We start from the raw sequence: 116,064 nt of genomic DNA, 5'->3' as shown, positions 1-116,064 counted from the left end.
AAAATGATGGTAATGTACTCTGTATGATGGTCATCTTCCTATGTACTTTGTATGATGGTCATCTATCTATATTATGTTTGTTTTATGTCAATAGTGTCTTTTAAGCCTATTTGGGCTGGGCATGTAAGTGCAAGACACTTTAATAAAAAATTCAATTCAATTCAATTCATATACTGCTACTTCTCCTTTGTGGTGTAGACACTCCAGCTTTTTGATTTTTTATTGAAGTATCTTCTATATCTGTATAGGAGGTGTAGATTTTAGTATAGTCATTTCAAAAGTGTTTGGTAAGAACCGCTCAAAGTGCAGTTGTTACAGTAAATACTTACATTTTGTGTCCATCCTTTTTACGTGCTGGCAGGCGATGATTGTGGTTATTGTAATCTAATGCGGCAAGCAAAACACGCGTCCTGTATACAGGTGGGCTGTAGGCGAAGCGCTTTGCCGCATACATCAGTATATGATTTTGGAAGCTTTCCAAATCAGACGTGGTCCTGGCGGGGAGGGGGGAGGCACAGTGATTAGTAACACTTCAATGGCATAAAGGCTAAATCTGTTCTGCCATCACTTCCAGCCTGCACTAATCAAACAATTACAAAAATGTGCTACAGACACACATCTACCAACACTGTGAATGAAGTAGAATATGGCTATGTATAAGTGTGGTTACAGTATGTACATTTGTAAATAAATACAATAGCTACTTTAGTGCATGTGTAATTGCATGACCGTTGATGCGAAGTTGAAGTTGATGAACTTCTTCACCTGGCTCAACCAGCGCTTGTCAAGCACGATTGCTGTAAGTGCCTGATGAGCTGCTGAACCTGTAATCACATATCAGAGCGAGTAAAAAAAATAAATAAATCACAATCTCAGACCAAATGAAAATCAAGTAACTACAATCGTTCAAACCTTGCTGGATGGACTTGTCTTTATATATATATAAAGAATATTTTTTTAAAACACAAAACACTTGCACACATTTGGTTATTGTCTTGTCAAATTTGTAGAATAGGTTTAGCACAAAAACCCACAAATGCATAAGTACTGTAAAGGTCATTATCTATTGCTTGGTGCCGCAACCAATAGCTGAGCTGTATGCAAATATTTTCACAACTCTACTGGTTACAAGTTTGCTCAAGTCTCCTACCCTGCATGCATGTACATCTTATCTTACCCAGTCCCCCAAGGTTTCAGGGTCACCTGAAATGGCGGTTCACCACGGCATGCTACACCGGACATACTGTCTAGGTAGTTGCACTTCTGTAGTGGCACCATCAAGTACATGGCGAGCTGATGGAGGTTGTTGTTGTAGGTGATGTTGGCACTTTTCCCCACCAGATCTTCCTCACAGAGAACTCGTTCTTGTTCAGGAATGTATTGTGTTTCATTGGGTGTGGCTACATCAAGCACAGCTTCATCTAAGCTTATTTCAGCAAGATCGTTTGTGTTGACACTATGTGACTTAAGCTTTAAACGCCCTCTCATAAACATCTGGCTGAATCAGACCTCTGTCTGTCTTTCTGACCCTCACTCTTGCCATATTCTGTTGGTATAATATGACATAAACATGTTTTAAAAAATGATGCAACACACAGAAAGTCACCACATTAGCAGCAGGACAAAAGAAACACTTGTTTTCACTATAGCGGGACAAAAGTAACAAGTGTTACTTTCGTCCCGACAGGAACTCCGGACATTTAAACCCGATTTACTTTTATACTGAAAAACTCTGACAAGGCAAACTTCAGGATGTGTTACAGCACTTAATAACCTGGAGATTGATCATTACTGTGTGACACATGAAACGAAAAACACAACTTGTAATTAGTAAAAAAGTACCGCTTCAGTAATTTACTTATCGTACTCGAAAACGCCTCGGTTACGACTGTAACCTCGGTTCCCTGAAGAGGGAACGAGCGTTGCGTCGAGTTTGACGCTATGGGAACGCTTTGCGTGATGACGTCTTGAAGCACATGTAAAATCAGTCCAATGGTGTGGCGGAACGTCAGAGGCGGGTGACGTCACGTACCAGGAAGCTATAAAAGCCGGACCGAAACAGAAAACGAAAGCTTCGTAAAGTCTGAAGTCGTGCTGACAGGCATGAAGGAGATATGGCAAGGTGACGCAACGCTCGTTCCCTCTTCAGGGAACCGAGGTTACAGTCGTAACCGAGGCGTTCCCTTTCAAGGGAACTCGCGTTGCGTCGAGTTTGACGCTATGGGAACGTCTATACCAACGCCTCCATAGCTACAAATGTCTGTCCTGTGTGAAATCTGGTGAGCAGCACTAGGAAGACAAAACATGAGACCCTGGAGCAGAGTCTAGATCCAGAGAGTAGAACCTGACGAAAGTGTGCGGTGAGGACCAGCCTGCCGCATCACAAACGTCCTGTAACGAAACTCCTGATATAAGGGCCTTAGAGGCCGCCATACTCCTCGTAGAGTGCGACCGGACAGCCAAAGGAGAAGGCTGCCCAGCCGCCTCATAAGCAAGTGAGATAGCCTCGACCACCCACTTGCTCATTCTTTGCTTAGACACCGGACCTCCCTTGTTAGGGGAGCCAAAGCATACAAATAACTGATCACTTTTACGCCACAGGGCAGCTCTGTGGACATAGACGTCTAACGCCCGAACTGGGCAAAGCAAATTATTAGCCTCCTGGTCCGCATTCTGAAAAGGAGGAGGACAAAAGGCCTGCAGAACAATAGGTCTGACCACATTAGTGGGGACCTTGGGGATATAACCCGGTCTCGGATGTAGAAAAGCTTTCACCATACCCGGAGCAAACTCTAAGCATGACGGAGCAACCGACAATGCTTGAAGATCCCCAATTCTCTTGAGAGAAGAAATAGCCAGAAGGAAAAGAGCTTTCAGAGTTAGAAACTTCTCAGGAACCTCCTCAATGGGCTCAAAGGGGGCCAGGGACAGGCCTTGTAGTGCAATGGACAAGTCCCATGGTGGCACCCTAGAGCGAACTGCAGGCCTCAGCCTCCAAGTGCCACGAAGGAAACGAGATATCAAAGGGTCTTTCCCCACAGACATTCCACCCAAAGGAATGTGGTAAGCACCTATGGCCGCCACATAAACCTTTAAAGTGGACGGGGTCAGACCTGCCGTGAACCGGTCCTGCAGGAACTCCAGCACTGTACCAATTGGGCAGTTAACTGGGTCCAACCGACGGTCACTACACCAAGAAGTGAAGACTCTCCACTTCAGGGCATAAAGTTTCCTCGTGGAGGGAGCTCTGGACTGTAGAATGGTCTCCACAACCTCAGTTGAGAGACCTGACTCTATGAGCTGGGCCCCCTCAGAGGCCAAGCCCACAGGTTCCACAGTTCTGGCCGAGGGTGAAATATCGAGCCCTCTGCCTGGGACAGAAGGTCCCTCCTGACGGGTAGCTCCAGAGGAGGCCCGTCGAGGAGCGACACAAGATCGGGAAACCATACTCTGCCCGGCCAGCGCGGGGCTATAAGAAGCAGGCAAACCCGGTCCCTGCAAACTCTCTCCAGAACTCCCGGGAGCAGAGCAACTGGGGGAAAAGCGTACAGACGTAGCCTCGGCCACGTCTGCACCATAGCATCCAGTCCCAGAGGAGCTGGATGCGTGAGGGAGAACCAAAGTGGACAGTGAGACGTCTCTCGAGACGCAAACAGATCCACTTGAGCTTGGCCAAACTCCCTCCATATCAGCTCCACCACCTCAGGGTGGAGCCTCCATTCCCCGGGCCTCGGCCCCTGTCTCGACAGAGTGTCTGCTCCTATATTCTGGACCCCGGGGATGTAAGCTGCCCTGAGTGACAGTAACTTCCCCTGGGACCACAAGAGGATATGGCGTGCCAAGTTGGATAACGGGCGTGAGCGCAAACCCCCTTGGTGGTTGATATAGGCGACTACCGACGTGTTGTCCGTATGTACTAGCACATGGTGTCCCCTGAGATCTGTGATAAAGCTCCTCAGAGCCCGGAAGACAGCTAACATCTCTAGGCGATTGATATGCCAGGAACGATGATGGTCTTCCCACAGACCTTGAGATGAGCGACCCTCCAGGATCGCTCCCCAACCCGTGAGGGAAGCATCCGTCGTTAGCAGTTTGCGACGACAAGGAGCTCCCAACACTGGGCCCTGGGACAGGAACCAAGGTTTCTTCCACATAACCAGGGCACGTAAGCATCGCCGCGTGACCTTGATTGTGCGAAATGGGTTGCCCCTCGGGGAAAACCCCCTGGTCCTGAGCCACCACTGCAGGGGCCTCATGTGCAGTAGTCCAAAAGGTATCACGTTGGAAGCTGCTGCCATGAGACCCAACAGTCTCTGGAACTGTTTGACAGTGAGTAGCTGACCTAGCTTTACACTTTTCACAGCTGCAAGGATGGACTCTATACGTGGCGGTGACAGGCGCGCCTGCACCGACACTGAATCCCAAACCACGCCTAAGAAAGTGGTCCTCTGGAGTGGAGAAAGCACACTCTTCTTGGCGTTCAGCCGTAACCCCAACTCTCTCATGTGGGCGAGAACAACATCTCGATGTTGAACCGCCAACTGATGCGAATGAGCTAAAATCAACCAATCGTCGATGTAGTTCATGATGTGAATACCCTGGAGGCGCAGGGGCGCCAGAGCTGCATCCATGCATTTGGTGAAAGTGCGGGGTGATAAAGCTAGGCCGAATGGAAGTACTCGATATTGGTATGCTTTGCCCCCGAAAGCAAACCTCAGGAACTTCCAATGACACGGACGGATGGAAATATGGAAATATGCGTCCTTGAGGTCTATCGTGACAAACCAGTCCTCGGACCTGATCTGTGGCACGATCTGTCTCAATGTTAACATTTTGAACTTGAGCTGCATGACTGACTCGTTCAGAACTCGAAGATCTAAAATGGGACGCAATCCCCCGTCCTTTTTCGGAACTATAAAGTACCGGCTGTAAAACCCGGTTTCCCTGTTGGAGGGAGGTACATATTCTATGGCCCCTTTCTCTAACAGAGTGTTTACTTCCTGTTCCATAACCAGAACCTGCTCGGGGCCCACCAGTGTGGGCAGGACCCCCATAAACCGAGGTGGGCGTTTCTTGAACTGAATCTGATACCCTTTTTCCACGGTCTGCAGGACCCAACGAGAAACATTTGACAGTAGCTTCCACGCTGTCAAAGATTCTACTAGAGGTACTAGCCTCTCGAGACTGGTTTCTGGATTTTGTTGTTGTTGAGTAGTCAATTCGTCGCCCTGTAACGGCGCACCGGCAGGGAACAACCGAACAGACTGCTCTAACACCCTCCTCGGAGGGGGCGGGCATCCCGAGGCCACTACGTTTCCGGGTGGTCCTTGAGATATGTGCTCGCCGGAGACCGCTGCGCCCTGTAACACCGGAGGCGGCAGGGTTGGCAGAACGGTCCCCTGAGGGTACCGAAGAGAGACGGGCACCGTAAAAAGAGGTGTTAACCGCTCTGCTTCGGGGGGGACTACCCTCATTTGTCCTGAGCCCTCGGACGTCAGGATTTCTTCCCAGCAGCCTTCTTGGCAGTAATAACGGTCCGCAGATCCGCTCTACCCCTCGAAGACTGCTGGGTTTGAGCGCGCCCTCCGTGTCCCCGAGATTTTTGTGGGGGAGCACGGGAGGACACACTCTGCTTTTGAGTGGCACGATGATCAGCGCTCTTTTTAGAGGAGTGAGGCTGCTCCCGCTCAGCAGCCTCAATGAAAGAGCGGCGGGGGAGAAGTTTCTGGAGTGCAGCAGCCTGTTTTGAAGCTTCTTGTGATTTAGCTACCGCACTGTTCACTGCATCTCCAAATAACCCAACAGTAGAAACTGGAGCATCTAATAGAACATGTTTCTCTCTATCTTTGATGTCACTCAGATTGAGCCACAGATGCCTCTCAGTGGCCACCAGGGCTGCCATAGACCGCCCGATTGATTTAGCGGTCTCCTTGGTGGCCCTGAGAGACAAATCTGTGGCTCTACGCAGTTCGGCTACTGTGTCAGGACCAATACCCCCGCCCTCCTCTAAATCACCCAGTAATTCTGCCTGATAAGCTTGCATAAGGGACATCGTATGCAGACACGCTGCAGCTTGACCAGCGGCTGCATACGACTTATGAATCAGGGAGGAAGTGAATTTAACTGGTATGGTGGGGAGTGTAGGAGCCTTCAGGGAAGATGCCGTTGCTGGAGAGAGATAGCTAGCTAGCCACCTTCGGCATCTCCCCATAACCATACTCTTTATATTTGTAAATGGAAGAGTAATGTGATGTTTGAGGTGTGTATACTCTGTATGACATAGGTTTTCCCCACGATCTCGACACCTCGGTGTGGAGATCGGGGAAAAACGGAAGACTCCTACGCTGAGGCTGTGCACGAGATGGCAGGAAGCGTTCGTCGAGTTTGCTTTTCGAACGAACGTCCTGCCTATCCTCTGGCCACTCAAGAGAAAGTCTGTCTACTGCTCTAGTCACTACATCGAGCAGTTCTTCGAATGCATGAGACTGAGGTGGCGAATCCTCAGACTCAGCGTCAATACTCACAACATCCAACTCCTCAGAGCTGGATAGTTGCAGTACTGGTGCCTCTATCGGGGGGGAAGAAACCGCAGCGCGTGCTTCCACACCCTGATGAGAGGCACTGGATCTATCAGAAGGATGCTGAGATAAGGCAGAGCCCGTCTCAACATCCACTGATAAATCCATCTGTGAACCCCAGGTCTGAGATCGACGCCGTGCCTCGGCAGCGGCGGGACCCAAGCCCTGGGGAACGTGGTCGGGATTGAACCGAGCCAAGCGGGATCGGAGCGTACGCAATGGAAGCGCACAGCAATGCACACAGTCACCACCCTCGAGTGCTGACTGGGCATGCTCCTCTCCCAAACAAACAACACAAAGAGTGTGTGTGTCACCTCCCGTTAAATAACGCGGGCAGGGATGGACACACACTCTAAATTGCTGCTTGCTCGCCATACTGATATAATATATGATAGACAGACAACACCAAATAACAAGACAGATTTCACAGAGAGCGCAACTGAAGACTCAGAAAGCTTTCGTTTTCTGTTTCGGTCCAGCTTTTATAGCTTCCTGGTACGTGACGTCACCCGCCTCTGACGTTCCGCCACACCATTGGACTGATTTTACATGTGCTTCAAGACGTCATCACGCAAAGCGTTCCCATAGCGTCAAACTCGACGCAACGCGAGTTCCCTTGAAAGGGAACTGCCTTCCGGACCTAACCGCGGGAAACGATGACGAAATCACATGGTATTTGGCAGCTCCGTCAAGGGTTGCATACTGAACGTGTTGTCATAGCTTGAAATGCTAATATAGTCAGGGCTCTGAGAAAATCGCTTTTTTTACTTTCATCCCGTGTTACTTTCGCCCCGGTTCTCTCTCGAAGAGATCCACTGGCACATGCCAATGAAGACCGGATGTGCCAATACGCATAGTGACGTGTCATTGGCTTCTGTGTGTCAGATGCCATGTCACTTAATGATAACTGCTACTGGAGATCTGCCAGTCGCGGATCTTTCATGCGGAGACTCTCCTCATATTAATGCATAATGATGCATTAGTTAATGGCCAAATAACGGATATTTATAAATGTTCATGTTGTTATTGCAGATGAAATATAACACGGATAACATTAAATAAATATTTTTTTATCAGGTTAAATTTTGATTAGTCACTCAAACCTTTATCTAAACCTCTCACCGTCAGTCGCGCATATCCACCATGTTTTGTAGGGTTTTTTTTACACTTTTTACTTGTGTTTGTAGTTCCTCCTCCAAAGTGCAATGGCTTGTGGTGAGCACGGATCCACACTTCGATAAGCCACCGGAAATAGTAGACCATCCTTCTGGCATACTGTTTTCAACATACTATGCTTTGGGACCGTCTATGTTTGGGACACCTACTGTTTAGGATGGATAGCATGGGCATTGAGATGCAGGGTGAGTGAAGGAGACAAACTAATATAGCCTACACATGGCAATGAGCTAAATGACGAACAGCTGTGATGATAATTAGTGTGGAGAGGAGATTAAAGGGTAACCAAACCCTAAACCAACTTTTTTTAGTTAATGATCTGTAAGACTGGGGCTTTATTAGTGCTGTTCATTGATTTGAGTAACTTTTTTGACATTTGCGTATAAAGTGTTTTAATTCTACAATATATGGTGTAAAAACGTCTGAGTGCTGCCCTCTTAAAGTTGAACGGTGGGCTACTGCAGTTGAATTTTCCTATTGGATGTAGCGGTACTGCGTGACGTAAGCAGGTTCCAGCTCACCACGCCCCTGGTACGAGCTACCACGCCCTTGGCAGTATAAAAACATCTTGTTTCATCAAAACCACTGTACCGAGTCAGGAGTTGGAATTGCGAGTATTGAAAACGATCAGGATAGCGTATTTTAGCATATATTTAGCATAGCATTTATATAGTTATTTAGATTATTTCATGTAGCCTAGGTAGTTAATTAGCACAGTTGTTAGTGTAGTATTGTTAGAAACATAGTAAGTTAGTAGCATAGTATTGCATCAAAATACACATTAATTGTGCAGGTATTAACATAAATAAATACATAATCTCTGTATTACATACATAATACATTACATACATAGTCTCCAATGCCATCTCTCTCATGTTCGTCCATCCTCGGGATGCTGCTGTTCTTCTTCGCGCAATTTTTTTTTTTTCCCAAACTACTTCAGCGGACCTTTAAGTAACCTTAACCAATAAAAATTAGCTGCAGGGCAGAATTTCTGCTTAACTGGTTTTCGCCCGGTGGGATTTCTTTTATTTTTTTATAGAATGATTAAAAATACGGGAGAAATACGGGAAAATATTTAAACGGGAAGATAGCGGGATAGCAACGTAAAATACGGGAGAATCCCGGGAAAAAACGGGAGGGTTGACAGGTATGAATTTCACAAATCTATTATTAATTTGTGCAGCCACCCAGGCCAGAATGCCTAACAGGAGTGTGTCGTGTGACACAGGCACACTGATGGAGCCTTTCACAGAGTGTCCCGGGGCAACCTCTACACCAATAAAGAGGAAATGATGTGAGGTGTCCACTGATGACTCCAGCTACCATCAAGATGACCATCAGAACCCCAGCCACAGAACCGGAAGTGAGGGGCGGAGCTTACATTCTAAACCGAGTAGCGCCATTTCACAGCTTCTTTCATGTGCCAGATTATTGGGAGAATATTAAAGTAAAATGTGACTTTAATTTCTTATACATTTCATATATATAGAGAGCTGCTAAGAGTAGCTTGTTCTTCACTTGGAAGTGACTCTTGTAGGGTTTCTGCACTGGAATATACATATCTTGGTTAATTTAAAATTGATCAGAAGAGGGTGCAAATGTAACGGTGGGTCCAGTATCTACCTTTCAGAGAAAACCCCAAAGTTTTCCAGAAGAATAAGAGCCCACCATCTCCGTATGTTTGGAAAGTCACACTGGAAGACAAAAATAGAGAAATCTTGATATATCAACTGCTACATCATAAAGGTCAATTACTTAAACTGGTAATTACTTACAGATGTAAAATCAAAGGGTGCTCCCCAGACAAGATGTAGACCATACTGGAAAACAGAAAAAATTAAGGAACATTATCTCTGTAAACGTCAAATTAAAAAAATGCTTCCTTGTTCCTTATAACAACTTGGTTTATTTATATCAAAACAATGTCTCACCATCAACATGAAGACTCCACAGTCTATACCACCAATCTGTTGGGGGATATCCTAAAAAAAGAATCATGAGGTTATTAAGGGTTTGACACTTCAGTCCCAACTTTAGCAGACTTCTTTATAACCAACCTTGTTTTTCAGTAGCACCCATGTGTCAGGTGCAATTTTGGCTGTCATCTTACTGCAAAAAAAATACACAAATAATAAAAACAAATTTGTTAATATGAAAAGTTACATTGTGCAGTACATACAGTTTGAAGCTCTGAATCCATGCAAAAACACAGCAGTCAACAGTATTTGGGTCTTTGTAAAAACTGTCACAGCATGCAAAAGCAGAACATCATGCAAGTAACCATTAAGCAAGTTTATTAAACTCTTGAATGGGACACTCTGAATGGCAAAAATTGAACACACACATTGAACAGCGAACCTTGAACAGCAAACCTGAACTGAGAACCTTGAACAGCAAACCTGAACTGAGAACCTTGAACATTTTCACTTCTATATTTATTTTTGCAACCTGAAAACTTTCACATATCTCTCATCACCCAACCCATATGGACTGGTTAAATCTAGGAAGAACATGTGCCTATCTTTTGGCTTCATGACCTGAAAAAAATAGTGTTAGTACTTCTGAATCATGAAATGTATTCTGAATTGTGATAAGACAAAAGCAGGCAATTTTCAGACAACACTGCAAAGTTACATTAAATAGCCAGATTACAAATAACTTACACACAACATCCAGTGTGCTGGCTTCCAAGCCGGGAAGACAATGCAATATTTATGTGCAACGCAATCCTATAGGTGATTAAAAAAAATCCATTCAGTTGGTTTAAAATAAAATTAGTCACTGCTGTGAATGTTATGTAACTTTGTGGCCTCACTGGAAATGACAAAGATGGGTCCAAATTATTTGGAGACAACCAGATCACCACAACATATGCTTTGGCTGTCCACACATCCATTCTCTACAACATAACATACCAATGTAAGACTGTACACAAGCTAGACAACTATGTCTCTGACTACTTGAAATTTGCAGTTTTACAAAAACGTACTCGTTCCTTAGCCACCAATGCGATTACGTCAAGACAGCTGTTTGCAATCTGCAATTTTTAAAAAGAGAACTGTAAACGGTCACAAACATTTCTTATTGTTGTAACAATCAGCCTAATCGGTTTAGTTACATGAGCAAAACATGGGATCAGATTAAACTGTGAGAGTTTTTGAAGTGTTTTAAAAGATGAGACGACAACAGAAATAAAGTGAATAAATGTGTATTTGAATAAATGTGTGAATAAAAGTGTATTTACAATTTCTACAAGGAACTTAAAACAACACAATACAACATAGAAGCCTTAGGCTGTTAAAAGCATAGAGTCCATTGGTCCCATACCATAAAACAGTCCTTAAGAGTCCTTGCTTGCTGTAATTCCCAATGTGTAAGTGTCCACCGATGTATCAAACTATAGTGATAATCCAATGAAAAGTGATGGGGTTTGCTGGAATGGAAAGTCCTTAAAAGAAACTCCTCAATTCAGCGTTGGTCGTCTTGACAGAGACCCTGTTTTTTTGGGGGTTTTTTATTGAAAATATCAAGATTTACAAACAAACATGGCTGCATAAAATCTGTTTTGTCAGAATAGGATACAGAGAAGATATAGCCAGAGGAAGCAGCTCTTAATACAAACAGGAAACATATATGTAGTCTTAGTAACAAAAATAAGGATGATTTATAAAAGGAAAAATAAACATTCAAATAAACAAAATCAAATCGATAAACAGTAAGAAATTATAACATAACATAAGGGGAGAATTCAGTCATTGTTAACCTCAGTTGGGAAGTGTTTTAGGGTATCATATATTTTTTGTGCTTTGGGACCTTTCAGAGTTTTTAAGGATTTTATATACAGTTTAAATTCATTAAAAAATATATAAAAAAAAACAAGTTTGGGAGATGATTTCACAATTCTACATTTGTGAATGAAGAATTTAGCTAGACATACAATTGTATTAGTACAGAGCTCATCACCCTTGCTTTGCAATATCAACCCAAATGTTATGTCGTCACTGGAGATAGAGGTTGGGAATGAAGACATCTGTTGACATCATTTATGTATATCACACCAACATATCTGTATCACATTACATGAGAAAAACACATGGTCCGTAGTTTTGACATAATTTTCACTGAATGTACATGTATTATCATCTATACCAAAGCGAAGTCTCAGTAATTCTTTAGAGGGGTAAATGTTCATTACTTTGAAGTGTGTTTCTTTCACTTTGGGAGGTATAGGGAGTGTTAGGTACATTGTTCTTAGTTTAGTAATTGAATCTTTATCAAATTTGTGTAGGATGTTATTTTTATTTTGCCTTTTATGGTAAAGATATTCAGTAAGACAATTTCTAATAAAGTGGTTAGAGCTTTTTTTTATCCAGAACAAAGATCCCTTGAATTGATAGTGGGGCCAATTGTAGTTGTATCGGATAATATGCCAAAATGTTTCTTGTTAGAAGGACAAATTCTTGTGGTAGTGATACGTGTAATTTAGTAAAGTCTGATTTTAAGGTTTTGAAATTATGTTTGATGCAAAATTGTTCATAATTTTAAAAATGTCCGTTGGTATCCATTAAGTCGGCTATGGACCATATATTTCTCCCATACCAATCTTCAAAGAACAGTGATCTGTTGTGGTGCAAAACATATCTGTTGTTCCAGAGTACAGATGTGTGGGGTGAGAAGTTATGTACGTATAACATTTTCCAATACAAGAGTATTTGTCTGTGAAACTCTGACAATGATATAGGTAATTTGTTAACACTAAAGTCCACTCTAAGAAGAAATTCTGATCCTCCAGTTTTCTTGAATAAATTCTTTGGAATACAATAACAAAAGGAGTTGTTGTGTTTGATCCAAGATTTTAACCAATTTATTTTTAAGGTTCCATTAAGGCAGTCAAAATCAATAACTTTTGGTCCTCCATCCTTTGTGTCTTTAACCATACTGCTTTCCTTCATATAATGTGGTCTGTTTCTCCAAATGAAGTTTAGGTTGATTTGGTTGATAGATTTAATCAATTTATTTAGAATGGCATTGGAATAGGCTGGGTAAATACATCTTGATAAACATTCCATCTTAGTTAGGTAAATTCGACCTAGTATTGATAGGTCCCTCTGTAGCCATATATTTAGTCTTGATTTGCATTCTTTAATTTTATTTTCTACATTCAGAAGTTGGCTTTGTTTTTGGTCCTTGGAAAGGTAAATCCCCAGTTATTTAATTTCTGATTTAATGGGAATGGGTAGTGGTACCAGTTTGCCTTCAGGTAATTTACGGGGAGTGTTGGTGATGGCGCAGACTGAGCATCCCTTGATGTAACGGGAAACGTCCCTGGAGATGGACGGCCACCAGTACCGTTGACTGAGGAGCGAGAGGGTACGCTTGCTACCTGGATGTCCAGAGCCCGGAGCTGTATGAGCTGAGTCCAGAAGGGCAGCGCGCAGATGTTGAGGAACGTTGAGCCCTTCTGGACCTCCCAGCGGAGCAGGATGGCGATGGTTCTCCTGGGTGATCTGCTCATCGATATCCCAGAGGATGGGGCTGAGGATTACGGCTGGAGGGAGAATGGGTTCCGGAGTCTGATCGTCGGTGGAAGGATGATAGAGACGGGAGAGAGCGTCTGCTCTGCAGTTTCTACTCCCAGGTCGGTAGGTGACTATAAAGTCAAATCGAGTGAAGAAGAGAGCCCAACGGGCTTGACGAGGATTCAATCTCTTAGCTTCTCTGAGGTATTCCAAGTTGCGGTGATCAGTGATGACCTCGAACTGATGGTTTGCTCCCTCCAGCCAATGCCTCCATTCCTCAAGGGCTAGTTTGATAGCGAGCAGTTCCCGATTGCCGATGTCATAATTACACTCCGCCGGGGACAGCTTCCTTGAGAAGAAGGCACATGGAAGGAGTTTGGGAGGCTCACCCTGCTGCTGAGATAGGACCGCTCCAACCCCTGTGGAGGATGCATCAACCTCTACGACAAATGGAATCTCAGGATTGGGATGAGCGAGGATTGGAGCGGTTGTGAAGGCTTCTTTGAGGCGCTGGAAAGCCTGAATGGCATCGGGTGACAAGGACAGAGACTTGGGCCGGCCTTTCAGAGCTGAAGTGAGTGGTGCACTGATGGAGCTGTAGTTATTGATGAATCTTTGATAGAAATTAGCGAAACCAAGGAATCTTTGAAGTTCTTTTACGGATGATGGTATTGCCCAGTTCTGAATGGTTTCCACCTTCCTCTGGTCCATCTGGATGCCATGTTGGTCGATGATATAACCCAGGAATTGAACCGTGGTGGTGTGGAACTCACATTTTTCCAGTTTCAAGTACAGTTGATGTTCTCTCAAAGTTTCCAGTACCTTGATGACGTGTTGATGATGTTCAGAGAGGGTAGATGAGTAGATGAGAATGTCGTTGATGTACACTATGACAAAGCGATTGAGGTATTCACGAAAGTTCTCATTCATATACCCCTGGAAGACAGCGGGAGCGTTGGAAAGCCCGAAGGGCATAACCTGATATTCGTAGTGGCCTGAAGGGGTCACAAACGCCGTCTTCCATTCATCTCCATGATGAATACGGATGAGGTTATAGGCACTCCTGAGATCAAGTTTAGAGAAGATACGGGCTCCGCGCAGCTGTTCCAGAGCTGCTGGGACCAGAGGAAGGGGATAGCTGAATTTGACAGTCTGAGAGTTGAGGTTCCTGTAGTCGATGCACGGCCTCAAGCCTCCGTCCTTTTTACCCACAAAGAAGAAACTCGAAGCGGCAGGGGAGGTAGATGGACGAATGAACTCTTGTTGTAAAGCTTCCTCCACATACTCCTCCATGACCTTCTGCTCCGGGATAGACAGGGGATAAACACGTCCTTTAGGTAGAGTAGCTCCAGGTAGCAAGTCGATAGCACAGTCCCATGGCCGATGAGGTGGTAGTTTGGTCGCCAGCTTCTTGCTGAACACGTCCTGGAACGCCCGGTACTCCACTGGAATCTCTACCTCTTGTAGAACCTCGGGACTCTCGACGGAGGTGGAATAGACAGGAACCTTGGATCTTGACTGAGAGGGCGATGATGAAGATGAAGAAAGACTTTTCTTGATTGAAGATAGACAAGATGAATGACAGTTATCTCCCCAGCGCAGGATCTCACCGGATTTCCAGTGGAGGGTCGGTTGGTGTTGTACCAGCCACGGGCGTCCCAGGATGAGCTCAGCGGTGGACTCCTCCAGCACCATAAAAGAGATCTCCTCAGAATGTAGACATCCAATACGAAGAGTTAACGTAGGAGTATGATACCGGATGTGACCTCTGCCCAGCGGTTTACCCAGGATGGTATGGATTTGAAGATCTTGCTGACTACAGCATTTACGGAGATTCAACTTTTGGAGAAGCGTGGTGGAAATGAAGTTCCCCGCAGAGCCAGAGTCGATGAGGGCTTGTGCTGAGACAGAAGCACAGGAGGTCAGGAGATGCACAGTAGTATGATTCAACATTTCAATTTTAGGATGAACTTGAATGGAGCTTACCGCTGGGCGAGGAGGTCGAACTGGACAAGTGCTGAGGAGATGTTTAATGGAACCGAGGGCGGAAGACTTACAGTGGGTTCAGATTGATCGCGGGCAGATAAGCGTTGAGAAACGCGGATGGTCTTTTGGATAAGATTCTCAATTCCCATGTTGTCATCGTAAACCACAAGTAGTTGTCGAATATTGGGATTAAGACCATGACGGAAAGCTGTAATCAACGCTGCTTCGTTCCAACCACTAGATGCCGCCAAAGTACGGAACTGAAGAGCATAATCACTCACAGAAGTTTTTCCTTGTCGAAGATTGAAGAGTTGGTCATGAATGGAGAGAACGGCTGTTGCTTGGCCAAAAACTTCTTTGAAATGTTGAATGAATTGATCCGTTGATTTAACTGCATCGGAATTGGAATTGCGCCCACTGGAGTGCCCGTCCGGACAAGAGAGAGATGATGAATGCAACACGGGCTGACTCGTTGGTGAAAAGATGTTGTTGCATAGTGAAGTAGAGCGATACCTGTAGCAGGAACCCACTGCAGTCCTCCGCCTCACCGGTGAATGTCGCTGGTCTGGCCATGGGACTGGCAGAGACAGTGAACAGGAAGCCGATGAACGCGGAAGTGCAGATAGTGATGCTGTTTGTGGGCTGATTGTGGGGACGACAGGTGGATTCGCTGGTGGATGATCCTCTCCGGAATCTGAGGGATTCTGCATCTTTGGTCTGGTCTTCTGTCAGGTTTCAGACAAGACGCGAACAGGATGGTAAGTATATAATGTGATTTATTCAGCAGAATGGATCAGTTCCAGAGATAACGGTGAGTAAGCAGATTATAGACAGTTTATGAAGACTTAGCTGTAGAGTAACAATGTCTCTCTTTCAGGTGACGATGACTTGGATCTGGATCGGAATGCAGCAGGCTGAAGAAGGTCGGGGATACAGGTAAGTAGCGGGATGAGAGAGGTGAGTCTGTGTGTCAATGTAGAGACGAGACCAGACAAGGACTGAAGGGTGAGTGCAGTTTATGAAGGGTGAGCTGGTGATGGGATCCAGGTGGTGGTGATTAGAACTCTGGTGATAGTGAACGAGTGGGCGGAGTGATTGAGGGCTGATTGAAGGTGTAATCCTGACACATACAGCTGTAAATGACATACTATGAATATTTCACTGGTAATAGAACAGATAGTAGCTAAACGCGGTCAACAATCATGTTTATGACATGGCTGAACAACATACCTGTGAGGAGTAGGCAACCAGCACACAGCAGACGGGAAGACAAAGGCTTACAATCTAAACAGTAACAGGTAAACTCAAGGTTAAACAATGCCTGCACATCGCAAAGAGCACGGATTTAGCCATTACACATACCTTTGGCGGCAACAAATGAAGTCACATAACGACGATGCCATGACGCATATCTGGTAGCCAAAACTGTCGACATCTGGGGGATGACCAACGGAGGCAAAACTGATGGATCCAAGGGCGGAGCGCAGCGGACGGCTTGCAGGTTCGTGGCGGAAGAAGAGTGACGACTGGTGCCGGTGGGATGAGGTAAATACGGCGCAAAAACCTTGTTGAAAGCCGCAAGGTCGATGGTCTCTGGTGGAGCAGAGCGAACTAAAAGTCCATGGAAACAAAACTAACAAACACAACTGATATATTCTGACACGTGAAGTAAACCCAGTGGCATGACTGACCCAACTGGACCCGGACTGAAATGGATTTCCAGAAATGCGATTTGAATAGGATTTCAAACCACATATGGATGTAGCTCGAAACGGATTTGTAAAAATCGCATTTGATGTGATTTTTTGCAGTTCACACTTGCTAATTCTGACACACTTGCTAATGCACAAAAATCGGATTTGGACTGACAGTCTGAACGTAGCCTAAGGAGCAAATATGAGAATGTGCTGGCGGTATTGCACCTGTATTTATAGAGAATGATTGCAAATAGGTTGAGCTTGTTTAATTTAATAGGCCTATATATGGTCTCCTGACAGCTTGCCCTCTAGTGAAGCTGACCTATATGGTGGAGTGTTGACCAGGATTAAATAGTACTGCTGTTTAGAAAGCATCTGTTCATAGCAATATGGATATGTTTTCACCAGTTCGGCACTACATAAGTCAAGTCACATTTGTTTATATAGTCAAGTCAAGTCACTCAAGTAACAATATAGGTTGTTTCAAAGCAGCTTTACAGTGATAATAGGAAATTAAAGTAACAGAGATTGTTTTGGCTTTACAGCAGCTCTAGAATAAAATTATTGTCCAGCTAAAGTTAGTTTTGATTGATTGATTCACTTCCGTTGCAAAGATCATTAGTTATTAACTTAGGGGCCGCTTACATGACACCGTTCTAACAGAAAACCCTCAACGCGATCCGGCCCGTTCCACAGTGGCTCGTGGCTCGAGAACGCAAACCCTGAAATAGGTTCAAGGTGCAAGCCTTGAAAAAAAAAAAAAGGTTATCTCTGCGCAAACCTCATAAACGCAAACCCGTGAAAACACAGACTGCGTGCACAGGCGCATCACGTTTTTAGTCCATAGGTATGCGCATTCGAATATGTGCGCAGGCAAGATGCAGTCGATAGCAAGCAAGCAAGCTCGGAGGAAACACAGGAATCTCGAGAGAAAGCAGGATCACAGGTAAATATACGTTACATCTTGGAAGCATCAGAGTTTCAGGAGACAACGGATCATGGTCTATTCCAGTTGGAGGCTTGACCAAGAACTGGGGCTATGGTGAGTGTTTTATAGTGCTTGATGATGAGGTTGCTGATGGTGAACAGGTGCAGGTGATTAGTAATCTGGAGAGAGTGAATGACATTCGGGTGGCCATGGCGGAGATGACCCTTCGGGTGGCCATGGCGGAGATGTTTTTTCAGGTGGCCATGGTGGTACTGGGAACCTCGTCGGAGAGACCTCCGCGGTCCCTCTAGCAGGTATACTGCCCCCCCCCAAAAAAAAATGAATGGGGAAATTGACAGGAAAGGGGGGATCCGGCAGCAAAGAGGGTCTTGGGCTGGGCAGGACCAGCGGTGAAGAGGGCTTTAGGCTGGGCAGGACCAGCGGTGAAGAGGGCTTTGAGCTGGGCGGGACCAGCGGCGAAGGAAACTCTGGGCTGGACAGGACCAGCAGGGAAAACGCCTTTGGGGAGACTGGCTCTGGCTCTTGCTCGAAGACTGGCTCTGGCTCTTGCTCGAAGACTGGCTCTGGCTCTTGCTCGAAGACTGGCTCTGGCTCTTGCTCGAAGACAGGCTCTGGCTCTTGCTCGAAGACTGGCTCTGGCTCTTGCTCGAAGACTGGCTCTGGCTCTTGCTCGACAGGGCAGGCGACTTCTTTATTCGGAACTGGACTCGGAACTGGACTCGGAACTGGACCCGGAACTGGACCCGGAACTGGTTCTGGCTCATCTGGGCCGACGACTGGCCCTGGGGACATGACGCTCTCAGGCTCGGCGGGCAAGACGCTCTCAGTCTCAGGCTCGGCGGGCATGGCGCTCTCAGTCTCAGGCTCGGAGGGCATGACGCTCTCAGTCGCAGGCTGGACTGGACTGGCGTGAAGTGCAGGCTCGGTTGGACTGGCGTGAAGTGCAGGCTCGACTGGACTGGCGTGAAGTGCAGGCTCGGCTGGACTGGGGGTGGAAACATGTGGCATAGGAGAGGATGGAGCTGAGGTAGCCGACAGTGAGGCATGTGCGGCCCAGACACACATAATAGCAGCAACATAAAGGGAAAGGGTAGTCTCTTCAACCTCTACAGAACAGACATGAAGAGCAGACTGCTCTGGGGTGGCCTCCAGAATTTGGGGAATGCAGGAAGTCTTCTTCCTCCTCCGTTCACGAGAGTGGGGGGGTGCTGCAGCGAATGATGGCTCTGGTTCAGCTGGGCCGATGAGAGGAGGGAGATCTGGCTGGACGTGGAGATCGGGCTGGATGTCTCCCACGGTGAGTGAGGAACCACACACCCACAGCGTGCGGTCAATGAATTTGATGAGAGGTAGGTCGAGATCATCCAACAGCAGTATCTGGGCAAGAGGATCTTCCAAACCCCTCAAAAACCAACACAGTCTCACTCCCTACTCGTCAAATGTCTGACGCATGGTCAAGGACCCCTGGCGTCAAGTTTCAATGAAAGAGATGTACCCTTGACGTCGTTTTTCGACGAGGGGGTCCGTCAGATAGACATTCCAACCTCACGGCAGTTTGTGATATGGTCACGTAATTTAATCTATTGATTTTTTTTATTTATTTCGTTATTTTCGTGATTTCAGCACGTTTTTAAAACTAAATGGGAAGCATCTTTCGTGATCACAGCACGATTCTTTCTGCCTGTCGGACTGCAGTAGAGAAGCTGTTTAATCAACATTTATTCACTTATCATGGTTTATATATTTCTTTTAATGTTATTATTTAGGTCTTATTGCCAGGGAAGCTGGATTGCTTTGTTATTTATTGATATTTTTAAAATTATATTTTATCAGTAGGAAATCGCGCTGAAGAAGTCTCATTCCGAACACATCGCGATATTTGGCATCAGTTCACGTGTGCCAGATGTTGGTAAGTAACGTTAGTAAATACAGTAGTAAATAGCTGGTAAATACGCTGTCCTAATAATGTTTGATATTATGTCTTTTTCTGTTTGTAGATATTATTGAGATAAGCTCACGTTCAGTCACTGCATTATATCTGTCATCTCCACGGAGGCTTTACGTTTTAATGCTTTAATTCAAAACAGGGTGATACTGTCTGTCACGTGACGTGCTATAGGCCCAGACCTTCAATCAGTTAATCATATTCATATCAGGTTTAAAGTAGTACTATTAGTTCCAAAGTTGTATTTGTAGTTGAAGCACAGTAAAAACAACACTTACAATGCTTTTACCACAGTAACATTAGTTTTACTGTGATAAGTGTAGTAAAAAGACAGTAATCACAAAACTGACCATGCTTTTACCAGACTATTGGTAGTTTTAATGTAAAACTTATTGTAAATGCACAGTTACCACAACACGTACCTACTGTGATAGGTGTGGTAAAAGGACAGTAACCACCACAAAACTTACCATGCTTTAAACCTCAGTAACATTAGTTTTACCGTGATGGGTGTAGTAAAGGACCGTAATAACAAAACTTACCATGCTTTTAGTTTTAAAGTGATATTTGTTGTAAATGCATATTAACCACAACACTTAACATGCTTTTAATGCTTAATAATGTAACATCCAATATTTGTAAGGTAAATCAGTCATTTTTCTTTTACTATTATTAAAAATATTATACATAATGATATTTTCTTTTCTCTTTTTTCAGCTGAAAAGACCAAAAGGGCCTTTCGGACTCAGTCAGCCCATTATTGTTTGAGGACAAGTAACCGGAGGAGATGGACAGCTGCAATGGTATGTATGTGTTAGTTTTAACCCTAAATCAAACATTTTATCAAGAATTTGTTGTTCCTTTTCTCACAAAACCCATAGCCCAATCAGTACGAACATAGTCTCAAAGTCTTAATAATTCACAAGATTTAACAACTGTTGTCAAATTCGTACGATACTCGTACATATTTGTATACTCGTACATAATCCTGCAGCTTTTACTCTTAGTGCTGTCATTGGCTACTGCCTCAATTCCTGTAGCCTACATATTTATCGCGATATTTGTAAATCAGTTGCGCCCCTTCTTGGAAAGTAGTCGGATGTCCCACACACTGTCAGAAAGTTTATATAAATGGCATTTATTTAAAATTATTACAAATTGGTCCCTGTCTGTTCATGTTCCAATGATACATGATGTCTCTCCACACCTCATATCCTACCTCTGTTTGTAAGAGTGGAAAAGCTTATCTGACATTATCATGTCACATCAGATACTCGATTATTTTGTCGTAATCAGATCAGTTACACTGCTGATAACTGTCCTGTTTGCATGTAAATTGTGTGTTTTTTTTGTTTTTTTTTACGAGTTCATATGATTATTGCTTGCTATTAAAGACTCTAATTCATAGAAATCAGGGGTGCAAACACATGTATGGTCAAAAAAGAGAGAGGTAATCTAAGCCCTCGTCCCACGGCAAATATCCAGATACTTTTACATTGCCCCCATCCCCAACCCACCCCTATAGGCACATAGAGTCAAATGAAATTTAGAAAAACTATCTTGCACTTCTTCTTCTTGCTTTACTGCTACTTCCTGAAAACAATTTCACCTGATGATTTGAATAGCTCTTTTTGTAAAGAATTAATAATTCTAGGATGATTGGGGTAATTGTGTAGGTTAGTGCATTTGCATAGAAACTAATAAACAAAATACAAATATAAATACAATAAAACACAAATACACGAGAAATAAAGCAGTGCTTTATGTTTTTCAGGTAAATTAACTGTATTAAGTATTAATACAGTTTATCTTTTGACAAAACGTGATTTTTCTCTTTCTCTTTTGTTGTTTGATTAACTTTGGTGACACAAACAGCTGCAGGTATATTGGGTGCTGTCCCTTTAAGACGAATGCACGTATCTAATACCGGTAATGACAAGCATCCATTTTATTTTGACTGCGTTTACGGGGAAACTCGTTGAGACGGACACTGGCTTATTTTTTCGTGCACATGTCTGTTCAAACACAAATAGATAAGAAAGAAAAGGGAATTCGGTGTTCACGAACTTCACGTGCAGCTGTCTGCGACTGCGTGGCTCTGTGCGCCGACAGACCATCTACATTTGGATGTTAAACATATAACCTGATACAGCAAAGACAACGTCGGCAGTATTGACGGCAAAATAGGCTACAGAATATTTCGTTCTGTAGGCCTATTGACAGGGGCAATATTTGAAAATCGATAATTAGGCCTATTTTTTAAATTACAATTATATATGCATTTGTCAAAAACCGAGAGACTTTCAAGCATCAAAATGTAATTTATTAATATGTATTTGCGCCTTCTATTTTGTCTGAAAACTTCCAACACTCGTGCGTGTCGCGTGAAAAATAGGCGTCGGTTGCGGTTCTATTTCTAGCACGCGGTTTCGGCGCGGCTCGAGAAGTGTGTGTGTCACGCAGGCATTGTGCTCTAACACAAGCTCTAACCAGTTAACATGAGAGCCGACATAAAAACGGACACTCCACGCCACGCAGAGAGAAATGTGATGCAGTGGCAGATCCAGACTTCCAGAGTGAGAGTGAGACAGAAACACTAGTGGTTCACGCTTGCGCACATACTGCTTGTTTGGCGCGCAGTGTTCTGATTCGCTTATTTCCTATTTACTTGTTGGTGGACGCAATCCAGAATTACTGTTGGTTAAATGATAATCAGAGATCTGACCCTCTCAACCCTCCACTAGTTCTAGTCATGCAGTGACTTCATGATGCAATATACAAATGTATATTTCTGCAAGTGTGTATAGCAGGTGTTTGCCCGAACAATTGAAGATAGTGAGAGTGTTCAGGAAAACCTTTTGAAAACAATCAATATTTTTGGAATTCTTTTCAGTGCTGAAAGAATATTACAGAAATTACACACTTGACATACTGGACATTATTCTGAGTTTGTTACCTTTACATTTAACCCTTGTGTGGTGTTCGGGTCATTCTGACCCGGAGAGAATTTTCTTTTACCCAAAAATACTACACTGAAAAAAATGATTAGTTGAATTTACTAAAAAAATGTATGGTAAGTGGTTCCACACAATTGATTTTAGCTACATTTAAACAAATGCATTAAGTTGAACTAAAATTTAACAAGTTCAACTTAATGCATTTGTTTAAATGCAGCTAAAATCAATTGTGTGGAACCACTTACCATAAAAAAATTGAGTAAATTCAACGAATCATTTTTTTCAGTGTAGTTAATGTTATCGCTTTGGACTGAAACTTAGTGACTTTATTCACAGATGGTATAACTACTTCTCAAATGTTTTTAACAATTTTCTTACTTTTTTAGGGGGGATTTTGTCACCTTGTTACACTTGTGGTCTTCCCGGTCAAAAATGACCGGCCTACAAAAAATTGCTTATAAATCACACAATATCGCAATATTATCACCCAATATTGGATTCAATCTTTTTGTCAACTTGTTCTCTTTCAATTAGGACTGGTTTTATATTTCTATTTGCATCTGATTAATCGTAGGCCTCATTTATTTGACAGTAGGCATCTAAATTTTTTAGTAAAAAAAACATTATTTTTGAATAATTTTGGAAAAATCAAATCAAATCTGAAGAAAATTGGTACTGTTGATCACACTAGTGTACTTAAATTTTTCACCAGGAATTTGGTTTTGAAAAACTTTTATTTTGTACAATATGGCACAGAGTTACACTTGTGGTGTTCCACTGGGCCATTGTGGGCCATTGTTTCAATGGGCCATTGAAAGTGAATGGGAGAGACCAATGCAAACAATGAATGGAACAACACAAAATATGTATCATTTTAAATCACTTTGATCAACTCCTAAGGAGAGCTGAGTTATTACTCTAAAACAGAGTGTTAACAGCCTGTGCCCCCCGCAGGCGCCACCTAGCTGCGAAATAAATAATCATAATTTTTTTTCAAAACTATTACCTTGATCAACTTAAAATAGGTGTCATTTGAAATCTTAGAGTCTGAAATTTACAATGAATGTAGCCAATTTGATAAACTCCTAAGTAGTGCTGAGTTATTTGCTGATAAATAGAAAAAAAACAAATTCATAATTTATAAACTACTTTTTTGTACTACATTCAGCAATATGTCAAATACATCATACAGCTCAGATAGTCCTGTGTCATATGTCATTTGAAAGGTCTCAATGAGTAGAATACAGCAAGCATAATTGTTTCAGGCTTTTTACTAAACTTGAGTGATGTTTTTTATAAAAGAAACCCTTCAAGAGACCCATTTGTAAACCATATATGGATGATGGAATTTTAGACACATTTCTGCTCGTAATGTCATGAAACATGCTCCGATTGTGGAAAATAACACGTCGTTATTTACAGCAGATGCTTACAATCCAAACTCAACATAATCCATCACTCAGAACTAAAGATATTCCTCATGGAGTTCGAACACAAAAAATACCACAGACACACAGACTCACATAGTCAAGCAAGGTAGCTTAGACTTGGCCTTTTTACTTGTATCTTCATGAAACCTACATCGATCATGAAAAATGACACATCGTTATTTACAGCAGGAGCTCACGATTAAAAAGAGCCCAAACTCAATATATTCCATCAATAAGATCTAAAGATATTCCTCATGGCGTTCTAACACAAAAAATACCACAGACACACCTAGCCAAGTATATACTCATGAAGCTCTCATGTTTGGTTTTCGCTCATAACTTCACGAAGCATGCACAGATCGTAGAAAAATGTACATCATTATTTTCAGTAGACTATCACAATTAAAAAGAGCCCAAACTCAACATAATCCATCACTCAGATCTAAAGATATTCCTAATGGAGTTGTAACACACGAACCCCCACATGCGCTCACAGAGCCTTGACTATAGATGTAGCCTAGCACTTATGTCGCGTTTTAACTCATAATTCAATGAAGCATGCATAAATTGTGGTAAATGGCACATCATTATTTACATGAGATTGTTAAGATTAAAAAGAGCCCAAACTCACCATAATCCATCACATGCACATATGTGTACACAAACAATGAACATGCCCCTGAAAACTTTTCAGTCTCTCCCATTCACTTTCAATGGCCCATTGAAACAATGGCCCTCAATGGCCCAGTGGAACACCACAAGTGTGACAATGTGCCATTTTGTACAAAATAAACGTTTTTCAAAACAATTTCCTGGTGAAAAATTAAAGTAGACTAGTGTGATAAACAGTGCCAATTTTCTAAAGATTTTATTTAATATTTCCAAAATTATTCAAAAATAATGTTTTTTTTACTCAAAAAATGAGACGCTTACTGTCAAATAAATGAGGCCTACGATTAATCAGATGCAAATATAAATATAAAACCAGTCCTAATTGAAAGAAAACAAGTTGACAAAAAGATTGAATCCAAAATTGGGTGATAATATCGTTTAACGAGTGATTTATAAGCAATTTTTTGTAGGCCGGTCATTTTTGACCGGGAAGACCACAAGTGTGACAATGTGCCATTTTGTACAAAATAAACGTTTTTCAAAACAAATTTCCTGGTGAAAAATTAAAGTAGACTAGTGTGATAAACAGTGCCAATTTTCTTCAGATTTTATTTAATATTTCCAAAATTATTCAAAAATAATGTTTTTTTAACTCAAAAAATGAGATGCCTACTGTCAAATAAATGAGGCCTACGATTATTCAGATGCAAATAGAAATATGAAACCAGTCCTAATTGAAAGAAAACAAGTTGACAAAAATATTGAATCCAAAATTGGGTGATAATATTGCGTAACGAGTGATTTATAAGCAATTTTTTGTAGGCCGGTCATTTTTGACCGGGAAGACCACAAGTGTGACAATGTGCCATTTTGTACAAAATAAAAGTATTTCAAAACAAAATTCCTGGTGAAAAATTCAAGTAGACTAGTGTGATAAACAGTGCCAATTTTCTTCAGATTTTATTTAATATTTCCAAAATTATTCAAAAATAATGTTTTTTTACTCAAAAAATGAGATCCCTACTGTCAAATAAATGAGGCCTACGATAAATTAGATGCAAATAGAAATATAAAACCAGTCCCAATTGAAAGAGAACAAGTTGGCAAAAAGATTGAATCCAATATTGGGTGAAAATATAGTATAATGAGAGATTTATAAGCTATTTTTTATAGTCCGGTCATTTTTAACCGGGAAGATCCCGGGGGTTTTAGGGTTCTGAACACCACACAAGGGTTAAATGGACTTAATGTCTTACATTTAGCTTCATTAAACCTTTTATTACAGTGGTCACTATACCATAACTACATCTATGTCATTTCATTTGTCATTTAGTCATTTAGCAGACGCTTTTATCCAAAGCGACTTACAAATTAGGACTAGATTAAGCGAGTCATCATGAAGAGGCAAAAACAAAAACAACGCAAGAAGTGCTCAAAATACGAAGTTCAGGCATTATTCAGAGTAGCATAAGCCCGATAAGTGAGGTTTTAGAGGGAAAGGTTTTTTTTTTTTTATGCGGTTAAGTGCTCACGGAAGAGATGGGTTTTCAGCTGTCTTTTGAAGGTTGTCAGGGAATCTGCATTCCGGATGAGGGTGGGGAGAGCGTTCCACCAGCATGGAACTGTGAATGAGAATGTTCTGGAAAGTGATTTTGTGGCTCTCTGTGATGGAACCACGAGACGTCGCTCGTTGACCGATCGTAGGCTTCTGGTAGGGATGTAGGCTCGTAGCAGTGAGTGAAAGTAGGAGGGAGCTGAGTCTGTGATAGATCTGTAAGCAAGCGTCAATGCTTTGAACTTGATGCGAGCAGCGAGAGGTAGCCAGTGCAGAGAGATGAACAGAGGAGTGACGTGGGCCCTCTTGGGCTCGTTGAAGACAAGACGAGCTGCAGCGTTCTGGATCATCTGTAGAGGTTTGGTTGCACATGATGGAAGTCCAGCCAGAAGAGCATTGCAGTAGTCAAGCCTAGAAATGACCAGGGCCTGGACGAGAAGTTGTGTTGCATGCTCAGTTAGGAAAGGCCTGATCTTCCTGATGTTGTGCAGTGCAAACCTGCATGATCGAGCTATCTTTGAAATGTGATCTGTGAAGGTCAGCTGGTCATCAAACGTTACTCCAAGATTTCTGATTTCTGATAATGATACATCTATGGTATCATTATATCACTACCTGGTTAATGTAAATGTAATATACCTGTGAATAGACATGTGCCGGTATTCGGTAATGCGATAAATCGCGGTAATGAATATGCACGATATTGTTATCGTGGGCACTTCAAAATACCATGAAAAATAATAGATCAGAATTTATATTTATAGAACGCGCATTAGCTTATTTTCCATCAACCGCTTAAACAAACACTGCGTATATGCTGCGCGAAACACGTGCGCACTCTGATGTAAACAATCCCCACATGTAGAAGCACTGCGTGCACGCGGCGCAGTGCGCACTCTAGTCTAATATAAACAATCCTCACATGGAGAAGAAGCATGGCGGAAGGAGGAACGCTGCCGACGATTTATCCATAGGCAGTAAAGTAAAGGATTTATCCCCCTTCTAAAAGCAGGGCTGTCAACTCTACGCATTCAGCATGAGACTCACGCAATTTACACTTTTCACACGCTCTCGCGCCACACATCCATTTTCTCATGCAGAGAAAAATCGCGGAGCAAAGAGGACACCGACACCGACAGACTAGACAGAGCAGGTTACTTATGATATGAAATAATTCTCAGCTCTCATGTTCTGTCCATTTTATTACGAAAATCAGACAATAAATACCGTTTTGGCGCTTGTAAATGTGACGTGACCGATCGCTGTAGGCGCCTCAGTTCAAGTAAACCGATCATCTGTTACCTCATATTTAAAGATACAGTACAACTTACTGAAAGGTATTTATGCCTCATACATAATATCGATCAATCAGTGTTTTTCAACCATGGAAAGAGGTCAATAAAACTGCAGGTGAACAATTATGTCACAGAACGTTACATTTACCTCAGGAAAGCCATTTAATGACCAATACATTAGTTGACTAGAAAAAATAGCTATAGAGAGGAGTATTTTGCTAAATATGTGCACTATATTACATTTGTAATATATTTTTACTTGTGTCATAATTGTTATTATAATGAAAACCAAATTATATTTAATTTAATTTTTAACCTTTAATAATACCAGCTGACAGGGCTCTCTGTATGTTTACAGCATTATGTGAGATATATTTTTTCTAGAGAAATATTAACATTTAGGCTATCTACTGTAGCCTACCTAATATTTATCCAAAGAGTCAATATTGAATCAAGATTGAAATCAAATCCCAAGAATTGAATTGAAATCGTGAAAATTGTGTAAAATTCTGTTTAGTTACCAAATGTTTTGACAATCACAATTACACCTATTGTGATGCAAGTTGTTTTTTTTCTACATCCCCTCCCAATCCATCCGTTTCTCTTGAGCAATTAAAATATTGTGATAATACCGTATACCGTGATAAAAGCTCAATCAATTAATCGCAGCATGAAAATTTGATACCGGCACATGCCTACCTGTGAATGTATTTTATTGAAGCATTTTCTTGCTGACATTTATAATCATCAACTATTTTAAGTTGCCTTTCATTTAGTTACAATAAAAGTGACCAATAATCACAAGTATATAGAATTAAAGTTGAGAATTACGTTTTTGCCTATTTTTGCTTTAAAGTGAAGAAACAAATATATTTTCACATAACAAAGTTGAATCTCATCTCTTGGTTTGTAAAAAATATTTTTTTTACATTACTGTATGTGTCACTATAATAGATTACCCCTGTATCTGTATATATATATATATATATATATATATATATATATATATATATATATATAATTGATTTTTATTGTTGTGCAGTAGTTTGTGCGCTACATTTGTCTTTAAACAGTTTGACATTAAATATTGGAATATGCTTTCAAAATTGTGTGCATTAATTGTGGTTTTGTTACATTTATTTTAATATAACTGATATATCTTTGATATACATACACTGTAAATGTTAGAAGCACTTTAGTACATGTAATTATCTTTAATTTAAATACTGCAAAACTACCCTGCTCTAGGCCATTGCTTAGAAAAAAGTTTCTCTTTCAAATGATCATGCATCAGTCTAATCAAATAAGCAAATTTGTGTCATTGATCATGTTAACTCGTTTTTGGATGGTAACCACACAAAGGAGTCTTTTGTTTTTAAATATGAGATTTATAATTTAATTAGAAGGAATACATGTTTAACAGCCCAAATATTAGATATTTAAGGTATATATCCCTGCAGCCAGAACCAGAAGAGATCTGTCAACATTTACCATAAATGGGCAAGTAAATGTGACGCATTCTGTTCAGCTGGGTTGTTATTGGTTGTGACTTTCTCGCAGAACTCGCTGTGATTGGACTATCGTTTAACCCATATAAAACGGCGCTTCATCTTAAAAAGTATGTTTTGGTGTTATTATTATGTTAGTTATACATTAAGTTAACTATAAAGTGTCTCTATGTTATGAGAAATTACTCCTTTACCGAGATCCCAACCCTAACCCTAAGCATGTCTGCACATTTCAATGAACTACAGCACAATGTTTCCTGTTCCATTGATAGAATGACAGAGATATGTGGGCAATGTAATTTAAAACGTTTATTAATGAAACAATAAATGTTAAATAAATAATATATTTAATGGACAACTGGATATCTAAATTTGTTCACTGTGCTAACCTTTATGACATATATGAGGGACAGGCTGAAATTTTATGTTTTACTGTGAGCACTTTAAAAATAACCTTTATGCCAGCTTTCCATATATGTCTGAAAACTGTGCCCAACATTATTTATTAAACATTGCATAAGCAGTTGTCCTGCCGAGTTTCTCTTTGATACACAAACCGGACTTTGAGTTACAACCATTTGAAATGTCCATTTTTTTGCTCTTCTGGGGGCCGTTGCTGGGCCCCTGGGGGTGGAAGGGCAGTATTATCTACACAGATATACACACACTATTCCTATTACACAAGGATACTGCACCATTCAGTAAAAAATGAAAAATTTAAATGAAAAAAATTCACTCCCTCTCATTGCTGCTTATATGCCTGACGTCAGTAATGTCTATGCTTTCATTTGAAATGCAGTAGTAGATGTACTAGAATTATCAACAGGGATCATCTTCAATTATGCTTGAAGTGTTTATAGCAAGATAGCCCACTGCAGCCTCTTGTTATTCACATAGCTTCCCTTTATTTCACTGCAAACTGGCATACATGCAAGTATGTGCAGCTTTTGTTGCATTGTTGTCCCAAATATCATTAACCAGATCTACATTTTTATGTCTTAAGTAAAATAATCATGGCAATTAGTTTTTTACAATCACTATGACAATTTTTTCAATACTTTTAACAAATTTCCTAAACTTTTAACGCACCAACACACCTAAAACACACAATTGGCAAAACAGTTAATTTCATGCTCAAAATCACTCATTGTAAACTAAACTCCAACACTAATTTTCAAAATACAATAATACACTAGCAACAATACAATATGTCTACCAAAACACTGCAAACATGTCTCAAAATCAAATAATTTTTCAAAACACTAACATATGTTCTCGTCCAACAGGAAGATTTAGTCAATCATAGCATAATGTCATAAAAACACTAACATCAGATGGAATTACAGAAACTGCATTTTTTTATATGTGTCAGGTATACCCTTATACATTCGCATAATTCAATCAGTAACAATAGAATAAAATACGGGGGATATATTTGTGTTTCAATTCACAATATAAGCAGCTGTTTACCTTGACTTTAGCCTACAAGGTTAGTTTTAGAACATGATGTTATCTGTTCTGACATACAGTATTACAGTTTTTTCCAACTGCTTTAATACACACCAAATCTTTTCATGTCACAAGATTTTTGAAACCTCTCACTCAAAGTGCAAAACTACATACCAAATCTCCAAAACCATAAGCTATTTCTCAGCCTTTGACTCAGTTTTCAATTGCATTAAACACTTTTTTCAAAACACTACACACAACTCTCTACCTAAAACACAAAAATCTAACAGGAAGTGACTTGCTTTCCTTTTCCAAACACAACCAATCAAAATGCTACACTTATTCACCTGGGGCACGTTCAAGTTCAAAATGGTGCGCAACGTTTTGCTACGGTTTCCGGGTTGAACGTCATGTTTCCTGGAAACGGCGTGCACCGGTGTGCAACGGGGTTTGAGATACGTTTTCTCTTGTTTGGTGGGTGTGTCAGAACTGCAGTCCAATCAGCAGCAACATGTATATAAAGCACGCAGTATTAAAGTGAACTCGCACAATTATGGAGGACATTTTCTGCCAAATTTAAATAAATAAATTAAATGATTAAAATGAAAATTAAAACCAGATTAACGATTTCATTACAGAAAACAGTACGCAAAATATGTGACAAAATTGAGAATTAAATTAAATGATTTCATTTTCACAGCATTATCCCTGTCAAATTGAAAAATAAAATGCAATTGGTGATTTCACATTTCATTTTCACTACAGTCTCGAGGCAAGACTGCCAATATTAAAATGAAAAGCCAAACGTGAAAAAGAAAGTACAAATACAGTTTTTACAATGCTCGTTAGTAATGCTCACGCAATAATAGTGACACAATTCAAATACAAATGTAAATTTTCGTTTTCATTTTAATTCCTTTTATTTCACAGTTTTCATTTTCGTTTTCATTTTCAAAGACAACCTGCATGCAAATTCTATGTTAATGAGTGGGTGTGGCTTATTCTAGTAACGGCGCTAGAGGCACGCCTTCTGTAAAGCTAAGTCATCGACGTCCCGTGTGCATGAGTTGAATGTGTGAAACGAAATTATTTAAATAATATAGTAATCGAGACGACGAGATATGGCGAAATCTGTTAGTGAGCTTTTGCGGGAAGCTGCCGCAGCATTAGAACATGGAAACAACCAGCCTGACCATGTTAGTTATGATGTTAGACTCAGAATAGACCATAATCGACGATGAGGTTCATTCATGTATTAGGCTGTTTTGGAAATTCAACTATTTGGGTGTACAAAGGTCTTAGTAACACAATTTCTACAACAATTATAGCCAGACATTAATACCCACTAGCTTTAACCGAGAACATCGGACAATGTTTCATATTCGCGTCGTGCCTAACAACGCCCTTCAGCCGTGACTTATTCAGATACAGCACTAGCCTGTATCTGTCCGCTGTTTAACTGTTAGGCTACGTGTATGGAGTGAAAACAGTCTCAAAACCTTCCACAAATGCACGCGAGAGATCCACATGTGCGCGCAGCAATCAACAAATGCACGCGAGAGATCCACATGTGCGCGCAGCAATCCACAAATGCACGCGAGAGATCCACATGTGCGCGCAGCAATCCACAAATGCACGTGAGAGATCCACATGTGCGCGCAGCAATCCACAAAGCAATCCACAAATGCACGCGAGAGATCCACATGTGCGCGCAGCAATCCACAAAGCAATCCACAAATGCACGCGAGAGATCCACACACGCAAAGCAATCCACAAATGCACGCGAGAGATCCACACACACAAAGCAATCCACAAATGCACGCGAGAGATTATCTCTCTCACACACAAACACAGCGATCCACGAATGCACGCGAGAGATCCACACACACACACACACAGCGATCCACACACACGCAATCGTGCATTATTGTCCTTACTCGCATTGCTTTGCTCACAACACAATTCACAACTTTGCTTTATCTGTACCTGTAATTTCAGAGTCTTTTGCATTGGTGTTCTGCCTTAAAAATGCCCCTGAATATGCGCTTTTGTATCTGTGGAATCTTTTGAGACTGTCGTTCCGCGGCCCTGATTCACAAATGCACACAAGCCTATCTGTCTCATAGACTGTGATCTGTCCCCATTACCTGCAAAGATGCTATATGGTGTCTTCCTCCAGAGGGCGCTAACCGGCCTTCGAGCTGAATCTCCCAAAGGGCTGGATTCATTTCGTTTTCGGACTTAGCGAGACAACTGAAGTCTAAACATTTTTCACTAAATATCATATACATACATGCAAAGGTAGAGTAAAACCAAACCCCTTTTTTATTCTTCAACGTGAAATCAGAATAGGCTATGTAACCTGTTAAGAAAACCATACCCCACAGATAACAGGAAAGCTTTAAAGTATTTCTGTAACTGTTGGCAAACTACAAGGCTGTACGTTTTCTTTTGTTTATATAATTGTAGTTCTGAATGTACTTTGTGTAATGTAATAACCCCTCCCCTCACACACATATATTAAATGGAAATTAATATATTTTCAGCAATTACCTGTATGTTTTGCTTTCCTTATTTTTAAAGAATGGATGAATGCTTCCACATAATTTAACCAACAAAGTAAAATATTTCTTTCAAAAGAATCCACAAGTATTACCCTCAAGTAAACAATTCTTATGCAAACCATTACATGGAAAAGTTGGAAAGTGAGATTTGCGTCAGTTGCTCCTTTTGTGCTGAATCAGATGAACCAGTTGTTCATCTTTTTTTGATCTGTTCATTTACTATAAAGCTTTAGCAAAAAAAAATCAAAGTTTATTAAGAGTTATATAATAAAAATGGGGGAAAAGTATATTATTTCAACCAACTAAATAATGAGACTGGATGATATACTCAATTCAAGGCAATATTTATTTGGCTGCAACCACAACACAAAAACCACTTTAAATTTAATGGTTCATTAATTGCCAAACATGTTTTTTCAATCTGCGAAAACAGGAATAGTTCACCCAAAAAATGAAAGTTCTGTCACCGTTTACTCATCCTTAAGTTGTTTCAAACCTGTATGAGTTTCTTTCTTCAGCTGAACACAAATGAAGATATTTTGAAGAATGTCAGAAACCAGACAGTTGACAGTAGCCATTGACTTGCATAGTATTATTTTTTTTTCTACTATGGAATTTAATGGGTTCCGTTAACCGTCTGGTTTCTGACATTCTTCAAAATATCTTCATTTGTCCACACAGCCAGGATAACCAAGGAGTGGCTCTGTAAGAAGCATATCAAGGTTCTGGCGTGGCCTAGCCAGTCTCCAGACCTAAACCCAATAGAGAATCTTTGGAGGGAGCTCAAACTCCGTGTTTCTCAGCGACAGCCCAGAAACCTGACTGATCTAGAGAAGATCTGTGTGGAGGAGTGGGCCAAAATCCCTCCTGCAGTGTGTGCAAACCTGGTGAAAAACTACAGGAAACGTTTGACCTCTGTAATTGCAAACAAATGCTACTGTACCAAATATTAACATTGATTTTCTCAGGTGTGTAAATACTTATTTGCAGCTGTATCATACAAATAAATAGTTAAAAAATCATACATTGTGATTTCTGGATTTTTTTTTTTCGATTATGTCTCTCACAGTGGACATGCACCTACGATGACAATTTCAGACCCCTCCATGATTTGTAAGTGGGAGAACTTGCAAAATAGCAGGGTGTTCAAATACTTATTTTCCTCACTGTATATGTGTGTGAGGGGAGGGGTTATTACATTACACAAAGTACATTCAGAACTACAATTATATAAACAAAAGAAAACGTACAGCCTTGTAGTTTGCCAACAGTTACAGAAATGCTTTAAAGCTTTCCTGTTATCTGTGGGGTATGGTTTTCTTAACAGGTTACATAGCCTATTCTGATTTCACGTTGAAGAATAAAAAAGGGGTTTGGTTTTACTCTACCTTTGCATGTATGTATATGATATTTAGTGAAAAATGTTTAGACTTCAGTTGTCTCGCTAAGTCAGAAAACGAAATGAATCCAGCCCTTTGGGAGATTCAGCTCAAAGGCCGGTTAGCGCCCTCTGGAGGAAGACACCATATAGCATCTTTGCAGGTAATGGGGACAGATCACAGTCTATGAGACAGATAGGCTTGTGTGCATTTGTGAATCAGGGCCGCGGAACGACAGTCTCAAAAGATTCCACAGATACAAAAGCGCATATTCAGGGGCATTTTTAAGGCAGAACACCAATGCAAAAGACTCTGAAATTACAGGTACAGATAAAGCAAAGTTGTGAATTGTGTTGTGTGCAAAGCAATGCGAGTAAGGACAATAATGCACGATTGTGTGTGGATCGCTGTGTGTGTGTGTGTGTGGATCTCTCGCGTGCATTCGTGGATCGCTGTGTGTGTGTGTGTGAGAGAGATAATCTCTCGCGTGCATTTGTGGATTGCTTTGTGTGTGTGAATCTCTCGCGTGCATTTGTGGATTGCTTTGCGTGTGTGGATCTCTCGCGTGCATTTGTGGATTGCTGCGCACACATGTGGATCTCTCGCGTGCATTTGTGGATTGCTGCGCACACATGTGGATCTCTCGCGTGCATTTGTGGATTGCTGCGCGCACATGTGGATCTCTCGCGTGCATTTGTGGATTGCTGCGCGCACATGTGGATCTCTCGCGTGCATTTGTGGATTGCTGCGCACGCATGTGGATCTCTCGCGTGCATTTGTGGAAGGTTTTGAGACTGTTTTCACTCCATACACGTGTCTTTTGGTTATTTTAAGTTTGTGTACAAAAATAATCACAATGCTGATTTTCATTTCCAGTAACAACTTCTGGATGAGACCGAGAAAGCGAGTGTACCTGCATTTACAGTAGGCTAGATATTTCCTTCAGGTCAGTCCTATATTCATAATAAAAAATCCGTTTGAATACCCGGTGTGATATCTTGTACTTTTAACAGTTAATAGGGGTTAGTGCCTATAGTCATGTCAGTTGCGTCTTTCTTCTCCGTGATCACAAGTTTGAGTCATTTCAAAAGTCTTCTCTACTGACTGACTGACTCACTCATTAAGACAGTCTTTGTCTCCATCTAATGGAGAAATAATGTAACTTCTTCTGTTGCAAATGGTCAGGGACTATTTTTTTTCTCCAGCGGAAGGAATTGGCTTTTAGTGATTCATTTTACTTCATGAAAGTTGCATATATACATATGTTTCGGGATTAATATTTGTATTGCGTGGTAACCGTTTTATAAAAGCAATAAGGCAGGCTACTCTAGGCTAGTGCTGTATCTGAATAAGTCACGGCTGAAGGGCGTTGTTAGGCACGACGCGAATGAAACATTGGCCGAGGTTCTCGGTTAAAGCCAGTGGGTATTAATGTCTGGCTATAATTGTTGTAGAAATTGTGTTACTAAGACTTCTGTACACCCAAATAGTTTAATTTCCAAAACAGCCTAATACATGAATGAACCTCATCGTCGATTATGGTCTAGCCTGAGTCTAACATCATAACTAACATGGTCAGGCTGGTTGTTTCCATGTTCTAATGCTGTGGCAGCTTCCCGCAAAAGCTCACTAACAGATTTCGCCATATCTCGTCGTCTCGATTACAATATAATCACATTTAAATAATTTTGTTTCACACATTAAACTCATGCGGGACGTCGATGACTTAGCTTTACAGAAGGCGTGTCTCAGCACCGTTACTAGAATAAGCCACACCCACTCATTAACATAGAATTTGCATGCAGGTTGTCTTTGAAAATGAAAACGAAAATGAAAACTGTGAAATAAAAGAGGAATTAAAATGAAAACGAAAATGTACATTTGTATTTGAATTGTGTCACTATTATTGCGTGAGCGTTACTAAAAAGCATTGTAAAAACTGCATTTGTAGTTTCTTTTTCACGTTTGGCTTTTCATTTTAATATTGGCAGTCTTGCCTCGAGACTGTAGTGAAAATGAAATGTGAAATCACCAATTGCATTTTATTTTTCAATTTGACAGGGATAATGCTGTGAAAAGGAAATCATTTAATTTCATTCTCAATTTTGTCACATATTTTGGGTACTGTTTTCTGTAATGAAATCGTTAATCTGGTTTTAATTTTCATTTTAATCATTTAATTTATTTATTTAAATTTGGCAGAAAATGTCCTCCATACACAATGGGTTCAAGGAAAGTAATTTACAAATGTGTTCGATGCAGCTCGGTATACGCAACAACTGAGGATATTAGAAGACATGTTTGTCGTAAGTTTTATTGTAAAAATATAGGATATCAACATAATGATGTAATTGTTTATATTTTTAGCTTCATTGCAAGTGTATGACATTTGGTATAGAAATAAACAATGGTAATTAAGTGCTTTTCCTAAAAATGAGAAAGAAAATACAGGGTATTAAAACAGTATGAACTACAAATAAAGTCAGTTTGTGAGGCTAAATAGATGCGTTTTAGTCTGAATTAGGTAAGATGTGTGCTTCCATTTCAGTTTCAGCAATCCCTTCACTCGATTGGGATGTTCTCTTTTGTTCTGGGTGGCAAGTGCAGTAACTGTAATATCGGGCATATTTTGTAGTATTAAACACATATTTATATCGACTTCATCAGGCTCCGAAAATTCTTCACAAAGAACACAATGGCCTTCTCAGCTGCCATAGTTGCAACTCTTGCGTCATCAGAACAGTGTGTTCAACGCATCACCGTTTCTGTTTAAAAAACGTTGTGCAACGTTTTGTCGGGGCTGAACGCATCATATGTGCAAACACGAATTGCTTAACTGATCACTAACCAATCACTGCTTTACTGTAGTATAGGCCTAAATAGGTCAATGGTCAGATGATCTGTTTTGAACAATGGATTCCTGGGACCCCCCGGGACACAATTGTATTCTTTACTGTATAGGCCTTATTCGCAAACACCCGAAGTTGCTAACCGTGGCCATATTGTTGACATCAGAGCATGGGAGCGGAGTGGAGCGGAGTGGAGCGGGAGCGGGCGGATCTTGGACAGAGCGCAGAGCGGCATTTTTAAAAGGACGGAGCGTCGCCTTATTTCCCGCTCCAATTTCGCTCAGCTCACACCACGAGTCTGAAGCATGCTCAGTCAAACCTAAACCAGGATCCATCTGTCTTGCATAGTCATCAACAGTAGACTATTTTCAGTCAAAACTCGGCTCAATAATGGAGTTCAAAAAGTAGGCTACTTCAAAAAGGAAAATGAGAAGTCACACAGGTGTAGGCTACTATTAATATAATAAAACTAACTAACAATGATAATGTGGTACAAGAAAACGAATGTGGAGACATCGTTTCAGTCAGCAAAGATTCATTTTGGAATCTCAAAAGACACATCTCTCGAAAACATGAACGTGAGCTACGCGAACACCCTGGGAAGAAAACAAAAGGTTAGCAAATTGAATACGGTAACTTGTAACAAAGTGTAAATTAAATATAGCGTAATATTCAAACAAATTCGTTTTTTCATTCAAGTAGACCTAATGGTTCGTTTTATTTAGCCGAATTTGTGTCGTAAGTAATAATATTTATATTATTAGGACCATTTATTCGTTTAATTTTACAGCAGTTTGTGTGTATGGAAGCCAATTTAAATTTTAATCGTGCGCGTTGCGCAAAAGTTCACTTATCAAAATTCTGGCCTTATAGTTAATTTACTTTTAAAAAATGTATGCATATTTTTGTTTATATAATTTTTATTTATATTATTAGGCCCATTTATTCGTTTAATTTTACAGGACTTTTTGTGTAGGCTATATTCCTTCTTACATAGGCCTGTAATTTGAAATAAAACATTTCAATTTGAAAAATGTTGTTAGCCTACTCATTAGTTCTTTAGGAGGTAAGGCTGTGGTCTAAGCTAAAAGTGATATAGCCTACATGTAGATTTTTTTCCTTTTTTGGAGCGAGTGGAGTGGGGGGGCGATTTGAGTGGAGCGCGAATTGAGCGCAGAGTGTTAATGAGCGGAGCGGCCTGATGTAGCTTTTAGCGGGGGAGCAGAGGGGTGAACAGTTCCGTGAGCGATGAATGGAGATTCTCACCGCTCCACTCCAGTCACATGCTCTGGTTGACATGACATCTACTTATGATATTAAAAAAATCTCAGCTCTCAGGTTCTGTCACTTTTATTACGAAATTCAAACGTTTTGGTGCTTGTAAATGTGACGCGACAGATTCGCGGCACGTGAACCGATCATCTAGTAAATAAACACGAATGAACAATGTTGAAACTGAGATACAGTATGTTGTTTGTTCAATAAATACCAGAATGAGAGTTTGATTCTTCTTTATTGACTTCGACTATCACGAGTCATTCAGTTCCTTCAACATCTACATTCACGTTATTATCTCGTTCCCGCACCCGCAACTCTCGCGAGTCTTTTCCTAATACGGCAACACACTAGGATCAAAACAGTCCAACAGTACTCCTATCTACATCCCCCTTCTTTAGCAGTAGCTCCTGAACATAAACAACTTAGAATCAAAATCCTCTGCAGTAACAACAGATAAAAGATAACTTTGCATATATATATATATAACCTGGTTCAACTGAACTCTGTGGATGTCCCACAACTAAATGAATCTTCAAAAAAAAAAAAAACATTATGCAAATCCTAAAGGACACTGTATTATTTCTGAGATGTTGGATTAATTATACTTGAGCAGAAAGTTCAGTTCATGTATTTTGTATTTGGCCTAGAAACTCTGCCGGACCTAGTGACATACATGGAAGTGGTGGCTTGAACTGATTTCTTTGCCTGTGGTTCCATGTTTTGCTGGTATACGCTGGTGTGAGATTTTTCTGGGCTCAGTTGTCTGTGACACTGTTCTGAGGGCCTTTGTTCAGTACTTTCAACCCCTTGCATTTTGTCCATGTCAGCATCAACTGTGTTTCCTGTTGTGTTCAATTCGTCAGTGTAAGTGGTGCTCTTTGGAGGCTGTGGCTCCATTAGTGGCAGGATGTGGCGTCGGTTACGCCTGTATTCCTTCCCTTCGGACTCCACCACATATGAGCGTGGTTCCTCACACTTTTTCTTCACAATTCCCACTTTATCATGTCCCTTTTTTGTTTGGAGTCTTACCACCTGGTTTGGTGCCAGAGGGCGTAGTGGTTTGCTAGTCTTGTCATAGTAGTGTTTTTGTGCCCACCGCTTCTTTGTTAATTGCGCTTTGATGCAGGACGGGGTTCTTGCAGCTGGTTTCAGCAATTGCTTGCAGATGGGCAAAATAGTTCGAGTGTGACGGGATAACAGCCTTTGTGCAGGTGAGCCCAGAGTGCTGTCTCGGGGTGTGTTTCGTAGGCCAAGCAGATTCAGGTAAAAATCTGTCCCGTCTCTCTCTGTGGTCTCTAACAGTCTCTTTGCACTCCTTACAGCCCTCTCGCTGAGGCCATTGGACTGTGGATACTCAGGACTGCTCGTCACATGCTGGAAATCCCAAGTTCGGGCAAAGTCATGGAAGGCCTGGCTAGTATACTGGGTACCATTGTCAGAGAACAACTTCTGTGGTATGCCGTGGACTGAGAAATGACGCATTAGCTTGTTGATGACTGTCAGTGAAGACAAGTTGCTGAGTCGGTCAATTTCAAACCACCCAGAGTATGAATCAACAACCACCAGGTAGTGGTGATTCTTCCATTCAAATATGTCTGTGGCGACAAGCGACCAGGGCAGGTCCGGGACTGTGTGCAGTTTTAGCGGTTCTTTTTGCTGGTGGGGCCTCAGGCTGTTACAGACGCTGCATGCCATTATAGCAGCCTGGATGTCCTCATTTATTGATGGCCAGAAAACACTTTCCCTCGCTCTACTCTTGGTGGATTCGACTCCTGTATGTCCCAGATGTAGCGCCTTAAGATATTCAGAGTGCAAGGCAGTGGGCACGACTGCCCTGTTTCCTTTCACAATGACCCTGTCTTCGACGGTGAGTTCATCACGGAAACTAAAAAAAGGTCTCACCTCTATGGGTACGCTGCACGGACGTCTTGGCCAGCCCCGTTGAATGAAATGGCTGAGTTTCTGCAATACTGTGTCTGCGGCAGTATGTTGGCGGAGCTCTTCAAGGCGCCGTGGAGATATTAGTTGAACTGTCATCACCTCGAACTCTGGCCGTTCTGACATCTGGGGGCTGACGTTGTGTCTCGGTGCACGGGAGAGGGTGTCGGCTAAGTAGAGGTGCTTTCCTTTTTTATAGGTGAGAGTCAGGTCGAATTTTTGCAACTGTAGCATCATGCGTTGTAGGCGCGCTGGGATGGTATGAAATGGTTTGTTGTGAATGGTGACTAAGGGTTGGTGGTCTGTCTCGACCGTGACCGGCTTGCCGTAGATGTAGTCGTAGAACTTGTAGCAGGCGAAGACCACTGCCAGGAGTTCTTTTTCTATCTGCGCGTATCTCATCTCCGTTTGGGTCAGTGTGCGAGACGCGTATGCCACCGGATTTCCCTCTTGAAGGCAAGCAGCCCCTAAACCATATTGTGAAGCATCGCAGGTGAGCGTCACTGGTTGTCTTACGTCATAGTAATGGAGTACAGGTGGGCTGCTGATGCAGGTTTTGAGCATGTCAAAAGCATCCTGTTGGTGCTCCGTCCAATTCCACACCACTCCGTTGTGAAGCAGCTGACGTAGTGGTGTGGTTAGTTCACTTAAGTTAGGAATGAATTTGCCCAGGTAGTTTATCATCCCTAAAAAGCGCTGAAGAGCTGCCTTGTCTTCTGGAGGTGGTATTTCACTGATTGCTTTAATTTTTCTGGGGTCTGCTTTTAGTCCTTTATCTGTGAATGTGTGCCCAACATAGCTCACCTCGTTGAGTCCGAACTTGCATTTGCTTGGATTCAGTCTCAGTTTTACCTGTCTGGCACGATCCAGTACCATTTTCAGGTTTCTTTCATGCTCATCAGGATCTTTGCCGCCGATTTAAATGTCGTCCACGATTATAGCGCATGGATATCCTGTGAAGATTTGTTCCATGGCTCTTTGGAACACTTCTGAAGCTGTACTAATTCCGAACGGCATCTTTAGGAATTTAAATCGGCCATATGGAGTTGTAAATGTTGTACGGAGAGATGAGGCGTCATCCAGTCTGATTTGCCAGATTTGCCAGCTCTTGGCGTCAAGGACGGAAAAGATAGTGGCACCTGACATTTGAGCGGCAACTTCCTCCACCGTGCGCATGGGATGGTGGGGGCGCATGAGGGCCTTGTTTAGGTTTCTGGGGTCTATGCAGATGCGCACATCACCCGTCTCTTTCTTATGGGTGGCCACCAGATTTGAAACCCATTCTGTGGGCTCATTCACGGGTTCAATTACTCCCAGAGTTTGCATTCTTTGGAGCTCATGTTCCACTTTTTTTTGCATGGCAGCTGGGATACGACGTGGAGGGCTGACGACAGGTGTTATTTCTGGATCTAGTTTCATTGAGTATGTTACCGGTAAGTTACCGACTTCATCTTTAAACAGGTCAGCATATTCCTGAAACATTTTCTGTGACAGGGTGTGATCTTTTACACAGTCCAAATGGAACACTTCACTGCTGAAGGTGACCAGTTTCATATCTAGGCTGTCCTGCAGGCCAAGAATGGAGTGAACATTTTCTTTCACAACCTGAAACTGCAGGTTATACTGTTGTTCATTCAGCCTGCATAATAGTGTCACTGTGCCAATTGGTCTGATCATAGATCCGCCAAACACTACAAGATTGACTTTTTTAGTTGGCATGTGCAATTCTTCAGCGTGCCGGAAAAGTTTGTATGTGTGTACGGACATAACATTACACTTCGCGCCTGTGTCCACTTTCAGATTTAGTTGTTTGTCATTGACAATCACAAAACAATGTCCTTCCTTGTCAGTTTCCTTTACATCGTCATGCAAAGACACGCCTTCAATGGTGAATGTGTCTTGACTGTCACTGTCAGAGTCTGTTTCGGCATATAGCTGGTTTACCTGTCTATTCGGTCTAGTTGACTTGGCGGACCTGCACTGGCCTTTGAAGTGGTTCTGCTTTCCGCAGTTATGGCACTGTTGGCCAAAGGCTGGACACTGGTCACGTTTTGCTGGATGAGTACCCCCACAATTCCGGCAGCTGGAAATTGATGGTGAATTTTCTTTCATAGTGCGCTTCATTTTGCTGTAGACTTTTTTATGTTTTATTTGTACAGCATCTACACTGGTGGTTAATGCAGTTTTGGGTGTGGAGAGTGTTTTGCTATGTTTTTCTGTAAGTTCGCTGATTTGGCAAATGCGTACTGCTTTAGACAGTGTTAGGTCAGTCTCTTTTAGCAGTGTGCGTCTGACACTGTCACTACTTACTCCACAGACCAGTCTGTCTCTTATCAGTTCGTTTTCCAATGCACCAAAATTGCAGTTTTTAGCCTGATTTCTTAATGTACTCACATATGCCTTGATCGTTTCGCCAGGTTTTTGATATCTGGTGTTAAAGTTGTGCCTCTCCATTATCACGTTTGTTTCAGGGTTGCATATTTCTTTAAACTTCCTTTTAAGACACTCGGGGTCCTCTCTAGATTCAGCTGGAGTAACGATGTTATCGTCTGCCCCTAGTACCACGGTCGCATAAGTGAATGATCGCTCCCTCTCTATAGCCTCGGGTCCGGCGAGGTTGAGGAGTATATAAGCTCTGGTTCGGGCAGGTTTGTCACTGTGTGCGGCGGCAATGAAAATATCGTATTCTCGTTCAAACTTGCGCCAGTGTTCTGCCACATTCTCGTCAAAGACGAGAGGATCCGGACGTCTGAATCCATCTGCCATTATAGTGTTGTTGCTTACCACGAACGAGACTTCAAAGCTTAGCGTAGGTTATTTCCTAGAGACGGAAGTTGTCCGATGAATGTTTCCAGGAACGGTATCCCACTTCTGACACCATGTTGTTTGTTCAATAAATACCAGAATGAGAGTTTGATTCTTCTTTATTGACTTCGACTATCACGAGTCATTCAGTTCCTTCAACATCTACATTCACGTTATTATCTCGTTCCCGCACCCGCAACTCTCGCGAGTCTTTTCCTAATACGGCAACACACTAGGATCAAAACAGTCCAACAGTACTCCTATCTACACAGTACAACTTACCGAAATGTATATTCCTCATACATAATATCGATCAAACAAAAGGGTCAATAAAACAGCTGGAGAACAATTATGTCACATAACATTTACCTCAGGAAAGCCATTTAATGACCATAATATATAGGCTATAGCACGTTGGCTAGAAAAAAAGAGGTAGAGAGTATTTTGCTAAATATGTGTACTATATTAATATTACATATTTATTATATTTTTACTTATATCATTAAATAAAGTTGTTATTATAATAAAAAAAAATGCATTATATCTCTCTCTGTATGTTTACAGCATTAGGTGAGTTGTTTTTTTCTTGAGAAAAATTAATGCCTATCTTGTGTAGCCTACCTAATATTTATCCAAATGATGGGAACAGACTTTGCTGTGGGGAAAGTCTCTCCTGCGTTGGCTCAACTCCTCTGTCTCCTTCCCTTCACATTTTCTGACAGTCGGTATATCATAAAAACTAACTCCGGGGATCTTATTGCTGTTGTTAGAACAGCCGTGTTTTACACAACACACCATCGCGCTGTTTAAAAAAAATAAAAAAAAATAAAAAAAAGCGATAATGCCATGGATAATAGCCTACCGACGCTGACTCGCTTTTCGTGGTTTCTATGTCAACAACATGGCCGCCGCGAACATTGATGACGTAGATCGAATAAGAACTATTACAGTTTTTCTCGATTGCTTAAACACTATAACCAGGTTTTTGAACTAAAATTTAAAAACCATAATGCCATTTATCAAAAAGCACACCCATTTCCCTAAACTATAAACACTATTCCCTGTTTTGACACGAGTCAGATTTGTTGAACTGTCACTGCAAAACTCTACACACAAATCCCTTCATTTCTCATTGCTTAGAGGAGGAGGAAGGGGGGGTAGGAAGGGGAGGAAGGGGGGGTAGGAAGGGGAGGAAGGGGAGGAAGGGGGGGAGGAAGGGGGGGAGGAAGGGGAGGAAGGGGAGGAAGAGGAATCAACAGAGGAGGAATCAACAGAGGAAGAGGAAGAGATGGAGGCCATGATGGAGGTAGAGGTAGAGGTAGAGGTAGAGGTAGAGGAAGAGGAAGAGGAAGAGGAAGAGGAAGACAAGAAGGTGCTCAAAGAGGACCGAATCTGACAAATGAGATCCGCGCAACACTGGTTGACCACGTTGTCAACCACGGCCTGACGCTGAGGGAGGCTGGACTGCGAGTACAGCCAAATCTAAGCCGATACACAGTGGCAAGTGTGATAAGAACATTTCGCCTGGAAAATAGGTATTGTAAAAATATCATCATATCAAAAACATCTGCACGGTTTCAGTAACTGCTTACAGTACTGTATTCTATGCACTATCAGCACTTCTGTTACCTTTTCCTGTGAAATTACTGTACTATTGTATACTGTTTGTTTTTGTTCTACACAGGATTGAGGGTCAGGAACGACAAGGGGGAAGGCCTCCTATGTTCACAGAACAGCAAGAGAGGGAGATATTAAACATGGTTTTGGCCAACAATGCTATAACACTCAATCAGCTCCAAGCTAACATTGTCAATAACCACGCCAGTTTCAACGATATCCATCAGGTCTCAACATCAACACTGGCACGCATCCTAAAAAAAAAACATATTCAAATGAAGCAAATTTATCGAGTGCCTTTCGCAGTTCCGAAAGGGTGAAACGACTGCGGCATGATTATGCAGAGGTATGTATTCACTTTAGCAGTGTGATCTTGCATACTGTCTCATAATCTTTTACTGTACTGTAATATGTATACTAGATCTACACTGAACTACACAATTTTGCCTGACACTGTTCTTCAGAGAGTTTTCCGAATGGATGGAGAGGAGATCCAGCATGAGTTCATTTACGTAGATGAGGCTGGGTTCCACCTGACGAGAACACGAAGGAGGGGAAGAAACATCATTGGCCACAGGGCTATAGTCAATGTCCCAGGGAAACGTGGGGGTAATATAACACTCTGTGCAGCCATTACACAGAATGGGGTCCTCCACCGCCATGCCCATATGGGCCCTTACAACACAGCACTCATACTTACATTCTTGGACCAATTGCACAACATAACAGCAGCAAATCAAATCGATCGATCATATGCAATACATTGTTGCCTGGGACAATGTGTCTTTCCACCGCTCTGCTCTGGTTCAGAACTGGTTTCAGCAACATCCACATTTCACCGTCCTATATCTTCCACCATACTCTCCATTCCTCAACCCTATAGAAGAGTTTTTCTCGGCATGGCGGTGGAAGGTATATGATCTCCATCTCCAGGCTGAGGTACCCCTCATCCAAGCCATGGAGGAGGCCTGTGACCAGATGGAGGTAGCAGCAATGCAAGGATGGATTCGTCATTCAAGACGTTTATTTCCAAGGTGTCTTGCTAATGACAACATTGCCTGCGATGTTGATGAAGTTCTCTGGCCAGATCCAGCTAGGCGAAGAGACAATGTCTAGTTTTTTTTTTTTTTTTTTTTTTTTTTTTTACAGTAAACTTACAGTACAATACGTAAAGTGACATTTTGTTACAGTATTATGAATCTCCATGTCAACATTTTGGGCGTGTTGAGAAATAAATGAGTTTCTTCAGTCTGCAACATTGGTCTTGTGTAGTGTTTGGTGAATTTACATTATATTTGTACTTTGTTGATGGTAGCCTACTCTAATCATAGGGAAGTAGAAGTGCTAAAAGTGTTTTAGGTTTATCACAGCAGAGTGTAACTCGTGCAAACAGAGTATAGTAATGTGAAACGTGTGTGTTTCATATGGTAACAAAGTGTGGTTTTTAAACAGAAGTGTATAGTTTTTACAAGAGTGTTTAATTATGCAAAGGATCTGTAGTGTTTTGCTAATTGGGTGTGTTGTTGTGCTAATTGTGTGTAGTGTTTTGAAAACACGGGCCCTGTTTTGAAAATCGTACTTAAGCAATCCAAAAAAACTGTATTGCGTTTTGGAACAATGGATCCAGAAAGACATGAAGGAAGAGGGATAAGAATGAGGAGGAGGAAGGGCAAGGACAAGAAGACAAGCAGTCTCAGATGAAATTCAAGCCACTCTAGTTGCCCATGTGTTAGTCAATGGTATGACTACGAGGGAGGCTCGGCTACAAGTAAGGCCAAATTTGAGTCGCTTTACCGCCGCCTCGAGAACCTTCAGGGAGGTGTGGTGGCAAACAAAATTCTATCACTGAATAAGAGACAAACATTTCCAATAGTCTTTGATGAGGTTTATTGTCTAGCAAGAAAAGGCCAGCAGTCGTACAGTCACACAGAGTGACACAGAGTGTGACAGTGAAGTGAGGGCATCCTTTCTCCTTTATAGTCTTGACTCCCAGAATGTTATCTTTCTAGGCAAATGATGGTATTTCAACCATATGTGGAACATTCTTAGACGTATCCATCATATTGTATCCTTGAGTGGAGACCCTCCTGTCACGTCCCAACACTCTTTACCATTCCAATACAATTCGAATTCCATATTAGAATATGGTTTGTGTGTGCTCTTTTACTGTCATATGTTGGTCACACACATCTTACTGTAAGTAAATATAAAAAAAAAATTAGAGGAGAGAGTAAAAAAAAAGAGTAAAAAAAAGAGTAAAACAGGAAAAAAAATTATTTTTGTGTGCGTGTGTTTTCTGTGTATGAATAAAAATGTGCCAATGTATCCATTGGTTGTGTCTTTTGTGTTCATCATGTGAAAAGGTTTGTGATGGGGGGAACCACAAGCAACATAACTTACCAGTTTTGGAAATGTTGTTTTGAATATATTGCACCAGTGTCTTAGACTATGTTGTAGTGTGTGTGATTTTGAGGGCTTGTGTGTGATGTCTGAGGGCAAAGTTTGGTTTTTCAGCAAGAGTGAATGGTTTTGAGTGTAGAGCTTCATTTTGACCTGAAAATAGGATGTTTGGGGAATTGGGTGAGACGTTATGGATTTGTGTTTACAGTTTTGAGAATACGAGGCATAGTTTCAAGAAATGTGTTTAAGCAATCGAGAAAAACTGTAAAGCATTGGTAAATTTGGCAGTAAAAATCCATTGTTTTGGTCTTGTTTGAGCTTGTGTGTAAAAGAAATTCAAGCATTTTAAATGTGTGTTAATTGTATGCATTTTGTGTTAAAGCAACAAGAAATGTGGTAATAGTATAGCTTACACAGACAGATGTAGTGCTAACTGTGTTAAGAGTTTTGGAAAATTGCAGAGGTGGACAGTAACAAAGTACATTTACTTGAGTACTGTACTTAAGTACACTTTTTGAGTATCTGTACTTTACCTGAGTATTATTTTTTCTGGAAACTTTTTACTTTAACTTCACTACATTTGAAAGACAATTATCGTACTTTTTACTCCACTACAATTCTGTCAAGGTCCTTGAGTAGAAAGTAACATCATTCAGGGCATGATTTTGGTTGCAGGGGTTGCATTTTGGTTGGAAATGAAAGTCGGGTTGACGTCAGAACCCTGCATCTGATTGACATCAGAACCCGACGTCAGATTAACGTTGGATATTGGTTGAAAATAAAAGTCGGGTTGACGTCAGAACCCGACTGATGTTGGTTTCTGACGTCAACCCGATTTTCATTTTCAGACACAGTACAACGTCTGTTCAACGTTGGAGATCAACGTCAAACTGACATTGAATTCTGACATAAACCTGATTTTCATTTTCAACGTTGGGTTTGGTCTTCTAAATGCAACTTTTGTCACTTTTTTGGAGCACACTAGCTTATAGATAACAGTAAGGTTAACATATTCATACTAAAAGCCAAAAAACTTTAAATAGGGCAATATTTGAGGGAACAGCCATTTGTGTGTCCGAAACCATTGTGGACGTTATTGAGTGCACTTATTCAATCTCACATTCAATCCCACTACTGGAACGGTGTTCTAGAAATAAATTTGATATTGATATGATGGTAGGTAGGCAGGCGTAGATTCAAGGCATACGGTACTTTAAGTATTACATACAACAATAAAACAATGCATTGACATTTACTTTTGATACTTAAGTATTTAAAAACGAGTACTTCTGTACTTTTACTTAAGTAAAAATAGGTCTTTACAACTTTTACTTGGAGTAATATTTGACCAGTAGTATCTATACTTTTACTCAAGGAAGTTGTGTACTTCATCCACCTCTGGAAAATTGTTAAAAGTACTCAAAAATCTGTCATAGCAATCGTAAAAATTATGTAGTTGTTTTTAAATTATGAACTAAACTAAAGAAATTCAAAATTTTCAAATACAATTTTCTATTTACTGTACCAAACACCACTTTCAATACACAGTTTTCATCATACTTTATTAAACACTTTGAGGACAAAAGCATAACGTTGATAAAGTAGCATAAAGACAAATGAGATTCAAGAAAAACGTGTATTCAAAAATACATTAACATCATATTAATCCATTCACAGCTGCTGAAGCCACACAAATGAGTGCCAGAGAATCATTCATATTCATTCACCTGATACAGAAAACATTTGATATTGTGTTGGAAAATAATGATTCATTTCAGCTAAACTGTTTTTTTGCTCTTCCCTGTATCATGTTCATGTTTTCTTCTTCGTCTAAACAGTTTGTGTTTAGACGAAGAACAGAAGATGTGATCACTGATGTGGTGTAGCTTTTTCTCAACCAGAGGAAGAAGTCTCAACATCCCATCGTCAGGTGTTCTCCAGTCCTGGTCTGAAAGTAAAACAGAAAACACAATTCAAATTAAGTTGTTTAATGGACAGTCAGGTCAGCTTATGTTCTTCATGATTTAAAGCAGTGATGGTTTACTCTGGCCCTCAGCGTCCACCGTCCTGCAGGTTTAGCTCCAACCTCAAACCCACCAGCCTATTGTCTAGAAGTAAACCTGAAGACTTGGGTTAAAATTCTCAGGTGTGCTCGATTAGGGTTGGAGGTAAACTCTCAACCTCAAAAAGGAGAACGCAAAAGGGCCAGAGTTGCCTGTTCCTTAAATAAATTTACAAAGCAGCAGTCAGCACATTACATAATATACACAAAGTATTATATATAATATTGCAGCACATAATAAACTAAGTACTGAACAAAAACTGTTTTACCCATATTAACTGCAACCTATTTTAAAAGATATTTTAGAAAGGCATGGTCTCTTTTGAGCCTTTACCAGTGATGCTTGATTTCTTTGAAGACAACATACTCTTCTGTCACTTGTTTCAAGAGCTTGTACAATGTAAAATTGTCAACATCAAATTATGTACTTACAGCATTGTTTCAATACAAGACATACCAATGGACTCGCCCACCTTTCTGTCTTCTTTGGGCACCAGCTGTTCCCTTTCATAGTCACTCCGAGTTACGTCGGATGACGACGAATGGGGTTTAGCTTAGAAAGCCTGTCATCTTCGAGTATATAAAACGAGCCAATGGCAATGAAATGCCATGGGTCTGCGGAATTTGCATAGCGTATCTCCGCCCCATCCTGGGGGTATATAAGGAAGTACGCCAGCAACATGCAGATATGTTTTCGCTTCGGAGCCAAGAGTTTTCTTCACTCCTACAAGCCATTATGTATCATCTTCACTCTACGAGACGAGCGGCTCTTCAGTGTGTTGGTGTGACGGCGTGTTCCAGCGAGATCGCATTGCCTGCTGCTGATCTGTGCAGTGATCTGCCGACAGTGTGTGTGTTTCTCCCTGGGCGCTTCAGCACTCTGCTGAGCTTTTCCTCTCTCTAAAAGAGCTGCACGCGGCATGTCTTTTTCAAGACGGCTCGCCCGTGTATTTACTGGATGTGGGCGCGTGATTCATCTGCCTAACGGTCACGAGCGCTGTTTCACGTGTTGGGCTTATTCACGCTCGGCAGCGCTCGTGGATGAGTCATGTTTTCTTTGCGGGAACGTGACCATCGCGATGTTTATAGATCGAGACTCAATGATCTCCGTGTGGGTAGAGTCCCCTCTGCCACACCCCAATCTATCTCTTCCTCGAGAGGGGATACTTTGGCTGGTGGCCAGGGTGATCTGAGGGTTACAGTGTGGCATAATACCGACGAGCATTCCTCGGGCCACGCCCCCCTCCACATCGCAAAACGGTGGGGCTTCCGTGTGTGCCTGGTTCCTCTCGGGGACCCAGTGTTTTCATTCGGGGCTCCAGCAGGTGGTGTCATGTCACTCACAGCATCACAAGGCGGGCTGGATTCCTCTGGAAATGAGGATTCGACTGCGTTGCCTCCCTCTGGAGTGTCAGCGTTAGTCGGGTCAGATCCAGAGCTGATGGCCATGCTTTCCCGGGCAGCTGAAAGCATCGGTTGGAGTGGCGTCGCCCTCCCCCCGAGCGCTGTAGGCTTACGATTGGTTCCTGGGCGCGTGTTGCTCTCAGCACTTGCTCCCAGTGCCTTTCTCCCGGACGTGCATCAGGACGCCTCCGGCTCGCGTGAGTCCCCGTGACTTATCGCGCCCCGCAGGTGTCCTCCGCCTTTGCTGCACTCGATCGCGTGGCGATCATGGGCTCTATGTTCTCTGTCACTATCGTGGCACAGGCATGCAGTGCTGTGTGTCGCCTTCGCCTTCGAGGCAGTGCTGACTCGGGAGTTCTGTCAGACCAGGCCGCCGTGGAACGCTGGTCCTTCCCTGGCCAACACTGACAGAACGCGGAAACTCGACCACGCCCCCACGCAGGGACGCTATGCCTCCCATGTCTGGGCTGGTCGATCCGCCACGCACACTACTGACCTCGCTCTACGGGCGACATCGGTACCTGCGTGATCCCGGGGCCAGGTGATGTCCACAGCTGTGGTCCAGGAATGGGCTCAGCCAGGTTGATGTGAGGGGGTCTGAGAATTCATTTTCTCAGCTCCCCCATGTCCCAGGCTGGGCTCCTCGGCGGTGTGGTTGAGGACTGTACCCTACAGTCTTTGACCCCTCCAGAAGCGGACTGAGGCCTTCTGCACCGACGGTCATCCGTCCGTGCGGTCTCCTTAGTCTGCTTCCCGCCGAGGCCGCCTCCCTGCGGCCCCTCCCCTCGAGCCTTCACTGGCCCCGAGCAAGAGAGGGTTGCAGGAGGGCGGCACCGCCCGTCTCCGCCCCTTAGCCGGCCAAACGCCAGGCTAAGCAGCATTCTCGAGACGGGTGGCTTGCTCGGCGGAGTGGTTGAGGACTGCGGCCAACAGTCTTCGACCCTCCCCTGAAGTGGACTGAGGCCTTCTGCACCAATGGTCATCCTTCCGTGCGGTCTGCTTCCCGCCGAGGCCGCCTCCCTGCGGCTCCTCCCCTCGAGCCTTCACCGGCCCCGGGCTGGAGGGGGATGCAGGAGGGCGACACTGCCCGTCTCCGCCCCTTAGCTGGCCAAACACCAGGCTAAGCAGCACTTTCGAGACGGGCAGCTTGGAGTTAGGGCTCAGTTCTTCTCAGGAGTTGGTAGCAGGGCCACTCCGTCCCCCGGTGGAGGGCCGGGGGAGAATCTCTTGTTTCAAGAACTGATGCCCCTTCCTCCGAGCCCCAAGAGGCTGTGGATGACAGTGCACGCCGCTAACGAGCCTCGCCACTCTCGTCCCCCTCTGTCGCCAGACCCCTGCCAGAGCACGCCCCCTTGGGACGCTGGTCCTCCCCTGGCCTCCTCTGGCAGGGCGCGGCTAATGACCGTGCCCCCACATCGGGCCGCTATGCCACCCACGTCCGGGCCGGTCATTCCGCTTCGCTGCACCACCAGTGTATGTCTGGTTCGCTTGACCCCGCTGGTACAGCTTTTGGGAGCTTTCCCAGACTGTCCCGTTGGGTCGCGAGAACCATCAGGCTCGGCTACGCGATTCAGTTCGCGCGGTCTCCTCCCCGCTTCAGGGGAGTCCGCTTCACTATGGTCGGTGGCAATGCCCTTGTCATGAGAGCGGAGGTCGCCACCATACTGGCGAAGGGTGCGATCGAGATTGTCCCTCCAGCCGAAATGAAGTCCGGCTTCTACAGCCCCTACTTCATTGTACCGAAGGCAGCGATCGACCTGAAGGACGCCTACTTCCATGTCACCATTCTTCCTCGACACAGACCGTTCCTACGGTTTGCTTTCTAGGGGCAGGCATACCAGTACGCGGTTCTCCCTTTCGGGCTAGGTTTGCGAACACAGGGACCTAGTGCTCCAGCACCTAGCTCGTCTGGGCCTTCGGGTCAACTGGGAGAAGAGCAAACTCTGCCCCGTGCAGAGGATCTCTTTTCTTGGTATGGAGATCGACTCGGTCGCCATGTGCGCGCAGCTTACGAGCGAGCGCGCGCAGTCACTGCTGACTTGCCTTCGTCAGTTCGAGGGCAGGAGTGCGGTTCCACTGAAACTTTTTCAGAGGCTCCTGGGGCATATGGCATCCGCAGCCACAGTAACGCCGCTCGGATTGCTTCATATGAGACCGCTTCAGCTTTGGCTTCGCGATCGAGTCCCGAGGTGGGCATGGCAACACGGCACGCTCCGAGTCCCAGTGACTCCGACCTGCCGTCAGACCTTCTTCCCGTGGTCGAACCTCAATTTTCTATGGGCCGGAGTTCCCTTAGAACGAGCTTCCAGGCATGTTGTTGTATCAACAGATGCCTCCGCCACGGGTTGGGGTGCCATGTGCAATGGACATGCTGCCGCGGGCTCCTGGACAGGACCCCAGCGCCTTTGGCATGTCAATTGCCTCGAGTTGCTGGCTGTACGCCTTGCCCTGCACCGCTTCCGTGCGTTGCTCAGGGGTCAACACGTACTAGTCCGATCAGACAATACCGCCACAGTAGCGTATATCAACCGTCAAGGTGGTCTACGCTCCCGCCGTATGTCGCAACTCACCCGCCACCTCCTCATATGGAGTCAGAAGCATCTGAGGTCGCTTCGAGCCATTTATATCCCGGGAGGCCTGAACCAGGCGGCCGACGAGCTGTCTCGGTTTCAGCCTCTCGCTGGAGAATGGAGACTCCATCCCCAGTTGGTTCAGCTGATTTGGGATCAGTTCGGGGACGCACAGGTAGATCTGTTTGCCTCCCACGACTCGTCCCATTGCGACCTGTTTTATTCCCTGACCAAGGGCACGCTCGGCACGGATGCACTGGCGCACAGCTGGCCGCGGGGCCTCCGCAAGTCTGCGTTTCCCCCAGTGAGCCTTCTTGTGCAGACTTTGCGCAAGATCAGGGAGGACGAGGAGCAGGTGATTTTGGTTGCCCCGTATTGGCCCAACCGCACCTGGTTCCCAGAACTAGTACTCCTCGCGACAGCACCTCCCTGGCCAATTCCTCTGAGGAAGGACCTGCTTTCTCAGGGACGGGGCACCTTATGGCACCCTCGTCCCGATCTTTGGAACCTCCACGTGTGGCTCCTGGACGGGACGAGGTAGGTTTGAGTACCCTACCACCAGCGGTGGTGGCTACCATCACTTCCGCTAGAGCATCGTCCACGAGACATGCCTATGCGTTGAAGTGGAACCTCTTCGTCGACTGGTGTTCTTCTAAACATCTAGAACCCACGAAATGCCCCATCAGTGTCGTGCTTTCCTTCCTGCAAGAAGGGTTGGAGCAAAGGCTGTCTCCCTCCACCCTGAAAGTGTATGTTGCCGCCATTGCCGCACATCACGACGCAGTTGATGGTAAGTCCTTGGGGAAGCACGACCTGATCGTCAGGTTCCTGAGGGGAGCGAGGAGACTGAATCCTCCTCGTCCTCCCCTCGTACCCTCTTGGGACCTCTCAGTGGTTCTAACTGCCCTGCAGAGTGCTCCCTTTGAGCCTCTGCAATCAGTGGAGCTTAAATTTCTGTCAATGAAGACAGCGCTCCTGGTTGCATTGGCCTCCATCAAGAGGGTAGGGGACCTGCAGGCATTTTCGGTTGACGAAGCGTGCCTGGAATTCGGACCGGCTAACTCTCACGTGATCCTGAGACCCCGGCCTGGATATGTGCCCAAGGTTCCCACCACACCCTTTCGAGACCAGGTGGTGAACCTGCAAGCGCTGCCCTTGGAGGAGGCAGACCCAGCCTTGGCACTGCTCTGTCCAGTACGCGCCCTCCGTGCTTACGTTGACAGAACGCAGTGTTTCAGGACCTCAGACCAGCTCTTTGTCTGTCATGGTGGGAAGCTGAAGGGAAAGGCTCTCTCCAAGCAAAGGTTGTCTCACTGGATAGTGGACGCCATTGCTTTGGCTTACCAGCAGCAAGGTCGACCATGCCCCCTTGGTGTGACGGCCCACTCCACTCGGAGTGTGGCATCCTCTTGGGCTCTAGCGCATGGCGCCTCGCTAACAGACATCTGCAGAGCTGCAGGCTGGGCGACACCTAACACGTTCACGAGATTTTACAATCTCCGAGTAGAGCCAGTTTCTTCTCATGTACTCGCTTCAACTAGCCGGTAAGAGATTCTGCTCAGGTGTCTTCGCTTGCTCGCCATTCCTCTCCACGGACGGGATACGTGCAATATTTTTCTCAGGTGAGCCTAATAAGCCCTGAGTCTCCTCCAGCACTGACGACGTCAACGCCAGAGTTATGCCACTGGCAGCTTTCGCGCTTGGCCAGGTGCCTCCATGTGCATGGTTCCCCCTCTGGGCGACCCCCACATGTGTATTCCACTGTAAGCCTCTCTGAGCATGTGTCTTTCCCTCGGCAAGCCACCTTGCCACCCCTGGGGTTGAAATATTCCACCTGCGGCTGGACACCCCAGTAATTCTCCATATGCAGCCCCCCGGGGTCATATGTGTATTTCAAGTCCCCCCCTTCGGGCTGGGCATAATTGCATATTTCCACTGAGATATGCTTCCCAGTGTACCTTGGTATCCCTGTGTTAAGTAGGACTCCTTCGTCCGTGCTAGTCTCACGACAGGGAGCTCAGACTTACGCAGGGCACTGGAAGACAGTCGAGAGGTGGCGTGATTACACTGGGAACCCCATTCGTCGTCATCCGACGTAACTCGGAGTGACTACGAAAGGGAACGTCTCGGTTACGTATGTAACCCTCGTTCCCTGAGTAGGGAACGGAGACGTTACGTCTCCCTGCCACTTCCGCTGTACCGCTGGAACGCCTGAGTTCAGTCTCGGCTCCTCAGCGAAGAAACATATCTGCATGTTGCTGGCGTACTTCCTTATATACCCCCAGGATGGGGCGGAGATACGCTATGCAAATTCCGCAGACCCATGGCATTTCATTGCCATTGGCTCGTTTTATATACTCGAAGATGACAGGCTTTCTAAGCGAAACCCCATTCGTCGTCATCCGACGTAACGTCTCCGTTCCCTACTCAGGGAACGAGGGTGACATACGTAACCGAGACGTTCCTTCCTCACCCGAAACAAAGGACTTATTTGATTAGCTTGCGTTGATATAAAGACTGGTTTTCTTTCTCTGCTGTAAAACAAGAAAGTCTTGACTTACTCTATCTGCAATTACTATTGTTCTTGAAACATAAATTAAGACGGTTATAATTCAGTTAATTTACCATATGATTCAGGAGAGAGCATTTGATAAGTAAATTCTGACTGAAGTATGATATGTATATGAATACTGATGTGGGCATTTCTATGAATAAGAGTATGTCTTTAATAGCAAGCAATAATCATATGAACTCGTTTAAAAAAAAAAAAAAACGATTTACATGCAAACGGGACAGTTATCAGCAGTGTAACTGATCTGATTACGACAAAATAATCGAGTATCTGATGTCATGTGACATGATAATGTCAGATAAGCTTTTCTACTCAGAGGTAGGATATGAGGTGTGGAGAGACATCATGTATCATTGGAACATGAACAGACAGGGACCAATTTGTAATAATTTTAAATAAATGCCATTTATATAAACTTTCTGACAGTGTGTGGGACATCCGACTACTTTCCAAGAAGGGGCGCAACGGATTTACAAATATCGCGATAAATATGTAGGCTACAGGAATTGAGGCAGTAGCCAATGACAGCACTAAGAGTAAAAGCTGCAGGATTATGTACGAGTATACAAATATGTACGAGTATCGTACGAATTTGACAACAGTTGTTAAATCTTGTGAATTATTAAGACTTTGAGACTATGTTCGTACTGATTGGGCTATGGGTTTTGTGAGAAAAGGTTTAAGAAACAACAAATGCTTGATAAAATGTTTGATTTAGGGTTAAAACTAACACATACATACCATTGCAGCTGTCCATCTCCTCCGGTTACTTGTCCTCAAACAATAATGGGCTGACTGAGTCCGAAAGGCCCTTTTGGTCTTTTCAGCTGAAAAAAGAGAAAAGACACCATTATGTATAATATTTTTAATAGTAAAAGAAAAATGACTGATTTACCTTACAAATATTGGATGTTACATTATTAAGCATTAAAAGCATGTTAAGTGTTGTGGTTAATATGCATTTACAACAAATATCACTTTAAAACTACCAATACTGAGGTAAAAGCATGGTAAGTTTTGTTATTACGGTCCTTTACTACACCCATCACGGTAAAACTAATGTTACTGAGGTTTAAAGCATGGTAAGTTTTGTGGTGGTTACTGTCCTTTTACCACACCTATCACAGTAGGTACGTGTTGTGGTAACTGTGCATTTACAATAAGTTTTACATTAAAACTACCAATAGTCTGGTAAGAGCATTGTAAGTGTTGTTTTTACTGTGCTTCAACTACAAATACAACTTTGGAACTAATAGTACTACTTTAAACCTGATATGATTAACTGATTGAAGGTCTGGGCCTATAGCATCATTAATATCGACAAACAGAAAAAGACATCAAACATTATTAGGACAGCGTATTTACCAACTATTTACTACTGTATTTACTAACGTTACTTACCAACATCTGGCACACGTGAACTGATGCCAAATATCGCGATGTGTTCGGAATGAGACTTCTTCAGCGCGATTTTCTACTGATAAAAATTTTATTTTTAAAATTTAAAATTTAAAATTTATTATTTAATATAAAAATTTAAAAATATCAATAAATAGAAAAGCAATCCAGCTTCCCTGGCAATAAGACCATTAATAACATTAAAAGAAATATATAAACCATAAGTGAATAAATGTTGATTAAACTCTACTGCAGCCCGACAGGCAGAAAGAATCGTGCTGTGATCACGAAAGATGCTTCCCATTTAGTTTTAAAAACGTGCTGAAATCACGAAATAAATAAAAATAAAAAAGATCAATAGATTAAATTACGTGACCATATCACGAAATATCTGATGGACCCCCACGTCGAAAAACAACGCAATTGGTACCTCTTTGTTAACATGAATGTCTATCTGACAGACCCCCGTGTCGAAAAACGACGTCAAGGGTACACCTCTTTCGTTGAAACTTGACGCCAGGGATCCTTGACCATGCGTCAGACATTTGACGAGTAGGGAGTGAGACTGTTGCAAAAACTGCATCTTTAGATCCTCTTCATCCCAATTTACATCCTGAAACCAACTTACGTCCTGAAAGAACTAGGTAGAACTCAACATACTCCTCCAGAGTCCGATCACCCTGGAAGAGCATAGTGGATTCCTTGGGGTTTGCGGAAGCACTATCTTTGGGCTGTGTAGGATACATAATGGTGTAAGGTCAAGCCTTCTGTCAGGATACAGGCACGGAGACAGAGGTAAGTGAATCCAAACACAGCTTTATTCAAGTTGACAAGAGTGCAAGGTGAGTATTCAGTGAGTTCAAGTGCAGATTCAATGAAGATCACTCGGTGCGGGGCAGACAGCAGGTAAGCATGTTCACTTCAGGTTTGTAGATACCAAACAGTCACAGTTCATAAATACTTATCTTTTCTCTTTCAGATGCAGTCGATAGCTAGCAAGCAAGCAAGCAAGCAAGCTCGGCGGAAACACAGGAATCTCGAGAGAAAGCAGGATCACAGGTAAATATACGTTACATCTTGGAAGCATCAGAGTTTCAGGAGACAACAGATCATGGTCTATTCCTGTTGGAGGCTTGACCAAGAACTGGGGCTATGGTGAGTGTTTTATAGTGCTTGATGATGACGAGGTTGCTGATGGTGAACAGGTGCAGGTGATTAGTAATCTGGAGAGAGTGAATGCAGGTGTGCCAAAGAGGATCCTGGGTAATGTAGTGCAGAGACAGACGGTGAACGTGACAGTAAGTAATCAGCAATATTTTAAAATTTATACAATGTTTAATAGGGAGCCAATGCAGTGTTGACAGAACAGGGCTAATATGGTCATACTTCCTGGTTCTGGTAAGAACTCGAGCTGCTGCGTTTTGGACCAGCTGTAGTTTGTTTATTAAGCGTGCAGGGCAACCACACATTAGAGCATTACAATAATCTAGCCTTGATGTCATGAACATTAACTAATTGTTCTGCATTTGTCATTGAGAGCATATGACGTAATTTAGATATATTTTTAAGATGGAAAAATTTGGTTTTACAGATACTAGACACGTGATTTTCAAATGAATGATTGGTATCAAAGAGCACACCCAGGTTCCTAACCGACGAGCAGTCTACCTATTAATCATATGCATAGGACACCACTTAAAATATTGTGTCCTGAATATTTGTAATATGCAGATAGCACTTGACAATATTCACAAAATAGTTTATTTCTTGTGTTTGGTGTAAATCTAGATGACCTCATGTCGGTTTGTACATTCTCAGGATGTATGTGGGAACTGTCATCACACCACACTCTGGGCAGTTTCTGCAAGGGTTTCTTATTACAGCATACTTTAACCCACATCTTCTGCAGATTCTGATGACAATACAGATAGCATCATTCAGATGTACAGAACTAGTCTGTATTAATGTATAATAGTTAAATGCTATTTAATTTGCAGATAAAACTTCCGCTAACCAGAGAATATAAAGTTTATAGTTACTTTTATAGTACACTAGTACTAGTACTTCTACTACTAAACAAAGTGCGCTTTTTTAGTGAGTACAACCCTCCTTGACACTTTATTTCTGAATTCTGAAAAATATTGTTGCAACAGTGTAATTGTTTTTTGTTTTGTTTTTACAAAATACTTTGATATTATAAACTTTTATATTATTAAATGCATATACTATTATATTATTTAACCTGTTATGATTTTCTTTTTGCAAGTCTTTTTACCTGAAAGGGCACAAGGATGCAAAGGCACATGACACTTCTGCCTTGTGGTTGAGGTGTAAAATAGTTTCCAGTTAACGTCTTCGACTAGTATAGCAAAGTAGAACAAATTTAGGCCAGTGCTATCATTCTTTAGTTCCATACATTATTTGAATTATTTTGTTCACAAGCAATCCAGTGAATGAATTATTTTATGTTTTATCAATTTTGTGATCACACAAACATATGAACCAGTAGTTTAACAGCAACACTGCACCATACAAATACTGAATGTTAGAACACTCTTATAACTTCAAAATTAGTTTAAACTCCATTAAACCCTTCAACCTTGCATAGCCACTCGATCATTGACTAAAGGGCAAAAGATCTACTCCACATTGCAGCTTATTCAGACCAAGATTGTCTCACTTAGACAGGAAGAGAGAGACAGAGTGACTGACACATAAGACAATCAAACACTGTTCACTCTATACTGCGCCTAGTATAAATATAATCCATTATCAAATAGCCTTTTACAAATAAGATCAGATGTGCATTTCAGTTACAGTCAATCAGAATAGAGTTTAGATTGAGAAATTGTGTGCAACATGCATCAGATCAGTAAAAGAACTGTGGGTGCTTTTGGTGTGCGGATACTCGTGCCTCTAGTGTTTATGTTAAAAGATCATCTTTGTCTATTTGCACTTTCCACTTTTGCTATATCTTACTAGCTGTCACAGGACAGAAGTTTATACTATTATAAGTTGAGTACCAACAAAGCTTCAGTGGAATATTTTTGATCTTGTGAAACAGTAATCATTTCATCAGTATATAAATAATCTCTCAGTGCTATTTAGGCCTACTGAAGACACCTCCTGTTTCTCTCTGTGGTTTTAGGTCACAAGCTTTTTTTATTACAGGATGATAACTGGCACGACTTCTTCCAAATAGCAAATGCCTACTTTTTTTTTTTTTTTTTAAACAGCCCTCCCACTCTTTGAGATAATATTTGTTTCAGTCTCAGACGACATGCCCACAGACCACCCACAAGTCTGTTTATTGACTGCCCCAAAAATGCCAAATACTGTCTGAAAGTTTCAAGTTCCAGCCTGTTTGTCTGGCTTCTATGCGCTTTCCAGTGTTTGGGTGCACATGGAAACAAAGTTGTTATCCAATAGCATCATAGTCATCAAATCTTTGAAAGACATTCATAGTTTTGTTAGAGGCATTTATCAACTAAACTAATTAATGACAATCTGTGTATTCTGCTTTACTTTGAAATATTCCTTATTACTTCTGAAGGAAGAGAATATCACAAAGTGTTTGTTAAGTTCCTTGTTTTCTGTGCAACTGATTGTGAAACGACAGTGCTTGTTGCTCCACGTCATTCTAATAATGTGATATTAACTACTTATGATACATCCACCCGTAAATGGTACATAAAAACAAAACAAGCTGTGATTGGTCGCTTTATATATCAGTCAGACGGACTCTTCCTGTGTAAGTGGGTGGTTCTTCACTAGACTAAGCTACAATGTGGAGCAAACTGTATGCTGTTAGTCAAAAATCGGGCTAATTCACTCAGTTGTATTATTGAAAAAAGAGTTATACAGAATTTTATTATAAAACATCATATTGTACAACATAAATTACCAAACCATTTTAACTGTAATATCCTAAATTGATTGAATGTATGTACTTCAGTTAAAAAACATAAAATAACATGTTGTGTTGACTTGAAAATGTCACTGTCCAGAAAATGTTATTCATATCATTTGAAGCAAATGTTGTATTTTTTTAATTAGCTTGTTTAAAATGTGTTAAATGATGACCTCACTGCAGCTTGTGTCAAAATCACAATAGAAAGCAACATAAAATCCACCATCAAAAAAAAGTGTTTAAGCAGGTCATTGATAAAACAAATGTGCAGAATCCTAAAAGTTGAAATGACACTGTTTGTTCAGGCCAGCAAATTCATTGGGACATGTAAAATGATTCATTACTCAAAGTTCTTACTGAATCATCTTTTACTGCACTGATGATGTGATGATGATGATGATGTTGACACATTGTGCTGTTTTAAAATAGGCATGGACCAAAACCACTCAAAAAAAGACAGGAGACTAAAAAAACAAGACCATTGCTTTTAGGAGCTTATGAATTGAACCAACACCCTTTCTGTTACAAGCCCAGATCTACACCTCATGTTGTAGTGGTTTTTGGTCTATTTGCTTCATATCTACTTCTATGACGCTAACCGAGGCGGAAAAATGATACAACGATCTGTGCACGTGTTCTTTCAACTGCTTTGACCAGTGGAATGTATTCACCACATGCATCACTTACATACAAACCTGATCGTACAGATCTTTCCATTCTCACACAAAAGATTATATAATAAAATATCACAGGTCATGCTATACTGTCACGGTTAAAGAGGTGTTGTTAAGCTCAAGAGCTTTATTGCTTTCTCACATTTATTCATTTTCATTGCAATGTTATTTTGCTAAGCAAATTCATCAAGTGACATATTTCCAATGGACAATATAGCCTATGATAAAATGTTGCTATGCAGAAAACATAACTATATGGGAGCCGCACAGTGATATGGCTGAAGAGGTGTTTTACATCAACTTCCAGAACTTGAACCATCCATTTTATAATTAGTTTTAAACTGTGGTGAACTCTGTATTCTTATATCCCTTTTTCATTTTCACCCTCATTGAAGAAGTCCAGTCAAAACGGTGAGCAAAGGTCATCATTATAAGTGTCTTAAATGTGCTTAAAGCTTTTAAAATTAGAATCAAGTGCTTTTGTGACAGAAGCATAAAAATAGACAGCTGCACATGTTTTCGCATTGGTTCACAAATGTTTTCCAAGGTACAGAGGGTCCTAGAATACAGGAAGTGTGTGGGTTATGAGGCTTGTCTCTCAACTCATCAAAGAGGCTGTTGTAGTGCACACTACTGAGTTTAGTGTCTGAATTTAAAGAAAATATTAGTCCTGCCTCTACATTAATTAATTAATTCATTAATTCAAAAGAATTGTGCATATGAATTTTGGGTGCATTTACACCATACAGGCCTGGCATAAATGAATGCTAATTTGTGGCTTTATCAAAAATATAGCAATAAATAATTATAATAAGAATAGTTTTAGAAACATGACATTACCTGCTAAACACACCTGGCGTGACATGTTAAACTCCATCTTAAACATTTTAAACAGCATTTTAAAAAAATGTTGCTTTCATGATCTCATCTTTGAGAAACATGGAATATGTGTAATTTAAAAAAATAATTTACACTATAGGACAATTAAAATGAACTAATAATGCCATTTAAAAACCTTTATTTTATATACATATATTCTATTTTTTGGGTATATTTTTATACATTTTAAAATAATTTCTTGATGTTGGTAAAAAAAAAAAAAACTTCTTAAATCAACTACCCATACAGTACTTATCAAATATAATGTAAGAAATATACAATTCATAATCCTTATGTTGTCTCAAGAGTAGCTGTAATAATCAGTATCTTGAGCTGTTTCACACTCTGATCATCACGTTGCTCTCTTGAGCTCAGCGGTTCTCGGCGGTGTCCCACTCTCACGTAACCACTTCCCCTCGTTCCTGTCTGCAGACTGCTCAGTTGATCAGAAGTGCTTGAAATGTTGAAGGGAGAGTGAGAGCTTCATTTCTACCTTCTGCGATCATGGAGGTCTTTCAAACCAGAATCCTGCATCTAAATATATGGGTCATCATTCATTTACTGACTTATGCAGGTATGTCATAACATTGTTGTTGTGATTGATTGTTTGGTTTTGGTGTTGTGTGATGTTCTTGTGTGTGTGTTCGCGGTGACTAAGGAATTGAGCAACCAGTGTGTCTTATGAGCTTTTGGATGCATGTGTTCACACTTGTGTTTTACCTTCTGATGCAGTTTCTGTCTTTTCATCAGATTATTCCAAATCAAATGAAGAGCAAAGCATTCGGCAGCACATCAACAAAACAGTGTTTGTGGGGGAAACAGTGACACTTTACTGCAACAAAACCCGATTTGATGAAGATTTCTCATGGAGAATGAACAGCTCTGTTATTTTTATGTATGACTCGTTCAATAACAGAACTATGAGAAACTTCAGCTCGAACAGGATTCACATCAACCCAGCCGTTTCAAAAGAGTTAAAAATACATCAAATACAAGCGTCTGATGCCGGAAACTACACCTGTTATCCAGCAGAAATAAGATGGACATTAACAATAACAGGTTACTCCATGATTTCATTTGTTGTTTCTTCAAAAACAATTGCATTTATTATAGAATAAACATAAGTATGTTTGTAACCAGTGACTAGTATCTAGAAGAGTGCTGGTCGACTGATATCATGTGTGTTTGACTCTTGTGTGTGTCAGAAAACAGACCAGCGTCACTCAAACAAATGCCGCTCTTCACCATCATCATCATCATCTCATGTTCTGGAGTTATTATGGTCTTTCTGATAATCAGCGTCTGCATTCACAGGTGAGAGACATTAACACATTATGAACTGATGAGATTGTTTATTGATTTTAGATTTCATGTACATGTATGATGAAGTGACAGTGACCTTTTCATATATATTAGTAAATATTTTACACACCAGAATGCATATATTTATTTCACTTGCTTTAATGCATTATCTCTGCTAATTTTAGAGATAGAAAAGATGATGAGTAAAGATATGAAATGATATGTAAATGTAAAAGATGTGAAAACAACACATGTGATACTGTAAGTTATGTTTACAGATGGAAAAACAGCAAAGATTTAAGTCACAGAGAAACAGGACAGGACTTTGTGAGTCCCCCCCCCCCCCCCCCCCCCCCCATCACTTAAATAGTGAATAAATTGTAAATGGTCTTTTTCATAAAAACTGAATTTTCTTATCTATTATTAATGATTTAATTTCTCATTTCACTTTAGTCACAGGCACCAGCCAGAGGGAGGATACAGACTCGAACCAGTCAGTACTTTGAGAGATTCAACTCGGTGTATGGACAAGTTTGATGTCATTTTTTGCTTTTCTTTTCAGAAAAGTTAAACATTTTACATCAGAACTTTTTGATATTTAAGTAGCAATTGCCTGTGTAACCTAAGTCAATTAAACAAGTACACAAAGGCAGGGCTGGACTTTATGCACGCACTGGTGCTACAGAGGTTGAAAGTTTTGTATAGCACAGGCCACACAGTGTAGCACAAGTATGAAACGCGTGTTACCATCTCTGAAAACAGACACAAGTAATGCAGTTCATCACCTAAACAGACATGTGACTAACAAAGGACATTAATGTTCCGTACAGGACGCACAAAATACAAACCTTAACCAGAAATGTTTTCAGACACACATTTTCTTTATTTGCCAAAAATGGCAGACTACAGGAAAATTGCAGACGTTCTCTTGCTTAACATTAGGTCATTTTTGTTTATATAGCCCAATATCACTAATCACAATCCAAACAACATCCATTGTTTTGGCTGAGCACTTGAAAATACAGCTTTATTTTTCTATGAATCATTAGAAAGTTCTAAAGTTTTATAAAATATTACATTATTATGATAAAAATCTGTGACGGTAGTTTCTTAATTTTTGTCAGGAAATCTTATGCATCCACTGAGAGAAAAAAACTCCTCCACGGTGGAGAAAAACTTATAGATTTGCATTTGTTTATTTCAAATATCTCTAGAGAGTATTATTTTTTTAAATCTAAAATATGGTGTTGTGAGCATTTTTGAGTACACACATGCAATGTAATGTATGTTTCATTCAGTGAGACTCATAAAGTCATAAAACTTATGATAAAAAGGCATTCAGATATCGCTGTAGCAGAACACAACACAGATAGACATGTTCTGACTGATGAAGGAAGACAATAAATGGTTTATCTGTGTTCGTTTGACATCTCAGGTATTTTCATAAAAATAAAGTATATTTATAATGCAATGCTAATTGACATACTGTAGCCTCTATCACTGTATAGAATACTTTAAAAAATTATATAATTTCTCTGCCTCATTCTATCATATGAAGCCACTTCAGATAAGATCACAAAAGGAAGTTATATCAAACACTCAGCACTGACGATATGAAATGAGTTTGGAATAAAAGCATGTCATCAAATGTTCGCTTTTGTTGGATATGGCACACTGTACAGCCCTACACAAATGCCAATGTATGTCACATTTATAACACCCTTGCTGCGTAATTGGAACATTGGGGTCAAACCATTTCAAGAGATCCAATGGAGGTTGCTTGACCAATTTTATATTTTTATTTTAATTGGTTTATCCACAACAGCCATAGTGTCATGGCACACAATAAATGATGATGTTTATGGAAACCTCAATAACTTGGCTCAAGGTGGTCTTTACCTCCATGAACATAATATGATCTTTAGAGTACATTACAAGCCCACATATAAAGGTTGCTCGTTTTTGTTTCTTAGACTTAAAACCTTTTTTTTTTTTTTATGGGGAGGAGAGTGCTTTTTTTTTATGGGACTGGGTCTCTAATGGGGGGCCAGATAGTCAGGGGGAGAGAGCCCACTTTACTTGTGCATTTTGAAAACGTAACAGATCATGTTTCTCAAGCAGCGGGGCTGGGAGCCACTAGGGGGCCTCAGCAAACTTCTGAGAGGGACCTTAAAACTATTTAAATCCTAAAAGTTGAAAAGATTTAAATGACTCCAAGTCAAATCATCTCCCCCTTTGTTCAAGACAATATGCAAAGGCCTTTCTATCTAGGCTGATTCATACTTCTACAGTTCTGTAGTAATAAAAATAAGTAAACATGATGTCAGTTTAATGTTACAGTATATATTGAAAAAAGTATATATTGAGGTTTCCGTAAATATCTGTTGCACACCATGAAACAAAGACAGCTACTGTGGTTAAACCAAGTAAAGTCATATTAATTGCAATGCTCCCAAATAAATTTTAGACCACTTGAGATGGACTGATCCAGTGGTAGCATATGTGATAAATGTACAGTAGGCTAAATGGGGAAAAAAATGTTAATGTAAATAATTTTATTTAGTGTACATTGAACTTATTTCTAAATTTGAATTATTTTATTGTAAAGCATATTTTGGATGATTGTACATAATGTAAAACCATGATTAAAAAAATAAATAAAATAAGCCTTTCTGTCAGACAATGCATTGGTGAAATAAATCCAGTCTATAGGAGAAAGCATTTCAACCAAAAAGTCAAAAAGTTCATATGAAAAAGAACAAACTATGATTTAGACATAATTTGGTAAAGCACAATAATATACCCCTTCACAGGGTCGAATTTATGCATAGGCATGGGTTGTATGTCCAGAGGGGGCCCAAAAATGCTGGGGTAAACAATAAGTGATAAATAAATACCTGCCTCACCCAGCATTCAGAGCATTAGCAGACAGCCACTGGATTAGAGAAATGTAAATCGGAAAACCATAAGTGCAATAATTAATTAATTAATTAATTAGATTTAAACTGAGGCAATTATGATCTGAGAACAAAGGAGCTGTAATAAAACAGCTGTCAACAAAAAGTGATCAATGTAACAAAATAAAATTAATCAAATATTTAGGAAGTTATTTCCAGTCATATTGATCAAGCTTTGAGTAAAATGTAACCGGGAATACATTTCTGAACACTGCATGTGGTTTGTAATGTATTACAGAAAAACCACATGAATTTACCATGTTTTCCCTCATGTGATCACATGGATTTCACATGGGAACATTTCTGAAACCACTTTTTTTTTCTTTTTTTTGGTCTACTGACATTTCTTGGAAAGATATTTTTGCAGTGATTCGTCAGCTTCCCGTTAAAAATCAAAGCTGGCGCTGCTGTGAGTAAGGTGGTAAGGTCTAGGGTACCCTTAAATAGGGCACTATATGAGGGATGGAACAGTCATTTGTAGTGGTGTCTGAACCCATAGTGGACGTTATTGATACTCATTAAATCCCACAGTGACGAGTGTACAACTGATGTACGCTCAACAGCTAGATAATACCCATAACGCACTGTGAAAGTCGAGCGCTGAATAAGGTTCCGCGTCTCGCCAGAAGATGGCGCCGCAGCTGAAATCATCCATCCATTTTCCAAACCGCGCTGGTCCTGCGTATATCATACAGGTACACATTCCTTTTTAATTGATAATTAAATTGTTTAATTACGGTTTATACAAGTTTCCATAGCAGAGTCCAGGATAAATATTTTAATTAGGCCTAGGCTACTACTGGAACTGCCAGTTTGCTACATTTCAATTAATTTTTAAACAACATGCACAAACTATGCAAGCGGCAGCTCACTCACTCGTTTTATCAACTGCTTCAAATTGACTATTAGTGGAGTAATGTGAATGAGAATGCGATTTCGATCACAGAACATGTGTCCTCCATTGCAGGCCCATTTTTTCTTCCTAAACCCGTTCAGTCCTCGCGCATCTTTGCTATCATTTTAACATTGAAAACTGGTAGGTGAGACGTTAATTCTGAAAACATTTACGCATCTACAGTACTCGGCTCCATGCATTTGTAGCCTAAATGCAATCATTTAAAAATGTTGCTTAACAGGACACCAAACAGGAAAGGCCCAATAATAAGAAAAGCAAGCTTGTAAGTTAGGAGGAGGGTAATTTTGTACTATTATTTTTATTGTTATTATTATTATTATTTAAATGGTGAACAATAGACCATTCTTAATGTGAGTACGCCAAACCGTTTCCAAGGTAGGGTTATTATTAGGCTATTATTACAAATATGGGGATTTGCATCCATATTTTTGATTACATTAAATATCTTCAGTATAATTTAGACTAGTCAAAATCACGATACAGTTATCTGGAATTGGTATTTTGAGTAGTGCAGTCAGCTTTTTGCCGCACGTGACCGTTAGAGATAGAGGACTACATGGGATTCGGCTCTTGCTCGGCTCCCTTAGAGGAACCGGCTCTAACGGCTCCCAAATGCCTCTTTATTTAGTATCACTCGGAGCCTTCTATTTTAGCCCAGTGTGTCGGTAAGCAACTTTTTATTCAGTGTTTTGATAAAAAATATGCATTTTAATGCTTTTTTTCGTTACAAAAATAGTTACTATTAGTATTATTTAACATTTTAATAAAACTTTAATTGAACAGTTGAACACAGAACCACATCAAACAAATCAAATAAATAAAGGCAAAAGTGTTAAGTGCTCGCTTGCTCTCTCTCCTCAGTTGGCGGTTCTTAGATGTCTGCCGGATATTTTCATGTTACAAATTCTGCACTCAGCTTTGCAGTCTCCATATCATTGAAATGCAGCCAGATCATGCTGCTTTTTCGGTATTTTTTGTTTTTACAGTCTATGGTTTTCGCTCATTTCTTCACTTTCTCCAAACGCGCTTGCATTTAAATCCGGCTCCCTCCGTCTCTCTTTGTCGCTCTGTGTGTGTGGCCTTGTGTACCTATCTTCGGAGCGTGTGTCCCCCTTCCTTCTTTCACATAATGGTATGATCCTAGTCTGTCCTCCCATGTGATTGGCCGCATATGGCGTCTGCCACATAGATATACATAATAAAGGTTTTTTAAAGGCCTTTAGCCGCCCTATTATATGATATCTATGGTCTGCCCATCCAAATAAGTCCCGCCCCTGCTTGTCGACGAAGATTCGGCTTTTCTCGTTCGCTACAAAGAATCGCCTCTTAGTTTCTCAACGACACATCACTATTATGAAGAAAACGAATTAAACAATGTATAGGCTATGGACTAAAGGCAAACGCAGCTGAAATAAGGTGAAAGATTAATACAATGAATGAATGAAGGGTAGCCTATTTGGAGTATGGGTCGATGGGCTTCTAAAAACATAACGAAATGCTCCCTTTCTCTCCCGTGACACTGATGCTTGATTTTATTTTATTTACATTCATCTACGCAATAACTTCAGGTGAGTAGGCTGCATAAATGGTTATCAATGTGCCGTTATCTGTACTAGGTAATATGATGACAGAGAGTACGTAATTTTCACACACACACACACACACACACACACACACACACACACACACACACACACACACACACACAAACATCTTTTTTTTCTTTTTTTGAAGCATTCTTTTGTACCGGCATTTTGAATTTGCATATTAGTTAAATATTTAGTTTCACCCTAAACATTTATATTCAGCATTTAGATTTAGATTTAGATTTAACATTTAGATTTAGATTTAACATTTAGATTTAGATTTAGATTTAGATTTAATATTTAGATTTAACATTTAGATTTAGATTTAGTTTTAACATTTAGATTTAATATTTAGATTTAACATTTAGATTTAACATTTAGATTTAGATTTAATATTTAGATTTAATATTTAGATTTAACATTTAGATTTAGATATAACATTTAGATTTAACATTTAACATTTAGATTTAACATTTAGATTTAACATTTAACATTTAGGTGTAACATTTAATATTTAGATTTAACTATTTAAAATATCTCCAAGTTGACAAATATTGTTGTAAATGTGCTAAAAAGTGACTGTCAAAAATTCATACCAGTTTTTTAAACATTGTTTGAAGCTAAATGTGACAAAATGTTGCTGTTATTTTCAGCGTGAGCCACTTTACAAACGGTTCCCCATACTGGAGTACCCCCAACACTATGGAGCTAGAATTGTGTCTTTATTACATGCGAGAAAATAAATGATCTGAGAGAGAAAAAAAAAGTTTGAGAGAAAAAGTTATCACACTGATAGCAAAAAAGCATTTCATGAGAGAAAAAAGAAATATTTGAGAGAAAAAGTTTTCATACCAATAGCAAAAAATAATATTTGAGACTAAAAAAAGTTTTGAGAGAAAGTATTTTCTCATAGAACATAAAAAAATATAAATTTGAAATTTTTTAAATTATTTCTGAGAAAAAAAATCTCTCTCAAAATACTTATATATATTTTTTGCTATCAGTGTGAAAACATTTTCTCAAAAAAAAAAAAAAGTGTTTCTCTCAAAATGCTTTTCTTTGCTCTCGATGCAATTTCTTGCTCTTGTGTCAGGATTTTGCTTTTGCTGTGAAAATTGTGTCATGGGCGGAGCCACGTTCCTATTGGCCAGTCGGGTGAGCATGGTCTTGTCTTGGGAGTCGAACTGAATCATTACACCATTGTTCGGTTCACCGGCATAGATGCCGCCTCTGCCTTAGTTGAGCATATAATACACAATATAATACACATTCATTCATGAATATGAGTGCTATTTTTTAATGTTTAATCTTCAGTGATGCTGAACTTGCTCAGCCAGCTACCCATCGAGTTGTGTGTGTCATCATCTTACCCATACGCGTAGGAGCTTCAAAATCTAAGTTTTCTCCCCCCCACTATTTCCCAATGTAAGATTTTGTTTTGCATTGCCTGCCTATCTCTGCCGATTTCGGAGTCTCCAAATTAATCCATTCTGCAACTTTTAAATACATAATTAAATTTTTAAAAACGAAATTATAGGCTTAAGTTGCAGGGTCCGAAAGTTGGTCGTTTTGTCGCTATGGTTACACACACACACACCGTTGGCGGTACGCTCAAAGTCATCTGTCAGTTGTGCAGTTACCCAAAATCTCATGTTAAAACCCATGTCACTGGATGAAATAAAATCGACTAGCAAAGATACAGGAGGCCGCCTTACAAACGAGTGTGTGGAGGATATTGTAATTTCGCCGTAAGGTTTTTTATTTTTTTAAATAAGAGACGATCTAATCTAGGGCTGAAATGTGTTTTTTAAATCAAGTGATCAAAGTGCTCGTTGCCGCTGCGATCAGTGGCGCGATACAGTGTTTTCTCGTGTGGCTCGCACACACGCCGCACTGTCTTCACGCGCTTCAATCCGTTGCAGATACTCTCTATTCGTTCTGGTGAAATCACAAAACATAATGCACACAAACATGCCCCTGCTTGATATACAACCACTAATGAACATAATCGGTTTTGATGAGAGAAAAAAAACTATACGAGAAAAAAAACTATAACCATAAATATTGTGAATTAATTTAATAAACTTAGTCGCCAGCTTTCCTGGTAGCCTTCAGTAAATTAACGTGTCTGAGAAAATTATACATAAATCAACCAGCCAGTTGACACTATGTTTAGGCTACTTTCTTCACTGACACAGACAAAAATGAAAAGCCTATATCAGTCAAATCTCAGCTTTAGGAGGAGAAGAGACAGGACAATATAAAAACAAATAAAAAAAAGAGGGTGATGGAGAAAAATAATCTACTGCCCACTGACATGGTTTTAAAGCTATTGTTATCCTTTTATTGGCCTTCAAAACATCTTAAAGGGGACCTACTATGCAAAATTCACTTTTGCATGCTGTTTGGACATAAATGTGTGTTGGCAGTGTGTGTACACAACCACCCAATAGTGATAAAAATCCACTCACTCCTTTTTTATTAAAGAGTAACTTAACCCTAAACCAACTTTTTTTAGTTAATGATCTGTAAGAATGGGGCCTTATTAGTGCTGTTCATTGATTCGAGTAACTTTTTTGACATTTGGGTATAAAGTGTTTTAATTCTACAATATATGGTGTAAAACGTCTGAGGGCTGCCCTCTTCAGGTTGAACGGTGGCTACTGCAGTTGAATTTTCCTATTGGATGTTGCGGTACTGCGTGACGTAAGCATGTTCCAGCTCACCACGCCCTCCCTTGGTACGAGCTACCACGTCCTTGGATGAGCTAGCGTAGATTTATCTGTAGGCCTATTTAGTACAGTGGTCAGGAGGGTACGTAGGTGTAGTGTTGCTGGTTGCAACAGCACTGCTGGACTGCATAGCTTTCCAACAGACTTGGAAATTAGGCGCCAGTGGTTGCATGCACTTGGCCTGGAAGACCGTGAGTGTGAAACCTGCATTTTAAGCGGGATTGCTTTTGAAACGCAATAGAGGTGGAAATGGGCTTCTCCACACAGCTCGCGCTGAAAAGCGACGCAGTGCCAAACGCTGCTCCTCCTGCATGGACTCCACCACCGCAGCGGCGTCTTGATGTGAGTGATCATATATATAATAACAATTTATGGTTAGGCTAAAGTTAATCCTCTGGGGTCGACAAATGCGTCGGTGCATTTTGCTGGATTTTTTCACATAGCGGCTATTGCATGATATCTTTGCGCCCAAGTAGCAGTGGTTCGCCTGTGCTTCCCCCTAATATAGTCCCAAGTCAATATCTGCCTAGGAAATCGCCTAGTGTTAATCTGCATCGCTATTTGTTAGGGGTGTGACGAGACGCTTACTCCACGAGACGAGACGAGACGAGACACGAGATTGGGTTCACGAGAACGAGACAAGACGAGATTTTTACACAATTTTTAAGAAATCCTCAATGATGAAATGTATGAATGGAAAATAGTATTTTATTCAACTGAAAATCACAAAATGCAAAACAATTTAGGTGCATTTTGAAATCAACTTGTAATGAATGTTATTTTACTTATATTTTAATGAATTCTATGCAGTAAATGACATGCAAACACTGCAAAATGTTTTGCTATAAACTCTACCATCTGGCTTCTCCCCTGTACGATTTCACATGAGAAATCTAACTCCTTTCCACAAATCGAACATAAAAAATAAATAAAACAGTATAAATAAAATTAATATAAATAACTGAAATAACACTTTAAATGCAAACAGTAGCCTAAGTGTGTATCCATAATCAAAGTAGCCTACTGCTCTCTCAAAACTACAAGTTCAAACAGAAATTTTTTTTTTCTTCAAGCATGAAAAAGAGATTAATTAACTACACAGAACAGACTAAGATTATGGTCATGTTCTTTTTCAAGAATATAAGCATGTCGACGATTTCTGGCAGCAGTTGAGACCTTTGGGCAGTAACTAGGGCTGCACGATATGAGGAAAAGCTGCGATGTGCGATAACATTGTTTAATATTGCGATGTCGATATGACTTGTGATATGTGAATGTTAGCTACTGTTCCCATGTCTAGTGCTTTAATAGGTTCTTTGCGCGATAGGTCAAATGTTTATTACCTGGCTGGTTCAGATTACAGTATTTTAGCGCGATTTTGGCACGATCCGTTTCGTGGAGATTCGTAAAGGACAACGGGCGTCGGGACGCAAGATTCGATCGTTTCATTTCGTATAGTGTGCAGTGTTCGAATTGAGGGGGGGCTGGGGGGGTCCGGGACCCCCCATAAGCATCAAGGGACCCCCCATAAGGCCCAAAAAAAATTACCTCAGGGGGTCCCCTGGTTTTTCATTAAAACTAAAATAATAGAAACATAATTTATTAGGTAATATATATATTTTTTAATCAAAGTATTGCGCTGCCGCTCCCATTAGAAAGTAATTCAAATTAGATTTGCGTCTGAAAAGACGTTCAAGTGCGCCACACGCTGTTTTCTGAAGGAATTTACAGACTGTTGAATTTATAAACAGATACATTTTATTTATCGTGCCATTTATACGCCAAAAATAGTTTTTTTTTTTTTTTTTTTTTTTTTGCGTGTAAATGATACACACTGCAAACCCCTTGGGTAGGATTAAGGGTGTGGAGTACACGCCATAAAGTGCGTATCATATGCACGCAAAAACTGTTTTTGGCGAATAAATGGTACGAGAAATAAATTTTCGATAAGCACTTTCACGAGAGTCTGGCAGAGTGGATCGTCATTTCAATAATATGTATATTATTACGTTTTTTTTTGGGGGGGGGGGGAGACCCCAAGAGCTTTGACACAATTCGAACACTGATAGTGTGTCATAGTGGGCGACAACCTACGCGTCTGCGATGCTTCAGGACATCACGACAGAAAGACTAGCATGTTTAATTTTAACGGTCCTCCACGACGGGTTGAGTGTGAGCGAGAGTGAGTGTGCGCGAGTGAGTGAGAGTGCGAGCAACAGTGAGTGTGCGTGTGTGTGCGCGCGCGAGTGAGTGTGTGTGTGTGTGTGTGTGCGTGCGCGTGAGTGAGCGTGTGTGTGTGTGTGTGTGTGTGTGTGTGTGTGTGTGCGCGCGCGATTGAGTGAGTGAGCGAGCGAGGGACAGTAAGTGTGTGTGTGCGCGGAGTGTGTGTGTGATTGGCCCGGCACACAAATGATTTAAAAGTGGCAGGGGCATCTTCAATACTAATTTCACCCTCACGCTCCATCACGCTGACATCACAACAACTCACGAGACAAAGTTTCACCTCGACGAGAAATATCGTCTCGTTTTAATCTCGCGAGATCTCGTAACACGAGATCTCGTCACACCCCTACTATTTGTACTCGTTGTGAATACGCAGGCCACAAGAAGTAATTAGGTGTTATATTTGTTTGTTTTTTTGATCACTTTTACTCAGGACATGCTAGCTGGCAACAAAGGATTCCATTCATTGTGCTAAGCTAAGCTAGCGCCGACCCTGTCAAACTAAAACAATGCATGCACGGAGACAAAAATGCATTTGCCCACCTATCTAAATGTAGGAAAGAAGGTGAATAAGCCCTATTTCAAAAAATGGTGGAGTGTTCCTTTAACATTGTCATATCCATTACCATGCTAAAAATCTTCAGAGATTTGTCATGATAGAAATATATTTATTAAAACTATAAATAACAAATCAAATTAGTTTTGATAATCTGTACTTTATTTTCTGGAACCATCATCAGTTTTCTGTTTGTTTGAATAATCAATCATCATGATTCATGATTTGAATATATGGAATAAAAGCTTTTAAATGGTGCTGTTTCATGTTTGGAGCACTGAAGTAGATGAAATATGATCTTCAAAAAGCTTTAGCTTGCTCACTTCATTTAGGATATGCACCATGATCTGCTTTTTCGAGTGACATTAAACTTATGTATCCCTAAAAGGGAGAAACTAATTTTCCACTCTTCTCTATTCTCGTGTATGAGTCAGTGTAGCTATTGGATCTAAATAATTTGGAAGTCAATCCTTGTGAATGTTATGGAGAACAATGTAATATGGTTCTTAATGGCTTCTTGGTACCAATCACAATTCAGAGTTTACACTAAAATGTGCACATTCTGTAGCTTTACTTAAAATTTACTTTGCTTCAACCAGAAGAATGAAATGGCAAAAAATAGTAATAATAATAATAATAAAAAACCACTTTCCCCTTAGTATTGTAAATAATGTATGAGCACATATCAAATCAAATCAAATCAAATCAAATCAAGTATATTTGTATAGCGCTTTTCACAATACAGATTGTATCAAAGCAGCTTCACAGTATTAAAATAAAATAATACAACAAAGTTTGTTTCTAGTGGAATTTATTGATTGATAGAATAAAATTAAATATCCCCAAAATATCCCCAACTGAGCAAGCCAAAGGCAACAGTGGCAAGGAACCGAAAAACTCCATCAAGTGACCTAATGGTGTCCTAAAACTCCATCAGGTGACCTAATGGAGAAAAAAAAACCTTGGGAGAACCCAGGCTCAGTCGGGGGCCAGTTCTCCTCTGGCATTTATGAACTAGAGGCCGGATTGTAGTTTGAAACTGTGAGATTAACAATATTATATGAATGCCTGGCTGAAAAGATGCGTCTTTAATCTAGTTTTAAACTGGGAGAGTGAGTCCGAGCAACGAACAGTATCAGGAAGGCTATTCCAGAGTTTTGGAGCCAAATGTGAAAATGCTCTCCCTCCTTTGGTTGATCTGGATATCCTAGGTATGACCAAAAGCCTTGAATTTATTGATCTTAAAGAGCGCGATGGATTATAGGGTGATAGAAGATCCGTTAAATAGACTGGAGCTAAGCCGTTTAGGGCTTTATAAGTCAGTAGCAATACCTTATAATTAATACGGAACTTTATAGGTAGCCAATGTAGTGATGATAAAATCGGTGTTATATGATCATATTTTCTTGATCTAGTAAGAACTCTAGCAGCGGCATTTTGGACTAACTGTAGCTTGTTTATTGAGGATGCAGGACAACCGGCTAATAAAGCATTACAGTAATCTAGTCTCGAGGTCATGAATGCATGAACTAACTTTTCTGCATCAGAAACTGATTGCATATTACGTAGCTTAGCAATGTTTCTAAGGTGGAAAAAGGCTGTTTTTGTAACATACGAAATATGATTTTCAAAAGACAGGTTACAATCGAGTATAACACCCAGGTCTTTTACTGTAGAGGATAAAGTAACAGGACATCCTACGATGTCAAAGTTGTATTGTGAGAGGTTCTGTGGGCGTTTTTTTGAACCGATAAGTATTACCTCTGTCTTGTCTGGATTTAATAAAAGAAAATTACGCGTCATCCAATCTTTTATATCTTTAACACACTCTGTCAATTTGGATAATTTAGCGTTTTCATCCGGCCGTGATGAAATATATATTTGAGTGTCATCAGCATAACAATGGAAACTAATTCCATGTTTCCTTATAATATTTCCAAGTGGTATCATGTATATTGAGAATAACAGAGGGCCCAACACAGATCCCTGCGGCACTCCATAGTTTACTGGAATTATGATCGATTTTTCTCCATTTAAATAGACAAAATGGTAGCGGTCTGATAAGTATGATCTAAACCAGCTTAATGCTTGTCCTTGAACACCAGTATAATTTTGTAGTCGATCTAAGAGTATTGTATGATCTATAGTATCGAACGCAGCACTTAGATCAAGTAAAACTAGTATTGAGATGCAGCCTTGGTCAGAAGCTAAGAGTAAATCATTTGTGATTTTAACGAGCGCAGTTTCAGTGCTATGATGCGGTCTGAATCCTGACTGAAACTTTTCATAGATATCATTTTCTTGCAAGAAAGAGCCCAGTTGAGTGGACACAACTTTTTCTAGTATTTTAGACATAAAAGGTAGATTTGAAATGGGTCTATAATTTGCTAGATTATTATGATCTAATTGTGGTTTCTTAATGAGAGGTTTTATATCTGCCAGTTTAAATGTTCTTGGAACATGACCTAAAGATAAAGACGAGTTAATAATATTGAGGAGAGGCTCTTCCACTACAGGTAACACTTCCTTCAGTAGTTTAGTTGGTATAGGATCTAATAAACATGTTGTTGTTTTAGATGAAGTGATAAGTTTATTTAACTCTTTTTGTTCTATAGTTGTAAAGCACTGTAATTGTTCTTGCGGGGGGATAATTGAGGCTGAATTATAAGGTGCGATTGAGGATTGAACGTTTACAATTGTGGTTCTGATGTTTTCTATTTTCTCAGTGAAGAAGTTCATGAAATCATTACTACTAAACTGTAACGGGATATTTTGTTCGGGTGACGTCTGTTTATTTGTTAGTCTAGCCACGGTGTTAAATAAAAACCTAGGATTGTTTTGGTTGTTTTCTATTAGTTTGCGGAGGTGCTCAGCCCTGGCCGCTTTTAGGGCCTTTTTATAACATGACATACTGTCTTTCCACGCGATTCTAAAGACCTCTAAATTAGTTTGTTTCCATTTACGCTCTAAATTACGGGTTTCTCTCTTTAGAACATGCATAGTATTATTGTACCATGGTGCTTTAATTTTCTCTCTGACCTTTTTTAATCTAATGGGTGCAACAACATCCAATGTTCTAGAGAGAATGGTGCTCATAGTGCTAGTTCTAGTTCTTCTAGTTCATCTGTTTGTTTGGGTTCAGGCAGCAGCTGAGACAGATTAGATCATATGCATGTTAACATCTTAAAAAATGTATTTTAGGGTTTTATGACACCTTCAAGGAATTTTATCAGCAGGACCATGCTGAAAGAGTGTCTGTGGCTGTTAATGAGCTCACCCAAAAAGTTAAATTCTGTCATAATTTACTCAACCTCATGTCTTTCCGAACCTGTATGACTTTCTTTATTTTGTAGAACATACAGATTTTTTTTATGTCCTGGGACATTTGTTCAAATAGAAGTCAGGAGTAACCAAAACTTGTTCTGCAGAAGAAAGCAAGTCATTAAAGGTTCTCTGAGTCACTAGGCATTGCCAACGGCTCTGCTTCATGCTACTTGCCCAACTGAACATCTCCATGTGTTTGCTAATTCATGTACTTTGTGCATTTTTTTCTGTTAAAGGTGTAAAGGTTATTGGTCATGATACAACAGTCATTGATGGAGAGAATGCCACTTTGTTGTGTCAGCTGACTGAGACTGATGAAAGTATAATTCGTATTATATGGATGAAAAATACAAGAGAAAAGCCTGAAGAGGAGAAATTCTTTGCCATTCGGCCAGATGGCAAAACTGAACAACAAAATGGATTGGGGGACAGAGTACAATTCACTGGAAACGTTGCAGAGAAAAATGGATCAATTCAGCTGCTCAGAATGAGGCTTCTAGATGACGGGATCTACACATGCGTTTTCAACTTATTTCCTAGCGGGATATTTAAAACGAAAATCAATGCCACAGTTTTTGGTATGATGGCTTGTTATATTTTTTCTCTGATTTACAGCAATGACATGCATATCTCTGTGTTTTGATTCCCAAACAACTCAATTATTTAAAATAGTTCATGCTTGCATAACAGACTTTTATGGCCCTGATATACCTCAAGCAAAATTGAAGAGCGAACTGATATGACGTGATTTTGAACAAAATCAGGCGAAACGGAGTTCATTTGGGATTCGTTTTGGGAATTAGGCCCCAATATACTTCAAGCAAAATCGAAGAACAAACTGATGAGACATCCTTTCGGACAAAATCAAGCCGAAATAATGTTCATTTGGAGTTTGTTTTGGGAGTTGTGGGAATCCAGATTTATTAAAATGTTTAATTTAGGTTTACATTGAATTTAGCAGGTTAAGGTTAGGTATAAATTATGATTATCAGAGTTTTCTAGCAAACGACTCTGGTCAGTCCTGTTTTACTGAAACTCTTGGAGTTTGTGTTTTAGCAAGAAAGTCCAGCCAGTCCTGTACTCGGGTCTCAGTGTTTGAATAGATATGCTGAGTGGATTAGGGTGGGCAATGCTCTCAGTCTAGAACCGGTTCTTAAACCTGTCTTTTTCGTTTCCTGCCCCTAAATGTATATAAACTGTAAGAGAACATTCACGTCAGGCTTGGTGACTGCAGCTGCCGACGGCTCGTGTTTTCAATAAAGAATCCTGCTGAAGAAACAACCAAGTCTCCTGGTCGTTCGATTCTAAGTTCACAACAACTTGGTGCCGTGAACCCGGATGGAGAAAAAGAAAACTCAAAGAACGTCAAACTCAAAGACCTGAATCCAGATTGAAACAGCAAGCTCAACAAAAGATCTGCTTTCCAGACTGCATCTTTTGGAATCCAGAGTGAAACTTCCAGCTAAACAAAGATTACCAGACTGAATCTTTCCAGCTTCCTCCAGATTGAAACTTCAAGCTCAAAGATCTCAAAGCCTGACTGAGTTCCAGAATCTTCCTTTACAACCAAGGGTTGGTGAGTTTTTTTTCCGCTCCATTCAAAGAACTGCTACAGACCAGTATATGTGTTTTGCCTCTGCGCCGTTCAGAGAAGAGTTAACAGACAGCTGCAGGGTTTTGTTAACTAAGTTATCCTTTAAAAAAAAGTTTTTTTTTTAGAGATGAAAGATACCCTCTGCCCGTCAGGGAAGATTAACATTACAGGTTAATATTGTGTACCCTTTGCTTTAGGCAGAGAAGAATTAGCTTTACGTGCTAGTTATTTGCAGTTGATCCTCTGTTTTTGTAGACAGGGAAGATTTTAGCGTAAATTGCTAACATTTAGTTTGATCCTCTGTTTTTGTAGGCAGGGAAGATTTTAGCGTAAATTGCTAATATTTAGTTTGATCCTCTGTTTTTGTAGGCAGGGAAGATTTTAGCGTAAATTGCTAATATTTTGTTTTATCCTCTGTTTTTTTTGTAGGCAGGGAGGTTAAGTGTGAAGTGTTGGTCATTTGGAAAGTTAGCAATAGCTGATGTGTTAACAAGTGTACCCTAGAGAAGTTTTAGTTTTTTTGTTTATTGTGTGGTAACGAGAAAACTCACAGAAATGTTTAGAAAAAATGCCAGACTGATCCCCACAACGGAAAAGGGTGGCTTTGCGACTCCATCGTGGACAGAAAGCGAATTCAAAAATATGTTAAGAGAACAAATGGACCTAATAGTCACTGAAAAAGTTAGACAGGAACTAACTCAGAAATATGAAATTCACCCAGACAAAACTTGGTCAGTAGATGAGTGTAAAAAGGTGCTTGGAGCAAGCATCCGCAAAAACCATATGAAGGGCATTATTTGTGTTCATCGAGAATTTGTCTTAGCAAAAGCCACAGAACAGTCTAAGCGCAACGCAGAGCTAGAGAAACAGGTAAATGAGCTACGTGCTAGAATATCTTCGTTGACTAAGAAATTGAGCCGCAACAAAGCTATAGAAAAAAACTGATGTAGAAGTTAGTCAGCCAGATACCATTTACCCTGACTTACAAGCTTTTTTTGAAACAGATGTAGCCATCCAATCAGTAACTGATAAGCCAGTAGATTCAGTGAAGGTGTGTGGGGCAAGGAGAAGGTCTCAGGGAATTGAGGGAACTGAAAGTGTTCCTCTCAACTCTTCTGTTGTACAAATACAAACTGTTGTCAAAGCGCTAGGACCTAAAGATGTAGAGAGACTATCCCAGAGCCTACCCTCAGCACGCACAAATTTTTCTGAATTTAGAAGAGCATTGATAAGTAAAATGCGTCTTTACGACATGTCGTTGCCAGAAGTAACACAGCTGATGTCACAAATTCTAACTGAATCTGAATTCAACAATTTTGAGTCTGCTGTTACGTCTGAACTACAACATGCCAGTAAAGGCGATTTGAGAGAAGGTGTTTTGAAAATCCTAAAGAATCTCTTAGGACCCAAAATAGACTGGTCGAAAGTTACTAGATGTGTACAAAAGAAAGGAGAGACTATAAGTGAATACACTGAAAGATTTTCTCAGGCAGCTGCAACGTACAGTGGAATAGTGGAGGATTCTGAAAGTGTACTAGATGATAGAGGAGCTCTAATCCGTATTTGGGCAGACGGTCTTATAGCTGAGTACAGATCAGCCTTGCCATTCCTACATGTTACTTGGGCTAACGGAACTCTCAGAAGTAACCTAGACAGGTTAGCTACATGGGAAAGAGATGCTGATGTTAAAAGCCAAGTGAGAATAGCAGCAGCTACGTTTAACCCAACGAAACAAGAAAACAGGTGGTCTAAAAAAGAAGGCAAATGCCACTACTGTGGAAACTTAGGACATTGGGAGCGAGAGTGTAGGAAGAAGTTGCAAGATACAAAAAGAAATGCTATGCATAATTCTGCTCCTTCTCAGCCTGCCTACAATCCTGATGTAGTTCCGCCAATGTCCACTGAAACTTTAGGACAGCTCGCGCAGGCTCTTCTAAGAGCACAAAAAGAACAGGAAAAAAACTAATTGTTGGGGCTGTGAGTAGCTACCTTTCCCCTGTAATCCATCATAATGACAAAATAATTTTTGTGAAAGGTAGCATAAAAGAAAAAGAGATTGACTTTTTGCTTGATACAGGTGCAGAGATTACAATAATTCCTACAAAATTGGCTAAAGGTTTAGACATCCCGTACAAGAAAACCAAACTTTCTTTAACTGGCGTAATAGGTGAAGATTCTGTTTTGTATGAAACCCCGCCCATAGAGGTACAATTTGGCCCGAAAACTCTGACGACAAAATTGCTATGTGCTCCATTGAATACAGGTGCAATTTTAGGCATGGATCTCCTGAGACAAGTACATCTAAATTTAGACATGTCCTCAGAATCTGCTAGCATTAAAATTTCCTCAGCACACATTTCTACCAATAATGCAATCCCTCCAGAGTATGCTTTCTTACTTAATCATCCAATTTGGGCTAATGACAAGGATGATTGTGGTTTATTGACAGGTGTAGAACCAGTCAAACTGACTGGAACTCCACCCCCAGTTACCAAACAGTATCCGATCAGTAAGGAAGCCATACAGGGAATCAAACCTATTGTAGAAAAGCTGTTGACGCAAGGAGTGCTAGTTAAAACCAACAGTCCCTGTAACTCACCCATATGGCCCATCAAGAAATCCAATGGGACATGGAGACTCACCATAGATTACAGAGTAGCCAATAAAAACATTGATAAAATCACCCCGCTAGTGGCAGATCCATCTACAATTTGTAATGGCTTACCATTAGAGTGTAAGATTTTTTCAGTAATTGATATGTCTAATGGATTCTTTTCTGTACCATTGCACTCTGACAGCCAGCCATGGTTAGCTTTCACAGTTGACCATGAACAATATCAGTGGACCCGATTGGCCCAGGGATTTCAAAACTCCCCGACCATATACCATCAGGCTGTCAGACGTGATTTGTGTGACCCAGAATGTCCAGTAAAACAGTCCACTATGATCCAATATGTCGATGATATTTTGATTGCCTCAACAGATCACGAGGTACATCAAACTGAATTGGCAGCATTGTTGGACTATTTGCATAAAAAAGGACACAAATGCAGCTTTCACAAAGCTCAAATTGCTAAAAAGCAAGCCATATTTCTGGGTCAAACTATTGGTGCAGGAAATAGATCCATTACACAGGATCGAGCGGCTTCAGTCAAAGCCATACCTCCGCCTACTACCATTAAAACACTACGCTCATTTTTAGGAACAGCAGGTTACTGTAGACCGTGGATTGAAGAATATGCCTCGATTGCTCAGCCTCTCTATGACTTGTTGAAAGGCCATGGTAAAGATTCAGATATTGTTTGTATGGAAGAACTTCACCTCAAAGCATTCAATGATTTGAAGAGAGCACTATGTCAAGCACCAGCATTAGGAATTGCCCAATCAATAGACCCTTTGTGCTTTATGTCCATGAACATTTGGGCTTTATGACTGCATGTCTAATGCAAGATCATGGGGGCAGTTTACGTCCAATTCATTACTATTCTGGTAAACTTGACATAGTAGCTCAAGGTATGGGACCATGCCTCAGAGCAGTACAGGCAGTTCATCTAGCGCTTCAGGCTTCATCAGTAATGGTGTTAGGTCAGACGGTAAATGTAAAATGCCCTCATGCAGTATCCGCACTAATGAATCAAGCAAAAGTCACTTCTGTCACTTCCTCTCGTTGGGGAAATTGGTTAACTACTCTCACAGCCCCGAACATTGTTTTACAGCGTGCACCAGTCACGAACCCCTCATCATGTATGATGTCTGCAATGACTGAAGTTGTGTTAGAGGATGAAGGCGAAATGACTCATGATTGTGTTACGCTTACATACGCAGCGACAAGTGAAATAGCAGAAACTCCCATAGAAAATTCAGAATTTGAGTTGTTTGTTGATGGTTCAGCTCAAGTAATTGAAGGGAACAGACGAGCAGGTTATGCAGTAACGTCCACCACTGAGGTGGTAGCTTCAGGTCGTCTTCCAGATCATTTTTCAGCTCAGGCTGCAGAACTGGTAGCTTTAACTAGAGCATGCACGCTAGCTTCAGGATCAGTTGCAAATATCTACACAAATTCCAGATATGCTTTTGGGGTTATTCATGATTTTGGCGTCATTTGGCAAAGCAGACAGTTTCTAACTTCTGCTGGATCCCCCATTAAGCATGCTGAATTAGTGAAAGATCTTATGTTTGCCATGAAACTTCCAAAGAAATTAGTGGTGATCAAAGTGAAAGCACATCTCACAACTAACACTACAGAAGCTAAAGGTAATGCTCTTGCAGATGTAGCAGCTAAACAGGCTTGTTTCTATGTAACTGTACAAGTGTGTTCAGGTAGTACAGCACAGAAGACAATTCTGCCTCCTGAATCTATCATTGATTTGTACAAAGATGTTCCTCTATATGAAGCATGGACATGGTTAGAAAAAGGAGCCACCGTTGATTCATCTGGCTGCTGGACCAAAGGGGGGGAAGTATGTTGCTCCCGAATCACTGCTGCCATATTTGGCTCAACAAATACACAATTTGGGTCACAGTGGTCCAGCAACGATGAATCACAGGTTCTCAAATCAATGGTGGAATCCAAAATTCAGACAGGTAGCCACAGAAACAGCCAAAAGGTGTGTTACATGTCAGAAAAATAATGATGTACCAGCAGCCATTACACCAGCAGCACATACCCCAGCTCCACCAGGACCATTCCGTCATTTGCAAGTTGATTACATATCGTTGCCTCGTTGTAAGGGAAAAACTGACGTTTTGGTAGTATTAGACAAGTTCTCAAGATGGATAGAAACTTATCCAACAGGGCGTGCTACAGCTGCACATACCGCTAAATGTCTTGTCACTGATTTCATTCCCAGATGGGGATTACCAGATTGCATTGACTCAGATCAGGGTACGCACTTCACAGGACAGGTAGTTAAAGAAGTGTCTAAAATGTTGAAGATTAAGTGGAATCTGCACTGCCCCTACAGGCCACAAGCAAACAGAACAGAACAATCAAAACCAGGCTAAGCAAAATGCATCAGGAAGGAGTGTCATGGGTTGAAGCGCTGCCAGCAGTACTGTGTAGTATGAGAGCGTCACCTAACAGATCAGTAGGACTGAGCCCTCATGAGATTATTACAGGACGCCCAATGCAGATGCCAGGTGTGATTGATCTTAGAAATGCTGATGTTCACATTGCCTCAGATGCCCTGATCTCTTACTGTGAACACCTTACAAAGGCAGTACAGAGTGCCAGAGAGAGAGTTGAGTCATGTTGGCAGACTCCACCAGAGGGTGGACACACAATCATCCCAGGTCAGTGGGTCATGATAAAATCATTCAGACACAAGCCGTTAGAACCTAAGTGGCATGGACCACATCAAGTAATGTTGATTACAGCAGCTGCGGTGTTGTGCCAGGGAAAGAAAACATGGACTCATGTGTCACATTGCAAAGTGGTTCCTCCCCCTACAGGGATAGGATAGGACACATGGACCAGTGAGGTGCCCAGGGAAAGAACTGGAAGCAACAGGCTTTCGGGGGCCAACCCTGCGGTGAAGATTCCCTTATAGGCCCTTCCCAACCATAGTCCATCCTCACCTCACTGTTCCTTTTTAGGTGTCTCATAAATTAAGAAATAGGGAAAGAAGGAACCACAATTAGCAGATACAGATTGAACAGAGAATACAACCCTAATTTTTGTAGTCTTTACAATGAATACTGGTCTGTTGCAGTTGTTCTTTGTTTGTTTGTTTTTTGTTTTTTTGTTTTTTCTCTTTCTTAAACTCTGTGCCGACACCACTTGACGGTTATCCTGAGAACCATATGCACTGACCTACACACCTGCATATGAAGACCCAACCTCCAGAAAACAACTAGACCAACACAGAAGGAAAAAAATACACAACGCAGACTCACCTACGGGAACTTCAGTCATCCCTCATCATGATCAAGATTGTCGTACTACTACTAACCATCATGGACATCGCACAAAGTGTGGACCCCAGAAACAACATCTTCTTAGAGCTGATGAATATGTCAAGAAATGCCTTGTTTGCTGGAAAGAACGTTTGCATGCCACATGCACCTTCAGTAGGAGCCGGAATCCCATGGGTGGCACACCCTATCTCTGTCTACAGCATCCTACCCAGCCAATTCAACGGCAGGTGCACCCTGGTTTATGTTCTACCAGCTATCAGAGAAAATACACACTCCACCCCAAGCTCTCCACAGCTACAAAATTCAGCTCCTTCTATCAACAAAGATGGCTGAATTCCAGGACTCACTTGTGTTCAAACGTGGTGGTCAAGAACTCTTGGAGCATTAATCCCATCGTATGGTGTACCTGAGTGCTGCACCGGGTTAATGGATCCAACAGAGAACTTGAACAAAATCCAACAAGACATTCTTGATCTTTCAACAAAATTACACCAGATGACTGAAGACAATTCTTCATGGTTCGGAAACTTGATAAATGACTGGTCCAACCATAAAAGAATATTACCCGTAAGAACTTCACGGACCCTAATTGCATGTTTTGTTTCTGTGTCAGCATGCAATTACAGCATGAACAACACAGATCATGCTTTGTGCCGGTAACTTACACAAGTTACAAGATTGAACTTGCTATGTGCCTGTAACTTACACAAGTTACAAGATTGAACTTGCTTTGTGCCTGTAACTTACACAAGTTACAAGATTGAACTTGCTATGTGCCTGTAACTTACACAAGTTACAAGATTGAACTTGCTATGTGCCTGTAACTTACACAAGTTACAAGAATTAACTTTTAAGTGTATAAATTTGTATTTTGTGAGTTTTTTTAAGACTCTCAAAGGGGCAAATGTGGGAATCCAGATTTATTAAAATGTTTAATTTAGGTTTACATTGAATTTAGCAGGTTAAGGTTAGGTATAAATTATGATTATCAGAGTTTTCTAGCAAACGACTCTGGTCAGTCCTGTTTTACTGAAACTCTTGGAGTTTGTGTTTTAGCAAGAAAGTCCAGCCAGTCCTGTACTCGGGTCTCAGTGTTTGAATAGATATGCTGAGTGGATTAGGGTGGGCAATGCTCTCAGTCTAGAACCGGTTCTTAAACCTGTCTTTTTCGGTTCCTGCCCCTAAATGTATATAAACTGTAAGAGAACATTCACGTCAGGCTTGGTGACTGCAGCTACCGAAGGCTCGTGTTCTCAATAAAGAAACCTGCTGAAGAAACAACCAAGTCTCCTGGTCTTTTCGATTCTAAGTTCACAACAGAGTTAAGGCCCCCAATATACTTTAAGCGAAATCGAATGAACTTATGTGACTTTACGGAAAAGTTCACTACGGCTGGTAAACTTGTACTACTATTTGCCCGTAGCAAATAAGTAATAGTTGTGCGCTGAGGCTCCGCCTTCTTTTACATGGACAATCTTTTCCGCTTTATTTCTCCTGATCAGTCCATCAAAGTCAGACGTCCGCGAGTGAAAACATGAACACACTGCTTTATTGTAGAAAATGAAGTTGTACTTCTGATGGAAAAAAAAGACACTCATACATTTTTTTTTCTCATTTGAGACATTAAAGCTGCTACGTAATCTATCGAAAGTTCATTAATATAAATTAATGTGATGTGACTTCATTAGAGTGCCGAATTGCAGAGCTCGTGCAAACATATCCACGTTGCTATAGTCAGATGCTTTTTGTATGCTTTATTAAAATGCGTGCGGTTTTCTCAATTTTATTGTGTGTTTATTTTTGCTATTGAGAGGAAAGGACACCACACATATTTACATATACATCTAAACACTCTCAGCAGCTGTTCAAAAACAGCATACAGCTGGTCACATTACCCTTAAACAAAGAACGAAAAAGAACTTTGCCGTGAGTATATCGGGGCCTTTCATCTATGTTCTAGAAAAATTTGTAACGTTTATATTTCACATGCTTTTAGAGCTATGAGAAGACCTAGAGCAGACTAAGCTATTTTAGTTAGTATAGTCAGTTAGTTTTTACAGTTGAATGATTTAATGATTATCTTTTTTTCTATTTCAAATGTAGCCCGTCCTGTGGTTGACGTGAAAGGGGAAGCACCTGTTACTGGTTGTTTTGAGGCTACATTGGCATCATGCGTTGCCTCTAATGCTTGGCCTGCTCCAGAAGTGATGTGGAGATTAGGAGATCTGGAAAACTCTCTGAGAACTGAAACCAACCATACAGAGCACCCCGATAGGACCATTACTGTTGTGTCCTACCTACTTGGAGTCCCATTCAAACATTTAAACAAAAAGAACATCCAGTGTGAGGTGAAGCACAACACCCTAAGAGAAGACCTCGTAATTAACTACACAATAAACATTCATTGTAAGTATTTGAAGTATCAACCAACAGCTTGCATACAAATGACTGTTATATACTTTACATATAAAATACAAACTTCACATTCTAAATGCGATTATCTATATTAAATTGTGTTGGGTTTTTTTGTGCAGAAAAAAATAGGGGATGACGATAATCATAACGAAGACATGAGTGAACATAGTTTTGCTTTCTTCATGAAATAAGAGCACAGAAAATAAGAGTATACTAATGGCTGTAATGAAGCAATTATGCATTAACATGAACTTATATTTCAGTAAATAAGCCTTTCAGTAGCTGTTCTGAGGGATTCTGTGAGTTCATTCAGAAAAGGATTTGTCAGACTGGCAAACTCCTACGTTTGAGTCGTTTGGATGATTCTATGAAAGAACCAACTCATAAGAGTCATTTTTGAATCAGACTAAACAGGTTGTGATGTGTTTGTTTTGTGTGTGCCATGCGGCCATGAGGAACATCACTTGTTAATTTAAGTTGAGAACTTATATTTTCTCACATTTCTGACATAGCGTGAAGGCATCACTATTCTCGAAACTTTGCGCTTATCTCTGTAACCCACAGCTTAAAAATGATGGCTTAGACTGCTGTGTTTCTGCCTGTGAACCCTAAAGGTTTCAGTTTCGCATAGAGTAAATACTGTTTATGGATATATAGTTATTTTTGCTACCTAATTTCTTTTCCTAGATCCTCCAGAGTCAGTGGTTATAATTCCTGACAGTCCAACAAATGCTAAAGAATTCAAGTGTATAGTGGACAGTAACCCAGAACCAACCAACTACACCTGGACTAGGTAATATAAAACTGCAAATAAAATAAAAAATCTGCACTCAGTTCTATATAATATTTTGACTGGAGAAGCCTTGATATTTTCAGCCAAATTTAGGTTTTGTTTATTTGTCAGTGTTTTTATGATATTTTGTATTTTAGTGCACAATGATGTCTGTAAGGCCTGGAACTTTTCTTCCTTTTATTCTCATTTATATTGTATTTCAGCACTGAATTTTGCATTTCCTTTTTCTATTTAATTTGACTTTACAGTGAAATCGGACAGATAATTAGCAAGAAGGTAATGCGTTATTGATTCAAAGGCATGTTGACAAATAGTCACTAACAACTTTATCTTAGTGGCAGTTATTCTCTGCTAACCATTTTTTAATGCCTGCACAAAGCTGACAAGTTGCTTTTGCATATTTAGGCTAAACTGCCAAGTTCACAGGTTCTAGAATTTGACTACTATATTGGGATGTTTCTTATGAAATGGCTTAGTGAGCAAGAAAAAAACATTGGACTTGACATGATTTTATCCATCAGTTGTTGACTGGATGCATGAAGGTTTTTGTAGGATTCAGAGAGAGAGGCCGATAGATGGAAGGTTGAGGAGTTCTTAATGGTTGCTGGGGTGTTGGTGGGTGGTTGCTAAAGTGTTTGTGGGCAAATTTTCCAGATTTTATCCAACCTTGTTTTACCAGTATGTTCAGTAATCTTTCATATCTCTCTATTTTAACAGAGAGAATAAAAGTACTCCCTATTTTAAAGGCAACAAGCTTCCTGCCCCAAAACTGTCCCCTGACTTTAATGGCTTGTACATCTGCCATGCTTCAAACCAGTATGGAAACTCAGCAGGTTCTCTGTATGTGAATGTTCATACTGGTGAGTCTATTTTTGTTTAGTTTTTTTTATAGGTTATTATACATGTTGTTTGTTATTCTTGAAACACTTATCCAATGAAAAGTTGTGTGCTGCATATGGTGATGAACTGAATTACTAAATTTCAATTGAGGTTGCAAACAGAACATTTACATTTATGCATTTGGCATTAAAAATATAATTATGCATGCTACAATTTATCAGATACAAAAAGATTAAAAAGTCTACATTATGTGGAAATTCAAAACTGTGATATATAATTGTTTTAACTGGATATCCCTGTATCATATTAATCTCAATTTTGGACATAGGAATCAGGATAAATCTAATCTGTGATAACCCATGTCTGTATAAATGGATATAGTCTTTGTCAGCCTTTAAAGGACCACAGTAACGTTGTAGAAGTTTGAACTTGCCAATGTTTCACTTATCTCCACCGTTCTTTACTAGAATCCAGCACCGTCTGTTGGGGTCTGTTTGGTTCTTTAATCAGCTCTGCTCTTCTCGGTGCTGTTGCTGTTGTGATATTCAAAACCAAGCCGTGAGTTTAAACACTTCATTTGTCTCAGTGTGACCTGAGGGTTTGGAGGTTTTGTATTTAATTTTTTTGTTTGTTTTGGTTATATTTTAATATTGCCCTACAATAATAAATTATGTCCAAACCTAGCATGAATTAACACTTTTTCCAGTTATACGCTATTTTTTGACACAATCACAGCCAGTCATATTATATTTGATTTTTAATGTGCAGTTATGGGAAGTAGAATTTTAAACCACTGAGATTGGTCATAACAGTCTGAGGACTTACAAGCATGATGCTTCAGAAATAGAAACCAAGCGATCAAAAAAATGTCCTGACAAAAAAAAAACTGTAAGTTAAAATGCAGCAATGTTAAAATACATATTATTGTGTTATATTATACATTCAGTTTTTGTTTTGTTTTTGTTCATGAAAATATATATTTTTTTAAAAACATTGCTTAAATCACAATTTTATGTTTGTGGAAAGGCAGAATAACAGTGGATAATCATGATCAGTCTGTGAACAGGGTCTGTAATTTATAACCTCTATATTGTTTATAATGCACATATGTCTCCATAATCAATCAACTGATTGAGGTCATCAGCTCATTAGTAAAGTCCTGAAAAGGGTGTGTCAGACAAAGGGATGTTCAAAATGTGCAGTGGTAGATGCTCCAGGATCAGGTTATAAACAGTACAGCAGACTGCACCAACATTTGGTCATCTAGTGCTGCCATGTTAAATGCATCTTAATTTTTAGGGAATGGATTCCAGTATCAAGGCGTGCCAATTCCAATGATGAAGTACAGGTGTGTTTTGTTGTTGTTGTTGTTTCAAAATACCACATTCATTGTATGTACTTTTTCTTATATATTGATATAGTGTAGCCTATACACTGTTCAAAAGTTTGGGTTTGGTAAGATGTATTTAGAAAAAGTCTCTTAAAGGGTCACAACACCCCCCTCTTTCAGCTCAATCTAGCTCACAATCTTTTTGAAAAATGCAACTTAATTGGGCGTGGTGGCTGTGAGAAGAAGGGAGGGGAGAGGGTGTGGTGTGGCACGGCAGGGGAGAGGGGAGAGGAGAGGGGAGGGGGGGAAACTGTCATCGACTGTCACTAAAAATCAGTGGTTAAACGTGAGGAAATGCTAGATTTTTTTATAGCTGGCAAAGTTATAGTCTAATGAAATACACTGACACCTTATAATTGTATTTAAAACATATAAATACACATGTATATGTATAATTATGTCATTATAAAATATATATTTGTTTATATACACACTATAAATGCATATATTTAAAAAAAAAAAAACGTTCAGTAGCCTACATATCCTTACGGAGCCCGGGAAGTCACCTGTAGGGAAAAAAAAAACAATCCGTGGCGACGGTTTGGCAATCCGTCCGCTCAGTTTATAAACCGTACTCACGAATTCTCAAACTGTTCCCTCGGTTTAACAAATCGTATTACATTTTAGGCTACATATTTTGAAGACGCTTTTGTCCAAAACTTACAAAAAAATGAACAAAGCAATTCTTCAAATATCATAATAATGTCATAATACAGGTTAGAAAATAATAATAAAGTGCTAAGATTATATCACAAATAAACAAAAGATTTTGATGCACGTCATTCATATTAAATCGTATATTCCACCCATACCCGCTACAATTGAGAATAACTTTAAGCATGCAGACGTATGTCAATTTGATGTATTCCACTTAATATTGAATAAAACACTATACAATAAGATTCATTAACAACGTGTTCTTCTAAAATGAGGGCGAGTCACAAATCCGTGAGTAGCCTACAGTTTACAAACCCGTGGGAACGGATTGCGAAAGCGTGGGCACGGTTTATGAATTTGTGGGTACAGATTGCAAAAACTGAAGGCACGGTTTACAAATCTGAGAGCGCGGATTAGAAACTCGTGGGTACGGTTTATTAATCCGTGGGCACGATTTGTTAAACCGACGGAACAGTTTGAGAATTCGTGAGTACGGTTTATAAACTGAGCGGACGGATTGCCAAACCGTCGCCACGGATTGTTTTTTTTCTCCCACAGGTGACTTCCCGGGCTCCGTATATCCTAGATCTACGCCCCCCCTAAACCCACATAATAAAGATGTACAGTGACATAGAAATTTGGACAAATTAAGTATACGTTCCATACAATTGAGGTATTATCGAAATATCTACATTTTAATAACGAGTGATTTAACAGAAGGCAAGTAAAACGGTCAGGGTTACATTTTAGACACACACACACACACACCTCACTGCGGTCAAGCCACCCGCGGTTTGAAAATACACGGTCAAGCCAGCCGCCAAAAAAAAAAAAAGCGTGTGCGCCTATTACTGTGAACACGGTAATTTCAGTAACAGCAGAGAGAACGTGCTTTCAGAGCGCTTAAGTTGCCCAGATCTCTCTCTCTCTCTCTCTCTCTCTCTCTCTCTCTCTATCTATCTTTTTTCTTTCTTTTTTTCTCTTTCTCTCTCTCTTTTTTCTTCTTTTTCTATCTATCTATCTATCTTTTTTCTTTCTTTTCTCTCTTTCTTTCTTTCTTTCTTTTTTCTATCTTTTTCTTATCTATCTATCCATCTATCTATCCATCTATCTATCTATCTATCTATCTATCTATCTTTTTTCTTTCTTTTTTCTCTTTCTCTTTTCTTTTTGTCTTCTTTTTTCTATCTTTTTCTTCTCTCTCTCTTTCTTTTTTCTTCTTTTTCTATCTATCTATCTATCTATCTATCTATCTATCTATCTATCTATCTATCTATCTATCTATCCATCCATCCATCTATCTTTTTTCTTTCTTTTCTCTCTCTCTTTCTTTCTTTCTCTCTCTCTCGTTTTCTTTTTTCTATCTTTTTCTTCTTTATCTATCTATCTATCTATCTATCTATCTATCTATCCATCCATCTATCTTTTTTCTTTCTTTCCTCTCTCTCTCTCTTTCTTTCTCTCTCTCTCTCTCTCTCTCTCTCGCTTTCTTTTTTCTTTTTTCTATCTTTTTCTTCTTTATCTATCTATCTATCTATCTATCTATCTATCTATCTATCTGTGAGAGACGATATAATAAGATGCCATATTTCGAGAGTTTTTGTACTTTACTCTGTTATCCTTTTAATTTACACTCATGTTGTCTTTGCAAGTTGTGTATTTCTTTGACTAATGTTTTTTTTTTCTTTATAGGTCACATCTAGGGAATTTTTATGTAGAGGTTTACAACATAATTATTTGCAAAAAAAGCAGTAAAATAAAGTATACATTCTTTCTAAATACATCTATTTGTTTTCATATATATTTTTTACTACGTTAAAAGTTTCTGAAATTCAATGTCCCATTTTACTGTAGCATTTTGGAGATACGTCAATTTATTCGACTTCAGAGGCCTATAAAGACCTAATTTCTAATAAGTAGAAAAAACTAATGGTCAGTTCTTATAGGGGACGTCCCATACAGTATGCACGCCTCATATTAAAACATTTTACTGCAGCATTTTGGAGTTATTTCACATTTTACTACTTCAGAGGCCTATAAAGACCTCATTTCAAATAAGTAGAAAAAACTAATGGTCAGTTCTTACAGGGGACGTCCCATACAGTATGCACACCTCATATCAAAACATTTTACTGCAGCATTTTGGAGTTATTTCACATTTGACTACTTCAGAGGCCTATAAAGACCTCATTTCTAATAAGCAGAAAAAACTAATAGGCATTTCTTACAGGGGACATCTGATACAGTATGCACACCTCATATCAAAACATTTTACTGTAGTATTTTGGAGTTTTTTCACATTTTACTAATTTAGAGGCATATAAAGACCTTATTTCTAATAAGTAGAAAAAACTAATGGTCAGTTCTTATAGGGGACGCCCCATACAGTATGCACACCTCATATCAAAGCATTTTACTGTAGCGTTTTGAAGTTTTGTCACATTTTACTACTTTAGAGGACTATAAAGACCTTATTTCTAATAAGTAGAAAAAACTAATGGTCAGTTCTTATAGGGGACATCCCATACAGTATGCACACCTCATATCAAAGCATTTTACTGTAGCGTTTTGAAGTTTTGTCACATTTTACTACTTTAGAGGCCTATAAAGACCTTATTTCTAATAAGTAGAAAAAACTAATGGTCAGTTCTTATAGGGGACATCCCATACAGTATGTACACCTCATATCAAAACATTTTACTGCAGCATTTTGGAGATATGTCACATTTTACTACTTTAGAGGCCTATAAAGACCTTATTTCTAATAAGTAGAAAAAAGTAATGGTCAGTTTTTACAGGGGACGTCCCATACAGCACACCTCATATCAAAACATTTTACTGCAGCATTTTGGAGTTTTGTCACATTTTACTACTTTAGAGGCCTATAAAAACCTAATTTCTAATAAGTAGAAAAAAGTAATGGCCATTTCTTATAGGGGACGTCCCATACAGTATGTACACCTCATATCAAAGCATTTTACTGTAGCGTTTTGGAGTTTTGTCACATTTTACTACTTTAGAGGCCTATAAAGACCTAATTTCTAATAAGTAGAAAAAACTAATGGTCAGTTCTTATAGGGGACATCCCATACAGTATGCACACCTCATATCAAAACATTTTACTGTAGCGTTTTGAAGTTTTGTCACATTTTACTACTTTAGAGGCCTATAAAAACCTAATTTCTAATAAGTAGAAAAAAGTAATGGCCATTTCTTATAGGGGACGTCCCATACAGTATGTACACCTCATATCAAAGCATTTTACTGCAGCATTTTGGAGTTTTGTCATATTTTACTACTTTAGAGGCCTATAAAACCCTCTTTTCTAATAAGTAGAAAAAACTAATGGTCAGTTTTTACAGGGGACGTCCCATACAGTATACACACCTCATATCAAAACATTTTACTGCAGCATTTTGGAGTAACTTCACATTTTACTACTTCAGAGGCCTATAAAGACCTCATTTCTAATAAGAAGAAAAAAGTAATGGTCAGTTTTTACAGGGGACGTCCCATACAGTATGCACACCTCATATCAAAACATTTTACTGCAGCATTTTGGAGTTTTGTCACATTTTACTACTTTAGAGGCCTGGCCTATAAAGACCTTATTTCTAATAAGTAGAAAAAACTAATGGCCATTTCTTATAGGGGGCGTCCCATACAGTATGTACACCTCGTATCAAAGCATTTTACTGTAGCATTTTGGAGATATGTCACATTTTACAATCAGAGGCCTATAAAGACCTCATTTCTAATAAGTAGAAAAAACTAATAGACATTTCTTACAGGGGACGCCCCATACAGTATGCACACCTCATATCAAAACATTTTTACTGCAGCATTTTTGAGTTTTGTCACATTTTACTACTTCAGAGGCCTATAAAGACCTCATTTCTAATAAGTAGAGAAAACTAATGGTCAGTTCTTATAGGGGACATCCCATATAGTTTGCATACCTCATATCAAACCATTTTACTGCTGCATTTTGGAGTTTTGTCACATTTTACTAATTCAGAGGCCTATAAAGAACTAATTTCTAATAAGTAGAAAAAACTAATGGCCATTTCTTATAGGGGACATCCCATACAGTATGCACACATCATATTAAAACATTTTACTACAGCATTTTGGAGTTTTGTCACATTTTACTACTTTAGAGGCCTAGAAAGACCTCATTTCTAATAAGTAGAAAAAATAATGGCCATTTCTTATAGGGGACGTCCCATACAGTATGCACGCCTCATATCAAAACATTTTACGGCAGCAATTTGGAGTTACTTCACATTTTACTACTTCAGAGGCCTATAAACACCTCATTTCTAATAAGTATAAAAAACTAATGGTCAGTTCTTATGGGGGACATCCCATACAGTATGCACGCCTCATATCAAAACATTTTTACTGCAGCATTTTGGAGTTTTGTCACATTTTACTACTTCAGAGGCCTATAAAGACCTCATTTCTAATAAGTAGAGAAAACTAATGGTCAGTTCTTATAGGGGACATCCAATATAGTTTGCATACCTCATATCAAACCATTTTACTGCTGCATTTTGGAGTTTTGTCACATTTTACTAATTCAGAGGCCTATAAAGAACTAATTTCTAATAAGTAGAAAAAACTAATGGCCATTTCTTATAGGGGACGTCCCATACAGTATGCACACATCATATCAAAACATTTTACTACAGCATTTTGGAGTTTTGTCACATTTTACTACTTTAGAGGCCTAGAAAGACCTCATTTCTAATAAGTAGAAAAAAATAATGGCCATTTCTTATAGGGGACGTCCCATACAGTATGCACGCCTCATATCAAAGTCATCATCATATCATCATATCAATCATATTTTCTACTTATTAGAAATGAGGTCTTTATAAGCCTCTGATAGTAAAATGTGACATCTCCAAAATGCTACAGTAAAATGCTTTGATATGAGGTGTACATACTGTATGGGACGTCCCCTATAAGAAATGGCCATTAGTTTTTCTACTTATTAGAAATAAGGTCTTTATAGGCCTCTAAAGTAGTAAAATGTGACATATCTCCAAAATGCTGCAGTAAAATGTTTTGATATGAGGTGTGCATACTGTATCGGTTGTCCCCTGTAAGAAATGTCCATTAGTTTTTTCTACTTATTAGAAATGAGGTCTTTATAGGCCTCTGATAGTAAAATGTGACATCTCCAAAATGCTACAGTAAAATGTTTTGATATGAGGTGTGCATACTGTATGGGACGTCCCCTATAAGAAATAGCCATTAGTTTTTCTACTTATTAGAAATAAGGTCTTTATAGGCCTCTAAAGTAGTAAAATGTGACAAAACTCCAAAATGCTGCAGTAAAATGTTTTGATATGAGGTGTGCATACTGTATGGGACGTCCCCTATAAAAAATGGCCATTAGTTTTTTCTACTTATTAGAAATAAGGTCTTTATAGGCCTCTAAAGTAGTAAAATGTGACAAAACTCCAAAATGCTGCAGTAAAATGTTTTGATATGAGGTGTGCATACTGTATGGGACGTCCCCTATAAAAAATGGCCATTCGTTTTTTCTACTTATTAGAAATAAGGTCTTTATAGGCCTCTAAAGTAGTAAAATGTGACATATCTCCAAAATGCTGCAGTAAAATGTTTTGATATGAGGTGTGCATACTGTATCGGTTGTCCCCTGTAAGAAATGTCCATTAGTTTTTTCTACTTATTAGAAATGAGGTCTTTATAGGCCTCTGATAGTAAAATGTGACATCTCCAAAATGCTACAGTAAAATGTTTTGATATGAGGTGTGCATACTGTATCGGTTGTCCCCTGTAAGAAATGGCCATTCGTTTTTTCTACTTATTAGAAATAAGGTCTTTATAGGCCTCTAAAGTAGTAAAATGTGACATATCTCCAAAATGCTGCAGTAAAATGTTTTGATATGAGGTGTACATACTGTATGGGATGTCCCCTGTAAAAACTGACCATTAGTTTTTTCTACTTATTAGAAATGAGGTCTTTATAGGCCTCTAAAGTAGTAAAATTTGACATAACTCCAAAATGCTGCAGTAAAATAGTTTGTTATGAGGTGTGCATACTGTATGGGGCGTCCCCTATAAGAAATTGCCATTCGTTTTTTCTACTTATTAGAAATGAGATCTTTATAGGCCTCTAAAGTAGCAAAATGTGACATAACTCCAAAATGCTGCAGTAAAATAGTTTGATATGAGGTGTGCATACTGTATGGGATGTCCCCTGTAAAAACTGGCCATTCGTTTTTTCTACTTATTAGAAATGAGGTCTTTATATGCCTCTGGAGTAGTAAAATGTGAAATAACTCCAAAATGCTGCAGTAAAATGTATTGATATGAGGTGTGCATACTGTATGGGACGTCCCCTATAAGAAATGGCCATTACTTTTTTCTACTTATTAGAAATGAGGTCTTTATAGGCCTCTGAAGTAGTAAAATGTTACAAAACTCCAAAATGCTGCAGTAAAATGCTTTGATATGAGGTGTGCATACTGTATGGGACGTCCCCTATAAGAACTGACCATTAGTTTTTTCTACTTATTAGAAATAAGGTCTTTATAGGCCTCTGAAGTAGTAAAATTTGACATAACTCCAAAATGCTGCAGTAAAATAGTTTGTTATGAGGTGTGCATACTGTATGGGGCGTCCCCTATAAGAAATGGCCATTCGTTTTTTCTACTTATTAGAAATGAGATCTTTATAGGCCTCTGAAGTAGTAAAATGTGACATATCTCCAAAATGCTACAGTAAAATGTTTTGATATGAGGTGTGCATACTGTATGGGACGTCCCCTATAAGAAATAGCCATTAGTTTTTCTACTTATTAGAAATAAGGTCTTTATAGGCCTCTAAAGTAGTAAAATGTGACAAAACTCCAAAATGCTGCAGTAAAATGTTTTGATATGAGGTGTGCATACTGTATGGGACGTCCCCTATAAAAAATGGCCATTAGTTTTTTCTACTTATTAGAAATAAGGTCTTTATAGGCCTCTAAAGTAGTAAAATGTGACAAAACTCCAAAATGCTGCAGTAAAATGTTTTGATATGAGGTGTGCTGTATGGGACGTCCCCTGTAAAAACTGACCATTACTTTTTTCTACTTATTAGAAATAAGGTCTTTATAGGCCTCTAAAGTAGTAAAATGTGACATATCTCCAAAATGCTGCAGTAAAATGTTTTGATATGAGGTGTGCATACTGTATGGGATGTCCCCTATAAGAACTGACCATTAGTTTTTTCTACTTATTAGAAATAAGGTCTTTATATGCCTCTGGAGTAGTAAAATGTGAAATAACTCCAAAATGCTGCAGTAAAATGTATTGATATGAGGTGTGCATACTGTATGGGACGTCCCCTATAAGAAATGGCCATTACTTTTTTCTACTTATTAGAAATGAGGTCTTTATAGGCCTCTGAAGTAGTAAAATGTTACAAAACTCCAAAATGCTGCAGTAAAATGCTTTGATATGAGGTGTGCATACTGTATGGGACGTCCCCTATAAGAACTGACCATTAGTTTTTTCTACTTATTAGAAATAAGGTCTTTATAGGCCTCTGAAGTAGTAAAATGTGAAATAACTCCAAAATGCTGCAGTAAAATGTTTTGATATGAGGCGTGCATACTGTATGGGACGTCCCCTATAAGAAATAGCCATTCGTTTTTTCTACTTATTAGAAATGAGGTCTTTATAGGCCTCTGAAGTAGTAAAATGTTACAAAACTCCAAAATGCTGCAGTAAAATGTTTTGATATGAGGTGTGCATACTGTATGGGACGTCCCCTGTAAGAACTGACCATTAGTTTTTTCTACTTATTTGAAATAAGTTCTTTATAGGCCTCTGAAGTAGTCAAATGTGAAATAACTCCAAAATGCTGCAGTAAAATGTTTTGATATGAGGCCTGCATACTGTATGGGACGTCCCCTGTAAGAACTGACCATTATTTTTTTCTACTTATTTGAAATAAGGTCTTTATAGGCCTCTGAAGTAGTAAAATGTGAAATAACTCCAAAATGCTGCAGTAAAATGTTTTGATATGAGGTGTGCATACTGTATGGGACGTCCCCTATAAGAAATGACCATTCGTTTTTTCTACTTATTAGAAATGAGGTCTTTATAGGCCTCTGAAGTAGTAAAATGTGAAATAACTCCAAAATGCTGCAGTAAAATGTTTTGATATGAGGTGTGCATACTGTATGGGACGTCCCCTATAAGAAATGGCCATTCGTTTTTTCTACTTATTAGAAATGAGATCTTTATAGGCCTCTAAAGTAGCAAAATGTGACATAACTCCAAAATGCTGCAGTAAAATGTTTTGATATGAGGTGTGCATACTGTATGGGACGTCCCCTGTAAAAACTGGCCATTCGTTTTTTCTACTTATTAGAAATGAGATCTTTATAGGCCTCTAAAGTAGTAAAATTTGACATAACTCCAAAATGCTGCAGTAAAATAGTTTGTTATGAGGTGTGCATACTGTATGGGGCGTCCCCTATAAGAAATGGCCATTCGTTTTTTCTACTTATTAGAAATGAGATCTTTATAGGCCTCTGAAGTAGTAAAATGTGACATATCTCCAAAATGCTACAGTAAAATGTTTTGATATGAGGTGTGCATACTGTATGGGACGTCCCCTATAAGAAATAGCCATTAGTTTTTCTACTTATTAGAAATAAGGTCTTTATAGGCCTCTAAAGTAGTAAAATGTGACAAAACTCCAAAATGCTGCAGTAAAATGTTTTGATATGAGGTGTGCATACTGTATGGGACGTCCCCTATAAAAAATGGCCATTTGTTTTTTCTACTTATTAGAAATAAGGTCTTTATAGGCCTCTAAAGTAGTAAAATGTGACATATCTCCAAAATGCTGCAGTAAAATGTTTTGATATGAGGTGTACATACTGTATGGGATGTCCCCTATAAGAACTGACCATTAGTTTTTTCTACTTATTAGAAATGAGGTCTTTATAGGCCTCTAAAGTAGTAAAATGTGACAAAACTCCAAAACGCTACAGTAAAATGCTTTGATATGAGGTGTGCATACTGTATGGGATGTCCCCTGTAAGAAATGTCTTAGTTTTTTCTGCTTATTAGAAATGAGGTCTTTATAGGCCTCTGAAGTAGTAAAATGTGACATATCTCCAAAATGCTACAGTAAAATGCTTTGATATGAGGTCTACATACTGTATGGGACGTCCCCTATAAGAAATGGCCATTACTTTTTTCTACTTATTAGAAATTAGGTTTTTATAGGCCTCTAAAGTAGTAAAATGTGACAAAACTCCAAAATGCTGCAGTAAAATGTTTTGATATGAGGTGTGCTGTATGGGACGTCCCCTGTAAAAACTGACCATTACTTTTTTCTACTTATTAGAAATAAGGTCTTTATAGGCCTCTAAAGTAGTAAAATGTGAAATAACTCCAAAATGCTGCAGTAAAATGTATTGATATGAGGTGTGCATACTGTATGGGACGTCCCCTATAAGAAATGGCCATTACTTTTTTCTACTTATTAGAAATGAGGTCTTTATAGGCCTCTGAAGTAGTAAAATGTTACAAAACTCCAAAATGCTGCAGTAAAATGCTTTGATATGAGGTGTGCATACTGTATGGGACGTCCCCTGTAAGAACTGACCATTATTTTTTTCTACTTATTTGAAATAAGGTCTTTATAGGCCTCTGAAGTAGTAAAATGTGAAATAACTCCAAAATGCTGCAGTAAAATGTTTTAATATGAGGCGTGCATACTGTATGGGACGTCCCCTATAAGAAATGACCATTCGTTTTTTCTACTTATTAGAAATGAGGTCTTTATAGGCCTCTGAAGTAGTAAAATGTGAAATAACTCCAAAATGCTGCAGTAAAATGTTTTGATATGAGGTGTGCATACTGTATGGGACGTCCCCTATAAGAACTGACCATTAGTTTTTTCTACTTATTAGAAATGAGGTCTTTATAGGCCTCTGAAGTCGAATAAATTGACGTATCTCCAAAATGCTACAGTAAAATGGGACATTGAATTTCAGAAACTTTTAATGTAGTAAAAAATATATATGAAAACAAAAAAGATGTATTTAGAAAGAATGAATACTTTATTTTACTGCTTTTTTTGCAAATAATTATGTTGTAAACCTCTACATAAAAATTCTCTAGATGTGACCTATAAAGAAAAAAAAACCATTAGTCAAAGAAATACACAACTTGCAAAGACAACATGAGTGTAAATTAAAAGGATAACAGAGTAAAGTACAAAAACTCTCGAAATATGGCATCTTATTATATCGTCTCTCACAGATAGATAGATAGATAGATAGATAAAGAAGAAAAAGATAGAAAAAAGAAAGCGAGAGAGAGAGAGAAAGAAAGAGAGAGAGAAAAGAAAGAAAAAAGATTGGATAGATAGATAGATAGATAGATAGATAGATAGATAGATAGATAGATAGATAGATAGATAGATAGATAGATAGATAGATAGAAAAAGAAGAAAAAAAAAGAGAGAGAGAGAAGAAAAAGATAGAAAAAAGAAGACAAAAAGAAAAGAGAAAGAGAAAAAAAGAAAGAAAAAAGATAGATAGATAGATAGATAAGAAAAAGATAGAAAGAAAGAAAGAGAGAGAAAAGAAAAAAGATAGATAGATAGATAGATAGATAGATAGATAGATAGATAGATAGATAGATAGATAGATAGATAGATAGATAGATAGAAAGAAAAAGAAGAAAAAAGAAAGAGAGAGAGAAAGAGAAAAAAGAAAGAAAAAAGATAGAGAGAGAGAGAGAGAGAGATCTGGGCAACTTAAGCGCTCTGAAAGCGCGTTCTCTCTGCTGTTACTGAAATTACCGTATTCACAGTAATAGGCGCACACGCTTTTTTTTTTGGCAGCTGGCTTGACCGTGTATTTTCAAACCGCGGCTGGCTTGACCGCAGTCACACCTCTGAAGCGATAGAAAAGTCCTCGGGACCGCATCACTCGCAAGACGAAACCTGCATTGTTGTACAAGGCCGAAGTCCACCATTCTCCCGTTGAATGGTTGCTACACACACATAGTTTAGAAGTGTCCGTGGTTGATGGCCAACCAGCCGCCCGCAGTCAGAGTCCATCCCGGGCAGCATCGCGGGGAAAGATGCACTGGAACTTTTGCACCACGAAAACAAACGCGCGTCCCATCATTACCTCTCTCATCTACTACGCGATATCAAAGTTTGACATGTCTGTCATTGGAAAGTTCCACATGGTGTCATGAATAATTAAGAGAAAGTGTCTTCTCATTGGATAAAAAACTCAGTCTCATTAATAATTATGAGACACCGATGAGTCATCAAAGTACTATAGTGCTCTGCCACATCACAGCCTGTGACGTGGACACAATGAAGATTTTAAACCCGGAAGACAAAAATAGCGTATAAAAACTAAAATTTAACCATTTTCCCCCTACTATTAAATCTAACAGATGCTAACATTGTCTTCAATGGTGTTCAACACACATACCTCTGTTAAAATCTCAGAAATTTTGGTTTAGGGTTTCATGACCCTTTAAGGCCCCGATATACTTCAAGCGAAATCGAAGAACAAACTGATGCGATGTCATTTTGAACAAAATCAGGCCAAAACTAACTTTGTTTGGAGTTCGTTTTAGGAGTTCGAAACAGCTTGCCAAAGTGAACTTTCCAGAAAAGTTCACTACGGGTGGTAAACTTGTACTACCATTTGCCCGTAGCAAATAAGTAATAGTTGTGCGCTGAGGCTCCGCCTTCTTTCAGGTGGAAAACCTTTTCCTCTTTATTTCTCCTGTTCAGTCCCTCGAGGTCATACGTCCGCGAGTGAAAACATGAACACACAGGAGATCTGCTTTAATATTGTAGAAAATTAAGTTGTACTTCTGATGAAATGTTTTCATGTTTAACACGGTAAAGATCTATCTATCTATTGTATAAAGTGCTATATAAATAAACGTGATGTTTACTAGAGTTCCGAATTGCAGAGCTTGTTCAAACATATCCACATTACTATGATCAGATGCTTTTCTTATGCTTTATTTAAAAAATACTTGCTATTTTCTAAATTTTGTTGTGTTTATTTTGTTATAAAGAGAGAAAAGTGCGCAGCACATATTTACATATTCATATAAACGCCGCTCTCAGCAGTGTGGACAGTGTCGGATGTTCAATAAGATTATACCGCTGGTCACATATTATTTTGAACTTTGTTTTAACCCTAAGCGAAGAACAAACAATAACTTCACCGTGAGTATATTGGAGTCTTTATGCTTAATGCTACATTTATTTGATAAAAACCTAAATTGTGAAATATTACTATTTAAAAATGTTTGCTATTTTAAAATGTAATGTATCCCTGTGATGCAGTCATTTATCCGTCTTATAGTGTCACATGATCCTTCTGAAATAATTCTAATATCTGGTGCTTAAAAAGCATTATTATCAATGGTGAAAACAGTTGTGATGCTTAAAGGGGTAGTATAATGCCCTTTTCACAAGATGTAAAATAAGTCTTTGATGTCCCTAGAGTGTGTATGTAAAGTTTTAGCTCAAAATACCCCACAGATATTTTAATTTAGCAAGTTGAAATTGTACATTTTTGAGGGTGAGCAAAAAGGCACCGTTTTGTGTCTGTTCCTTTAAATGTAAATGAGCTGCTTCTCCGCACAGAGGGCGGAGCTTCAACAGCTTGCACTCACACAGACATGCACTGAAAATTTCAAAAACTTTTAGCCTTTTATGTTCAAACCGGATTCAGACAAAGATGGAGAGACTCAAGAAGAAGTGACATGTAGAATACAACAGGACGTTTCTGAATGGTTAGTTAATGAATTTATATCTTATGTGTAAGTTATCTTCTAGTCATTGATTAGCATATTCTGTCATGATAATCTATAAATTGTGTTCCGGGGGCGGGGATTATGTAAATTCTATGGTTGGTGATGTCACTAACCCTGGAGGAATGTCTGTAGTCTCTGCCAGCCGTTTGTTAGTCCTTAAAAAGCAATGTCTTTAAAAGCAAATATCTCCCTTTGCTTTGAACTTTGAGCATTGTAACTTTGCAGATGTTGTTTATGCTCAAACAGCAACAATACACACTAAAGTTAGAAAAGTGAAATCATAATCAACCACCCATTTAATATTTTTCTGGAAACTGTAATAAATTTTCTTTTGGGATTCTGAACAGAAAGCTCAAAAGAACAGCATTTATTTGAAATAAAAAATATTTTGTTACATTATAAATGTCTTTACATTTCCTTCTGTTCAATTTAATGCATTATAAGATTATATGCATTATATGCAGAATAAAAGTTTTAATTTCTTTCCAAAAAAAAAAAAAAAAACTATTTTACCCAAACTTTTGAACTGTAGTGTAGTATAAATTTTATTTATGATCATACGAGCTAAATTTGTCTAAACATTTCCTACAGGACAGTGGAGTCTAAACATGACAGGAGGATGGCTGTGATAATGGGAATGAACAGGTTGGTGATCTTTTATCATTTGTCATCAGTGCCGGCTCCAGGATTTTTTCTTGGGGGTGCTAAGGGGGACTTAACAGTTCAAAGGGGGGTGCTAAGAATAAACAATCCCTAATGAAAAAAAATGTATACTTTATTGTATTTGAAATATATTCCCTTTTTCAATAGTTGTAACGGTCACCAGCTGTAGTGCCCTTGAGAGCCACCAGAGGGCACTCCACACCAGACTATTACCACTCCCTCACAAACTACATTTCCCATAACTCACTGCCCGGACTCATCATCACTGATTGCATTCACCTGTGTCTCATTATATTGTTAGTCTCAGTCTATTTATATCATGTTCACTCATTCACATACTGCAAAGTTTTGTATGTTGTTGCACTGCATTTCCGAGCGTTTTCCCTGGTTTCATGTCTCTTGGTTTTTGGATTTTTTGCCTGTTCCGTGGATTACTCTTTTGCCTCTGACCCCTGCCTGTTTTGTTTGTTTGTTTGATTGATTGGACAGCCTACCTGTGTTTTGACCTATTGCCTGTATATTGGATTACGTGTCTGGATTAAATTAAAGATGCATTTGGATCTCAACCTTTGTGTCTCGGAGCAGTTCGTAACAGAAAACTTCGCTAACATGGATCCAGTGAGACTTATCTCCGACAAGGAGACTGCAGTCTAGAAGACTATGTACTGGACTTTATCAACCTAGCTCAGTGGACAAACATGGACGAGTTATGCCTCATGATTTTTTTTTTTAGGGGGGGGCTTATTTGAGCCACTCAGTTCAGTCATGCCATTGCACGACCCTAATTGATACATCAAACTTGCATTGTAACTGAGTGGCTCTGCTGTCTGCTGAGTGGCTCTGCCGTCATGTCCGCCGATCCAGAGACTGTTCGCGTCACGTCCACCGAGCCAGAGACTGTTCACGTCACGTCCGCCGATCCACGTCTGCCGATCCGGATAGGATGGCCGCCGCCGAGCCAGTGTCTCCGGACAAGATGGCCGCCGCCGAGCCTGTGGCCGTTTCTCAATATGCGTTCTTGTCTGTACTTGTGTTCTTGTGGACTTGTGAAACGTCATCAGTCGCTGCCCAAGTACTGTTCCAATTCAAAGTTCTAGCCAAGTCCAGTTCAAATCCCCGGATGTGTTCTTGATCAAACAAATAAGGTATTTTCATTCACCTTTATATTTTTACTACACAATCTTTATATCACACAAGACTTTGACTACAGAAGCCACCATAAGGTATCAGTTTAAAATGAAAGTGGTGTGCAGGAAAGTACCTTACTTTCACTATGAAGGTTTAGTGATATTATATTTCAAGCTGCAAAAGCCCATTTTGAAAACAGTACATTTTTTTTAAGCATTATGTTTTATCTTCCCTTCTCCTGACGTGTTCAGAGCTTCACTCAAAGGGGGATGAACAGCATTCATATTGTGTTGTCTGTGTCTGCATTGTTTTAGCAGCTGACTAATAGAAAATTAGAGCAAAGCACAGTATGCATGGTGCAGTTTCCCATTTAGCAGACCTGGTCTGCTTGTTAGGCAACTAGGAAGATTAGGCAGATCTGGCAAGCATTACTTAAGCTGTACACTGTGATTAAGTGTGCTTGATTACACACCACGTCAAGACATATGCCCTGTTATTTAATATGTTGTGAGTGAATCATCAGCACAAAAGGTAGAACAGGATATCCTATATCAACAGATTGTTTAGTGTTGGGCTAACGGTTAATGCAGGCAGATGTTGGCTTTGGCCTGTAGCCCAAACTGTCTGTACAGTAGTTCTCTTTTTGAAAAGACAGTAGGTGTGAATGAGAGGTGATGTGGGATCAGAACACAATGGGCTGTACACAACCACTTAATCATGGAAATGTAGTGCTTTCTTTGGTAGAAATGCTAAACTATTCCTTAAATATCAATTGGACAAATCAACAAACATGGCCTTCATCAGCCAAATTTCAACAGCTAATACAGGCTAAAACATTAAAAACATGGACAATGGCATATTCTGAAGACACATGCAACATTTCATCAGTTTTTAATGATAGCTGATGCTATATATCAGTAGTTCCCATTCTTGTTCCTGGAAACCCCCCATAAGTGCATATTTTGGATGTCTGGCAGTGGCACCCATTTCATGCAGGTCGCCTGACTTCATGTCGTTTAACACTTCTGTTTGGGTTACATCTTGGGTTGATGACAGAGCTCTGGCTTTCCCGGTCTGTCATGCGTTGGGTATAGTCTGGTTTGTTGTGAGCGCATGGCTTGTCATGTTTTTTCCTTGTGCTCTCCTGTCAATTGTCTATCCCCTCCCATCTTGTTACCTGATTATTGATTAATTTGCCCCACCTGCCTTTTTCATTACCCTCTTTTGTTTGCTTCCTATTTAGTCTCCCTGTGTTTGCAGTCCTGTGCTGGTTCGTTGTCGATGTTCTCTTATTGTGTTTCCAGTTTTGTCAGATGCCTGTCTTATTTTCCCTCACAGGGAGTTTTTGTTTGTAGTTTTGTTTTGTTTTCTATTTATTTAATAAACATTTTTTTCCTGCACATGAATCCTCTCTCACTATTTCACCATTCTGTGACATTCATTGCAGATATGTCACTTTGCTCACAGCTAATGTATCAAGTGTCCAGTTGTAATCTGATCAACAAAACCTAACCCTGAAGCAGGGGAGTTGTGTAGCTTTAGTAAATATGGTGATGAACAGTATTAAAGTACGGAAGCCCTGAACCGCAATGTAAAAAAAAAAAAAAAAAAAATCTGAAAAAAAAAAAATGCTATCATGTCGAGATTAAAGTCGAAACGTTTCGAGATTAAAGTCGAAACATACAGTCTTCTGTAGAAGTTGCGTATGTGCTTGCCGTTATTTCACATTGCCGCACAGGCAATCATGCGCGCACGCGCGTGTGTGTGTGTGTGTGTGTGTGTGTGTGTGTGTGTGTGTGTGTGTAAACTGGATCTACAAAATAATAGCTTTACTTTTATCTTGGCTTTCAACAAAAGGAACATCTACAGGTCTACTGATATGGCATTAGGCTATAGGACGTTATAAAATATACTGCGCCGAAATAGACTTTAGCCTACAGGCGAAAACACTTTTCAGACTGGATCAAGAAATCCAGCTTAATGAATGAATGAATGCATGAATGAGGCATTTATATAGCGCTTTCATATGTTTACTGTAGGCCTACAATTAAAAGCGCTTTACAATAATTTCAGGGAATCTCTCCTCAACCACCACCAGTGGTTATTATATCTGAGGAAATCACGGGATCCGGCCAAATGATTGGATACAGAATGATGCACTTAAAATGTATCCAGAACGGTGAAGAGGGAATCGGTTACTGTTAAGTGTTCTCGACCCAGATAGTGTTGCCCATTATAGACCAGCACGAAAACACGTCAAAAACACTGCCACATAAAGCTTCGACCAGATTGTGAACCTACTCCGGCGGAGTCTGTGCTCGTCTGTAGGCAACGCCATGATAATGCATGTTGGTAGATTGGCACCTGTCGAATTTTCTTTTTGTTGAAAGTCCAGATAAAAGTAAAAAGCTACTATTTTGTGTAGATCCATGTCCGAGGCAGTTCATCTTCACAAGTGCATTTCTTTACACACACACACACACAAACAGGCGCACACATCTTTGTGGGGACTCTCCATAGACTTAATGGTCTTTATACTGTACACACTGTATATTCTATCTCCTTACACTAACCCTACCCCTAAACCTACCCATCACAGAAAACTTTCTGCATTTTTACATTTTCAAAAAAATATAATTTAGTATGTTTATTAACCCATTTCCCTCGTGGGGACCGCTGGCTGGTCCCCACAATGGAGGTGATCTCATGTTTTACTATCCTTGTGGGGACATTTGGTTCCCACAATGTAATATAAACAAACACACACACACACACACACACACAAAAATTCAGAATTGGAAACGCCTATGCACCAGTGGACGCACGCCGTTATGAATGCAAACACACGCAACTTCTACAGAACAGAAGACTGTATTCTGGTAATATTTCGACTTTATTCTCGAAACGTTTCGACTTTATTCTCGAAATGATAGCAATTTTTTTTTTTTTTTTTTTTTTCAGATTTTTTTTTTTTTTTACATTGCGGTTCAGGGCTTCCGTATTAAAGTGATCCACCATGGACTGAAAAAATGCAAGCTTATTTCACGATACAAAAAACTGGAGTTTGCTCAACTTAACTGGTAGCCAATTGCTTTGTGAGACAGGCCTCTTGTGTCAAGGTGATTTCATATGAAGTACAAAAATGCAAGTGCTATTTTAAGACTAGGTGCTATTTTAAGACTAGGTGCTATAAAATGATGCTATAAAAGCTTTTATGGTAACACTTTACAATACAGGTGCACTGATATGCATTAATTCATGCTTAACTAATGCACAGATAATCATGTGTTAGTGTATGACTCATGAAGAACTAAACCATTAATTAATGATTACTGCATCAGCAACTAATAAAGATTCTAAATGATTAATAGATTAAGTAATATATGAATTGTTATTAATTAAATGTGTCATAATGTATTAATTCCTTAATAACATATTTTATTAACTAATAGTGCAAATTAATGCGTTAACAAAACCCCAACAGTAAACTGATGCCACACTCCATCTCTGACGTACAGAGCTCTTGTGCTAGTTCTGTTACGAAGGACAAATGGACTTGCAATGGTCTGTCATGTCCAGTGTAGACAGCTGTCTCGTCCAGTTTAAACACAGTGTAACAGCGTCAGGAGTTCAGATTCTGGTGTGCTGATATTTTTGTGCGGCCCAACTTTACGGTGGCCGAGAAGGGTCACAACACAAACAAACGCCACAACTACATTATTCAGAAAACACCTCCAAATTCAGAAAACACATGCAAACGCCACAACAACTACATATTCAGAAAACAACTTTGTCGATTTCACATCACGTATGCTGCAAATATTCACAGCACGAGCAAATAGGGAAACGAACTGCAAACTGCAAAGACACAACGAAAATGTTTCCAGGGGGTCCATAATCAGTGACGGCTACAAGAGGTAAGTGTTTCCAGAGCCCGTCTACGGCCTTATTGGACATTCTCTGGTGTTTCTCTTTGACAGACTTGTCGATGTGCTCTGATACCGAAGTGGTTTGCAGCACAAAACGGACAGAACATTTCAATCTGAAAAATAAATAAATAGTTCAGATATCAGGACAACAATGTACAAATGCCGGTAATGCATCTATTTAGTGACCAGAAGCGAGCTAGCCAGCTAGTTTCCAACTAACAACGTTGGCAGAACGTTTAACAATTATCTGCGTGGACTAATACGTTATGGGGACAATAACTTAATATGTTAAACACACAAAACCATCAGAGCACATAGACAAGTCTGTCATAATAAAAGAGAAACACTTACCTCTTGTAGCCGTCACTGATTATGGCCCCCCTGGAAACATTTTCGTTGTGTCTTTGCAGTTTGCAGTTCGTTTCCCTATTTGCTCGTGCTGTGAATATTTGCAGCGTATGTGATGTGAAATCGACAAAGTTGTTTTCTGAATATGTAGTTGTTGTGGCGTTTGTTTGTGTTGTGACCCTTCTCGCCCACCGTACAACTTACCCATCCTTCAAACACATTCTTTGACATTACATTCACTGCATGTGCAAACTGTCAAAACCCTTAAATGCCATATTACTTAACAATTCATGTTAAGTCATGTGCCAGAACAAGTAAAGTCATAACATAATGATACATTTGCAAATCATTAGTTAATGATCAATTAAAGCAGACAACTGGAAGTTGAAGTACATTGCTTTGACCAACTGTGGTAATTAATGCATTAATTTACACTTTAAGTTAATAAAATATGTTATTAAGAAATTAATACATTGACACATTTCATTAATAACAATTCATATATTAATATATTAACCATATAGAATCTTTATTAGTTGCTGATGCAGTAATCATTAATTAATGGTTTAGTTCTTCATGAGTCATACACTAACACATGATTATATGTGCAGTAGTTAAGCATGAATTAATGCATATTAGTGCACCTGTATTGTAATACGCTTTTATTTATTTTTATTTAGGAGGACATTAACATTTTATTTGTAAGAATGTTTACATTTTGTATTAACTTCTACTGCCTAAAAAACGCCTTAAATATATTTCTAATGTGGAAACAGTCAGTACACCCCTACATTTATCACTACATCAAGTGCAGATTAGAACATCTTTAAAGAGGAATACCACACCTTATGTACATCAATAAACTGATCATGTTTGCTCGTAAGCACTGAAGTACGTAGAGCCATCATGCCAAGTTAAAAAGAGCTGAATGAGGCCCTTAGAAGAAAGATTGCTGAAGCTTATGAAAATGAATTTAGTAAACCATTCCACTGTAAGATGTCTGCAAATGGAAACCTTTTCAGACCAATGGCAATCTGTCCAGGCCAGAGGTCTCACAAAATGTCCCTGGTTCAGAGCCAAACTTTAAATCATGATGTCTACTATTAAATGACACTATAACATTATTATTATAATATTATACCGAAGAGTGCTTGAGGAGAGCATGAAGCAACCTGTGCAACAGATGAAGCTGAACTGTAAAAGCAAATCCACAAAGGAATTGCTCAGAAGAAAGACAAGGAGTTTAGAGAAAAACAAGTCAAAGTTCAGAGTTCAATGTCGTGTGAAACATGAAAGAGGAATGGGCAACATTTTAAATGAAAGAAAATACACCCAAAAAAAATGGTGTGGGATTTACTTTGAAACAATTCAATTGCTTTTAAATTGTATAAATAATACAAAGGAACGGCAAGAACGTTTATGGTTTTTTTTCACTGTTATTTGTTATGTCACCATAACTTTCACTTTCAGTACTGACTGAATTATCATTATGTCCACATATATGTTGATAAAGGACACGTTTCATGGGGTGTACTTACATATTCACAGCAGTGATGAGTGTTATTTGGGGCGCAAGTAAAAGCATCTAACAACCAGCCTTAATTCCTGTTAGATGTGATTATTCACAGAGCACATGGAAGCAACTGCTTATCAACTGTCGTTTTAAGATAATAAATATAGAAACACAAGCAGAGAAACACTCCCTCATACCAGTGAAAGAATGTGTCTTTGACATCAAGGTCATATGGCAGCTATACACAACAATAAAACAAAATCCTGGGCCTTATTCATGAAGCAAGAGCTCAACAAATTTCTATATAAATCATTAAAAAATACATTTTTATATAAACTGTAGCATTATTGCATTAAAATGTAGAAATGTTGGAGAATATTTATCTTTTGACCATTCAGTTGATGAGGCGGTGTTTTACTTTTGTTTTGTTTTGTTTTTGAGTTTTAAAATGGTACGACTATAGCTATTGTTTGTTCTTTTCCTTTACCAGATACTGTGTGTACCTTTTTTATGACAATAAAATGAAGATTTGTATGATTGAATATGAAAATAAAAAGGTTTGTTGTGTGTAAACTGTTTGTGATGTAAACATTTAAATAAAACCCATTTAAGGTTGTATAGCCAACATTCAATTATAGACATTTACTATATAGATCAAATAAAGAGAATGTTTTGGTGCACACTGTTTAGGTGGACAACACAAGCAGCATTGTTTCAAAATCACTTTGCTCAGTTGCATTTTTAATTTAGAAAAATAGAAAATCCCTGACTTATTATGCCGATACAATTTTTCTGAACTACTCCAGAAAAAAACATGAATTAAAATCATGAAGTGGCAAAAAAAAAGTACACTATGAATCCCTAGAGTAAAATGTCTTCTACTGCACCATAATCATTCGAAAACCTTTAAAACTAAATTCCTAAATGCAAAGGATGAATAAAAATATGAAACATTTTATTATAATTAATATCATGTAGCAGAAATTATTTTACCATTTACTGTATTTTGCTATTCTTCCAGTTATTTACTATAGCTTTTAATGAATCAGAAGTGCCCAGACAATCACAGATAAAAAGCTTACTTCTGCGTTGCTACAAAGGTGAATAGATTTAAATGTTGATTATGTGTATATAGATACAATATATTTTACATTTATTGCAACATATACACATATATATAGTTTAAAAGTAAAAAAAATTTTTTTTTTTTTTAAATTAATAAATTAATAATGAATAAAAAATTTATCAGTTCTAATGTGTTTTTTTTTAGGAATTTATTTGACAATAAACATTAAATCTTTTTGACGTCCCGAAGTCAATGGGTTTTTTGAATGGATTAAATAAGGTCTGTGGTGAACACAAGCTCAAGACACTTTCACGTTTTATTCTACGACATAAAATACATCAATATTTCCCCACTGTGAAAAAGGCATGCTGCTAACAGACTCGAGGAGATTAAACGTCATCACGCTGAAAAGGTAAACTCAGTCCGCTTTTACAGCATTGTTATGGTTATAATTGTGCTTTTATAAACTATACTAACTCAAATGTTCTGGGAAAATGTTTTTAGATAAAACTGAAAGAGTTGTTGGAAGCTTAGTGATGGTGTTGTTGAATTTGTGGGACTGTGGTGTTGTTCATTTATAGCCTACCTTTAGCTTTTTACTTCTGTCGACTGCATTTAGGCTTTAAAATTCATAAAAGTTGTGTTCATCTGTGATAATTATCTTGATGGACAAGAGCTTGTTTTTTGCCTGTGGGAAAATCCTATTGGTTTTTGTCAGGGAACTAGCGTGACGCTAACTGCCGGTTGGCCTACTGTCATACCTACACCACTCTATTCAGTTTGTGTTGTGTAGACGTCCGTGTTCTCCATATTAGGATTTTTCTGCCTAACGTTTACAGCTCTGTGACTGGTGGTCCAGCTGTGAAATTACAGAGGGCCAAGCCATAGCAAGTTACTGAGAGACAAATTTCAAATGACAGGAAAACTGACCAATCATATCGTCTGTCTAAATGGGTGGGGCTTGTTATAATCAAGTTTATGATGCCTTCTGCCTACTGTGGGGGACACCATCCCATTGTGAAAAAAAAAGCAATATTTAATAAGGAAACCGCAAGCTATATTAATGAGGAGGACATTGTTGCTAATTTATTATCCACGCCATTTACAAGATTAACTTTTGAAGAAAAGCTGAAGTTAATCAGCAAAGGAAGACCTACACCAGAGTTTCATTTTGTGCAGAAAGCCAAAGCTTTTTAAAGCATATCAACCACATCAATTAAGCGATACCCCTGGATGACAGTATCAACCAAGCGTGCTGCACAAGTCCTGAAAAGTGAAGCCAAAGAGTCTCGATCACCCCCAGGTGGTTGGTTCCAGTAAAGGTCCACTCTCCCCATAAAGTCTAATGGGATGCGATGGAAATTAAACAATCAAATTACACTTCAAATACATTTTTTCCAAAGATGTTTTCTGTCATTTTAGGTAGTTGTTATCACGCTGATGTAAGTTGAAGTGATCTCTCTTTAAGAGAGCAGCCAGAAAAATGGAGCGCAACTGGAAGAAAACAAAACTAGAGGTATTTCGCATTTTATGGAAGGAGAGCTCAATTACTTACAGAGAGGCTTTAAAAGCTGCTAGATCTGCTTATTTTTCAACCCTATTAGAAGAAAATAAACAAAATCCTAGGTATTTATTTGAAACAGTGGCTAAACTAACGAAAAAGAAAGCTTCAAGCACCGAAGTTTCCAAGCAACACAGCAGTAATGACTTTATGAACTTCTTCACTTATAAGATTGATAATATCAGGGACAAAATTATAACTATGCAACCATCTACTACAGTATCGCATCAGGCAGTGCATTTTAGTCTCCCTGAGGAAAAATTTGATTCATTCGTTGCTATAGGAGAGGAAGAATTTACTAAACTCGTTAAATCATCTAAATCTACAACATGTATGTTAGACCCTATACCGACTAAGCTACTGAAAGAGATGCTTCCAGAGGTCATAGATCCTCTTCTTAATATCATTAATTCGTCTTTGTCATTAGGATACGTACCAAAAAACTTTAAGCTGGCTACGATTAAACCGCTTGTTAAAAAAACGCAATTGATCCTACAGAATTAGTCAATTACAGGCTGATCTCGAATCTACCTTTTCTGTCAAAGATATTAGAAAAAGCAGTATCTTCACAACTGTGTTCCTTTCTAGAAAGAAATGATGTCTGCGAGGATTTCCAGTCAGGATTTAGACCGTACCATAGTACTGAGACAGCTCTCATTAGAGTCACAAATGATTTGCTCTATCATCCGATCGTGGTTGTATCTTGCTATTAGTGTTACTCGATCTTAGTGCTGCATTTGACACCATTGACCACAACATTCTTTTAAATAGACTAGAAAACTATGTTGGCATTAGTGGAATTGCACTAGCATGGTTTAAATACTTATCTGACCGTTATCAGTTTGTAGCAGT

General features: G+C 39.7%; 2 protein-coding genes across 3 annotated transcripts; both read left to right on the top strand.

Annotated features, from left to right (window-relative positions):
* The first annotated feature begins 63,251 nt into the window (after positions 1 to 63,251).
* LOC311088473 (uncharacterized protein) lies at positions 63,252 to 66,941 on the top strand. Its single transcript, XM_084122606.1, has 5 exons — positions 63,252 to 63,532; positions 63,709 to 64,017; positions 64,164 to 64,272; positions 64,539 to 64,587; positions 64,714 to 66,941. The coding sequence occupies exons 1-5, from the start codon at positions 63,463 to 63,465 to the stop codon at positions 64,795 to 64,797; spliced, it is 621 nt and encodes a 206-aa protein (XP_083978732.1). The 5' UTR covers positions 63,252 to 63,462; the 3' UTR covers positions 64,798 to 66,941.
* A 2,456-nt stretch (positions 66,942 to 69,397) lies between these two features.
* Positions 69,398 to 113,201, top strand: LOC311088470 (nectin-1). 2 transcript variants are annotated; one of them, XM_084122602.1, is made up of 9 exons: positions 69,398 to 69,701; positions 78,791 to 79,132; positions 88,168 to 88,470; positions 89,167 to 89,272; positions 89,990 to 90,132; positions 90,580 to 90,670; positions 91,412 to 91,460; positions 105,596 to 105,649; positions 106,157 to 113,201. In XM_084122602.1, exons 1-8 carry the CDS (start codon positions 69,629 to 69,631, stop codon positions 105,608 to 105,610), a joined length of 1,122 nt encoding a protein of 373 aa, XP_083978728.1. In that variant the 5' UTR covers positions 69,398 to 69,628; the 3' UTR covers positions 105,611 to 105,649; positions 106,157 to 113,201. The 2 variants fall into 2 exon arrangements, with proteins under 2 accessions (XP_083978728.1, XP_083978727.1); XM_084122601.1 differs by having other exon boundaries at positions 105,815 to 113,201.
* Positions 113,202 to 116,064: the final 2,863 nt, after the last annotated feature.

This window comes from Abramis brama (assembly GCF_963993115.1).
Source record: "Abramis brama genome assembly, chromosome: 8".
Taxonomy (NCBI): domain Eukaryota; kingdom Metazoa; phylum Chordata; class Actinopteri; order Cypriniformes; family Leuciscidae; genus Abramis; species Abramis brama.
The sequence above is the reverse complement of the archived record's forward strand: the minus strand, read 5'-3'. Positions and strand labels throughout refer to the sequence as shown.

Bases quoted from the DNA above. Each gene is read 5' to 3' on its own strand.
- LOC311088470 (XM_084122602.1), top strand. From the start codon at position 69,629: ATGCTCCCTTTCTCTCCCGTGACACTGATGCTTGATTTTATTTTATTT. The intron at 69,702-78,790 runs GTGAGTAGGCTG...TTTCTGTTAAAG, and splicing joins CATCTACGCAATAACTTCAG to GTGTAAAGGTTATTGGTCAT. The intron at 90,671-91,411 runs GTGAGTTTAAAC...CTTAATTTTTAG, and splicing joins GTGATATTCAAAACCAAGCC to GGAATGGATTCCAGTATCAA.
- LOC311088473 (XM_084122606.1), top strand. From the start codon at position 63,463: ATGGAGGTCTTTCAAACCAGAATCCTGCATCTAAATATATGGGTCATC. The intron at 64,018-64,163 runs GTTACTCCATGA...TGTGTGTGTCAG, and splicing joins ATGGACATTAACAATAACAG to AAAACAGACCAGCGTCACTC. The intron at 64,273-64,538 runs GTGAGAGACATT...TTATGTTTACAG, and splicing joins ATCAGCGTCTGCATTCACAG to ATGGAAAAACAGCAAAGATT.